The following is a 121,896-nucleotide window of genomic DNA, read 5'->3' as shown; positions in this document are numbered from 1 at the left end:
GGGGTGCCTGGATGGCTCAGTCAGTTGAACGTCTGTCTCTTGATTTCAGCTCAGGTCATGATCTCGGGGTCCTGGGATCAAGCCCTGTGTTGAGCTCTGTGCTCCCTGGGAAGTCGGCTTGAGGATTCTTTCTCCCTCTGCTCCTCGCCCAACTTGTGCAGCTTGGAGACATCACGGGAAGTGTAACAGGTAACTGTAGGCATATTGTGTGGGTATAGATGTTCCTATGACTCCTCTTGCAAAAACTGCGTAGTAGGGAACAAACTTCCTCCATCGACACTGCCTGTGAGTCCTGTGACTAACCATAATTACAGTCTGTAACTGACTTTATTTGAATTTACATCTTGCTGTCTTGGATACTTTGTTAAAATTTTTTACTGAGTTTCTCTACCACATCTCAACACAGGAGACTCGGGTCTAGTTATAGCCTAGAATGAGCTCAAGACAGTCTAATATTAAAGCTGAGCACTTGGGACCTTACAGGGTTAAGAGTGAAGTTGAGGTTGCTGTGGGGAATGATGGAGGGGTTAAGCCAAAGCTGCAAACATAGTAGATGCCATGGACAATTTAATACCTAAACCCTTTATTTTTTTCTGTGCCTCAAATGATGAGTAACGTTTGTAGAATCATGAAGATTCCATCAGATTCTATAAATCCTCTTATATCTTAACTTTCTTATTCCCCTACTTGCAGTGTTCTGAGGATGTTGACACACAGGGAGGGTCGTGTTTACCCATATGCTTTCCAAATTAACAGTGGACGGAATTTAGATGGTGTTGACAGAAGAGAAGCATTTTAGGCAGATACCTGTGCAGGTGGAAAGGCATGAGATGAGCATGTAAAATGGAGATACCAGAGCTAAAGGCTTAGAATAGAGACCAGAGTCTGCTCAAAGAAAGCCTTGTGCATTGGTGCATGGTATCCCTAGCCAGTGTGGAGGCAGGAAGTCTAGCAGCATACTGACTGTACTGGAAGCCTGGCCACTGAAATTAGTGACAGGGATGAACAGGAGATCAGAAAGATGCTTAATGGCCTGGCTCTATGGAGCCATTCTCAGCAACAGCCAAGAGTGGATGGAGGGAGGCAAGGAGGGAAAGAAGTAGGAGGGAGCTGTGATTAGAGGATAGAACTCAGGGAGAACGAATGGGTCATCACCCTGTTAGATGTTAAGAAGTTGACAGACTGCCAACTTCAGAGAAATAAGAGAGCACACAACTGGTTAGCAAGAGGATCTTGTGAATGGGCATGATTATTAGTGGAGAGAGATCTGGAGAAAATGCTAACAGTAAGGAACAAAGTTTCTGATGAGCAACTAAGTTGTAGGGTCTCTGCAGAAAGGGTACGAATGTAGTAACTTGGCAGAGGGACAAGATCTTTCTGAAACACAAACTTCACTATCAACAGCTGTCAGAATGTGATGGAATGTTGGTATTTCTGCACCAAAGAATTCTAAACCTCTCCCCAACAGCTCCCTGTAGCAAAGAATTCAGGATGAATCCATCCTGGATGAGGTTTTCATCCAGTTTATGGAATTCAGCAAGGTCAGCATGAACAACAGTTGGAAAGGATGGAGGAATTCTATCAGGCCTAGATATCCAGGAGATGTTTTGGTTTTTTACCTGACTTAGTAAAGATGGCTAGTCCAAAAGATTATCCAGGGAGGCTATCCTAAGCCAACAATACCCGACTTCATAAGGGATGCACCAGGTACTAGGATTCTTCTCAAGTACTGTGTTGAGAGATGTATTAATGGACCTAAGTTTAATTCAGAGAAGATACGGTGCCAGTTTGGCTAGATCTCCTCTTATTAAATCCATTCTCTAAATTCTCATAGAAAAACTATCCAGTAATCAAAGCCTCTGGCTAGTTTCAGATTTATTTGCAGAGGGAATACATGGAATTAATTTTTCCCTTGGGAGAACTGTCTCACTTCTTAGTACAGAATCCTGGAACTGGCAAAGAATCAAATCCCACTGTGTTCAGCCCATCATTTTATAAATTATGGCTTAGAGAAGGAAGGTGGAAGGGAAGGAAGGAAGAAATCATTTAATACCAGGCTGTGAACTTTCTTATGTAAGAACTAGATAGCCCCTGTAATAAAAAATCAGAAACAAAAATTCTATTCTCTCAGGGAGCAAAAGTGACTTGAACTGCACAAGGAGAGATGGAACTGGTGGTGCCCTTACTTGGGGACTGAGCAGCACCTGGGATCTGCCCTTAAATGTGTGTCTCTTGCATGTTGGGAGCTGTATCAAGTCAGCACTGGATAAGGGTATTGCTGCGTTCCGGTTAAGCTAGTCCCATGCTTAAGTGTAGAGCCAATAATCTCAAATTTAAATAGTCACAGATGGCTTGCTAAAATGAAAGGCATTTAAAGACCTTCCAAATTTTGAAAGTCAACATTGCCAAACTATGTGGATAGCTACACACACAACATGTATAAGGCTTTTATTAGCATAAATTCGGCAACCGTTAAACTACTTCATTATAAATAGCAGTCAGGAAGAGGCTGAAGTACAGGGATAGAGAGTCTCTGAAGCCTGTTCATCATGTTAGAGCAAATTCACAACTTGCTATGCTCCTTCTCTTTGAAATGAAGTGACAATATCTACCACGAGTGCTATTTTAAACAAACAAAATGAAGTTAACTCAATAAATATCTTTTATTAAAGAAAAAAGGAATATTGTTAAGCACCAAAACTGCATGTTGTTACATTGCATGTACAAGAAGAGAAGGTGATTGCAGTACTTGCTGTACAAGTACCTACCTCTGAAGTCATGAGTGTAAAAAACATGAAAATACAAAGCAATACAATAATTACAACGCAGAAAAGTTGCACTAAAGAGCAAAAGGCAACAGTCAAAACAATTTATTGGAGATTTCAGAGTATTGCTATAAATGCCTGCTTAGTTTTTTCTTTGTACTTTTAATACTTTAGAATATTAATGGAGCATATTTAAGTATTGTAAATTTGCAAGAGTTGGCATTTACAATACACTGTGCACACTTCCGTTTAATGTACAGTGGTAAAGCCATCTTTAAAAGCCAAGCACAATGTGCTAGTGTTTTGCTTCTACCATTATAATATTGCACAAAGCTAGTAAATGGTGAATTGGTTTGCCATTGTAGTTTTCATTTAACCAGAAAGGCTAAAAAACATGTCAGTTTCAGTAGCCCTAATGGGCTTTAATCATGCAAAATTATCCGTAGCCTTCGATTTTTCACAAACTATATATTGTGGTTTCACACTTGGCAAGACATACAGTACGAGAAACTCAATGAGACAGTGGGAATTTTGTCCAAGTCAAAGAAGTCAGAAGTCACTGTCTGGGTGGTATTGTCTATCCCTCTGGGTTCATAATTGAAGAGAAAATGCCATCTTGTGATCATGAAGACTTCTTAAAACCAATATAATTAGTACTGGGAAAAGCTAGAATAACTTGTTACACTCTTGGATAGTTAACCATAGAACATGCAAGTTTAAAAAAAAAAAACCAAAAAACAAACCCAAAACTTCCCTTGTTAAAATTCACCTCTATAACCAACACCCATATCTTTGTGTATACATCTAAAAATCACTTCCCACCATCTTTCCTCTCCACCCTTAATTCCCCCCAATTAAGCCACCCTTAGTTATAACTGACTTTTAAAAAAACTAACAAAAAAACTTTCCCTTAACTCTCAAAACAAATGACTGCTTTGAGTTTCAATGTGAAATAGCCTTGATGAAGTATTTATTATATGTCAACCTCCAAGGTATTTTCTGTACATGCACCTTACAGTGGCATAATAAAAGTGGGGAAGGGGAGAAACACTTATAAATTTGAATTCAGTCAATTAAACTCCTCAAATACCAAGCTGTACATTTATGCTTGTGGGCAAAACAGAACATTTTAGAATGAGAATATCTTCCAAATAACCCAATGGGCAAACACACCACATGTGCCGTGCACACGCACACACAGGACCTCGATTTCTTCTCACCCTTAAAAAAAAACAAAACCCTCTGTTTACATACATGATAGCTTAGGCAGCAATATAAACTCATTTTGTAGGAAAAACTTTTAAATTAGACTATTTATAGAATAAAAAACACCATTGCTTCAATTTACAAAGCAATTAGGCAGAGATCCCTCTCTGTGTGCTTTAACTAAAGAGCATTGTGCAGCAACGTTCAGAAGTAACTACTGAATTGTTCAGCAGCACTGAAAACGCAACATGCTTCAACAGTAAGGTGCTTCTCCTCTCTTACCTCTTCCATCTGGAATACATCTTGCCGGTCAGTCCTCTAACACTAAGCATAGCTTTTCTCATATGCTAAGCTAGAAATGTGAAATAAAATCTGCTTAAAATGCACATTTAACTTTATATTATCATTTAAATTCAGTGCAAGAATTAGGTAAAACTTGTTAAGGTTTCTGCTCTTATTATCAAACGGCTGCAGGTTAACAATGCATCTGCCACAGTTTTTAAATGTTTTTACAGCTGTTCAAAACGCTTTCTTACAAATAGCCTGGAAACAATGTTATGCAATCTGAACTCCCTGATAAGGCCTTTAAGGAACCCCTTACTATAGAACTTGACAGATTGGTATCTGGTATTATTATGTGCATACTAATTAAATTATAAAGGTTATAAAAAAAAAACAAAACAGAAAACAAAAACACCGACCACCCCAAAACCTTATATTTAGTGGAAGAAAAAACTTTCCTTAGGCTAAGACTAAACTGACTTAGGCACTGACTTAAATTTATACACAAATTCAATGAATGCAATTAAAAAATGGAATCTTAAGGAATGTATAAAATTAACTTTTGTTAATTGTACACTGGTCCCATTCCAAACAGAGGATGCTGCCCGTTCATTTTTGTTCCACTGATCGGAGTTTTAATTCTTAGTGCCTGCTCTGGCCTAAGTATGCCTCAGAATTTAACACATTTTATGGCAAAGTGGTCATGCCATATGTTACCAAAAACTGCTGTACAGTTCAGCTTTGTAGAAACAAGGGTTTTTGCCCCCTTTTTACAGAGTAAATCAAAGTGCTGAAAATTCCCTGTGGTTTCACACAATGAGGAAAATCCCATATTCCCACTGTGTTAACTACTACACCTGATCAACATCATTTATAACTAAATTTGTTAAAATGAACAACTAGGGAATGATTGTTCTTAGGCCGCTCATAAACTCAAAACCTATAGACATACATCAGGTAAGGAAGGTAACTGCTCATCTTTTAAAAATCTTCTTTAGCCAGGTGTTTCGTCACAAAGCTACATCATAGTACCGCCCAGGTCTGAGATCAGGAATGAATACCTTTCCTCTAAGTACCACACTGGTTATATACACAGCACTGTGACTGTAAGTGGGAGAACAATTTAAAAATGGCATTCAAGTGAGCAGTAACCTTAACCTTAAAATATCCTCAATTTATCTATTTGTTTCCCTATTTAAAATATATTACTGTCGAGGACTAGATTGGTAAACGGACTTCTAAAGGGATTCGGCACAAACAAGCAGCTGTTTGTGGATTCTTTTGACAGAAAGGATACATTGATATAAAACTCTCAAATATTTTAAACCATATAAATAGTATGTGGGCAAGTACTGGAACTTAAAACATGTGGTCATCTGTAAATACCATCCTAATTAAATATATTAAAATTTAATATTAAGGGCAAAGACACTCCTTTTTTTAAGGGTGGGGGGGTGTTGGTGGGAATTTATGCTTACAAAACTGTTGGGTTCCAAAACTGCTTTAAAATTAACATGAGGAAAAAAATTAACTTGAGGATTCAACTGGTAATCTCATCTTGGACAACTGGACTGTAGTTATTTGAAATTTAAACATTGTGAGAACTCCCAAGGTGGATGATCTGCAGTAACTTGTAATTCTGTGGAGGCAGGAATCTGAATCTTAAGGATGGAAAATAGGTGTGGTAGAGAAGGTTTATTTAGCAGAGAATAAGCAGAGCTGGTTGTTAACGAGGCTTTGCTTTAACCTACTCATCATCTTCAAGAGAGAGAATCTTCATGAAGTGCCACAGTGGGATGTACTCTGAGTTTCAGATGCACCCCTAAAGGATTCACAAGGGTCTGTACCCCCTCCAGAGTACTGGAGACTTACTAGAACATGGTTCTGGAAGACAAATGACAGTACCCATTTATAAGTGAGCCTGTCTTCTGATGGAATCCCAGCTGTAACACTAACTGGGGAGCAAATTTTTAACAGATAAAAGTTCTGGTGCTTTTGCTGTTAATTTAAAATGTTAAGTTCTCCTGTATTTTTCTAAATATCAATGAATGAAAAAACTTATTCATAAGCATCCAAAGGCTTAACATTGATACATGATTTTTTTAAGGTCTGTAAATTTGCTTAAACATTTTTTTTCACCAAATTATATTAAACCAATCATTCTTTTGGTTGAAAAGCACTCTTCAATGTTTTACTGAAGGAAATGAGGAAAATTCCTCATCCACCTCTCCCACTGTGGGATAAAGATTGAGTCTCTATATTAGATATATATTTTAATCTTCCAAGATAAGATATAGGAATAACATAAGAAGAAAACTAATGTATTGTGAAAAAAAACTGTGCAAAAGTTCCTACTCTCGTCAATAAACAGAAATTTTTCTCCATAATTATTTTAAAGGAAATACATCTTAAAGTGACAAAGGTGTAAGCATTTTTTTCTCTCTTCTGAAAAACCAATTCATATACATTGGAGGGCTTTTACTCTGGGACTGCTTTCTGGGTCTAGGACAGAGAAATGCCTCAGAAGAAATAAAGTTCTTTTTGGTACATCAGTCCTTACTTAACTCCCTTCATATAAAGGCCAAAATCTGTCTGATGCAGAATTACACTCTACACAATACTGTAGACTGGGTCCAACATATCCACCTTCATCCAAGCCCACAACACTCCTGCTGAGAATTCATAATGGCTCCATTCATATATATGCGTCCTTCAGGACTCCTTATAGCAAAATCAGCACCTAAAACTACATACATATATTTTAAAAGGTCTACTGACAATAACAAAGGTCCTCTCCCCAAGTTCCACTCAAAACATGTGAAGATAGTAAAATGCCAGCCAAGGAGGCTTTTCTGCCTGTCTACTTTCTGCATATCTGTAGAGTGCACTTCACTGTGGAGCATAAAAAGAAAAACTTAAATGGTGCATGTTAAACAGGCGAGATCTGCATCCCTATTACTGAATCCTCATTTCTGATTCTCAATAGGAAAGTCACGTTGAATTACACTAATCAAGCAATCGTTCAAACAAAAGGACTAAAAATAATCTGAATTATCAAGTTACAAAGTATTGCTTTTCATAAACAAAGCTGCGCATGAAATTCAAACTATTATAAATTCACAATTATGAAGAGCTATTTAAAAGCATGGAAATTTTTACTTCAAAACCTTACAAAGTGAGTATGTGGTCTTTTAAAAATATGCATGTTTAATGTATCATGTTGTGGTAAACACATTAAGTGTATCTCCATGGTTATGTATCTTTTCAGATGTTGAACATCTTTATGAAAATTCCTTTGGAGATGAGTAATGTGGAAATTTTCAGTGCATTTCATCTGATTCTTTCTAATTCCTGTCCTATAGCTATCATGATAAATTTCTTTTTCAGAGTGTCGCACTATTTATACAAGCTGATATAGAAGCAGCTCTGTGTTTTCAAGCAGAGGACTATTCAGTGCACTTAAAGATGGATTTCAAAGCAGTCCCGATACAGCTCACAGTAGATCTCTGTCAACCCAGCGTTTTTCCAACTCAGAGCGACCCCTAGCTTGACTGGCCACTATAAGGATGAACATGGGTGGACAGGAGGGGAAGGTGCTTAAAAAACCAGGCATCTCTGGAAGGCCTTTTCTTCATTGCATCGGGAGCACTGCACATCTAAAACTCATGTTACCCACCAAATACTGGACTGACTGGAAAAGTGGTAACTTGCCAACTGTGCTTCCATTTTTTTCATACCACTTAGCCAATACACTTTGCATCTTGTGGAATCCAGTTGGGGAAATCACACATTAAACTTTTGTTTTCCAAAAACAAATCTTTGATCTTCAACTGTAGGTGCTTTTTTCTTTCTGTTAAGTCACCTGTTCACAAATAAAAAAATAGTGTATTAAAAAATATTGACTTATTAAAACAGTGTGGTCTTTTTTTTTTATTTTTAAAGATTTTATTTATTTATTTGACAGACAGAGATCACAAGCAGGCAAAGAGAGAGGAAGGGAAGCAGGCTCCCTGCCGAGCAGAGAGCCCAATGCCAGGCTCGATCCCAGAACCCTGGGAACATGACCTGAGCCGAAGGCAGAGGCTTTAACCCACTGAGCCACCCAGGCACCCCCAGTGTGGTCTTTTAAAAATATGCCATGTTAAATGTAACATGTTGTTGTAAACACATATGTGTTCCTGCACAACTTTTGCTGTACCTGACAATGATTTTTCTTACATTTGTAAAGGTAGTATATAAGAGACATGTTTTTTAAAAAAAAATGAATTTGTAAAAGCAATAAAAATGAAAACAAAATAATTAGAATACAACTTTGAACACTTCAAAGGTTGTTAGATTCACTTTTATTCCTTTTACTCTAACACTTTGTCAGAACTATACAATAAAAAGGACCAAATACAGTCTAAAATATCAGGATCATAAACTGCCAGTATATTAAGCATTAAATGATACTTTAAAAATTCACTAGAAAGTGAGTTTTTGTTATAATGACATTTGGAGGACAGGTTTAGTACCCATCTTCAAAGAGATGTTTTAGCTAAGTTTCAGCATAGTTGTGCTTGAGATCTATGGCTTGCACATAGCACAGGAGCACTTACATGAAAAAGTTCCTTGTTAGATAAAAAGGAACACGCACATTAATCAAGTCCTAGCTTATTTTATTAGAGTTCTGCATTATCTAACACTATAGCTACATATGGCTTTGGAACATTTGAAACGTGGTACTATGAGAAAATGAATTTTTAATTTGATTTAAATTAAAATCTGAAGCTGTATAAAATATGTCTCCTTTAAATACCATTTTACTGTTCTGCTAGGACATTTCAACTTTAACCACTGAATACTTAGCATCCAAATTGAGATGTGCTACTAGTATAAAGTGTAAAATACAAACTGGATTTTAAAGACTCATTAAAAAAAAAGTAAACTACACCATTAATTTTTTATATTGATAGCATGTTAAAATATACTATTTTTGGATCCATCATATAAAATAAAGCACTACTGAAATCAATTTCATGTTTCCTTTTACCCTTTCAATGTGACTATGAGAACTGTTTACATTTTATCTGTGGATTGTATTGTAGTTCTATCAGACAGTGTTATAGTTACTTTTTAAAGGAGGAACCTGCAGAAAACGAATTAGAAACTCAATATAAAGCCTATATAATTGTATTTCCTTATATAGAAATTTCCTTCAAGGACATCATTACCTACAGCTATTGCTGAGATGAATTTTATTTTATTTTTTGGAAAGATTTTATTTATTTGAGAGAGCAAGAGTACACACAAGCAGGGTAGCGGAGCAGAGGGAAAGGGAGAAGCAGGCTCCCCACCAAGCCCTGGGAACCTGACGCAGGGCTCAATCCTCAGACCCCAACCTGAGATCATGACCTGGGGCAAAGGCAGAGGCTTCACTAACTGAGCCACCTGGGCACCCTGCTGAGAAGAGTTTTAAAGCAAGCTGTACAAGGCAGAACAGGAGATATTCACTTTTTATTTCAAGAAGTTTTGAGAAATTTTTTTCCCTGAAGAGCTAATTAATGATTTAAAAACTTCAAGAAACTGATTTTTAACAGGAAATACGAATTATAGACTTTTAGCCATCTGTAGACGAGTATCTAAAAGTTTAGTCTTGATAAACAATTTGCCAAGACCCCATACAGGGCAGTGAAAATAGCTCCTTTATTATTCCCTGCTCAAATTGGTGGGGATTACAACTAGAATATGGTTTGCTTCTGGTATAGGATACATTGTTTTTTCCTAAGTAATTTTGCAGATATCTGAGCTCATGTGTTTTCTGGGAGTATTTCACTGTTTCTCTCAACATTATAATACATAAACCAGCCATAAGTAATAATCAGCCAAAAAAAAATATTTGGGGCAATTTTCAAAATGGTATTCATTGTGGATATATTCTTAACATTGACTCTAAGGGTAAATTAGCAGCCAAAAGCTAAAAATAACCACCCAAGCACTTGAACATATGAAATGCTGCTGCCATATCTACATGCTGGGCAGAATCTGGTGGGAAGGGTGAAAACAAATGGAGATGACGGGCTGGTATGAACAACTGCTGATGGGCCATGTACCCCACCTGGGCTACTGTGGGCAGCAGCTGTAATCAAAAGACGAAAACACTCATTTCTTAAAGGCCCAACTGTGTGGTTAACTAATCAGTGCCTATGATGATAGTTTTAGGCATAGGAGCAGCTCACTGAGAAGCTCCAAGCAAGAGACAAGGGGATAGGTAGCACTGTGAAGTGGTAGAAAATCTACAAATACCCAGTTAGACACCCTGAATTCCTAGACATAGTCACACATTGAGTAGATGTGTGACTTCTACAAAGCACAGTGTACACAGGTCTAAGCACAAATGGTCTGAAATTAATGTGGGATCCAAAAACACTGGGTCCTACACAGTGATACTTAGGGCCTCTATAAATAGAGGATAGAGGAATACTAATAGCCTAATACCCAAGGCAGGATAGTGGTGCTACTACTGAATGCTGGCTGGAGCACACTAAAAAAGGTAATATACAACCACTTATTGAGGGGAATGTGATTTTTCATGACCTTTTTTGTTAAACCTACTGATCAGTGCAGACACTGATGGGGAGAGGTAGGGATGGGAGCATAGCAGAAGATCTACATTTTCCTGATGGAACCATGCCCAGAAGGAGCAGGTAAAATTGCTTTTGGTAGTATTTTATTTGACATATCCTAAACATTATCTTTCAATATGTTAGTAATATAAAAAAATTAATGACATAATTTACCTTTTTTTGTATTAAGTCTTCAAAATCCAGATGTATATCTGCATATACATCAGATCTATTCAGTCAGAGTCCATGGGAGTGAAAGCCAAGAATCTGTATTTTTAATAAACTCCCAGGTAGTTCTTATGATCAGGCATATTTCAGAATCACTTCAATAACAAGTTTATTATTCCTTCACCTACTTCCTTTCCAGGACTATGAGCCCCCCCCACCATGGTGAATGTTGTAAAGCCCACAGAAACACAGTCAGTCAAGAGAGCATAAGATAGTTAAAAGAATATATGTGCATATTTGCATTACAGTTTGCAGAAGTTACATTTCAGTTAGGACTCCTGTTAGGTTCTATCTTTACTAACTCTATATTTAGCATAATTTGTGCCACAGAACTATATAATTAGCTTACTAAAATGTGTTCAAGTAAAAACTCTATTACTTTAGGAGAACCCCAAATGTGTTACCAGTACCCACAGGGGTACTCAATAAGACATGCATACACTTATTAGGTATTTACTGTATTAGCTGCACTTTTATCTCCATCATGCAGTAACTAGGATAGGTCTTAAAATGATAAATCTTCATTTTATAAGCTTAGAAAGCTAAATAATCAGTGCAATAATTTTTCTAAACTGATCTTAGAAAATTCCTTTGTAGGCAGCTAAGAAGACATCAAAATTCAATATACATAAGTTTGTACCTGAAATACTTTAGTCAGAAAAGGCCTTTTATGTATGTATGTATGTATGTATGTATTCATTCATTCATTCATTTTAAAGATGTTTTTTATTTATTTGTCAGAGAAAGAGAGAAAGCACAGGCTGGAGAGCGGCAGGCACAGGGAGAAGCAGGCGCCCCGCTGAGCAGGGAGCCTGATGCAGGGCTCAATCCCAGGACGCTGGGATCATGACCTAAGGCGAAGGCAGATGCATAACCGACTGAGCCACCCAGGCATCCTGCCTTCTCTGTGTGTTTTTTTTTTTTTAAAGATTTTATTTATTTATTTGTCAGAGAGAGAGAGAGAGAGTGCGTGAGAGAGCAAGCACAGGCAGACAGAGTGGCAGGCAGAGGCAGACGGAGAAGCAGGCTCCCTGCCGAGCAAGGAGCCCGATGTGGGATTCGATCCCAGGACGCTGGGATCATGACCTGAGCCGAAGGCAGCCGCCCAACCAACTGAGCCACCCAGGCGTCCCACCTGCCTTCTCTGTTTTTTTTTTTTAAAACAAGAAGTAAGACTGTCACTTTACTGGAATAAGACTGTCCTCTTTATTTGGGCTATAGCTATACTGTAGAAATTTTAATTTATTTTTTTAAAGATTTTATTTATTGGGGTGCCTGGGTGGCTCAGTGGATTAAAGCCTCTGCCTTCGGCTCAGGTCATGATCCCAGGGTCCTGGGATCGAGCCCCGCATCGGGCTCTCTGCTCGGCAGGGAGCCTGCTTCCTCCTCTCTCTCTCTGCCAGCCTCTCTGCCTACTTGTGATCTCTGTCAAATAAAATAAAATAAAATAAATCATTAAAAAAAAAGATTTTATTTATTTATTTGAGAGAGTGTGTGAATGAACAAGAGAGCACAAGCAGGGTAAAGAACAGAGGGAGAAGCAGGCTTCCCTCTGAGCAGAGGACCCTCCCCCCTTCCACCTTCCCCGCCACCAAAAATGTCCTGGGATCATGAACTGGGCCAAAGGCAGACACTTAACTGAGTAAGCCACCCAGGCACCCCTATTGTAGAAATTTTTAACAAGCAGGATATAAACACAGCATTTATGTAACAGTATCTTTGAAAAGCACTTTCTTTTTTTTTTTTTTTAAAGATTTTACTTATTTATTTGACAGGCAGAGATCACAAGTAGGCAGAGAGGCGGGCAGAGAGAGAGATGGGGAAGCAGGCTCCCTGGTGAGCAGAGAGCCCGATGTGGGGCTTGATCCCAGGACCCTGGGATCATGACCTGAGCTGAAGGCAGAGGCTTTAACCCACTGAGCCACCCAGGCACCCCGAAAAGCATTTTCAAAGTTCCCAGAAACTACACAAATCCTGAAGTTCATAAATCTATGGTCCATGCTATAACTGAGCTGTATAATAATAAACCTCATGAATAAAATAGAACAGACCTCACCATTTAATATAAAAGCTGTATTACTGAATGCTACAAAAAGAAAATAAGACCATTTACCTGTTAATTTTCCCAATCTGTGCAAGGCAAAGCTTCCTCTTCATCCTCTGACTCAGGGGACGCTTCTTTGATTCTTCTAAGAGCTTCATGGATGCTCCGTGTTAGAGGGTCTGTGTCAGGCAGAAGTGTGAAGGATTCTCTCAGCACTTCCTTCTGTACCTTCTTCAATTTTACCCCTTTCCTGATTTGTGCCAAGATATTATTACTATCGTCTTCATCAGGAAAAGGAGGCAGAGTTCGCTGTTCAACCTTTTTCAGATGAAAACTACCACGCTTCAAGGAAGCTAGCACCTCATCCATGGGTGAGCTCACTTTACAAATGAAAGAGAATAATTACAGTTAGGATCATAATTACAGTCCAACTAGAAACCTCTAGACTTCAGGACTGTGCTAGCCGAGGACACTGAAAACAACACAGACCATGAAGTATGGACTGAAGGTTTCCCAGAAACAGATGGGATCCCAATTATGCTTGTTTAAACAAACAAAGCCACAACACCCAGGTTCCAATTCCAAGTTATTATCTCTATGATTTCCCATGTAAGAGAAGCAAGCAGATTGGGAGCTGGAAGGTGGTCTTTGGGAATATAATGGGTGAGACTCCCAAAGGATTTCCATAATTCAACAGCTCAATCTAAATTCAGACAGCAACTGAGTTACAAATGTAATTTTAAAGAACTAAGTTTTGATTCACTATGGTGATTTTTAAATTTTTTTCAAGAGATTTTTAAATTATTATTATTAAATAAACTCTATCCCCCATGTGGGGCTCGAACTCATGCCCCTGAGGATCAAGAGTTACATGCTTTACTGACTGAGCCAACCAGGTGCCCTGACTACAGTGACTTCTGTTTTTTCCATTTAGCTGTTTTACATATAAAATTCTACTCCAGTTATGGTAAAAATATTTTAATGTATGATCTCTCAGATTAAAATTTAATATACAAATTATTTTATATAATGTTCTCCTAATGAAAGTGACGGACCAGGATTATAACAGTTTTATTTATTTTTTATTTATTTATTTTTTTAATAGATTCTTTTTTTTTTTTAGATTTTATTTATTTATTTGACAGAGAGAAATCACAAGTAGACAAAGAGGCAGGCAGAGAGGGAGAGAGGGAAGCAGGCTCCCTACTGAGCAGAGAGCCCGATGCGGGACTCGATCCCAAGACCCTGAGATCATGACCTGAGCTGAAGGCAGCGGCTTAACCCACTGAGCCACCCAGGTGCCCTATAACAGTTTTATTAAGGCATATATGGCATGCAATAAATTATGTATGCTATTCCCCATTCTTCCTTGCTTTTTTATACAAAGAGTATACCAAGGCCCTCAATATGTGACCAAATGTTACATGGTCCTGCCAGTGTCATCCTAGTGTGACAGTCCTGCCCAGCTAGCTTACATTTTCTGGTGTGAATACCTTACCCGTTATTTCCTAGGTTTAAAATCAGATTTTCTTTTTAACACAGAAGGAGCCACTTACTATGTATTACCAGATAGACCAAGTATCACTTCAAAATACATAGGTTTTAGAACATCCCTAAGAGCTCAAGAAGGTACACATTTCTGTGTCTATACACGTTTGCTGATGCGGACTGGGAGAATTTGTGCCAAGCTGGGACTCTGCAAACCTCTTTACTGTCGAATAATGTCCAAAAACAAAATGTTTTAAGCTCTGTAGGGTGCTATGAAATACAATGTCCTTTGATTATGTCTTAACTTATTCAACACATGAATATGAACATGTCTGTTTAACTTACCTCTTCTCCTCTGTAAACCTTCAGCAGTCTTTTTCAGCTTCTTCCTGGCATTGACCAGCTGGCTGCTGTCAAAGAGATGTGCTGAGGGTGCACTCGCAGACTTTGGGATCCTCTTCTCATTCCCCTCTGTTCTAGGCAGACCTTTCTCCAGTATCTCTAGGGAGCTGTCCTTAGCAACAGGCAGAGGGGGTGGTGGCGGGGGAGGGGGAGGCGGGGGTGGAGGAGGTGGTGTTGGGGGAAGAGGTGGGGGGAGTGGAGCTGTGATAATAGAACCTGGTTCGAGGTCAATATTATTCAAAACTGGAAGAGATACAGTGGACGGCAGTTCAGAGGTAACACCACTGAGAGGTAATGAAGTGGCTTCAAGTTGTGCTAATGAAGTATCTTCAAGTTGTGAGAGGCTTTGGGCTTCTGTTTTCTGTGATGACCCAAGCTTCCCTCTTCCTTCCTCCACCTTTTCACTGTTCTCTTCTGGCTGGAGCGTTCCTGGCAGAGGGTCACACTGGTCCTCACAGGGCACAGGACTGGCTGTGCTTCTTCTTCTGGCATGAGCCAGTCGCAATCTGGTTGATTTAAGTATGACTTGGCCAGGGTACCTCTAAAAAAATCAGAAGTTATTATAACTGGTCAAATTACAGTAAAACAATTTATGAACAAATGGCTATTTTCTCCTTCTGATGCAAGATGTTATTTTGGAGCTTTTGTGATTTTTCAGGGAAAGTGCTTTTAAAAAGTTAAACAGAAGACTAGAATACCAAAGCATAATACCTTTCGACAATTATCATTGAGCTCTATTTGCTTATCAACTCCTTTATCAAGGCCCTATCCCCTCTTACCCACTTAAGAAGCCAACTGTTCAGAATTATTAGAGGATTTGAAGATTTTTAATGACTGAAATTAGTAATTTAAATGGCAAAATAGCAAGATAAAAATACGAAACATCAATGATATTGGTATATAGAAAGCTATGAAACTATTAGCTTCTTACATGTATTTTCACAAGCTTACAGTTCAAAATGTTAATTTTTCATTTTTTAAACATTTCCTGGTATTCAAAAAACTCTCAAAACAGTATGTACATTTTTATGATGGAAGAAGAGGGAATACAATTTTAAGTACTAACATACAGAACTTTTATTCTATCTTTTACTGTAGTAAAACCTAGCATTAATGGATTTGGTGAACAACATTTACTTAACACAAGGTTTATCCTTGTCAGCACAGATAGGAAGTTAGACTCCTGAGCACTTACATAACTAGAACCATTCAGCTTCAACACAGCTCCAAGGAAATGTTTGGCTGCTGTGTACTGGCATCCAGGGTCCTGGGTTAGCCTGGCAAGAGAACTGCCAAACCATTTCTCATGTAAGCTGATCCACTCTCTAATTCTGCCAGGGTCATTTCCATAGATTGTTACCATAGGTTACTGTATGTGCTATTAATAACAAGTTGATGCCTGAAATGGATAGTCAGTTGTGAACTAATTAATTTTATAAAACAACAACAACAATCCAGGTTTGCCAAAGGCTGTGATGATCCTTTTATACTACTGAAATGACAGGCCAACACCACGAGGTTATTAATGCTGTACACAAATGGAAGAAAGGTATGGGGTGCTTGGGTGGCACAGTCACTTACATGACCGACTCTTGGTTTCAGTTCAGGTCATGATCTCAGGGTTGTGAAATCGAGCCCTGTGTCAGGCTCCACGCTCACTGCTTAAGACTCTCTCTCCTTCTCCTTTTCCTTCTGCCCTTGCCCCCACTCATTCTCCCTCTCAAATGATAAATCTTTAATACCTACACAAATGAATGGGAGAAAGGTAGTCCTGTAATCACACATTAATTTTAAAAAAATATTTTAATACTTTATTTGTTATTTTGTTTATTTGAGAGAAGAGAGGGGGCGGAGAATCTGGAGTACACTCTGCCAAGCGCAGAGATGGACGTGGGGCTTGATCTCTCAATCCTGAAGTCATGATCTGAGAGAAAATCAAGAGTCAGACACTTAACCAACCGAGCCACCCAGGAACCCCTCAAGTAATTGTCTTTTTTTGGTTTTGTTCAAATTCAAGTTTGTTAACAAATAGTGTATTATCATTGTGATTCATCAGTTGCATATAATACTCAGTGCTCATAACAACAAGTGTCCTCCTTATTGTCCATCACCCCATTAACCCATCCCCCAATAATTACATTTTCTAAATTATAAAGGAAAAACTAAGTTTTTTCTCATAATCTTCCAATAGGAGTGTATATGTAGCTGTTTAAAAAAAATGAAAAACAACCAATTGATCATACTTTTATTACCTGTTTAAAAGTTCGAAGTCTATCCAGTGTTCTCTGTCTCTCCTGGCTAACCCAAGCACTTTTTCTTTCTTCTTCATCATGTAATTTTTCTCTCTTCTGATAAAAAAATGAACAGTAATTTCATTATGACATGTCCTGTTCATTTTTATTATTAACTGGGCGGGGGGGAATACTTCTCAATGAGTAAAAAAAGTAAAATGGGTAACTCAAAGAATGATTCATTAAACAAAGTGTTTCATGGAATGAAACTACCAATTTTTAACAGAAATCATAGTTTTAAAATTCACAGTGATATGCTGACAAAACAATACCATTTCTTTTTTTTGCATTTACCCACAATTAAAGATGTTTACTCTGAAAAATAATATCAAATCTTCTCTAGACCAAAAAATGTTCCATTTTGAGTTTCTGGCTTAGACAATTTAAGTATAAAATACTTGTAGCTGCTCTATTCTGCAAAATCAAATAGTTACCTTAAAAATAAAAACAAATAAAATCAGCAACCACCTGGCCAATTAACTTAGATACCAATATAACCAGCAGTTAGAAAAAAAGTATTTCTTGAATTATATATGAATCATTTGGTTTACTATCACACCTTGAAGTTGGGAGTTATCTGCAGAGAAATTTAGAAGTTTCCCTATGTTAATGCTAACTGGTAGTAACTGTGGAAAACTGTTTGTATGTTTGGTATATGGAGACTCCTCAAAAAATTAAAAACAGAATTACCTTATGATCCAGTAATTTCACTACTAGGTGTTTACCTAAAGAATATAGAAATACTAATTGGGAAATATATATGCACCCCTATGTTTATTGCAGCATTATTTATCATAGCCAAATTATGGAAGCAGCCCAAGTGCCCATCTATGGAGAAATGAATAAAGAAGCTTTGGCATATATAAAACAGAATATTGCTCAGCCATAAAAATAATGAAAACTTGCCATGTGCAACAACATGGATGGACCTAGGGAGTATAATGCTAAGTTAAATAATCCAGAGAAAGACAAATACCGTATGATTTCACTCACATGTGGAAATTAAGAAACAAATGAGCAAAGGAAAAAAGAGAGACAAACCAAGGAACAGATTCATAACTATAGAGAACAAACAGATTGTTGCCAGAGGGGATGTGGGTGGGAGGAAAGGGTAAAAGAAGTGATGGGAATCAATAATACACTTATCATGATATGTACTGAGTAATGTAAAGAATTGTTAAATGATCACACTGTACACCTGAAACAAACAGAATACTGTTGTTAACGATACTGAAATAAAAAAAAAATTCCTTATGTTGCTGAATCACCTAAAGGTTATCTAATTAAATCTGATTTTACAGAACAAGTATTAAATGAAAAGGCATTTTAAGCTTTGCAAATAGGCTATGACTTTATTTCCTGCTTTGTTTTAAAAACTTGGAGATACCTCTTATAAGATGAGTTAATTCCATGTGAAGAGGACAGTGCTCTCCAGTGTGTCACTAACTTGCCTTTCTTCCATTTGTCCTTTTCAAAGTCAATCTTCAATTATTCCCTTACTCTATTACGTCTTTTCTTTCCCACCACCAGCTTTTCCCTGAACCATTTCTACTGACGGTTTCTGCTTCATTTGTCTTCAGTGGATTACACTGAAATCCAAAGGGTGACTTGAATCTTCAGGCTGAAAGTGAAAGGGTTTCAGGAAACCCTGACCTACAATCATCACCTGGTAAAGTTACTAGACTTCCACAACCAACAAGAACTCATAATACTTATGAGTATCTGAGCAGAAAAATCAAGTCTCATGGAGGATGGGTGGAAGGAGGGGAGACCTCAGGCCTCACACTGCAACATTCAAAGCTACAAGAAAGTGTAACAGTCTCTATAGAATTTTAATAGAGAGAAAATATGACAGTATGACCTAGAAAAATTCTCTTAGGAAATGGACAAGCACCCCCAAAACATGCCAGAACACAGAATATATGGTAACCATGAAACCTTCCTGAGATGGCACCTCAATGAAATCTAACTCTAAGATGAAACAAAATAAACTCAGGAAGCGGAGTTGTGATAATCTATTTTAGTGGTTTTTTCTTCATAATTTTTTTCTCTATTGCTTTAATCTTTCATAAAATCACATGTCTTTTTATAAACACAGTAAGGTTTTTAAAAATGTATAAGAATGGTTGAGAAGCATCTTTGCAAGCCACTAATTTTAAAATTGCATATAATAAGAATTTTTAAAGTAGCAGTAAAAAAAAGGAGTTTAGAATATGCTTTTTAAAATCAAAATCTAGGGGCGCCTGGATGGCTCAGTGGGTTAAGGCCTCTGCCTTCGGCTCAGGTCGTGATCCCAGGGTCCTGGCATCGAGCCTCGCATTGGGCTCTCTGCTCAGCAGGGAGCCTGCTTCCCCCCCACCCCGCCTGCCTCTCTGACTACTTGTGATCAATGTCAAATAAATGAATAAAATCTTAAAAAAAAATCAAAATTTATACACATATCAATATACTCAATTATTCAGGAAAAACCACCTTGCTTATAGATAAGACAAAATTAGAAAATATTAAGACAAGGAAACTTTTTAAGATCAGAAAATAAAGAAGGATAGCATGTTAAAATACCATCTAAGAGAGTAATATGCTAGGGGGAAAGCAGCTGAAGATAAAGAAATTCCATTCTTCCATCAGACACTTGTCAATTTCCTGTCAGCCAGGCCCTATATTAAGCCCTAGAAAAGCAGCATGGATGTGTAGGTGGTGGTGACAAAGAAGAGGCATGTTAAATAGACCCAGAGGTTTAATTGTCAAGTACCAGGGGAGAAACGGACCCTGCTGGAGGTAGAGGTGGTAAAAAAGAGGAAAACTCCCAGAAGAGAGCACAGGCAGCTCTTGGACAACAGCCTTAGCAACTTTTTTTTAGGTAGGTCTCCTCAGGCAAAGGAAACAAAAGCAAAAATCAAATACTGGGTCTATACCAATATAAAAAACTTTGGCACAGTGAAGGAAACCATCAATAGAAGGAAAAGGCAACCTACTGAATGGAAGATACCTGCAAATGATATGTCCGGTAAGAAGTTAAAATCCAAAATGTATAAAGAACTTATACAACTCAATACCAAAGAAAATAATAATAATAATAATAATCTGTTTTTAAATAATAATAATAATCTGCTAAAAAATGGGATTTTTTCCAAAGATATGCAAATGGCCAAAGGACTCATGAAAAAACACTCAACATCACTACTCATTGGGGAAATGCAAATCAAAACTACAATGACATATCCCCTTACACCTGTCAGAATGGTTAGAACGAAAAAGACAAGAAATAACAAGTGTTGGTGAGGATATGGACAAAAGGAAGCCTTGTGCACTGTTGGTGGGAGGGTAAAGTGGTGCAGCTACTGTAGACAACAGTATGGAGGTTCCTCAAAGAAACTAAAAATATAAATATCCTGAGGCGCCTGGGTGACTCAGATGGTTAAGCATCAGCCTTTGGCTCAGGTCATGATCTCCAGGTCCTGGGATCGAGCCCCATGTTGGGCTCCCTATTCAGCAGGAAGCCTGCTTCTCTGCCTGCTTGTGCTCTCTCTGTCTCTCATATAATGAATAAAAAATTAAAATATATATATATATATATATATATATATATATATATATATATATATCTCCTATGATACAGTAATTCCACTTATGGGTATTTATCCAAAGACTATGATAACAGTAATTTAAAAAGATATATGCACCCCCATGTTTGTTACAGCATTATTCACAATAGCCAAAATATGTAAGTGACCAAAGTGTCCATCGAAAGAGGAGTAGATGAAGATGGATATGTACAATGGAATATTACTCAGCCATAAAAAGAATGATTATCTTGCCATCTGTAACAACATGGATGGACCTAGGGGTTATTTTGCTAAATGAAGTAAGTCAGACAAATACTGTATGACTTCACTTATATGTGGCATTTAAAAAACAAAATGAACGAGCAAACAAAAAAGGCAGAAACAGAGCCATCAGCAACAAAGAACAAACTTGTGGTTTCCAGAGGGGAGGGAGGTGGGCAGGTGGGAAAAGGGCGTGGAGGGCAATGGAAGGTACCCGCTTCCAGTTACAGAATGACTAACTCATAGGGATAAAAGGTACAGCACAGGGAATATAGTCAGTGGTACTGTGACAGTGCTGTGTGGTGACAGGGGTAACTGTACTTGTGGAAAGGACAGCATGATATATGGAACTGTCATATCAGTATGTTGTACACCCAAAACTAACGTAACTACACTTCAATTTTAAAATAACCTCTGTTAGAAAAAAAAAAAACTATTATGAACACCAAACTAGCTAAGAGACTACACCTTAACTGTTCAACACAACAAGGGATTGTAATTATGTGATGCCACAGAGATGTCAGCAATGGCAATCATACTGCAAAAGGAATGTTATCAACTCAATATGCTACATCTTAAATTTACACAGTTACATCTCAATTAAAAAAAACTGCCAAGAAATGGTTTTAAAAAAAAACACTGTAACCAAAATAATCTTAAAACTTCTGATCAGTTTCCATAAACTACAGCTTAAATTATTCTGCATGTACTTTCTTGAAGTGAAACCCGTCAATTAAGAGAGTGTGGTTAATAAAACAAGAATGCACTTTTTAATGGGAAAACTGACTCATTTCCCCACCATTTCCTTCTCTTACTCCATCTGTCTCTCAGCTTTAAAAAAGAGTAAGTAGCTTTACACTTTCTTTTTTTTACACTTTCTATTCTGTCTCAGAGAGTTTACTATCGAATATTAAAATAAACTTCCAGGGCGCCTGGGTGGCTCAGTTGGTTAAGCGACTGCCTTCAGCTCAGGTCATGATCCCGAGTCCAGGGATGGAGTCCCTCATCAGGCTCCCAGCTCCATGGGGAGTCTGCTTCTCTGACTTTCTCCCCTCTTATGTTTTCTCTCACTCTCTCTCCCTCAAATAAATAAATAAAATCTTTAAGTAAACTTCCTTAGTCTTAAATATTTAATTTGCAAGGATTTCCAGAAGAAATTTTTGAGACACTAACGTTAACATCTAGGAATGTGCATTTTAAACCACCCGAGGGGTTTAAATAAAGGTGGCTTAAAACCAACTTTGAAAAACAATGATTTATTTTAATGTAAGCCAACTTGCCATTTACTACAGTTATGCATGTTAAAGATAAGGAGATGGCTAGTGGGCTCATTCTCCCACATTTAGCATTCCACCCAAAGCTCATATTAGGCAGAAATTATAAGGCAGATGACATCTATTTTGAGATCCCCTCAAGTATCAGTTTCCTCATTTTTACTCTTCTTTGCCCTAAGAAACTCTTGAAGAAAGGATTTAATACTCATTCTAAAAAAATAATTAGGGGCACCTGATTGGCTCTGTCAACTGTGTCTGCCAGGAGCACTGGGCTTCCTGCTCTGTGGTGAACCTGCTTCTCCCAGCTCCCCTTGACTGTGCTGTCAAATAAACAACAATCTTAAAAAAAAAAATTAGTTACTACATCTACCGAAGTAGTGGCATTTCACCAAAGCCAAAATCTTCATAAAATAAGTAACAATGTCTAAGCAAGGATCTCAACAGCAATCTGAGAGCACAGGTGCAGATGCTGATAGAAGAATTCTTTTTTTTTTTTTTTAAACGATTTTATTCATTTACTTGACAGAGAAAGAGCGAGAGAGGGAACACAAGCAGGGGGAGTGGGAGAGGGAGAAGCAGGATCCCCACTGAGCAGGGAGCCCGATGCAGATGCTGAAGAATTGTGCCATCCATGCGCCCCTGACAAGAGGAATTTTATTTGCCTGTTCCGCTGGCCCATTATCTACCCTTCACAAGGCAGCTTCTGATCTATGAAAAGCACAATGCAAAATAAAAATGCAAGAATTAATTTTGCTATTTCTAGTTTCATGGAGAATGATGAATCTTACAGTTTAGTTTGGCTACTTTTACATGTTTAAAATCAAGAGTAAGGGGCAACTTTAACATATGCCAAAAGGAGCTTAAGGGATTAATGCAGACAAATTTAAACCATCTGGCCTTTAGGGTGACAAAAATTACATGAGCATATATAGTGACATGGTCCTGTCAACATTTCTACTATTTAATGAAATTTAGAATCAGTGGTTGAGTAATCTAAGACACATATGTCTGAAAAGACTGAGAGGATAATACAATGCAGCCATGATGAGGTATAGCAATGCTGGGAGTAGATTTCTAATACAATTTTTAAAAAAGTGACATAATGAGCTCAGTAAATGATAAACAGAGAGTAAGTTCCTCAACTTCATAAGTAACATCTACCCAAATCCTAAAGCTAAGCATGGTAGTTAATGGCTAAGAAACTAGAAGCTTTCTTGTTAAGATCAGGAAAAGACAGAATGTCCCCTCTCACCATTCCTTCTCAGTTCGCATCATACTGGAAGTTGTAACTAATGGAAAAAGAGGAGTAAGTAAAATGTGTATAGATTGGGATATAAGAAATAAACCTGTCTTCATTTGCAGATGACAAGACTGTTCCTGTAGAAAACCTGAAAGAACCAACAGAAAAAGAAAACTGGAACTAATGAATGGATTATAGCTTGGCTGCAAGGTTGACATATAAAAGTCAAATGCTTTCTAATGTACCAGCAATGAACACATCAAGTTTAATATTAAAAACTATTTACATTACCACCCCAAAAAAGAAAGATTTAGGCACAAATCTAATAAAATATGTGTAAGATCTATATTAGGCCAACTATAAAATTAATAGATTAAATAAAAAGGATCTAAGTAAATGGAGAGCTAATTCCCTGTTTATAGATAGGAAAACACAATATCAAGGTGCCCATTACTCCAAAATTTAACCTATAAACATGATATAATCCTAGTCAAAATCTCATTTGCATACTTTGTGGTTACAAACTAGCTTTGGAGAGACAAAAGACGTAGATAAAAATAATAGAACACAGAGTACAAAATAGACCCAAGTATATTTAATCAACTGATCTTTAACAAAAGAGCCAAGACAATCCAAAGGAGAAATGACAGGTTTTTTTTTTCCTTAAAGAAATGGTGTTGGAACAACTAGACATTCACATTTAAAAAGAAGTTTTGCTACAGACCCTATACCCTTCAGATACATTAACACAGATCACAAACTTAAATGTAAAATAAACTATAAAGCTCCCAAAATATAACACAGGAGAAAATATAGATGACCTTGGGTTTGAAGAGGACTTTTTAGAAACAGCACCAAAAGTACAATCATGAAAGAAAGAAGTGATAAGCTGGACTTCAGTAACATTGAAATTAAAAATATTCTGTTCTGCAAGAGATGCTGACAAGAGAATGAAAAGACAAGCCGCAAATTTGAAGATATTTGCAAAAACCCTATCTAATAAAAGGACTGTTCTCCAGAATAAAGAATTCTTAAAACTCTATAAAAAGAAAACAACCCAATTAAAAAAACCAGCAAAAGACCTGTACATAACCTCAGCAAAGAAGGTATAAAGATGACAAGAAAGCATTATGAAAGGATGCTCATTATCATACACCACCAGGGAACTGCAAACTAAACACTCATCAGATACCACCACATTCCTAATTAGAATGGCTAAAATACCAATGCTGGTAGTAATGTGGAGCAATAGAAACTCTTATTCATTGCTTGTAGCAATGCAAAATGCTACAGCCACTCTGGTAAACAATTTCACAGTATCATACAAAATTAAGTCAGCTCTTACCTTATGATCCAGCAATTGTGCTCCTTGGTATTTACCCAAGATATGAAAATTTATGTGCACACAAAAACCTGTATGAATGTTTACAGCATCTTTATTCCTAAGTGCCAAAACTTGGGAGCAACCAACATGTCTCGTTAGGTAAATCAGAAAATAAACTGTGGTATGTCCAGCACTTTTTAAAAAGAAATAAATTATCAAGCCATGAAAATGCATGGAGAAAAAGAAAGAAAGAAAATAACTGGAGGAATCTTAAATGCATAGTACTAAGTTATGTCAATCTGAAAAGGCTACATATTGTATGAGTCCAATTAGACATTCTAGAAAAGGCAAAACTGTGGAGAGAGTAAAGATCAATGGTTGCCAGGGATGTAAAAGAGGTGGGGATGAATACATAGAACACAGGACATTCTCAGGGTGGTGAAAATGTTCTATATGACATTATAATGGTGGATTCATGCCACTATGTATTTGTCAAAACCAACAGAACACACAGCACCAAGAATGAATTTACACTATGTACTTTGGGTGGTAATGATGTATCAGTGTTGATTCACTGAATGTAACAAAGGTACTACACTCTTTGGCTTGAAGGAGAAGCTCTGCATGTATGGAAGTATATGGGAACTGTCTACATCGTGTACTTAATTTATCTGAAACTGTTCTAGGTAATAGTATATGTATGTATATGCATACATATTAAACTACATACATTCCTATATACATATATATGGAATTAATGCTAACATCTAGTTACTCACATTTTCTTATTCTCTATAAATCTTATTCACTTTGAGACATGTAAATATCAAAGTTTTCTTCTAAGTCTCCACAAGTTCAAACTTACTAGTTGTACTGTGTGATGGGTTCTATATTCATCTTCACTCCGAAGGCGCTGTTGGAACTTTTCATTATGTTTTGCAATACAAATTTCCTATAAATACATAAAATATGTTTTAATATAAGTGAAACCTGGAAGACTTGGAACACCACACCAGAGTTTATTTTATTGGGTTTAATTTTTAATCTTAACATGCACCTACATGGCAAAGCATCAAGTAGGCCATGTCTTTTCTCATCTGGAGTACTGAAGCAGCAGAAACCAAATCAGCAGGAACTGAAAAAACTACTAACTTCTCTAAAGATTCTAAGTCTTATTATACTCTTTAAACTAGTCTGAGTTTACAGACTCTTGGCTGAAAGTACATACAACTCTTGGCTGAAAGTCTGTATTCTAAACTCTGATGGGTTAAAGAACATGATTTTGCCTGGAGTGTTTAAATAGTATTATGAAGTCTGTATCTTATGGTCAGAGACTGAGTGAAAAGACCTTAAAGATAAAAAGTCAGAATGACAAAGAAAATATAGGAATGCTTATTCTAATCACATGAAAATATAAAAATGTAAGAGTAAAATAGGAAATATGTGCCTCTTTACAAAATAATGCACTACCATCTGACAACATTTAATGATACCATGCTATGTCTTCATTTTCCCTCGGTATTCCTAGAGAAGACCTCCAGGCAAAAAGATGGCCATTGGTTTCCAACACTCTCAAAACTATACCAAAAGATCACTCTTCTAACCAGATAAAGTGATACAATGAATGGCCTTTTAAGCCAGTAAACTACATTGTAAAGCAAATGTACTGTCTTTTCCACTAACACTGGGTTGATTCTACTGCCTAACAGTAGAGATCCTGAAATTAAATTCTTCAGGGCAGTCTCCAGAGGAATAACAAAGGTAGTTTTATATAAGTAACATGCTACAGTGATACAATGACTCAGGCTTTGAAATCACACAGACCTAAGAATCCTATCTTTGTACCATAACTAGCTGCTTTTCCCTGGGTGATTTATTTAACTACCAGGAGCCTTAGTTCCCTTGATTACAAAATGAGAATATAGGTCCCAAGTCCCTTATTTTTCAGATTTAGAAAGGTGGGATGTTGTATACACACTACCCAGTAACTCCAGCAGGATCTGAAATAGCACCTTATTAAGAAATACTAACATTGCGCAGTGAAATATATAAATAGTCAAAGTAAGTGGAGATGGACAACTTCCTCTCAACTCAGCTCTGGGTTTGTCACCAAGTATGAGAATATTTTGATTTCTGGAGCTTTCTTGACTTAGGCAAAAGATTATTCTCTCATTTGACTAGGTGTATCATTAAAGAAGATAAAAAAGCATAAAGAATAATGTTGTTTCTATTCTTCTTCTTAAAAAGCACAATCACAAAACATAGACTTCAAGTCCTCATGACCTAGCCAGACACCCAGTCTTTGTTTTTTCAAGAGGAGAGGCAGGACATGATTTACATACAGTCAGAACTACCCTTGGGTATGAAATTCTATTGAGGATATTGGATAAACCGAGCACCCTGTGACTGTGGGCATGCTGACACAGAGAAAAGGATTACAACAATGTTACATGGAGAGGTGTGTTTTTATCTTTTGTATCATACAGTTGATCTCATTATCTTTCTTTTTAGGATGTAGTGTTTCTAGTTTCCTCTCTTTCCAGCCATCTCTTGTCATTACTTCTTCCCCCTGCAGACCTACCACCTCAGGTGGCAGGCTTGGAGGGATGGGGATAAGGATGGGAGGGACAAGACCATCGAGAGCCCCTGACTCCATGTGATGTGATGGGTTGCAGCAGAGATGAGGCTGCAGGTTCTTGGGGGGTAACCTTCCCTACCTCAGATTTAGATTAATATATATAATTCCTGCAAGACTGAGGTCAGAACCAAGATTTCACTAAAGAACAGCACTGGCCTCCTTAAATAATGAGCCAGAAACTGCATTACATGGGATCCTACAGTCATGCCATTCAGCAGAATCATGTTCAGGGTGCCGCAGGTAAACAGGACATCATCACTGGCTGTTCTAATGTGATTAACAGGGCTGCTCTCGGAAAACGACAAAATGTTAATATATAATGGCCTGAGTGTTGCGAAGAGGTAACTCTCACTTAGTTTTAAAACATGCAACTATTAATGACATACCAGGTTAGAATTATCAGATATGGGTCAAGGATTAAGTAATGCCTAAAAGCAAGATTTACAATTAAGGCTGTCTATTCAATAAATACCTATTATATACCTTCTTATTTCTGAGGTAGGCTTTCTTGGCTGAAACCCGTCCACGTCTTGCTTCCAGCTGGCGTGCTTTCTGCTGAAGTTTCTGTAGCTCTTCTCTCTGTAAGTGCATAGATGCTGCCATCTCTTCCTTCTCCAGCATGGCCTCCATGCTTTCGTAAGTGTCATAGTAAACCACTTCATCTCTCTTTTCTATAACAAAACAGCAACAAGGGGTAGTGGCTAAGAGCATCGGCTACTGAGCCAGAAAGAACAATGTTCTAATCCATTTATTGGCTCTGTAACCTCAGGCAATCCTTTTGTTGTTGTCGTTGTTGTTGTTCATTAAGACTCAGTTTGATCCTAGTACATTTTTTTTTCTTTTCTTTTAGTAAGCTCTACACCCAGCACAGGGCTTGAACTCGTGACCTCTTCAGCTTCTTTGTAGAATAGTGATTATTGGGAAATATTACCTTCTAGGGGGTGTGTGTGTGTGTGTGTGTGTGCAGTGTGCAGGAAGTGCTTAGCAGTGTCTGACATGCAGTTAGATGCTCAATAAATGTTAAGTATCATCCCCAGAACTCAAAATTTTTCTGGCTAAAACAACCTAACAAAAGTGAGCATTTTGCATAGTAATAACGTAACTGCATTGCTAAGTATAGTTAACGACTTGAGTTTAGAAGCTCCTCTAAAAGGTTTTATGTTAGGATTTTTTTAGTCTCAACAGTTTCAAGGACCATAGCTGACATATATATATATATATATTTTTTTTTTTTTTCCTCTATGTATTCTTTTTTTTTTTTTTTTTTATGTGGTTGAATGCATACCATACCCGATATAAGTCTTTTGATGCTTTCTAGTTGGGCTGTCAATAATAACTCTTCACACTTCAGGATTTCAAACTGTACTTCATACAACTGAAGTTGCAGATCATAATAATCAGCTTCTAACTGATCCAATCGTGCTATGGCTTCTGTACCACCCTGCAAACTCTGCATCTGTGTGAAAATAAAATAAAAATATTTCTAGCTGGTGGGGACAAGAAAAAAAAAATCAAGCTATGATTAGAAATGAATACTAATAATACGGAATAAATCCATGAATCAACTGTTCCAAGAAAAAAACTTGAAGGCAAGAACTAAGATTTTTTTAAAAGACAGAAAGATAGTTAATAATCAAAACAATACAGTTTTGGAAATAACTAGGCAAATATAGTAAATTAATTTGTATTACAGCTCATGTTTAGAATCTATTATTCTAATTATTATGATATAAATATTAAAAGTGTCCTTTCAAAAGTGGATGTGCTAGGATATTCAGTTTTCTCTTCCAAATACGAATGAGATTATGTATGAATGAATAAGATTAAGCCATACTGGCATAGTTACAACCACAGGATAAAAGTCTGGTTTCCCTACACATTGGAACTATGTTGTGCTCCATGGTTACAACCTGACTAGGCTCTGGAATCTGGTGAGTGGGGAGCAAGGGGAGTGGGTGTGAGGAAAACAATATGACAGAATTGATTTTCTAGAAACCCCTGAAAATCTACTAATAATGGTAACTATTAATATCTTAAGTAAATGCACTCAGGATCCTATATCCAACTCAGATTTCTAAGCATGTCTTATGAAGTGGTGGTTGGTCTTACATGAGGTTTGCTTGGTTGGTTGATTGGGTTTTGGTCCTGAAAAGAAGGGAGGAAGAGACTTTGCCAGGCATTAGAAGGAAATTACTCTCAGCAAAGTATGCTTCAGATACTAGTCCCTAACCCCATTATTTCCATGGATTCCTACTTGGCCCTATGGAGAAAGGTGGCAGTAAGAAGGAGCTGACAGAATGGTTTTTCGGGATTCTGTGAAGTACAAGCATGTGAGAGAGTAAAGCATTCCTCCCAGAACATTTCTTCTAAGAATATAGTTCTACCACTTTGGCAATTGAAAGGTTCATGCTTAGAAACTCCAGGATACCACTGGCACAGGTACCAGTGTGCCTTGGGTGAACTAGCAGCATTGGTGAGGAGGCCCTGGCCTCAACTGGAACCCTAGTAAGTGACCACCAAAGGGGTAGAGGAGGAACAGAGAAAAATGAGAGAAATGTTTTGTGACCTCATATGAGGGGTCATCTGGGGCTTCCAGAATACTGAGGAGATACTTGGCTGGTACTCTTAGGACAGCTGTGGCAGCAAAGATATTCTTATTGCTGCAAAATAATCCTTTCAGTCTGGTGAGGTTGGTGAAACATGTTAGCACATAGAGTACATTTTAAACAAGAGTCCAGCCTTTGATGGGGCACCTGGATGGTTCAGTTGGTTAAGCCGCTCCCTTCAGTCCTGGGATCAAGCCCTGCATTGGGCTCCTTGCTTAGCGAGGAGCCTGCTTTAATCCTCTCCTCCCCACTCGTGCTCTCTCTCGCAAATAATTAAAAAAAAAAAAAAAAAAAAAGTCCAGTCTTTCCTTTACATTCTAGATACCCAACACAGTCTTACCGAAGAACAGAGTATTTTTTTAAGCACAAAATTTAAAGTTCCTTTTAAACTGCAAAGCAACATGGGATGCCTGGGTGGCTTGGGGTCCTAAGAGTGAGCCCCAAGTCAGGCTCTCCACTCAGCAGGGAATCTGCTTCTCTCTCTCCCCCAAAGTTGTAGGCATGCATAATGCGCTCTTTCTCTCAAATAAACAAAGTCTTTTTAAAAATCCCTGCAAAGCATGGAAAGAACCTAGATGTCCATCAACAGATGAATGGATAAAGAAGATGTGGTATATATACACAATGGAATACTATGCAACCATCAAAAGAAATGAAATCTTGCCATTTGCGAGGACATGGATGGAACTAGAGGGTATTATGCAGAGCAAAATAAGTCAATCGGAGAAAGACAACTATCATATGATCTCCCTGATATGAAAAAGTGGCGATGCAATGTGGGGGGGTTGGGGGTAGGAAAAGAAAAAGTGAAAGAAGGTGGGATTGGGAGGGAGACAAACCATAAAAGACTCAATCTCAAAAAACAGACTGAGGGTTGCTGGGGGGAGGGGGGACGGGAGAGGGTGGTGGGGATATGGACATTGGGGAGGGTATGTGCTATGAAGAGTGCTGTGAAATGTGTGAACCTGGTGATTCACAGACTTGTACCCCTGGGGATAAAAATACATAAAAAAATCCCTGCAAGGAAACAACTGGGCTATGATCTAAATGTCCAATGGTATACATTTAAAAATAATCTGGTTAATTAAATACAATGTTATTTAATAAATGTTATAAAAATATTATAAATATTTAATGAATTTATAAGCCAGAGATCCTATTGCATTAGGAAATATTTTATGATTGACGAACAATAAATATAGAACAAACCACAAAAGGGTTTCATTATAGTGGCTTATAGAGAAAGCTGACAAAATGAAATCCTGCTATTTTTGTCCTAAGTCATAAAATAGGAATCTACATGTGATTTCTTTCCTCAGACTCCCAGTCTCACTTTAAATTATAAACATCCCTTTGCATACTGTCTTGGGGCTCTTACCCAGCTGTGGAGACTATAATTCCAGAATCTATAATCCTCTGTTATCAGCACCAAACTTTCTGTGAGCACAGCATACAAACAAGTGAAATATGTAATGTTAGAAGCTTTATTCCCTAGGGAACTATAATTAGTTAAGATAAAACCTCAGTATGAATTGGTCTAAAAACCTTCTCGTGAGATCAGTTCCAGTGACAATCTTTGGACAGAAACCTGGGCTGTTAGTACCACCTTCACTATCTTTAGCTCTCTCCAGCTGGAAAGAACCATGTATGTGCCATGTTCCTAACACTGTAATAAGGCTTCCCCTTCCCTTTGCACACTCTTAAGTCTGACTCTCTTGTCTAATACTTTGGGTAAGGAAAAAAGTTGGGAGCCCCCTGCTGACATACCTTTACATTGTCGGCCAATATCAAATACCAAACTGAGAAAGGACCGGGTGTTTCCTTACCAGAAGTAACCTCACCCCCAACTTTCTGGTTTACTGAGTTCTATTCAAAACAAGGGAGTCCAGGGGCACCTGGGTGGCTCAGTGGTTTAAAGCCTCTGCCTTCAGCTCAGGTCATGATCTCAGCATCCTGGGATCAAGCCCCACATTGGGCTCTCTGTTCAGCAGGGAGCCTGCTTCCTCCTCTCTCTCTCTCTCTCTCTGCCTGCCTCTCTGCCTACTTGTGATCTCTGTCAAATGAATAAATAAAATCTTTAAAAAAAAACAAAAACAAACAAACAAAAAAAAAAAAAACAAGGGAGTCCAGAGGTGAATCTGCCATGGTGAGGTTCAAAAAGGACAAAACCTCATCAAAGGCAGAAATGCAGACTAAGGATCTGATGAATCCCAACCTCTGAGAAAACAAACAATAGGACAGCAGTGGGCATCAGGGCAAGTAAAGGCTTGTAAGGACTTCAGGAGAGAGAACTTTTACAGGATAAGATAAGGAGAAAGGGATAAGATACAAATCAGGGAAACCTGGAAAAGCAAAACTATCCTCTGAGGTTTATTTAAACTTTAACAGTGATGCAAAATCCTCAGTGAAAGACATGCAGAGATGTGGGAAGGCTATGCTGCACCAAATCTTGTCCCTATATTATCTGTAATTTCCAGACTGATTTTTCTCCTGGTACCTACTTCAGGTGATGGTCACAGAACTAAGGGAACAAGAATCCAGAGTGAAAGGAGTACTATTTCTGGACAATGGAGCAAGTAGGTGCCACAGTTAGGGTACCTTTTTTTTATGCCTGAGGACACTGCTTCCCTGGCAAGAAGGAAGCCTAGAAAGTAGGTTAAGCACTCAAAGGAGACAATCGAATGCCAATGAAAACTTTTACCTTGAAATTTTACTCAGCTCAACATTTACCTTCTAACAAAACAAACTTTTTTTAGAAAAAGATCTATTTATGATTTGAGAGAGTGCACCTGTGCATGCGAGAGGGCAAGAGCACATGCACCAGGGGAGGAGCTGAGGGGAAGAGAGAGAGAGAGAATCCCAGGCTGACTCCCCATTGAGTGTGAGACTGACAATCGGCTTGGTCCCCAAAACCCAAGATCACAACCCAAGCCAAAAACAAAAGTTAGATGCTCAACTGACTCAGTTACCCAGGCGCCCCCCGAATAAACAAAACTTCTGATATCAAGATATCAAGACCCCGAAATAAGCTGCCTTCCCACTGTGACCCAAGTAATACTAGCAACATTGGAGCCTGACCCAATTCCTACAAGAAAGGCCTTTCCACTAGACAAAAGTAGGGAGCAGCATTCTAATAAGTATGGAAAAGGAAACAAAGCACAATGTTTTACAGTAAATATGGCAAGAAAACTTAAGTACCAATGAATATCCATATATCCACATAAGTACATCATATACAACTGAGCCCACTGATCATTCCCACCAGGCACATTAACAAAAATGGTTTTCTTGTGTACCTATTTTGACTATAGAAAATCATGAAACCAGACATAAAGCAATTTATACAAACTAATGCCCCTGTGCTGCCTTTCACCTTGCTGTGCTAGAAAAACCTTATGACATGTGAAGGGCTATGAAAATAAAGCTTTTAGCGTATCTGTGGGCGGAGTCATTCATTCAAGAAATATTCACTGGGCACCTGATGCTGTCTGAGTTACAGAGTATGGCAGTTAGCAATAAATGAAGTGAAGGGTCAAAGAGTTGTCATGAAAACCATACATAGCACAATAGAAATAACATTAAAGACAAGCTCAGCAAGCACTTAATCAAGCCTAGTTCTTTTATTATGTGGCAAAGACAGTTCATAAGAAATGGTATCAGATGAACCTGAGTATACAGTTTCCACCAATAACAGCTACACAAATATGGAGAATACACATAAACAGAAGGAATTATCTGGAATTCCACATTTCAGATCTTAAAAAACTGAAACTAGCCATAATTTCTTTAATGTCAAAACCTAATCTCACAATCCATTTGTAGGAAGAAGATACGATCTGACCTGATGTGAATCCCTATTTATTCCATTTAATATAAGAATGTTTCATAATTGGAATATTAACACTTGTCTGAAAGTTATATATCCTAACTTAACTGTCTAAAATCTGAAAAAGCTAGAATTCTAAAACAGATCTGGGGGCACCTGCGTGGTTCAGTTGGTTAAACATCTGCCTTTGGCTCAGGTCATGATCCCAGGATCCTGCCAACATTCAGAAAGCCTACTTCTCCCTAACCCCTGCCCCACTCATGCTCTACCACTATGTCTCTCTCAAATATATAAAAATCTTTTAAATAAATAAATAAATAAAATAAAATAAAATAAAATAAAATAGATTTGGCCTCAGGGCTAGTGGATTACGGGCTTGGAGTATAAAGGGTTATGCTTGAAAGTTAAGTGAGATAATACATAAAGCACTAAATATAGGCCTAAAACATTTAAAACTTTCTATTTACATTTTTGTAACCAATATCAAAATATATTTAGATGGCTAAAACAATTTGATAAGTAATATAAATTAAAACTTTTATGAGACTGAAAATTAAAACTTTTAGAGTAGATCCTAGCTTTTTGTGCTTAGGAGACTCTGAAATTTCTAGCATGCAGATATGGAACAGACTTTAAACATTTTTTTTATTAATATATAATTTATTATTTGTTTCAGGGATATAGGTCTGTGATTCATCAGTCTTACACAATTCACAGCACTCACCAAAGCACATAACCTCTCCAATGTCCATCACCCAGTTACCCCATCCTTCCCACCCCCTTTCCCCTCCAGCAACCTTCAGTTTGTTTCCTGAGATTAACAGTCTCTTATGGTTTGTCTCCCTCTCTGGTTTCATTTTTTTTAAAATATTTTATTTATTTATTTGACAGACAGAGAGGCAGGCAGAGAGAGAGGGGGTAGCAGGCTCCCGGCTGAGCAGAGAGGCCGATGCGGGGCTCGATCCTAGGACCCTGGGATCATGACCTGAGCCGAAGGCAGAGGCTTAACCCACTGAGGCACCCAGGTGCCCCTCTGGTTTCGTTTTGTTTCATTTTCCCCTCCTTTCCCCTATAATCCTCTGTCTTCTTTCTAAATTCCTCGTATCAGTGAGATCATAGGATAATTGTCTCTGATTGACTTATTTCACTTACCATAACACCCTCTAGTAGAACAGACTTTGTTAATAAACTAAAAATAAAAGAGCAGCCTGTCTGCCTGGACAAGCACCCCAGCTGCCCTCTGTTCAGACTGTGTCTACCACATCAAAGCTCCTTATGTTGAAACTTTTGGCAAGACCCATTTGAGATGCAACTGTCTTATGCATGGGAATTAAATTTTCCCATCTTTGTATTCCCTTCCTTGATACTTGGCTAATAATGTCTAGTATTTATTGCACTCTTACTCTGCACGCCAGGCATTATGCTAAATGCTTTATATACATTAACCAATGGAAACATAACTTTCCTAAAAGGTATACACTAATCATATTTTATAGAGAGGTTATCTAATTTACCCAAGGTTACATAATGCAGAATCAGGATCTACATTATTCTTTCTAATATAGTAGCCATAAGCTGCACATGGCTATTTTTTACAGATTAAATTAAAATTCTGTTCCTCCTGTCACATAAATCACATTAAGAGCTCAACAGATACCTGGTTAGTAGGTATACTACAAGAAAGTGCAAATATAAAACATTTCCATTGTTGTAGGAACTTCTATTGAATAGCACCATCTAGAGCCTAAGCTTATGTCCCCTAGGGTATACTATAAATGTTCAATATATACTTGATGACTTATGTAAAACTGACATGGGGTAATATAACCTTAATCATACTTTAACTATATGCTTTCAGGAGAAAGACAAGAAGGGACACCTGGGTGGCTCAGTCAGTTAAGTGGCTGCTTTTGGCTCAGATCATGATTCCAGGGTCCTGGGATGGAATGCGGCATCAGACTCCTTGCTCAGTGGGAAGCCTCCTTCTCCTCTTGTCTCTGCCTGCCTCCCACACTGCTTGTGCTCTCTCTCTTTCTCAGACAAATAAATGCAAAAATCAAAAATTAAAAAAAAAAAGGAGAAAGACAAAAGTATGGATTGTAAGGAAGCAGCCTCAAGATTGTTATATATTCATGGGGCATCTGGGTGGCTCAGTGGGTTAAAGCCTCTGTCTTCAGCTCAGGTCATGATCCCAGGATCGTGGGTTCAAGCCCCACATTGGGATCTCTGCTCAGCAGGGAGCCTGCTTCCTCCTCTTTCTCTGCCTGCCTTCTCTGCCTATCAAATAAATAAATAAAATCTTTTAAAAAAATTGTTATATATTCAGCTCAATATTCTAGCTATTTATGTATGTTCATAAAGATGACCTCAAGGAATGAAAGTTTTTTAAAAAGGTGGGGAGTGCCTGGGCGAATCGACTGGTTAAATGTCTGATTCTTTATCTCAGTTCATGGGTCGTGAGTTCAAGCCCAAAGCTGGGCTACACGCGAGGTATGGAGAGTACTTAAAAAAAAAAAAGGATGGGTAATGGTTAAAATTCTCTGCCAAGACAAGAAAGAACACGGATATATTTTTAGAACCTTCAAGAAGGACTGTCATCCAAAGAGTTACCTGGTTAATTCTCAGTTAACCAGAGAACATGGTTAATCAGAAGATACGAGCAAACATTAAATGAGACGTGATTATATTTTCTGATTTGTTTCATTCTAGCATCTTAATTTGGTATCTCCTATTTCAATTAATAACCAAAAACAAAATCCTCTTACTCCATTAATAATCCTTATTTTAATAACACTTCTAAAATATATGCTACTCTAACCATGTGTGATTTTACATATTCTCATCTTGTTCAATGTTTTAAAATATATGACATAATCTGTAAATAATACAGATCTGAAAGTCCAACTGTACTTGCAGAACCAGACTGTGCTATTATTTTTGAATATGGATTGGAGGGGAGGGAGTATACTATTCAAAGAATGGAGTGAAGGAGCTATAACTAGTTAAGCTTACCCTGGGTTCTTTCAAAGGTATTGAGTCAAAAAGACACTGATATTTTCAGGAGTTTGATGGGAAAATTTCAACACCAGTGGCAATCTGGGATCAGCGGTTCAGGTATAAATGATGTGGGAACCTACAAAATTTGTATGCAGAGCTGTGTGTACATGTTTATCTTAGTACAGGGCTCCTACCTTTCAAATTCTTAATGGGGCAGGAGTCTGTGACCTAAAAAGGGTAAAAGACCCAGGAACATTTAAGAAGGAAACATATTAAAAGGAATGGTACATACTCTTAAAGAAATTTAAAGAATTTTTTTTTAAAGCTTTATTTACTTGAGAAAGAGAGTGCATGCGTTCGTGTGTGTGTAGTTTGGGAGGGGCAGAAGGAAAGGGAGAAAGAATCTTAAGCAGGCAGACTCTGCACTGAGTATGGAGCCCCATGGAGGGCTCAATTTCATGACCCTGAAATCACGACCTAAGCTGAAACCAAGAGTCAGACATTTAACCGACTGTGCCACCCAAGTGCCCCACAGAAGTTAAAAAATTTAAAGGACAAAGAGAATTTTGCTTAGGTAGGTGAAATTTGTCAGAGTTCATCTGAAAGTTGTGTTTCAAGTTCATCACTACACTCATGGCAAATATTACTAAATATTTAAAATTTTAAAGTATTTTATATTATCACATGAGAAAGAAGTTTTCTACTAAAAAAAAAAACCCCAAGACATAACATACTGACATTTTTTTAAAGAACAAAGTTTTCCCATAATTTAAATCACAGAGTAGTACTGTATTCTAAAGCCTTCACTGGGAAATCATTTGTTTGGGATGGGCTTAATAATGCATATTTGCTCTGTTTCTCATGAGTAATGTGGTCACCTTAAATTAATGCTAATAAACGGGTACAGTACATCACAGATATGTAATAAAACACAATACGTACATTATATACACTCAAGCATTAACCTGGTAAGAATGACTGACAGGTTTACCAAACCCTTGAAGAATTCAAACACAGTCCACAACATTAAGAAGCAAACTATTAAGGTAATGGGGTGGTCCCAGGTAAAATGACCCCACAGATTATCATCCCATACTCTTGGGGCCAATTTTAGCCCAGCCCTTCTTCTACCACCCTAGACCAACTCCAGTAAGAACAATGTTCTTACATTAGCAAATAATCAGAATTCTTACCCTCAAGCAGTTCTTCTAGGTACCCTGTAACTCAGTGTCAGCTGGCTAGAACAACAAAGCTAGTACATGTGAGGAAGACAAAAATGCTATTCTATTCCACAGGCAATAAAATGCTAGGATTTAAAAACAAAAACCTAACAAGAATGCTAGGATTTTAAGTTCTAAAACTTCTGGAACTTGAAATTCAGATAGTTAGTCATATAAGGGAGAAAGCTAATCAGGAACACAAGTGGGAATATAAGTGGGACTGAAATCCTTGCCAAGAGATGCCGAATATAGTGTGAAAAAGTTCTAGGACGTGACAAGTTACAATTTTACCCTTAACACTAGTAGCAAATGAAACCTAAGGGTAAAATTACAATTTAAATCATTAGCAAAAGACTTCTTTCTAGAACTAATTATAGCCATAATTATAAGTTACCTCATACTGTTTTTTAAACAAGAGTTGATAAGCATATGCACTTTTAAAATGTCAATAAGGACTAAAAAAAAAATCTTCACATAGTGAAAAAGAGGAGGCAATTTGTTTTCCCCTACAGACTACAGTACACTACTCTCAGATATAGCCAGTGTTCTAAAAACCAAATATGGTCTATCCACAGAATGGCAGCAAATACTTTCAAAGCATGTATCCCACACAAGACTTCTATCTAGTATTTATAAAGAACTCTTTCAACTTAGTAAATAATAATAAAAAAAACCACCCAATTTTAAAATGTTACGGTAAAAGATCTGAGTATACTTTTCTCCAAAGAAGAGGCCTAAGCACAAGGAAAGATACTTAATACCATGAAGGAAATGCAAATCAAAAACCCCAATGAGATAACCACTTCAAACTCACCAGCATGCTATAATTTAAAAGAGACAAATTTTAAGTATTAATGATGAGATGAACGAAGTGGAGAAATTTTAACTGCTGTACACGGCTTGTGGGAATGTAAATGTACAGCTGCTCAGGAAAACAATCTGGTAGTTCCTCAAAAAGTTAAACAGCAGTTTGGCTCTTATAGATATACCAAGATAAATGAAAACCCTGGGCATGAATGTTTACAGGAGCATTGTGCATTATACCTCCCAAAGTAGAAAGAGCCCAAATGTTCATCAACTGACGGAGGATGCACAAAATGTGGTATTAATCATAGAATACAGTATCATTCTACAAAAAAACTAACCTAAACACTCATGCATGCTACAGCAGGGATGAACTGTGAAAGCACTGTGCTGAGTATAAATGTTAAAAAAAAAAAACCCACATATTTTATGATTCCATTTATACGAAATATTTCCGTTTATATGAAATATAGCAGATTTATAGAAAGATTAATGGTCATGTAGGAAAGTTTAGAGAGGAGATGGGGAATCACTGTTATGGGGTCAGGTTTATTTCCAGGGTGATGAAAATGTTCTAAAGTTGCTTGTGGCGACACGCATAATTCTGTTAGTACACTGAACAGCTCTGAACCTTATACTTTAAATGAGTGAACAGTATGATATTTTAATTGAAGCATAGTTTAGTGAATTTTTTTAATTGTATAGTGAAATTTTTTTTTAACTTAAGTATAGTTGGCAATGTTACATTAGTTTCAGGTGTACACAAGTCATGTCTTAATGCGGTTTTAAAAAACCACTCTGGTCTACAAAGTACAATACGGGCTACATTCCAAGACCCCCAGGGGATGCCCACCACCACAGATAGTACTGAAACATATATATACTGTTTCTCCTATACATACACACCTACGATGGAGTATAATTTACAAATGAGCACAGTATGAGATTAATAGCAATAAAATAAAACAATTACAGCAGTATATTGTAATAAAAGTTATGTGAATGTGGTCTCTATCTCAAAATATCTTCTTGTACTGTGCTCACGCTTCACCATTCAACTGTGAGGCAAATGGAGGCATTGTGATGCAGCATTGGCTACTACTGATCTTCTGGCAATGTATCAGAAGGAGGATCATTTACTTCAGGACTATGGTTGACTGTGGAAAGCAAAACCGTGGATAAAAGGGAAGTGTACAATAAATCTAGTCAATCAAATTATTTTATTCCCATCTTTCTGAGGTATAACTGCTTTTTAAAAATAACACGAAGTCAGATGCCTCACCAGTTCATTCTCTTTTGTCCAATAAAAAGCCACATTTCTTGCCTCCTCTAACCAGCTGTTTCAAGATGACTGCAGTACTATTTGAACAAAGGCACAACCCATACATGTACCCTCAGGAGCCCGGGCGTGTGCAGTCTGGATCTGACCATCACCAACTTGCCTTTACTCAGTTCTTAACTACCCAGGAATGCTGTGCAAACCTGAGTAGGTTTTAAAGGAGCAATTTCAGATTTCCAAAACATAAATACAGATTAAACTTTCCCCAACTCCCTACTGCCTTCAATTTAAACCTGTTTTGTTAGTGAGTGAAGGGTCTATATTCCTGGTATTTACAGTCATTTTTGAGAAATGTCTTGCTTTCTACTATCAGCAATGAAACAATTAGAAAAGCATGTGAGGAAACGGACTAGATTTAAGAATGACTCCTGGGGTGCCTGAGTGGCTCAGTGGGTTAGATTTAAGAATGACTCTCCAGTCAATTCTCTATGAACTGGTCAGTCATTATTTCATAAAAATAAATGTGGTTGTGCTGCTCCTTGATGAAAATATTATAGTGACTCCATACTGCTTTTAGGGTGAAATTCAAACTGCTTGGTAGGAGGTAGAAGGACAGCCCCAAATTTTGATTAATTTTTCAACTTATCTCTCATGACTCCTGGTCCAGATAACAAGGCTGACTCTTCCTCCCTGCCCCCTATGGCTCCTGGAACATACAGTTCTCTTCACCTAGGACCCTCTGGTCACAGCTGAGTGCTCCTGCAATGGTCCACTTTATATATAATGAAACCTGCTTATCTCACAGCTTATTTCCACATTGTACCTGTCTTGCCCCATCTCAAAGAACTCTAAACATTATAGCTACTCTTATTTAGGCTTTAAAAAGTGTTGGGGGAAGATGGGGAGACAAGGGGTATTAATCATGTCTTTATCCCCATTAAAATTATTGGCCAAAAAAAACCCCCCCAAAATAAAAAACACTCCACTTAATAAATGTTTGTTGCATAAATAACTGAGAAGAGACATTTGAGTTGGGGAGAATTCCAAAAGGCAAAAAGATAGAAATTTTTTGTATTTGAAGTTTTGAGCCTGGAGTATCTTGAAGAACTGGCTTTAACAGAAAGGAAGATTTAAGAAGATCTAGTAAGAGGAAATGAAGTGGTTTGGTTTTAGAAATACTTCATGCATACTGTATTAGCCAAAGAAAATGACTTCATACTGTTTCAAAACTGCCTTAATAAAATAAGGCAATGAATTCCCTTATAATACAATAAATTATCAATTATCTCAAGTGAAAATAATGGGAAATAATTCAAAATTTATATAATGATTAAAATATTTTTCATCTCTGAAAAAAAGGTTTTTTTGGATAGAGAGAGCAGGAGCAAGGGGAGATGAGAAGCAGGCTTCCTGCCAGGCAGGGAGCCTGATGCAGGACTCGATCCCAGGACCCTGGGAATATGACCCAAGCCAAAGGCAGATGCCCAACTGACTGAGCCACCCAGGCACCCTGAAATATGTTTTAATTCTTGGTACAAAAGGCACAAACTGAACAGTCATGCCCAAACCATAAAGTCTTACTACATACTATATACAATCTAGAACACCCTCTTAGGTTCATCCTTAACACCAGCTTTAATCTTCAGTCACTTTTAAAACTACAGTTGACCCTTGAACAAGATGGAGATTTGTTGCTTCCCATACTTAGAAAATGATCAGCAAAAGACCAATGTAGAGATTTGAGTACTCTTTCATAAAAAGCAATCTGTTCTGGCCCAATTTAATAATAAAACATAACATGTTTAATAGCATTTAAAAATAATGGCCAGGAGGTAATGAAAACTAGTATACATCTAATGGTTTTAATATTTTCACCAAGAGCTGGGCATCAATGGTATATTCCGTGTTGCACTGGACAGTATGAGTAAGAATACTAAAACCACTGATGAACAGGATGACCATGAAAAAAAGTGATTAGGGTTTTTTTTTTTAAGATTTTATTTATTTGAGAGAGAGAGACACACACACACAGTGGGGGTAGGGAGAGGGAGAATCCCATGCAGACTTTATGCTGAACTCAATGTGGGGCTCGATCCCATAACCACGAGACCACCAGTCAAAATCAAGAGCCTGATGCTCAACTCACTGAGCTATCCAGACACCCCAAAAGTGGTTAATTTTTAAAAAATCATTTTAGATACATTTTAAATATGTTTATCAGCAATCTCCTCAAGGACTTCTAAAACTATTCCTTTCTGCAAGGGTATTCATGAAGAGGTTTTAATGAGTGTAGTCAAGAAAACTGGACCTCTGTTGCAGACCTGTTTTTTGTTCCAGCAGGAATAAAATGGGAAGCTCCAAAAGGTAATGGTTTGAATATAATATAATCAATTCTAACAAAATTCTACTGCCTTAAAATTTTTCTATATTTCTCTGGGCACTGAAATTTTCTTAATAAAGCACTGAACCTTACAGTACAAAAAAATTTAAAAACAACAAGAAAATTCTAATGTCAACCTCCTTTTTGTTTTAATAGTGCACTGCAGCCTACAACCACACTGTGATGCTGTTAGAGTACCTCATACGTCTAACTCCTTTATTAGGAGGGTAACTCTTGTTATCATCTCATGGAGACAATGCAAAATTAACAACTGCCTGCAGTGTCAGAAAAACGCCACTCTTGTACAAAGATAAAAAACAAATCACAAATCTTTTTAAATTTTATGTGTATTTTTGATTTTTTTTTTTTTTACCTCTTCTTTTAGTGCATGTTTCCTCTGTTCCAAACAGATCTCCTTTGCTCTCATCATCTGCAGAGTCTCCTTAGAAACCGCGTATTGGAGTTTTTCCATACGTTCTGCAGCTGCTGCCCATGATGCTTTACCAAATTTCTTCTGATCTGCTCGCATTCGATCGTACACAGCTATTAATAATAATTTTTAGAGACATTAAGACACAAGACAACTTGATATTAAAAATTTCAAAGTTTTAGATCTCACTGACTGCACACATAAACATATAAATCCTACTCCCTTGAGTTACCTGTTAGCAGTTCTAAAATATAACTCAACGTATCTTAGATTCTATTATCTTCAATAAGAATCCTAAGTAATTGGGGCGCCTGGGTGGCTCAGTGGGTTAAGCCGCTTCCTTTGGCTCAGGTCATGATCTCAGGGTCCTGGGATGGAGCCCCGCATCGGGCTCTCTGCTCGGCAGGGAGCCTGCTTCCTCCTCTCTCTCTGCCTGCCTCTCTGCCTGCTTGTGATCTGCCAAATAAATAATAAAATCTTAAAAAAACAAAAGAATCCTAAATAATCATCCTCAGAAATAACTTGTGAAGATAAGGAGCTGAGTTGTCAGATTTTAAAACTTTCCTTTTTCTTTCTTTATTTTTTGAAGATGTTATTTATTTGACAGAGCACAAGCAGGTGGAGCAGCAAGCAGAGGGAGAGAGAGCAGACTTCCCAACAAGCAGAACCCAACGCGGGGCTTGGTCCTAGAGTCCGGGGATCATGACCTGAGGCAAAGGCGGATGCTTAACCGACTGAGTCACTCAGACACCCCAGATTTTTTTAAAACTTTAAAAATGTTCTTACACGTTTAGTGTTATTAAATTTCAAAGGTTTTGTTTTTTTTTTTTTTACTTTTTTAGATTTTATTCATTCATTTGTCAGAGAGAAAACGAGAGAGAGAGAGAGCGAGAGCATGCATACATGTGAAAACGAGCAGAGGAATGGCAGGCAGAGGGAGAACACGCTCCCCTGCCTGATGTGGGGCTCCATCCCAGGACTCTGGGATCATGACTGGAGCTGAAGGCAGATGCTTAACCCACTGAGCCACCCAGGCATCCCTCAAAGGTTTTATACATACTTTATAAAGGTTTATATTTTTTCCTGGGTACATTAACTAAAATGAGAATCTTAACTATTCAAGATTATTTGAAATTATTTAAATTCACATGTTAATCTTATTCTGAATTCCTCCAAAAATACTATAATGATCTGATGAAGGAAAAAATAAATCTTAGGTGTTAGCATGGAGCTTATTCTGAGGTCAGAGTTGGAGCAGTACAACCAACACCCAACTTCCTCTCCCACAGCTCCCAAAAAGGAAAAGAAAAAAGTAACTTTTTATTTGCCACAACAGAGCCCTATCAAGAGATACTTTTTGACAATCAAAGAGCTAGAATCTTCTCCAGTTAAAGATTTATCACTGATAGTACAGTCGTGGCTTATCCTGTCCTATACAATTAAACCAACCACCCTTGTGCCTAACCACTTTAACAGGTCAGAGACACTTTTATTACAAAAAAGGCAGCAGTCTGTTTAGCACTGAACTAGTCTGGCTCTTTAAGTTACTACACATTCACTAGTAGTATCTTCTATATGTAAGTGGTAATTCTGTACTGCTACTAAGTCGTAACCATCTTTTGCAAGGAAGTGTATCTCATTAAATCTCTGTCTCCGAGTTTTATGAATCTTAATTTTTTTTACAATAATACATGTACATACATAAAAATTAAAACTGTATAGGCAGGCTTTTAAAGAAAAAGAGCAGTTTCTCAGGCTCAGCTCTCCCTGACCCCTTAATCTCAATGACCGGATGTAAACAACTTTTAATTATTTCTGGCGGTCACTTCCATATAGAAATAGGTTTTATAAACCAGTATTTTTCCCTAAAAATTGACTGTTTCTCAATTTAGTCTTTAAAAACTAACTGTTGAGTTCCTATTAGATGAGGAACTGTGCTTAGATTCTCCTCTCAATATAGTTAAATCGGTTCTTTTGGTTTCAGTTTTTCTGTAGCCTTCAAGTGCTAACATAAAAGGGATTTTTCCAATGCATAGTCTTGCTCTGAATCTCAATTTTAGGCTTTCTAAGAAAATCTACTCATTGGCTGAATATAAAATGATTTTGCCATTTTAAATTTCTACCTATCTTTTAAAACTGTATCATACTATTTTTGCAACCCTAAGATCAATATAGTAGTATAATGTAGGAAAACAAAAATCAGAGGATTTGGAGTGAAATAATAGAGTTAAATTACCAAATTCACTTGTAACTGACATGTAACTTTTGGCAAGAAACTTCATTGTTCTGGGGCTCAATTCCCCTGCTTATGAAAAAAGGAAATATAGTATCTAGTCCAAAAGTTTTTGTGGAAAGTACATGAGATAATGACAGTTATTCAAACATTTCTTTCACTTCACATGGCACCATCACTCTCTTATTCTCCACTTTAGTGTCAGGAGCAGCTCCCTGTCCTAATTCAGTCTCATGTTGTTACCACAGGAGCTAATTGAGATACTTTGTCCTCTAATACCTTGGCTAGAACATATTCTTACATTTCACTGTTACTCTCTTCACTTGAAATTATTTTCCCCCAAAGCTCAGAAATATTAAGAGTAACAGAGAAAACTGTTTGTGAATGTAAAATGCTTGGAATATTCCTAGAACACTATTGGGATATCTCTAAAACAGATTCTTCTCTCCCTCTGCTGGCAGTCATAAAGATTTTTGCTAAGTGGACCTTTCACATTTTCAGAGAAACAACTCTCTAATAATAGTGTATGATGATCTGTACATGTAAAAAAAGCTCTGAAGGCAATGCAGTTCTGGTGTTCACAAAATAAGTTATGTTTATTTTTAAAAAGTTTAACATGATAACATGTATACCTGTCAGAAATGAGCCCATTTAAGATAGTTTTAAAAGCTAAGGATCAGGGGTGCCTGGGTGGCTCAGTTGTTAAGCCCCTGCCTTCAGCTCTGGTCATTATCCCAGGGTGCTAGGATCGAGCCCCACATCGGGCTCCATACTCAGTGGGGAGTCTGCTTCTCCCTCTCCCACTCCCCCTGCTTCCGTTCCCTTTCTGTGTCTTTCTCTGCCAAATAAATAAATAAAATCTTTAAAAAAAAAAAAAAAAGGCTAAGCAATAATAGGGGCACCTGGGTGGCACAATTAAGAATCTGACTCTTGATTTCAGCTCAGGGTCATGAGATTGGGCCCCACCTCCAGCTCTGTGCTCAACACAAGGTCTGCTGAATATTCTCTTTCCGTTTCCCTTTGCCCTTCCTACTCACACACTCCCTCTCTCCCTCTCTATCTCCCTCTAAAATAAATAAATCAATCTTTAGACGAAAAGCTAACAATAATACCTGAAATTAGGTGGATATCTGCCTCTGCAAATGAAAAAAAGTAAAATAAAAGGGCATGTTTTACTCTTCCTCTAAAATGAGAAATTAGAAAGTTACCTTCTGATTGGAAATATAAAGGACAGCTATTACTACCAGCAGCATAAAGCCACAGAGAGTTCATTCTGTTTCCCTGACATGGGAAGAAGGAAACACACTCAGAAAAGAAAAATAAAGGAAAATTAAATAGCCAAGCAAATATATCTCTGTTTGGGTTCGAAAGCTTCCTGCCAGGATAAAGTCAACAGAATTGAGACATAAAGAAGTCTACAGTGACTCTAATGAAGAATTTGGAACCCTATAATGATGCCTGACATATACAAAAATGTTTTGCTTAAAATGGGAGAAGTATAAAATCAGAGCAATCATCAAAATTGTATAGAGCCAGAAATACAAATCATATATAAAAAATACATATGGAATCATTGCAATTCTGTAATAAGCCATATACAGGAAAAAAACATGATAGAACCACAAAGTGGTTGCACAGGCAGAAGGATTACAAATATATGCAGGGTTCCCCCCACTAATATTCTAAATTTTCTATAATGCTTACATATTTTAAAATTTATTTATTTGAGAAAGAGAGAAGGGAAGGGGCAGAGAGAGGGGGAATTTTATTTTTTTCTTTTCACTTTTTAAAAATTAACATGTAATTTATTATTTGTTTCAGGGATATTAGGTCTGTGATTCATCAGTCTTACAAAATTCACAGCACTCTCCATTTAGCACATACCCTCCCCATCACCCAGCCACCCCATCCCTCCCACCCTCTCCACTCCAAGAACTCTCAGTTTGTTTCCTGAGATTAAGAGTCTCTTCTGGTTTGTCTCCCTCTCTGGTTTCATCTTGTTTCATTTTTCCCTCCCTTCCCCTATGATCCTCTGTCTTGTTTCTCAAATTCCTCATAACAGTGAGATGATATGGTAATTACCCTTCTCTGACTGACCTATTTCATTTAGCGTAATATCCTCTAGTTTCATCCAGGTCACTGCAAATGGCAAGATTTCATTTTTTGATGGCTGCATAATATTCCACTTTATATACTACCTCTTCTTTATCCATTCATCTGCTGATGGACATCTAGGCGCTTTCCATAGTTTGGCTATTGTGGACACTGCTGCTTTAAAGACTGGGGTGCACATGCCCCTTCAGATTACTGCATTTGTATTGTTAGGGTAAATACCCAGTAGTGCAATTGCTGGGTCGTAGGGTAGTTGTTTTCAATTTTCTGAGGGACCTCCATACTGTTTTCCAGAGTGGCTACACCAGGCTGTATTCCCACCTGCAGTATAGGAGGGTTCCCCTTTCTCTGCATTCTTTTTTTTAAGATTTTATTTATTTATTTTGACAGAGAGAGATCACAAATAGGCAGAGAGGCAGGCAGAAGGGTTGGGGGGGAAGCAGGTCCCCTGCCGAGCAGAGATACGGGGCTCAATCCCAGGACCCTAAGAGCATGACCTGAGCTGAAGGTAGAGTCTCAACCCACTAAGCCACCCAGGAGTATCCCCTACCCCGCTTCTCTGCATTCTTGTCAACACCTGTCATTTTCTGACTTGTTAAATTTAGCCATTCTGACTGATGTGAGGTGGTATCTCACTGTGGTTTTGATTTGTATTTCCCTGATGTCAAGTGAAGTTGAACACTTTTTCATGTGTCTCTTGGCCATTTGGATGTCTTCTTTGCAGAAATGTCTGTTCATGTCTTCTGCCCATTTCTCGATTGGAGTCTTTGTTCTTCCGATGTTGAGTTTGGTAAGTTCTTTATAGATTTATAGATTCTGGATACTAGCCCTTTATCTGATATGTCATTTGCAAGTATCTTCTCCCATTCCGTCTGCTGCCTTTTGGTTTTGTTGACTGTATCCTTTGCTGTGCAAAAGCTTTTTATCTTGATGAGGTCCATCAGTTCACTTTTGCCCTTGCTTCCCTTGCCTTTTGTGATGCATCTAGGAAGAAGTTGCTGCGGCTGAGGTCCAAGAGGTTGCTGCCTCTGTTCTCCTCTAGGATTTTTTTTTTTTTAATAAACATATATTTTTATCCCCAGGGGTACAGGTCTGTGAATCCCCAGGTTTACACACTTCACAGCACTCACCATAGCACATACCCTCCCCAATGTCCATAACCCCACCCCCCGTCTCAACCCCCCTCCCATCAACCCTCAGTTTGTTTTGTGAGATTAAGAGTCACTTACGGTTTGTCTCCCTCCCAATCCCATCTTGTTTCATTTACTCTTCTCCTACCCCCTTAACCCCCCATGTTGCATCTCCTCTCATATCAGGGAGATCATATGATAGTTGTCTTTCTCCGATTGACTTATTTCGCTAAGCATGATACCCTCGAGTTCCATCCACGTCGTCGCAAATGGCAAGATTTCATTTCTTTTGATGGCTGCATAGTATTCCATTTTGTATATATACCACATCTTCTTTATCCATTCGTCTGTTGATGGACATCTAGGTTCTTTCCATAGTTTGGCTATTGTAGACATTGCTGCTATAAACATTCAGGTGCACGTGCCCCTTCGGATCACTACCTTTGTATCTTTAGGGTAGATACCCAGTAGTGCAATTGCTGGGTCATAGGGTAGTTCTATTTTCAACATTTTGAGGAACCTCCATGCTGTTTTCCAGGGTGGTTGCACCAGCTTGCATTCCCACCAACAGTGTAGGAGGGTTCCCCTTTCTCCACATCCTCGCCAGCATCTGTCATTTCCTGACTTGTTAATTTTAGCCATTCTGACTGGTGTGAGGTGATATCTCATTGTGGTTTTGATTTGTATTTCCCTGATGCCGAGTGATATGGAGCACTTTTTCATGTGTCTGTTGGCCATCTGGATGTCTTCTTTGCAGAAATGTCTGCTCATGTCTTCTGCCCATTTCTTGTCTGTTCATGTCTTCTGCCCATTTCTTGACTGGATTATTTGTTCTTTGGGTGTTGAGTTTGCTAAGTTCTTTATAGATTTTGGACATTAGCCCTTTATCTGATATGTCGTTTGCAAATATCTTCTCCCATTCTGTCAGTTGTCTTTTGGTTTTGTTAACTGTTTCCTTTGCTGTGCAAAAGCTTTTGATCTTGATAAAATCCCAATAGTTCATTTTTGCCCTTGCTTCCCTTGCCTTTGGCGATGTTCCTAGGAAGATGTTGCTGCGGCTGAGGTCGAAGAGGTTGCTGCCTGTGTTCTCCTCAAGGATTTTGATGGATTCCTTTCTCACATTGAGGTCCTTCATCCATTTTGAGTCTATTATTGTGTGTGGTGTAAGGAAATGATCCAATTTTATTTTTCTGTATGTGGCCGTCCAATCTTCCCAACACCATTTATTGAAGAGGCGGTCTTTTTTCCATTGGAAATTCTTTCCTGCTTTGTTGAAGATGAGTTGACCATAGAGTTCAGGGTCTATTTCTGGGCTCTCTATTCTGTTCCATTGATCTATGTGTCTGTTTTTGTGCCAGTACCATGCTGTCTTGATGATGACAGCTTTGTAATAGAGCTTGAAGTCCGGAATTGTGATGCCACCAACTTTGGCTTTCTTTTTCAATATTCCTTTGGCTATTCGAGGTCTTTTCTGGTTCCATATAAATTTTAGGATTATTTGTTCCATTTCTTTGAAAAAAAAAAGGATGGTACTTTGATAGGAATTGCATTAAATGTGTAGATTGCTTTAGGTAGCATAGACATTTTCACAATATTTATTCTTCCAATCCAGGAGCATGGAACATTTTTCCATTTCTTTGTGTCTTCCTCAATTTCTTTCATGAGTACTTTATAGTTTTCTGTGTATAGATTCTTAACCTCTTTGGTTAGGTTTATTCCTAGGTATCTTATGGTTTTGGGTGCAATTGTAAATGGGATTGACTCCTTAATTTCTCTTTCTTCTGTCTTGTTGTTGGTGTAGAGAAATGCAACTGATTTCTGTGTATTGGTCTTATATCCTGACACTTTACTGAATTCCTGTACAAGTTCTAGCAGCTTTGGAGTGGAGTCTTTTGGGTTTTCCACATATAGTATCATATCATCTGCAAAGAGTGATAGTTTGACTTCTTCTTTGCCGATTTGGATGCCTTTAATTTCCTTTTGTTGTCTGATTGCTGAGACTAGGACTTCTAGTACTATGTTGAATAGCAGTGGTGATAACGGATATCCCTGCCGTGTTTCTGACCTTAGAGGAAAAGCTTTCAGTTTTTCTCCATTGAGAATGATATTTGCAGTGGGTTTTTCATAGATGGCTTTGATGATATTGAGATATGTGCCCTCTATCCCTACACTTTGAAGAGTTTTGATCAAGAAGGGATGCTGTACTTTGTCAAATGCTTTTCAGCATCTACTGAGAGTATCATATGGTTCTTGTTCTTTCTTTTATTAATGTGTTGTATAACATTGATTTGCAGATGTTGAACCAACATCAATTCTTCTTTAATTTCCTGGTTGACCCATTCATTCTTTAGAAGGATGCTGTTTAGTCTCCATGTATTTGGGTTCTTTCCAAATTTCCACTTGTGATTGAGTTCTAGCTTCAGAGCATTGTGGTCTGAAAATATGCAGGGAATGATCCCAATTTTTTGATACCGGTTGAGACTTGATTTAGGACCAAGAATGTGATCTATTCTGGAGAATGTTCCATGTGCACTAGAGAAGAATGTGTATTCTGTTGCTTTGGGATGAAATGTTCTGAATATATCTGTGATGTCCATCTGGTCCAGTGTGTCATTTAAGGCCTTGATTTCCTTGTTGATCTTTTGCTTGGATGATCTGTCCATTTCAGTGAGGGGAGTGCTAAAGTCCCCTACTATTATTGTATTATTGTTGATGTGTTTCTTTGATTTTGTTATTAATTGGTTTATATAGTTGGCTGCTCCCACGTTAGGGCCACAGATATTTAAAATTGTTAGATCTTCTTGTTGGACAGATCCTTTGAGCATGATATAGTGTCCTTCCTCATCTCTTATTATAGTCTTTGGCTTAAAATCTAATTGATCTGATATAAGGATTGCCACTCCTGCTTTCTTCTGATGTCCATTAGCATGGTAAATTCTTTTCCACCCCCTCACTTTAAATCTGGAGGTGTCTTAGGGTTTAACATGAGTTTCTTGTAGGCAACATATAGATGGGTTTTGGTTTTTTATCCATTCTGATACCCTGTGTCTTTTGATTGGGGCATTTAGCCCATTAACATTCAGGGTAACTATTGAGAGATATGAATTTAGTGTCATTGTATTGCCTGTAAGGTGACTGTTATTGTATATTGTCTCTGTTCCTTTCTGATCTACTACTTTTAGGCTCTCTCTTTGCTTAGAGGACCCCTTTCAATATTTCCTGTAGAGCTGGTTTGGTGTTTGCAAATTCTTTCAGTTTTTGTTTGTCCTGGAAGCTTTTAATCTCTCCTTCTATTTTCAATGATAGCCTAGGTGGATATAGTTTTCTTGGCTGCATGTTTTTCTCGTTTCGTGCTCTGAATATATCATGCCAGCTCTTTCTGGCCTGCCAGGTCTCTGTGGATAAGTCTGCTGCCAATCTAATATTTTTACCATTGTATGTTACAGACTTCTTTTCCCGGGCTGCTTTCAGGATTTTCTCTTTGTCACTAAGACTTGTAAATTTTACTATTAGGTGATGGGGTGTGGACCTATTCTTACTGATTTTGAGGGGGGTTCTCTAAACCTCCTGGATTTTGATGCTTGTTCCCTTTGCCATATTGGGGAAATTCTCTCCAATAATTCTCTCCAATATACCTTCTGCTCCTCTCTTTCTTCTTCTTCTGGAATCCCAATTATTCTAATGTTGTTTTGTCTTATGGTGTCACTTATCTCTCGAATTCTCCCCTCATGGTCCAGTAGCTGTTTGTCCCTCTTTTGCTCAGCTTCTTTATTCTCTGTCATTTGGTCTTCTATATTGCTATTTCTTTCTTCTGCCTCATTTATCCTAGCAGTGAGAGCCTCCATTTTTAATTGCACCTCATTAATAGCTTTTTTTATTTCAACTAGGTTAGATTTTAGTTCTTTTATTTCTCCAGAAAGGGCTTTTATATCTCCCGAGAGGGTTTCTCTAATATCTTCCATGCCTTTTTTGAGCCCAGCTAGAACCTTGAGAATCGTCATTCTGAACTCTAGATCTGACATATTACCAATGTCTGTATTGATTAGGTCCCTAGCTTTTGGTACTGCCTCTTGTTCTTTTTTTTGTGGTGAATTTTTCCACCTTGTCATTTTGTCCAGATAAGAGTATATGAAGGAGCAAGTAAAATACTAAAAGGGTGTCAACAACCCCAGGAAAATATGCTTTAACCAAATCAGAAGAGATCCCAAATTGTGGGGGGGAGAAAGGGGATAAAGAGGTTCAGAAAAAAAAAAAAAAAAGAAAGAAACAATTAAAAAAAGAAAACATATAAGAAATATAAAAAGGAAAAAAATATATATTAGATAAACTAGTTTAAAAACGTTAAAAAAGAAAAGAGTAAAAGTTAAAAAAAATTTAGAAGAAGAGAAAAAAAAATTGAAAAAGAAAAAAAAATTAAATTAACTGCAAGGCTAAAGAATCATGGGGAGAAAGCCAAGAGTTCCGTGCTTTGCTTTCTCCTCCTCTGGAATTCCGCTGCTCTCCTTGGTATTGAAACTGCACTCCTTGGTAGGTCAACTTGCTCCTGGCTGGATTTCTTGTTGACCTTCTGGGGGAGGGGCCTATTGTAGTGATTCTCAAGTGTCTTTGCCCCAGGTGGAATTGCACTGCCCTTACCAGGAGCCGGGCTGAGTAATCCGCTCAGGTTTGCTTTCGGGAGCTTTTGTTCCCTGAGCGCTTTCTGTAGAGTTCCGGAGGACGGGAATGAAGATGACGGCCTCCCAGTCTCCTGCCCGGAGGAGCCCAGAGCCCGGGGCCCCATTCCTCAGTGCGCCCTCAGAGAACAGCGCCCAATTACTCCCCTTACCCTGGCCTCCGGCCGCGCTCTGAGGTAACCGAGCCTGCGACCGGTTCAAGGTAACCCCGAGCTGTGAGCTCACTCCTTGGCTCTGTCTCTGTAGCCGGCTTCCCCGTTCTAATACCTGTAAGCTCTGTGACACTCAGACACCCCCGATCCTTCTGTGACCCTGCGGGACCTGAGGCCACAGTGACCCCGCGTGAGCTTCACCCCAGTTAAGCCTCTGGAGCAATGTCCCTCAGCGGAACAGACTTTTAAAAGTCCTGATTTTGTGCTCCATTTCTCCGCCGCTTGTGGGGAACCGGCCCCTCCCTCCGCGGTCTATCTTCCCATCACTTTGGATTCACTTCTCCGCCAGTCCTACCTTTCAGAAAGTGGTTAATTTTCTGTTTCTAGAATTGCTGTTCTTCTTGCAATCTTTAGATAAGCTATCTAGCTGATCTCCCGCTACCTGAAGTAGTCTCAGCTTGTTACTTCTCCGCCATCTTGACTCCTCCCCCTCCTCTAGGATTTTGATGGATTCCTGTCTCACATTGAGGTCTTTCATCCATTTTGAGTCTATTTTTGTGTTTGGTCTAAGGAAATTGTCCAATTTCATTCTTCTGCATGTGGCTGTCCAATCTTCCCAACGCCATTTGTTGAAGAGACTGTCTCTTTACCACTGGACATTCTTTCCTGCTTTGTCAAAGATTCGTTGACCATAGAGTTGAGGGTCCATTTCTGGGTTCTCTATTCTGTTCCATTATCTATGTGTCTGTTTTTGTGCCAGTACCATACTGTCTTGATGATGACAGCTTTGTAATAGAGCTTGAAGTCTGGAATTGTGATGCTGCCAGCTTTGGTTTTCTTTTTCAACACTCCTCTGGCTATTTGGGGTCTTTTCTAGTTCCATATACATTTTAGGACTATTTGTTCCATTTCTTTGAAAAAAGTTGATAGTATTTTGATAGGGATCGCATTAAATGTGTAGATTGCTCTAAGTAGCATAGACATTTTCATAATATTTGTTCTTCCAATCCATGAGCATGGAACGTTTTTCCATTTCTTTGTGCCTTCCTCAATTTCTTTCATGAGTATTCCATAGTTTTCTGAGTACAGATTCTTTGGAGAGGGAGAGAATTTTAATCAGACTCCCCACTGAGCAAGGAGCCCAACATGGGGCTGGATCCCAGGAGCCTGAGATCCTGATCTGAGCCAAAATTAAGAGTCAGAAGCTTAACCAACTGAACGACCCAGGTGCCCCTATAATGGTTATATATTTTTAACCATAATGCAAACTTTCTCTTTTAGAACACTAGTGCAACTAGGAAGCACAGAAAGCAGACTCTAAACCAAATTTACTGAAAATTATTTCATAAAAACGGTTTACAGTAGGAAAAGACATCTTTAAACCTTAAAATGAACTATTACTAACATTTTTTTAAAGATTTTATTTATTTATTTGACAGACAGAGATCACAGGTAGGCAGAGAGGCAGGCAGAGAGAGGGGAAGGGAAGCAGGCCCCCTGCCGAGCAGAGAGCCCAACTCGGGGCTCGATCCCAGGACCCTGGGATCATGACCTGAGCCGAAGGCAGAGGCTTTAACCCACTGAGCCACCCAGGTGCCCCTATTACTAACATTTTAATGTACTGTATTTATCACTTATTTTTTAAATTGTCATGATGCTCTAAGGCAAATACCCACAATGCAATTCTTAGTTCATATGGTAAGCACATCTTTAACTTACTAAGAAATTGCACCGCACCTGGGTGGCTCAGTTAATTAAGCATCTGCCTTTGGCTTGGGTCATGATCCCACAGTCCTGGTATTAAGCCCCACGTCAGGGAGTCTGCTTTTCTCTCTCCTCTGCATGTGCTCTCTTTCACTCCATCTACCTCAAATAAATAAATAAAATATTTAAAAAATTGCATTCATTTTCCAGAGACTATACAATTTTGCATTACAGCCAGCAATAGAAGGAGGGTTCTTTAGTTAGTATTCTACATCCTTATCTACCCTTGATATTGTTAGTATTTTTTTTATTTTAGCCATTCTAATAGGCATGTGTTGCTATCTCATTGTGATTTTAATTTGCATACTAATGAATGATGGCCTTGAACATCTTATCTGGCACTAATTTGCAGAGTAAATGGCCATGTGTTGTGAGTTTATTTATTATTCTCTATTCTATCCCACTGATTCACAGTCTATCCCTTCCATTATACCATGTCACAGTGGCTCTATAATTTATAAAGTCAGGTAACATGTCTCTGGTTTTCTATTTTTCTAAACTGTTTTAGGTATTTTAGTTCCTTTGCTTTTCCATGTAAATTGGAATCAGCCTGTTTATGTTTATAGGAAAAAGTCCTGCTTTTTGGCAGGTACTGTGTTGAGTCTATAGACTGCTTTGGAGAGAACAGACATCATTACTATGTTGGATGTTCCAATACATGAACACAACATGTCTATCCATTTACTTAGATCTGTGATTTCTTCCTCATATTATCTAATTGTAAGCATTATGAATCCTGTACATGTTTTGTCAGACTTATTATAAATGGAATTTTTAAAAAAATTTCTATTTCCAACTATTCATTGCCTATATAAATAGGATACATTTTTGGGTGCTGACCATATTTCCTGTTACCCTGAGAAAGTCACTTGGTAGTCTGAAGTTTTTATTTTTTCTATTTTTATTTTATTTTATTTTATTTAAAATATATTTATTTATTTATTTGACAGACAGAGATCACAAGTAGGCAGAGAAGCAGGCAGAGAGAGAAGGAAGGGAAGCCGGCTCCCTGCTGAGCAGAGAGTCCAATGCGGGGCTCAATTCCAGGACCCTGGGATCATGACCCCAGCCGAAGGCAGAGGCCTCAACCCACCGAGCCACCCAGGTGCCCCTGAAGTTTTTAAAAATAGATTCCAGGGGTGCCTGGGTGGCTCAGTGGTTAAGCGTCTGCCTTCGGCTCAGGTCACGATCCCAGGGTCCTGAGGTGGAGCCCCGAGCATTGGGCTCTCCGCTCAGCGGGAAGCCTGCTTCTCCCTCTCTCACTCCCCCTGCTTGTATTCTTTCTCTGTGTTTCTCTCCATCAAATAAATAAACAAAATCTTTTAATAAATTAATAAATAAATACAGATTCCATACAATTTTCAACATGAACAGTATTATCTAAAATAGGAACCACTTTATTTCTTCCTTTCCAACTAGAATCTTTTTATTTCTTTTTCTTGCCTTATTACAACTAAGATTTATTATATTACGCTGAATAAGAAAGAGGGGTCAAGAGTAAACATCCTAGACTTTGTACCTATTTTGGGGGGAAGCATTCAGTCTTCCACATTAAATGCAATGTTGGCTATAGGGTTTTTGCAGATGTGCTTTATCAGACTTATAGAAGTTCTTTTCTATTCCTACTTTGCTGAGTGTTTTCATCACACACAGCATGTTGTATTTCGTCAAATGCTTTTTCAGCATTTACTGATATGATTAACCATGCATTTTTTTTTTTTTTTAAGAAGATAAAGCTTCTCAAACTCAGCACTTTAGACCTTCTGAGCCAGAAAATTCTTTGTCATAGATTGGGCTGTCCTATGTAACATAAGTTGTTTCACTTAATCCATGGCTCTACTAAATGCTAGTAACACTCTTAGTAGTTGTGACAACCAAAATGTCCCCAGAGACAGTTAAATGTCCTTTTGCATGGCACAATCATCTTTAGTTAAAAACCACTGCTGTGGGGCGCCCAGGTGGCTTAGTTAGTTGAGTGTCTGCCTTCAGCTCAGGTCACAATCACGGGGTCCTGGGATAAAGCCCTGTAATGGGTCCCCTGCTCAGCAGGGAGCCTGCTTCTCCTTCTCCCTCTGCTTGTGCTTTCTTTCTCTCTCAAAATAAATAAAATCTTTAAAAATAAAAAAAGAAGGGGCTGCCTGGGTGGCTCAGTGGGTTAAGCCTCTGCCTTCAGCTCAGGTCATGATCTCAGGGTCCTGGGATCGAGTCCCACATCGGGCTCTCTGCTAGGCAGTGAGCCTGCTTCCTCCTCTCTCTCTCTCTCTCTCTCTACTTGTGATCTCTGTCAAATAAATAAAATCTTTAAAAAAAAAAAAAGAAAGCATTTACTCCTCCCATGAATATGAAAATCCTCTTGTCAAAGTCTACAATATTGCAGTTCTGATAAAAATTACATTAGTTTGGGAAGAAATGATTTTTCAAAAAGGATGATAGTACTATCTTAGAGAAGAGTAACTGACTATACACCCAAAAGATTTCTGAACAATAACGAGGGTTAATTGATAATGTAGGTAATAAATTTCATTACGAAGCTATTATCATTAATCAGAGCATAAGAAAAGGCTTATCATTGGAAAAGAGAGTCCAGAAAGAAATCCAAGTACATAAAAGAATTTTACTAGGTTTTGACTATTTGGAAGAGTACAGAAACTAACTTCAGGAAATATAAATAACAATTCAAAGATTAAACTGCTATTGAAGGATTTTCATGGCCACCCATGGAAGGAAGTTGAAAGGAATGGACCTTCAAAGACCTTGCCCTATGACTCTCTTCATTTGGCTTGTCTTGATTTTTATCATTTATAAACTGTAATCCTAAGCATGTACTTTCCTAAGTTCTGTGAGTCATTGTAGCAAATGATCAAACCTAAAAAGGCCATGCAAACCCCCAAGTTTGTCATCAGTTGGTGAGAAGTGCAGAAGGCCCAGGGACCCTCTAAAGTTCCAAGTAGTGTCTTAAATGTGGGCAGTTTCATCGCATAAGCTGTGGGGTAACAGGTTAGTGTCAGAATTGACTTATGCTACACTAACACCCAATTACTATTTTTTAAAGGTGGAGTATGTCTAAACACATGCCCAGAAAAGACTGAAAGGATCTACCATAATTTACTAATAGTGATCTTTTTTATCTACTAGGACTATGAGTAGTCTTTATACATTATTCTATAGAACTCCTGCAAACATGAAATATTTCAGTCATTTTCAAAAATATCTAACAAGAATAACTTTACTAGGAAACTCACCTTTTTGTGCTTTCGCTGTGATTTCAAAATACTTGACAGTAAGATCTTGAATAGACAGCACAGCCATGTGAGCTTTTCGCTGCCAATCAGCATCTTCTTTTTGTAGACTTTCAATTCTTCGGGGACCCAGATAATCATTCTCCATGGAAATCTATAGAGAGAAAAAAAGAAAAATTAAGAGGGCCATTTCTTTCTTTTCTTCTTCCTCTCTTTTTAAAAGATTTTATTTGACAGAAACAACGAGAGAGGGAACACAAGTAGGGGGAGTGGAAGAGGGAGAAGCAGGCTTCTCGCTGAACAGGGAGCCCAATGCAGGGCTCAATCCCAGGACCCTGGGACTATGACCTGAGCCCAAGGCAGATGCTTAAGGGCTGAGCCACCCAGGAGCCCCTTTCTTTTTCTTTCTTCATTCCTTAAACATTTACTGAATGTTCACAATCAGGCAGGCATTGTGTCTCATGCTAAAACAAACAATACTTGTTTTCTCTTGCCCTAGAGTACAAGCCATTAACTTATAAAGAAAATAAATTAATAATAATGTTAAAGACATCTGACACAGAAATTTGTTCCCCATTCCTTTCTCTATCTTCTTTTTCACCCTTCCCCTCCTCCATATATAAATAAAGTACATACAGCAAAATATAAAGATGTTATTTTGGGGTGCTGAGATAACAAGAAATATATTTCCTACTTTATGATAATTATATTTTCAGGTTAAAAATTATTTGTATCACTAAATACTTATTTTATAACTGACATAAATAATTGAAAACTCGGATTTTTAAGACTGATAATTTATAAAAATCAGCCCATCTATGCACTAAAGATCTCTGGACAAAAGTAACAGACAAAATTAATGATTACTTGCAAGAGTTACAAATAAAACAAAAGAACAGGGGCGCCTGGGTGGCTCAGTGGGTTAAAGCCTCTGCTTTCAGCTCGGGTCATGATCCCGGGATCCTGGGATAGAGCCCCGCATCGGGCTCTCTGCTCAGCAGGGAGCCTGCTTTCTCCTCTCTCTCTGCCTGCCTCTCTGCCTACTTGTGATCTGTCAAATAAATAAATAAAATCTTAAAAAAAAAACCCCACAAAAACAAAAGAACAAAGCAGAGCTAAAAATCGAATGATGGACAGGAGGTACTAGATGAAATGCTAAAGTAAAATTCACAGATGTGACAGTATTAATAAAAAAGCATATAAAAACACTACACAGGTATGTTTAACATGGAAGAAAGGTGAAATCCAGGAAGACTAGGAATGGGTCCTCTGTACACTCCATCCTGCTTTATCATATAGTGTGAAAAGACTGCTTAAAAAATTAAATGAGAGCATCTTATTAGGATGATGAAAAAAACACAGAGAAAGGTATTAATCCACCCTGGCATATTTCTAAAAAACTAATCAACTATCATGAGCCACCAAAAAAGTTGTAAAAAAAAAAATTTTAAGAGGTAGAAATAATACAGGCCATATTCTCTAACTGGTGCAATTAACAAATTAAAAGAACAGCCTGAACCCAAAATAAAATTTTAATCACCAGGAAATATAACCTAGAGGAAGATAACATTTGGTTTTGATCTTGGAAACAATATACAAAAATATACAAATATACAAAAAAACAGTATACTGCTCCTTAAGCAAATGAAGAGGTTTCCAGATAGAGGGGGAAATATACTAGGTGCAAGCGCACCTGGTTCAGAAGCCAGCACACAATGAGCAATTTATAATAAGCAATGTTATGAACGGACAATAGCAAGGCACAAGAAGGGATCAAGAATGACTTGAGGGGCATCCGGGTAGCTCAATTAGATTAAGCATCTGACTTTGGTTCAGGTCATGATCTGGGACAAAGCCCAATGGGGGCTCTGCACTTAGTGGGGATTCTGCTTCTCCCTCTACCACTCCACCTGCTTGTGTGTGCTCGATATGTGCACGCTCTCTTTCTCTCTCCCAAATAAAAATCTTTAAAAAAGAAAAAAAAAAAAAAAAAGGACTAGAAAAAAAATCGGGGGGTGCCTGGCTGGCTCAGTTGGTGGAGCATGAGACTTCATCTCGGGTTGGAAGATGGAGTCCTACACTGGGTGTAGAGATTAATTTAAAAAATAAATACAATCTTAAAGAAAAATCTGTATATAGAACTGCCATTTCCTCAAGAAGTAAACAATGAAGGAGTAGTTGGTTTCATTAAGTTTGATTCTGCAAAAGCCTGGCTAGAGATATAAATTTAGGTGGCTTGACATATAGATGACATTTATAGCCATCAGAGTGAATGAAGTTATCTAAGGAAGTCATGAGAAAAAGGGTCATGATTGAACCCTAAGGAATACTGACTGTAAAGCTGGGTCAACAGCCCACAGAAATAAAGCCAGAGGAAGTGGGTACACCAGGCAAGTGTGGAATCACATGAGGAGCAAGATTCAAAGGAGGAGAAATTGAACCTGTCCAACACTGCTTAGGGGTCAAGTAAGATGACAACCAGTACCAACAGATATAACAGCAATAAGATCACTGAACTTAGCAACAACTTAGTTCTAGAGTATAAGCAAATTTTCTTTGCCTATTAATACCCATGACATCTTCAGATCTCAGTTCAATTACTAGTTCATGGAAGTCTTCCCAGACTTCCTGTTACAATCTCTTCAGTGCAACACATACCACTTTCCTGCATGGCGCTTATAAGATTTTGTGAATTTTAACTATTAACTGTTTGCCCCTTTTAACGTTCTATGAGGACACAGGCATTTTTTGAGTGTGTGGTTTGTTGTTTTCTTTCTTTCTTTCCTTTTTTTTTTTTTTTTTTTGCTTCTCACTAGCATACTGCCTGGCATGAAATATGCAATCTAAAATATTTCCTAAATGAGTAATTAAAAATTCACTCTGCACCTGTTTTTAATGAGAGGTGAGAGATGTCGACATGTTTATAAATAAATATTCTTTTGAGGGATCTGAATAGAGAAAAAAGGGTGGTGGTAAGAGAGGACAAACCTTAATGGGTTTTAAATTTTAAATTTTATTTTAATGGGAGATCATAGAACAGTCTGAGAAGTGGTAAGAAGTATCTAGCAAAGGGAAATCAGAAAGATGCCAGGGGAAAATGGGGCGAATTATAGTAGAAAAGTCCTTAAGAAGAACATGGGAAGGAACAAGATTCAGAGTACTGGTGTAGGGAATTTGCTCTTGGCAAATGTAGGGAAAGTTCTTCCATGGGCATAAAGAAAGTTAAGTTTTGGATTTGGTAGGATGAGGGGAATTTCTCTTTGATAATCTCCATTTTCCCCTGTGAAGAAAAGAGTCCAGATAAGAAAATGTTAGTACAGGAGAATGGAGGAAAGAAGACATAAAATAGCTGTCTTTACATAGTAGGATGAGAAACCACTTAGAAAAACTCATTAAGTGAATATTTTTTAAAAAAGTAACCAGAGTTATTGTGGTCATGGTGAAACGGGCACAAACTCATACCGCTGGTAGAACTATAAATTGATGAAAAACTTTTCTGGCAATTATTTGATGATACCATACTCTTTAAAGGCATTTTCTTATATACAGATCTTCTTACCTGTATAAGAAAATACCTTAAAAAAAAAAAAAAAAAGAAAATACCTTCAAAGAATAACCAAAGATGTTCACTACAATGCTGCTCAAAATAGAAGAAAAAAACTTGTCACAAATATCTAGTATTAGAGAATGATAATACTTACATAATTCTATGCAAAAATAATGCTTATGAAGTTTCTAGTAACAAAGGACAATAACTGTTATAAGATTAAGTAAAGACACATCAAATCATAGACATAATTTCAACTATATAATGTCAAGAAAAAAGGAGAAAATATATAGAATATATTACTGAGGTCATCCTTTGTTAGATTGTGAGTGATTATTTTTCTTCCTGTTTGAAATCTGTACTTTCCAAATCTTCTTTAGAGAGTGTGTGTGTGTGTACACATACCTACTGCTTTTATAATCATGAACCAAAAAAATGCTTTATTTCTTCATTTCACAAGCCATACCAACCAGACAAGATGAGGACACATTACCCCAGAGGCTTCCTGTTTCTAGTCAAACAAACAATGAACTCCTGTTTCCATATAGGAGGACCAGCAAGAGGCAAAATTATGAGACTTACTTTTTTTCCCAGTGTGTGTGGGAGGGAGGGGAAGTAGAGATATGATCAGAACCTAAATGTCTTCCTTAATAGTTGGAAAACAGAATTATGTTGAGCTCCATTTCTGGGACCATAAAAATAGTGCCAAGTAAGGACAATTAAATCAGTAGGAGAAGCTTAGATGCTTGATATCAGATTCCCTACTAACCAAGACTGGAATTTCTTAATTCTCAGAAGACAACTACTGTATCTCCAGTCACATACTGCAGGAGTTAAACTTACATGATGCTACTGGATATGGTTGCTTTTTTCTCCCTTTTAGACTTTACCATGGCTAATATCTGGAATCATTCAATTATGTAACTTGAATAAAGATCCCATTGTACTGGGTACTTCAGGCGATGTAACGTAAGACACACATTCTCCGCCTAAGAAATTTACAATCTAATTGGAGGGTGGGGTAAGCAAAGATAACTGTGCTGCAGAAATGTCTTCAAATTAGGAGAACTGGCTGTGCTACTATTAAGTGTGAGAGCTTTGACACAATCACTTAACATTCAATTATTCACTCAAAATGATGATGTATTATAGTATTTTCTCACCATCACTATTGTACTAGTCAGCAGGCACAGAAAGATAGTCTAGTGGAAGACACAGACACTAAAATAAAGAATTACAATAGAGTATGAAAATCTATCAAGATAGAGTATACCTAGGATACTTGGGGAAGCACCAGCCATGGAGGTTGCAGTACTGAGTCTGGGAAGAAAATTTCTAATGGGAATGATGAGTAATTAAATTCTTAAGGAACAAGTAGAATTTTAGGGTGCCTCGGTGGCCCCACCAGTTTAGTATCTGCCTTTGGCTCAGGTCATGATCTCAGGGATCCGGGATGAGTTTGTGTTGGGTTCTCTGCTCAGTGGGGAGTCTCTTTTCCCTCAGGTGGTCCCTGTCAACCCCTCTCCCACCATGCACGAGCCTCTCTCTCTCTCTCTCTCCCTCAAATAAATAAAACTTTTAGGGGGAAAAAAAAAAGAGAGAACAAGTAGAATTCTACCCAGGTATTAATAATGGTGAAGGGTGTCTCTGTGTAAAAAGAATAAAGGTATTTTAAGACCCTTAAGGTAAATGAAATGTTTGGCAAGAAGAGAACTCATTTAGCTGTTCAGATCAGGATTTACTTTACTGAGGTTGAAAACTGCAGAGGGCTCTAAAGGAGGGGTATGATTTTGACAGATACATGGTATACCGGGAAAGAGAACCACCCAAAAGGTCTGCTGGAGGCAAGAATTAACCTGAGCAAAAGGCTAGCCTACAGGGAGTTATGTTCAGTGTCTTAGAAGACAGAATAGTCCAGCATGGCCAGAGTTTAGGTAAAACAGATAAAGGCAATGGGAGATAAGACTAGAAAAGGAGGTTGTGGTCACTATTAGGAGGACTTAAAACGTCAGGCTGAAATTATACTTAGTTTGAGAGGCACCAGGAAGCCACTGTGGGACTCTTAGCAGTAAGTGGCATATTTAGACTTCAGCTCAGATAGAAGGACTCAGAAGACTTGTTTGTATCTAACAAAACCATCATAGTTTGTGCTTTGTTGTGATTACCTCTGATTTTTAAACACTCAAAAAGTATAAGATTAATATTCACAAGTGTGGACCAAGGATTTGGAAAATTTAACACTGCAGCCAAATTTTAAACTCTTACTCAGCATGTTATGAGAGAATGTCTTTTCAATGACATGATTAAACTTTATACCCTTTCAAGGACTTGGTATATTGTACCTAAAACCGTAAGCTAGGTTACTAGGGTTTTTTTTTTTCCCCAACTTTGAAAATCTAAAGATATATGTAAATTCTTGTCCATCAGTTTCCAAGTTCACCTTATGCCTTGTGATGCTAGAGTTGGAGCTTGTGAACCACGTTTAGCCTTTGCCAATAGAAAGGGCTGGGGGAGGGAGAAGAGATTTGCTTCTTCCTACGTGTATCACTTGACTTTCCTGTTTGCTGTTCCTATGAGAATCACCAGAGACTCACTTCATCCCAGCATCTGCAGTTCCCTCCTGAAGCAGTTCACAGAATCCAGTTTGTAGTTTGTCAGCCTTAGCAGAACTAGCCTCACTTTCTGCCCACCCTCCCAGCAAGAGGAACCAACACTGGGCTGCTCTATTCCCAGTAATCTGGGTCTGTCCTTCCAGCTGAGACCTACCAGCCCTTGATGACCTATGCTGCCTTCCCCAGACTTCAGCTCCACACACAGTCCATCCTCCACACTAAAACATTAGTAACTGCCCTCTCTTGCCTGTGTGCCACCAATCCCAGTGGTGGTGGCTGTGTACAGTTGTTAGCTCTGATATCTTAGTTGCCTTCTTAACCATCTGGTTAACAACTTTATGCCAAGTTAACAATTCTTTGTATTAAATTCCCCCCAGCTGAAATAACTGGTTTACTTTTCCGATCAAACTCCTACAGACACAACTATGGAACAGAAATCTAATAAACAGAACAAGCAATGTTCAAAATTCAAAAATCTTAACTCAGATCATTAAACAGAAATCCTTTTCACTTGGAAGCTTAAACACTATATAGAAGTACGAAACTTACATTATGGCTTATTCGAAAGGGAAAATTTTAAAAATCTGCTGGTAATTATTTGAAGATAACTTGTCCTTTGTTGGATTATCTTTACCTTCACTGTACAGGTATATTCAAATATACGCAACACAAACATGCTCTGCATGTTTTCTAAGTGCTGTTTAAATGGTTTCTAAAACTCAGTAGTTAACACTGCAGCCACCTTTTTAAAAAATGTTATTATAGTTTACTGTACCTAAGACATTAAGTCAGGATACTAAGTTCTTTTCCTATCTTGGCAAGTCTGAAAATGTACAGCACTGGTGAGCTGGATCATGAGCTTAAAAACAATGACGTCTCTGTTTTCAATTTCAGGGCTAGAAGGAAAACAGTGCCTGCTTTTGAAATGGAAAAAAGTATGTGTCAGTTTAGGTGGCTATAGTGAGACTAATTTATAAATACAAATTTCTTGGCATCAATTACTTATTATGAAGTACATCACTTCCTTGGATACTGGGTTTTATATAAGAAACCTTAAGTGTTACTCTTGTCTACTGTTGGGTTAGTGGGTGAAGAAGAGAAAAATAAAACAAAACCTCCAATTCTCATGTGAAAGAGATGCCAAGATAAATCTGTATAGATACTGACATTGTAGTACCTTTAATACAAATTTTCTGGGCCCAGGAGTCACCTGAAGGTGACTAAGATTAACAAAATGACATGATCATATTTGGAAGTATTTAGTCATGCATTTTTCTGGATTAAAAGTAAATCAACATTCTCAAGAAGTGTGACCTGATAATTTTTTTTAAAGATGAGAGAAATCTAGGGCACCCTGGTGGCTCAGTGGGTTGGGCATCTGACTCTTGATTTCAGCTCTGGTCATGACTTCAGGGTCATGAAATCAAACCCAGTGTCAGGCTCCACACCCAGCAGGGGTCTGCTTGAAATTCTCTCCTTTTGCTGGTCCCCACCACTCTCCTGCATGTTCTCACTCTGAAAATAAATAAATATTAAAAAAAAAAAAAGTGGTGAGAGAAATCTAAAAGCCAAGGAAACCAAAGAAAAAATAGCTCAGGTAAGAGGTAAGTGATGGCACTATATAGTTCACAGTTGATATGTGATAGTATACAGTGATCCAACAGAGTAAAAACCACCCTGCACAAAGTGCCCCACCAAGTGAGCAGAGTGGAGACTGAAAACCAGCCCATCTTTTTCCAAGCTATGTATACTGCTGTATCTGCCCAGATGAAGACCCTCTTCTAATCTGTCCACTGGAACAGGGGCTGGGGAGTGTGTATCTTTCTATCTCACACAATGATACTTACAGATTTGCTTGGTCCTAGGGAATAGGAAGGGTGGAAGAGCGCATTTAAGATGCAATGAGACGATAATTGGCAAAATGAGGTGCCTGGCTACAAAGGGGAGAAAAGAGCTGAGGTTGCCTTCTAGATCCTTATTTCTTTCAGCAAGTATAAAAAGTCAGCCAATGTGTTTGAAGTGCTTTTAGCTACGCAAAGACAAATCAGTGGGCCAACTCAGTAACTAACCCTGACTCATTAATATGCTGGATTTAAAAATCTAGACAGAGGGGGCGCCTGGCTGGCTCAGTGGGTTAAAGCCTCTGCCTTCGGCTTGGGTCATGATTCCAGGATCCTGGGATGGAGCCCCATATCAGGCTCTCTGCTCAGCAGGGAGCCTGCTTCCCTTCCTCTATCTCTGCCTGCCTCTCTGCCTACTTGTGATTCCTGTCAAATAAATAAATAAATTAACATCTTAAAAAAAAAAATCTAGATAGAGGTATGGTTGTTCGGTGCAGACCTAGTACCTCTTTTGTGAAGCGGCAGCTGAGGATACTCTGGTGCTCGCCATGGCCGACAAAAAGCCCAAGGAAGGAGTCAAGACTGAGAACAACGATCATATTAATTTGAAAGTGGCGGGGTGGGATGGTTCTGTGCTGCAGCTTAAGATTAAGAGGCATACACTACTTAGTAAACTAATGAAAGCCTATTGTGAATGACAGGGTTTGTCAATGAGGCAGATCAGATTCCAATTTAATGGGCAGCCAATTAATGAAACAGACACACCTGCACAGGTGGAAATGGAGAATGAAGATACAATTGATGTGTTCCAGCAGCAGACAGGAGGTGTCTACTAAAAAGGGAACCTGCTACCTTACTCCAGAACTCTGTTCCTCCAGACCAAGAAGACATTCTCAACTAGAAAGCCACAATTTGGTTCCACCACACCCTGATTACTACAGTATAGTTTTCTCTATTCTTTCATTTTCTCCTTCCCCATTCCTTTATTGTACATAAAGTAACTGTGTATGTGCACAAGCATATTGCATTTTTTTTTAACTAAATGGCCAGTGGTATGTTTTGATCGACAACAAATGGAGATGGGATGGGGGAAAATACTGCTTCTGTGAAAATACCCCCTCTCTCCATTAGTGGCATTCTCAGTCAGCTCTTACCTTTATATTCCAATAAGTTATTTTGCTCTCACTGTTTAACAAAAAAATGAACATAAAAATCCTTGCATACCTTGTTCAATTGGAGAATTTTAATGTTTTTCATTTATCATTGTAAAACCAAGGACAATTTTATAACTTTTTTGTACGTAGCATTACATGTAGGGCAATCTATCTTTAAGTGGAGATAAATTACTCTAAAAGAAATGAATCCTAGATAGTTTTCCCTTCAAGTCAAGCATATTGTTGTTTAAATAAACTTCTTGTTTAAAAAAAATAATAATAATCTAGATAGAATCATCTAGTTTGAAACTCACTCTGTGGATGCCAAAACTGAGTCCCAGAGAGACTGTAACTTTGGAGTTCAGTGTGTTCCAACCATGAGTGGTTTCAAGTTCTTTTGAACTTGGGGTTCTTAAACTTAAGTATCATAATCACCTGGGAAGGTTGTTTAAATGAAGACTGCGGAGCCCTCCCCCTAGTTTCAGTAGCGATCTGAGGTATGGACCAGGAATCTGTATTGGTAACAAGGTCCCAGATGATACCCAGAGGCTACCAGTCTGGGGGTTACTTTTTTTTTTTCTTTTTAAGATTTTGTTTATTTGACAGAGAGAGAGATCACAAGTAGGCAGAAGAGGCAGGCAGAGAGAGAGGGAACCAGGCTTCCTGCCGACCAGAGAGCCCGACATGGCACACGATCCCAGGACCCCGAGATCATGGCCCAAGCTGAAAGCAGAGGCTTAACCCACTGAGCCACCCAGGTGCCCCTGGGGGGTTACATTTTTGAGAGCCAATATATTAGACATAGAGTCTGGTAACTCTGTCAAAAGGTGTGGGTTTTAGAACAATCTCTGGCCAAAAATTCTGGGTAGGGAGGAACTGCTTAATGCTTATAGATGAGACAGAGGATTAGTGAAAAATCCTTATTAATTACCATTTATAGGGATGCCTGGCTGGCTCAGTTGGCTAAGCATCTGTCTGTGGCTCAGGTGGTGGATTCTAGGGTCGAGCCCCACATCAGACTTCCTGCTCAACAGGGAGTCTGCTTCTCCCTCTCTCCCTCTCTCTGCTCATGCTCCCTCAAATACATAAATAAAATTTAAAAAATCAGATACCTGTATGAGGCATTAAAACTAGGAGACAGAGCAATATTACTTTCTGCCTTGAGACAAAGCTGGATCTGAACAATGAGTAAAGCTGTATGGTTTAAAGATCAAAGGCGTTCCATAAGTAATAAAGGATGCTTTTAAGAATACCAAATTTAAAAAGTTTTAAATTACCGTTTATATAAATATAATTAAGACTAAAGTATATTTAATATAAAATATAAAAATATATAGTAACTATATTATAATAAAATGCTAATATATAAATATTTTAGAAAATATCAAGATATTTTAAATATATATCTTATAAATATTATATAATACAAATATAAATATACATTCAGGGTACCAAGTTAACTTGCTTTCTATCTTCTTTTCTATCATGCTTTAGTATCTAGTTTAAAAGCACTGGAAATTAAGTTCTAAAGAATCCAGAGTACAGGTCAAACTCCATAGGACGCTACAGTGTTCTAGCCCTGGACCAACTTTCCTCTCATTTCCTACAAATCCTTAAACTGGAGACATACCAACAATTTACACCCTGTGGTTTAATTAAAACAGCAAGCTTTGCAGTCAAACAGACACGTGTTTTAATCCCAGCCATGCTATACCGGCATCAACAATGGTGCCAGGTAGGAGCTAAGATTTTATAATTTATTCAGTATTTATTTTGACGAAAAGCACAAGCACATGCCTATGTATAGTACCATTCCAGATTTTATCTGTATCTGGGGTACTATCTATTCCAATCTCCAATGCAGACATATGTACCCACTTTCTACTGGATTGGTATTGATTCTTTCAATGTAAGATAATTGATTTCCCTATTTTTCCATGTATCTTTAGGCAGTGTTGATCACTCCAGTTTGTGTGCCTCTACATCAACTTTTACATAATACTTTTTTTAAAAATCACCTTAAGTTATAATTTACATACAACAGAATGTTCCTGACCTGAGTGTAAATTTTGATGAATTTTGACAAGTTTACATATCTATGTAAAAACCACTACAACCAAAATTTAGAGTGTATCCATCACCCAAAGGATTCTGTTACACCTGTTCCCTCTCAATCTCCACTGGCCAACCCCAGGCAACGAGTGCTAAGCTTCATCAATATAGATCAAAACCATCAACTCCAAAATTTCACATTAATGGATTCATATAGTACACTGTGTCTGTTGCCTTTTGTTCAGCATACTTTTTGTAAACTATTAATAAAAGTTTAATTTACATAAAAATTAATCCATTTAAAGTCAATTTTTGATGAGTTTTAATAGCTGTATACACCCAAGCGACAACCACTACAATCAAGACATAAAACATTTCTATCACCTCCAAGAAGATTCCTCATGCCATCCATCCCTTCACACATGAATATATGCTTTTGTACTTGGTTTCTTTGACTTAGCAAGATTTCAGATTTATCCATGTTGTTGTGAATATCAAGGGTAAATTCCTTTGCATAGCTAACTATTTATTCTAGAACATGGAAATACCCCATTTTGCCTATCCATTCACCCGTTGATGGTTATTTGGGCTGTTCCAGTTAGGCGCTACTGTGAAGAAAGGTGGCATGAGTATTACTGTGCCTGTCTTACGAGCAAATGTTTTCATTTCTCTTTTATAAATAACTAGGATTTGAATAGCTGAGTACTGAAGTATGTATATATCTAACTCCTCAAGTAACAGCCAAACTGTTTACCAAAATGGGTTGCACCACTACAAAATATGCTAGGAATATTTGAGAATTATAGTTGCTCTATAACCTCAACAGCCCTTGGGAGTGCCACAACTTTATTTTTTTTTTAAAGATTTTATTTATTTATTTGACAGACGGAGATCACAAGTAGGCAGAGAGGCAGGCAGAGAGAGAGGAAGGGAAGCAGGCTCCCTGCTAAGCAGAGAGCCCGATGTGGGGCTCGATTCCAGGACCCTGGGATCATGACCCGAGCCGAAGGCAGAGGCTTTAACCCACTGAGCCACCCAGGCGCCCCCACAACTTTATTTTTTAAGATTTTATTTATTCATTTGATGAACAGAAAGAATAGATGGGGGGTGGGGAGAAGCAGATTCCTCATTAAGCAGAGAACCTGATGTGGGGCGGGATCCCAGAACCATGGGATCACACCCTTAGCCAAAGGCAGATGCTTAACCGACTGAGCCACCCAGGCATCCTAGTGCCAGAATTTTAAATGATACTCACTCTAATGGGTGTGTATCTCATTACGGTTTTAATTTGAATTTCCATGAGGACAATTTTAAGCTTCCCTGTATGTGCTCATTAGCCATTTCTTTAAGGTCTTTTAAGAATTTAGCCAATTTTTAAATTTTTTGGTTGTCATTGAGCTGTATAATTTCTTTTTCAGATGTATTACAAGTATTTTCTCCCATTCTGTGGGCTTGCCTTCTTTTTCTTAACGATCTTTCAAAAAGTAAGTGTTTAACTTTGGTGAAGTCCAATTTATCAAAAAAATTTTTTAAGTTTATAGTTCATGGGAACGCCTGGGTAGCTCAGTTGGTTAGGCGGATGCCTTCGGCTCAGGTCATGATCCCAGGGTCCTTGCTCAGCTGGGAGCCTGCTTCTCTCTCTCCCTCTGCCTGCTGCTCCCCCTGCTTGTGTCTCTCTCTCTGTGTCAAATAAATAAATAAAATCTTTTTAAAAAATTAAAAAAAATAATAAAGTTTATGGCTCAACTTTTCTGCATCCTAAAAAGCCTTTACCTTTTCTTTCCCAAAATTGTCAAAACTTCCTACGTTTTCTTACATTAAAAAAAATTTTTTTTTCTTAAAGAGAGAAGTAGGGGAGTGGTGGCAGGAAGAGGAAGAGAGGGAAAGATCTTAAACAGGCTCTACATCTAGCACTGAGCCAACACAGGGCTTGACCTCATGACCTTGAGATCATGACCTGAGTCAAAATAAAGAGTTGGACACTTATTGAGCCATCCAGGCACCCCTCTTATACACATTTTAGAACATGAGAGTCTGTTTAGGTCTAAAATGGATTTGAAGTTAATTTTTCCATATGGTATAAGAACTGAGATCAATTTTTTTTAATGTGGGTATGTAGTTGTTCTGGTACCATTTCTTGGAAAGATTATTCCTTCCCCAACTTAACTGCTCTGTCACCTTCGTGAAAAACTTACTATATAACCATGTATCTGTTTCTGGATTTCACTAGTTTTCAAGTCAGGTAATAAGCCCTCCAATTTTGTCTTTTTCAAAATTGTTAAAGCCATACTTTGCCTTTCCATAAAAATTTGTAATTCGTTTGTCAGTTTCTGGGGGGAGAAACTTACTAGAATTTTAATTTGAATCTAGATCAACTGAAAACTGACATCTAAACATTACTGAGTCTTCCAAACTATTAACATGATCTTCCCATTTCTTAAGGTACACTTAATGTCCCTCAGCAAAGCTTTACAATTTTCAGTAGACAGAACTTTCATATATTTTGTAAAATACATTTCTGAAGAGTTGATGTTCAGAGATGCTTATAATGGTATTGTAAAGTTTCTGTAATTTTCATTTCTAAAGATTTTTATTTATTTGACAGACAGAGATCACAAGTAAGCAGAGAGGCAGGCAGAGAGAGAGGATGAAGCAGGCTCCCTGCCGAGCAGAGAGCCCGATGCGGGGCCCGATCCCAGGACCCTGGGACCCTGACCTGAGCAGAAGGTAGAGGCTTTAACCCACTGAGCCACGCAGGCACCCCTGTAATTTTCATTTCTAAAAGATTAGAAAATGCGATTGAATTTTTAACATTAACCTTGTAACTAAATTTACATATTATTTCAACAGATTTTTTTTGCTAGAGATCCCTTAGGAGAGGGACAGCTGGGTGGCTCCCCATGCTTGTGTTCTCTCTCACTTTCCCTGTCAAATAGAGAAATGGGATTTTTTTTTTTTAAGATTTTATTTATTTATTTGAGATAGAGCAAGAAAGAGAGCACAAGCACGAGGAGGGGTGGGAGCAGGGGTAGAGGGAGAGGGAGAAGCAGGCTCTCAGCTGAGCAGGGAGCTTGATGTGTGGCTTGATTCTGGGACCATGGGATTATGACCTGAGCCAAAAGTAGATGCTTAACCGACTGAGCCACCCAAGCGCCCCATAAATGGAATCTTAAAAAAAAAAAAAAAATCTCTTAGTATATTTTATATACAGGATTACATTATCTGTAAGTACAGATAGCTTTATTTTGTGCTTCCAATTTATATGCCTTTTACTTTTTCTGGCTATGAACTCCAGAAAAATACTGAATTAAAGTGGTGAGAGTAAACAATCTTGCCTTGTTCCCAATCACAGGGGCTAAGAATTTAGTCATTCACCATCAGATTTGATGTTAGGTAGGCTTTTCATACACACCCTATCAGGTCGAGGAAATCCCTTTTCTTCCTAGTGTGCTGGGTTTTTACCATGAATGGATACTGAATTTTGTTAATTGCTTTTCTGCATCCAAAGAAATATACTGTTTTTTTTTTCCCCTTTAGTCTAATATGGTAAATTATACTGGTTTATTTCTGAATGTTAAAACAACCTTGCATTTGAGATAAACCCTACTCATATTTACTGTATCATTATTTTTATAGATTACTAGATCTTATTTTTTTAAAGATTTTATTTATTTATTTCAGAGAGAGTGAGGTAGGGAGGAGCAGAGCAAGGAGAAGCAGACTCCCTGCTAGGGAGCCCTACGCAGGGCTCGATCCTCAGGACCCTGGGATCATGACCTAAACTGAAGGCACATGCTCAATGACTGAGTACCCAGGTGTCCCTATTAGACCCTATTTTTTAAGATCATGTTAAGGATTACTGCATCTACAATCACGAGGGTCATCTATCTCTAGTTCTCTTTTTTCTGTAACATCATTTGATTTTGGTATCAGGATAATGCTGGCCTAAAAAATTAGTTGGGAAGTATTCCCTCCCTTGTTTTCTGAGTTTGTGCAGATTTTGCATTATTTCTTCTTTACGTGTTTCATAAAGCCTCCAATGATGTGTTCTGGACCTGTCGATTTCTTTATAGGAAGGTTCTGAATTATGAACTAAACTCTGTTAATATAGGGCTCCCTATAGTCTTCTGTTTCTCCTTGAATCTATTTTGATAACTTGCATTTTTTCTAAGAAATGTATCCATTTCATCTAAATCAGACCATGTACTGGTACCAATTTGTTCATATTTCTTTATTAACTTTAACATTTGTAGAATCTGTAGTTATATCTGTACTTTCAGTCCTAACAGATATGTGGGGTTTAAAAAAAAAAATCAATTCAGCTAGGTTTATAAAATATATTGAGTTTTTTTTCCCCCCAGACAACCAGGTTTTGGTTTCAGTGATCTTTTCTTCAATCTATCGTTTCTTTTTTTCACGGACCCCATTCTTAATTTTTTTGGTTTAACTTGCTCTCTTTTTCTAGCTTCTTAGGGTGAAAGTTTAAATGACTGATTTTAGAACTTTCTTCTCTAATAACTATAAATTTCTCTATAAATACAGCTTAAGCTTCATCGCTTGGTATCTTGCCAAAGGTTCAGGATAAAATTTTACAGAGCTAAGGCTGTATCTCTGTAATATCAACAAAAACATAGATTAAAAAAAAGAGTAGCTAAAAGAACACCATGCAAAGAAAAACGTCAGAACACCTGCCTCAAAAATGTAAAGCACACTTTACCCATGAAAACTAAATCTCATAGATTATTTTTTTTAAAAAGATTTTATTTATTTATTTGACAGAGACACCAAGAGAGGGAACACAAGCAGGGACAGTGGGAGAAGGAAAAGCAGGCTTTGCAAGAGTAGGGAGCCCGATGCGGGGCTTGATGCCAGGACCGACCTGAGCTGAAGAAAGACGCTTAACAACTGAGCCACCCAGGTGCCTCTTAAATATCATAGGTTTTAAAGCTCTAATGGGTTGCCCCAGTAGCTAAGTAGGTTTAGCAGCCCAGTCTTGGTTTTGGCTCATGATCTCAGACTCCTGGGATGGAGCCTTGCGTCAGGCTCCACCCTCAGCACGGGGTATGCTTAAGATTCTGTCTCCCTCTTCCTTTGCCCCTTCCCCACTTTAAAATAAATAAAACTTATAAAAACATTTTTTGAAGCTCTGACATTAAATTTTTATAACTTCTTTTTTCTCTAAGATTTTATTTATTTATTTGACACACAGAGAGAACACAAGCAGGGGGAGCATCAAGCAGAGGAAGAGAGAGAAGTAGGCTTTCTACTGGGCAGGGAGCCCAATGTAGGGCTCAATCCCAGGACCCTGGGATCATGACCTGAGCCAAAGTCAGATGTTTAACTGACTGAGCCACCTAGGCACCCCTCTTGTAACTTTCAAAATAAGGCCTTCCCAGAAGAAATGTTCCCAAAACTTCTGGTAAAGAAATATAAGGCCACAGAGTCCCCAAAACATTCTATGAGAGGAACAGAGAAGAAAAGTACAGGATAAAGGGGGAAGATGGGAATTTCTCAATACATCCACAACTTTACTTTCTAGGCTCTTCTCATCCCTGGCTATTCAACAGAATCACCTTTGAGATAATCTAAAATGAGGTGCGCAGGTCCTATATAACCTGAATTGACCAAAATAGAATCTTTGGGGACAAAGGACCAGGTATCTGCATTTTTAAAAAGCTCCTCTATGGCCAGCCAGTCTGAGAACTATGAAACAGGCAGAGAACCATGTAGGTCTAAAAAAAAAAAAAATACCTTGATCTGTTGTCTCCGTAGCATGGCAAGCTCTCTCATGTCTCGGAATGGCTGTAGTAAATACTGATATAGTTCAGTTGTGGCTTCTGCAAGGCTGCTATAAGCTTCATCCTCCATCTGATACAAGTCCAGAAGCTCCACCATGCTTTCTGTATTCTTGTGCTTATCCAAGAGCTGTGGAACGAGAAGGTTTTATTATAAAGAATATGATTATAATAGCCTATAAATACTTCTTTTTAACTCCCTCCTTTATTTTGGGATGTTGGAATACTGAAACACAGAAGAAATGAAAAGCACTGGATGCTTTTCATCACTCATCTCCATGTGGAGACATCTTACTACTCAAGACTGCCTGAATCATCCTTTTCAAACTGCTCTCATCAAATATGATGTTCTGTTCAAATATCCTGTTCTGTGTATTTTCTGGGTCTCCATACTATCTAACCACCTAGACTTAAGTCTTTAAAAATATATTTCCACATATCCTATAGCCTTTTCTGTATTTATAAAAAAATTTTTTTCATTGCTAATATACAAAGTAGTTATCAACTCTTACCAATATTATTCTACTAATTTTCCCAAATCTTCTGGCCATTCCACTCCTCCTCCCAGTTTGGAACTGTCCTACATTAACTTTCAACTCACGCCTATGACATCCCTCAAAAATCTAGGTTAATAAAAACCTCAACTGTACTAAAGAGTTTAACACTGACTATAACAGATTTTTGTAACTCTTACTTGTACTCCTTGGTACTCGTGTGTGTGTGTGTGTGTGTGTGTACATGTGTACACTTGTTTTCATTCATTCCTCAACAAATATGGACATCTAACACGTGTCAGGCACTGGGCCAAGAGCTGGGCATACAGAAACATGGTATCTCGCTTCATGAAGCTTACAGTGTAGTAAATAAACAGAAACTAAGTTTTTAAAAATTACAAACTGTGATGATATGAAAATTATTTTTTAAAGCTTTAAAAAAGTGAAGAATAAAAATACAGTGAAACAACGAATCCCATGAGAAAGAATGAGAGTTGGGCAGATGTTGGCACTGTGTGACCTAATTTATAAAAGGTAGAGAGAGTAGGCAATCCTTTTCCAAGGATCCAAGGAAGCTTACACTAAAATTTAAAGAAACATGTAGGCAAGACAGTTTATGTATTTATTCTTGGTACCCATTTACCTGCTGATAGTCTCCTCTCAAAGGCACAAAATTCTGCTCTTCATTCCATATCTAAAGTTTTCACTACTACCTTCCTCCCCAACTTTTTGCTTTAGTTACTATATCCGACTACACATCTTATATTCAATTTAGAGTCCAAATTCACTTCCTGCCCAGATTCTTAGCACTAAATGTAGTAGCACATACACATTGGTCTTTTGCCTACTATATTATTAACAATCATGACGGATCAGATAATCTACCTTAAACTGTTTTTATGACAAAGAAGTACTATATAAATACTAGTTATTTTAAGGCTACTGTAATTCCAACTTCCACCGCTACCATGGAGAACTTCCACTATCCAGTATCAGCTGAATAGTTCCTCTTAGATCGTTTCTCCCACTGATGGAACTATAAATCCTAGGCAAAATATTACAACACTACTACCCGAAGACACTGTAAAGTGACCAGAAGTAACTAAAAACTGGAGAGAACATCAATACTTAGAAGACAGGAAGACCCTAAGTAACTTTTTATTTATAGCACTTGGCCTGCAGGGAGGCCCCAGTGGCTGCCAGAGGAGAGAAGTTTGGCTAAACAGAGAACTACAGTCTTGGTGCTTGAAGAATCAGAGGACAGAGTTAAGACAACCACAGCATATAAAAAAGGGGAGAAGTGCAGAAAAGGAGAAAGCCAAAGGAGGAAATCTCAGACTGGTATATAAACTCTACTCCCCTCAAGGGGCACCTAGGTGGCTCAGTTGGTGCCTTTGCCTCAGGGCATGATCCCAGGGTCCTAGGATAGAGCCCCACATCAGGTTCCCTGCTCAGCGGGGAGACTGCTTCTCCCTCTCTCCCTCTGCCTGCTGCTCCACCTACTTGTGCTGTCAAATCTTTAAAAACAAAAAATCAACAATCTCTGGAGGAACATAAGACAGAGAGGCTCTGTTAGGTACCACTTATAGTGTCCAGAATACAATCTAAATTTCGCAGACCTGTAAAGAAGTAGGAAAACAAAACAATGCTCAAAAGGGAATCAAATGTAGGCAACTTTAAGATGAAATACTTTTGATGTAGCACAGATTTTAATTTTTTTTTTTTTAAAGATTTTATTTATTTGAGAGAGAGAGAGTGCGCACACAAGCAGGGGTAGGAGCAGAGGGAGAGAGAGAATCAGGCTGTCCTCTGAGCAGGGAGCCCAATGCAGGGCTCAATCCCAGGACCCTGGGATCATAACCTGAGCTGAAGGCAGACGCTCAACTGGCTAAGCCACCCAGGTCCTCTAGATTTAGCACAGATTTTAAAGCAATTATTTTAAATGCTAATGGACACAATTTGCTCATGAAGAATAAACAGAATCTCAAAGAAGAAATAGTATTTTAAAGATTTTATTTATTTATTTGAGAGCGAGCAAACGAGTGAGCATGGGGGAGGTGGGCGTGGGTACTAAAGGGACAAGCCAAATCCCCACTGAATGAGGGCAGTGGGGGAGGGTGACGTGGGGGTGCCTTGATCCCAGGGCTCCAAGATAACCTAAGCCAAAGTCAGATGATTAACCGAGAGAACCACCCAGGCACCCCTAAATGACATTCTAGAACAAAAAATAGTGTCTAAAATAGTCCGGGGCACAGACACAGTAAGAAGTTAAAAGATTAAAAAGTAATCATCTATGATTAGCACTTCCTATTCCCCTAATTCCTTACTGTTGCATCAGTAGAGCTCATATGAAACTGAAAAAAACTTCATTTTTTAAAAAAGATTTTAAGTAGTAACTAGGGAAACCCAAAACACCACAGGAGACAAAACCGAAGACACCAAAGAAAATCGTAGCCTCTGACACCTACAGCAACTGCCTAGAATAACAGTTGAGACTTTTCTAGGTGGATAAACAAAATCTCACCCTAAAGGCATATTTATCTCAGCTCCTTTTGCCTAGTACCATCATGTCCAGCTTACAAAAAAAAAAAAAAAAAAAAAAAAAAAAATTACAGGGCATATTAAAAGCACAGTCTGAAGAGACAGAGCAAGCATGAGAACCATACTCAGGTATAGCAAGGATATGGAATTATCAGACTAGGAATTTAAACTATGATTAAAATGCTAAGTGATCTCGAAGTGCCTTGGTGCCTCAGTAGGTTGAGCAGCCAACTCGAGTTTTGGCTCAGGTCGCGGTCTCATGGGTCACAGTATCAAGCTCCTTGCTCAATGGGGGAGTCAGCTTGAAGGTTCTCACCCTCTGCCCTTTTCCACTCCTGCATGTGCACTCTCTGTCACACACTCTCTCTCAAATACACAAACAAATCTTTTTAAAAATATGCTAAGGAGGGTGCCTGGGTGGCTCGGTTGGTTAAGTGGCTGCCTTCGGCTCTGGTCATGATCTTGGAGTCCCAGGATGGAGTCCCACACTGGGCTCCCTGCTCAGCAGGGAGTCTGCTTCTCCCTCAGACCCTCTCCCTTCTCATGCTCTCTCTCTCACTCTGAAGTAAATTAAATAAATAAATCTTTAAAAAATATATGCTAAGGAATCTAATGGAAAAAGCAGACAACATGCAACAACTTATGTATATGACATAAACAGAGGGTTGGAAATACTAGGAATCAAAAGGAAATGCTATAAATCAAAACCACTAAAATGCAAAAATGCCTTCAATGGGCTTATTTTTAGACTGGATGCAACAACAACAAAACAAACTAACAAATGAGCTTGATGAAATGTCAGTAGAAACTTCCAAAACTGAAATGCAAAAACAAAAACAAAAAAATTTCATTTCAAAGAACAAAATATCCAAGAAGCATGGGACAATTACCTATAAAGAGTAAGGAAAAGTTCTATCAGAATTCTCTTCAGAAATCATGCAAACAAGAGAAGTAGAGTGAAATAATTAAGAGTTGGCTGGCTGAGTCAGAAGAGCATACCACTCTTGATCTTGGAGTTGTGAATTCAAGTCCCACACTGTGTGTAGAGATTAGTTAAAAAAAAAAAAAAAGAAAGAAAGAAAGAAAGAAAAAGTAAACCTTAAAAAAGTTAAAAATCCATATACTTAGAATTCTGTATTCAGTGAAATTACCTTCAAAACTAACGAGAAATAAGAGATTCTCAGGCAAACATAAACTGAGGGAACCTGTCTTGCAAGAAATACTAAAAGATTATTTGTCAGAAAGGAGGAAATTTATATAGGACAGAAACTTGGATCTAGATAAAGAAAGGAAGAATATTAGACAAGAAATTAATAAAAGTTAAATAACATCTTTCCCTATTATTCCTTTAAAAAAAAAGACTGATTGATTTGACAGACAGAGATCACAAGTAGGCAGAGAGAGACCGGGGAAGCAGGCTCCCCGCTGAGCAGAGAGCTTGATCCCAAGACCCTGAGATCATGACCTGAGCTGAAGGCAGAGGCTTAACCCACTGAGCCACCCAGGCACACCTCCCTATTACTATTCTTAACAGATCTAACATAATAGTTTCCTCAAAATAGGTGCCACAATATATCCAGTGATTACACCTTACAGATTAATAAAATAATTAACAGGTCAAAAGGGACAGGACTAAAGAACTGGGACTACCTTGTTATAAGGTACTTGTACTATATGTAAAGTACAACATTATTTGAAAGAAAGCTTGGTTAGTATTGCAAACGTTATTATTGCAAACTTTTCGAATGTAACCACTAAAAAAAGTTTTAAAAAGTATCACAGACATGCTAATTGAGGATATACTAACTGAGAAAAAAAAAAACAAAAAAACAAAAAAACAACAGAATATAATACCAGAAGTTAATACCAGAAGTCCAAAAGAGTGGAAAACAAAAAAAGGACAAAAACTGGACAATAAACAGAATATAGTAATAGATATGGTAGATATTACTCCAACTGTATCAATCATCACTTTAAACATCAATGGCTGAAACACATCTATTAAGAGAGACTGTCAGGGTGAACATAAAACCAAGATCCAACTATATGTTGTCTCAAAGAAACTCACTTTAAATACAGACACAGATAGGTTAAAGTGGTAAAAACATACCATGTAACACTAATTGAAAGAAAGCTACAGTAGCTATATTACTTTCAAATAAAGCAGATTTCAAAACAAGGACAATTATTAGAGAAAATTATAAAAATAGTTAATTCTCCAAGACATGATAATCCTTAATGTGTATATGCCCAAAAGCATAACACTAAAATGCCCAAGTTAAAAAAAGATACAACTACAAGGAGAAAAGTATTAGTCCACTATGACAGTTGGAGACATCAAGATCCCTTATCAGTAATGGACAGATCCAACAGGCAGAAAACAATTAAGGACAGCTGAACTCAACAGCACCATCAACTGGACATATTTGACACCTATCGACTATTTCATCCAATTGCAGCAAAATATAGCCTTTTTGAGCTCACATGGAACATTCACCAAGACAGATCATGTTCTGGGCCCAAAACACATCATGATAAATTTAAAAGAACAGAAATCACCCAAAGTATGCTCTTAGACTATAATGAAATTAAACTAAAAATCAGTAACGGAAATATTGCTAGAAACCCCCCAAATCCTTGGGAGATTAAACACCACAATTTTAAGTAGTGCATGGGTCAAAGAAAAAAGAAAAAATTTTAAATATTTTCAACTAAGTGAAAACACAACTTGGCAAAATTTTTTTGGGTCACAGTAAAAGTGCTTAGAGGAGAATCTGGAGCACTGAATGCATATATTACAAAAGTGTAAAATCAGTAATCTAAACCTTTACCTTAGAAAAGAGCAAATTAAATTCAAAGACTACAGGGGAAAAAAAGAATTTAGAGTATAAATCAATGAAACTGAAAAAGAAATTAATAAAAAAATAAAAGAAACAAAAACTCTGGTTCTTTGAAAACATCAATAAAATTGATAAACATCTATCAAGGTTAACAAAGAAAAAGAGAAGACACAAATTACTAGTATCAGAAATGAAAAGGGACATCATTACTGATCCCACTGACATTAAGAAGAGTATTAAGAACACCTCTATGCCCACAAATTCAAAAAAACAGGTGAAATGGATGAATTCCTCAAGAGACACACTAATAAAACACGAGAACAGATGATCTGAAAAGGTCTTTATTCAAGAAATTGAATTCATAATTAATAACCTTGGAAAATAGAAAACACCAAGCCCAGATGGGCTCACTGGTGAAGTCTACCAACAATTTAGGGAAGAAATCTCGCCGATTTTCTACAATCTCTCAAGAAAACAAAACAGAGGGAATACTTCCTTACAGAGGGAATACTTCCTTACTCTAAAAAGGTCAGCATGTGCCTAATACTAGAAACCATGACATTATAAAAAAACTACAGACCAACATCTCTCATGAATGTGGATGCAAAAATCCTCAACAAAATTAGGAAGTACATCCAACACTGTATAAAAAGAACTACTGTATTACCACTAAATGTGACTTATTCAAGGTATGCAAGACTGATTCAATGTTTAAAAAAAGTCAATGTAATCAATCATATCACAGTCTGAAGAAAAATCATATGATATTAATAAATGCAGGAAAAACATCTGACAAAACCCAACACCATTCATGAGAAAGAATTATCATTATACTAGGAATATAGGGAAATCTTCTTAACTTGATAAAGAACAAAAAACCTATTGCTAACATATTTAGTTGTGATAAACTAGATGCTAAACAAGGCAAGGAGGTCCCCTCTCACCATTCCTATTAAACATCATACTGGAAGTCCTAGCTAATGCAACAAGAAATAAAAGGTATACAGACTGGGAAGAAACAGAACTGTCTTTACACAGATGACATCACTCTGTAGAAAAATCCAAAGGAACAGACAAAAGAGAAAAAAAGAAGCCTTCCAAAAATAACTTTAAATGTTTACACAAAAATTGAAATACTTTGGTATAAATCAATGCACAAGATCTAAAGAAAATTACACAACTCTGATGAAAGACATCAAAGATCTAAACAAATGGAGAAATATTCCACATACATGGATTGGAAGATTTAACTACTGTCAAGATGTCAGTTCTTTCCATCTTGATCTATAGACTCAACACAATGCCAATCAAAGTATCAGCAAGTTATTTTGTGGCCATCAACAAACCACTTCTAAAGTCTACATGGAAAGGTAAAAGTCTCAGAATGGCCAACACAATATTGAAAAACAAAGTCAGAGTATTGACACTATCCAACTTCATTAGTCACTAGAAAGCTACAGTAGTCAAGACAGAGGGGTTACTGATAAAAGAACAGATCACCAGAATAGAGTCCAAAACAAACCCACACAAATACAGCCCAGCGATCTTTTGACAAAGGAGCAAAGGCAATTCAATGAATAGTCTTTTTTTTTTCTTCTGAGATTTAATTTTATTTACTTGACAGAGAGAGAGAGAGAGACAGTGAGAGAGGGCACACAAGCAGGGGGAGTGGGAGAGGGAGAAGCAGGCCCCTGACTGAGCAGGAAGTCTGATGTGGGGCTTGATCCCAGGATGCCGGGATCATGACCTGAGCCAATCACAACTGAGCCACCCAGGCGCCCCTGAATACTCTTTTCAATAGATGGGCATCCATATGAAGGAAGGAAGGAAGGAAGGAAAGGAGGGATGGAGGGAGGGAAATCTAGACCTTACAAAAAGATTAACTCAAAATCGATCATGGACCCCATATGTAAAAATGCAAAAACTATAAAATTCCCAGAAAATAACTAAGAGAAAATCTTAGTGACCATGGGTTTGATAGATGTTTTAGACACAACACCCCAAGCACAATCCATGAAGAAAAAAATTGGTAAGCTGGACTTTGTTATAATACTTACCGGAAGACACTCAAGGAGCACCTGGGTGGCTCAGTCAGTTAAGTGTCTGCCTTTGGCTCAGGTCATGATCCCAGGGTCCTGGGATTGAGCCTGGCATCAGGCTCCCTTCTCACTCAGAGGCCTGCTTCTTCCTCTCCCACTCCCACTCCCCTTGCTTGTGTTCCCTCTCTGTCTCTCTCTCTGTCAAGTAAATAAATAAAGTCTTTAAAAAGAAGAAAGAGATAAAAGACACTCAAAAGAATAAAAAGACAAGCTATAGAGCACCTGGGTGGCTCAATCAGTCAAGTGTCTGCCTTTAGTTCAGCTCCTGATCCCAGCGTCCTGGGACAGTGCCTGGCATTGGGCTCCCTGCTCAGTGGGGAGTCTGCTTCTCCCTCTGCCCCTCCCCCTTGCTTATGCTCTCTCTCTCAAAAAAAAATAAAATCTTAAAAAAATTTTAAAAAGGAGAGACAAGCTACAGAGAAAACACTTGGAAAATACGTTTCTGACAAAGGACTGTTATGCAAAATATACAAAAAAACTCCCAAAACTCAACATTAAGGAAACAACCCAATTTAAAAATGGGCAAAAGATCTGAAGAGACCTCACCAAATAAGCTATACAGATGCCAAGTAAGCATATGAGATGATCAACATCACACCATCATCTGGGAACTGTAGATTACAACAATGAGATACCATTACACACGTGACAATACCAAATGCTGGCAAGGATATGGCACAACCAGAATTCCCATTTATTGTTGGTGGCAATGTATTCTTATGATCTGTTGTTGGGCACATGCACATCAAGGATTATTAGGTCTTCTTAGAGAATTAACCCTTCTATTATATAATTATCCTCTTTACCCTTAATAATTTCCCTTGGTCCAAAGTTTGCTTTATCTCAAATTAATATAAGCTACTCCAACCTTCTTTTGATTAGTGTTAGCATGGTGCTTCTTACAAAACTAAATATTCTCACCATAAAATCCAGCAATCATGTTCCTTGATATTTACCTAAGTGAGGTGAAAATCTAATCCAAACAAAACTTGCACATAAAGGTTATAGGAGCTTTATTCATAAATGCCAAGACTTAGAAGCAACAGAGATGTCCTCCAATAAGTAAATGAATAAACAAACTGTGTATATTCACACAATGGAATATTCATTCAGCACTAAAAAAAAAAAAAAAAAAAAAAGAAAGAGCTGTCAATCCACCAAAAAAAGGCTGGGGGGTGGGGCTTAGATGCATATTCAAAGGTGAAAAGCAGCCAATCTGAAAAGGTTACATATTTTAGGACACCAATTCCATAACATTCTGGAAAAAAACACAAAATATAGAGAAAGGCTAGAAAAAAAAAAATCACTAGTTGCCAGAGGCTAGAGAGATGTGGCACACTCCAGTAAATGAACAAGAGAACCATGAGATTTTTAGAGCAGTGTTAACTGCTATGTATGATACTGTAATGATGGATACAGACATTCTCCTTTTGTCAGTCAGAGAATTGCACAACCCAAAGAATGACCACTTATATAAAGTATGCTCTTTAATATTAGGGGAGATTGTGGACAGGAGGGGAATAAATGGGAACTCTATGTATTTTCTGCTCAGTTTTTCTGTAAACCTAAAATTCATATAAAACCAAAACTACCGGGGTGTCTGAGTGGCTCAGTCAGTTAAGCATGACTCTTGACCTCAGCTCAGGTCTTGATCTCAGGGTCTTGAGTTCAAGCCCCACCCCAGGCTCCTCACTAGCTGTGGAATCTACTGAATGAATGAATGATTAAAACAAAGTCAATTAATTTTTATATAATACAAACCTACTTAAAGACAACATTGTATTTCACAGTACATGTGCTTATTTTCATTATTTTTTTTTTAAGATTTGGTTTATTTGTTAGAAATCAGGAAGAGCCGCAAGCAGAGGGAGAAGCAGACTCCCCACTGAGCAAGCAGTCAGAGGGAGAAGCAGGCTGCCAGCTGAGCAAGAAGCCCGATGCAGGACTCAATCCCAGGACCCTGAGCCAAAGGCAGATGCTTAACCATCTGAGCCCACCCAGGCATCCCATGTATGCCTATTTTTAAAGTAAAACAAAAAAAGATTAAAACATAATAACTAATTAATACCAATTATTGTCTCTGCTAAGCCCTTTTTATTTTATAGGGTGATCAGATCAATGTCTTTCGGCTTTGTTAACAAGTGATTTTGGTTTAGTTTTTTAAAAATTATTTATTTATTTGACAGGACACAAGCATGGGGAGCAGCAGGCAGAAAGGCAATTCTGGAGACTTACTAAGAGACCCTGCTGACTCTGAATTATATACTACAGTGGTGAGAAAAGCTTGGAAGGGTATCAGAGGGCATGCAGAGAGATCAGTTCACAGGCTCCCAGGTGTGTCTATGAAACTTGGTGGAAGTTTACACTGGGGGACAGAACAAAGATTCAAGAAATGTTCTGGAGATAAAAATCAGTGGTACTTGGTGAAAGACCAGATTTTAAGACAGAGAGAATTACGGATGACTACTAGGATTCTGGCATTTAACTGAGACAAAAAACAAAGGAACAGAGACAGGTTTTCAGTGGAAAAGATTAACAGACTCGGAGACACCATCCAAATTGCTTTTTAGATACCCAACAGGAGAGTCATGTAGGGGATACAAAATGTCCAATGTTCTTATCCTTAAGAAGTCTAAAATCTAACTAGGGAAGCAAACTAACAGACATAAAAATAAAACACTGATTATAAAAGAAGTAAAATGTTACCGAAAAGGTGGATCAGAGTAGGCTAATGCAGTTGGGAAAGGTGTTCTAAAGCTAGGATTTGAACTGGGTTTTGAAGGATGAGAAGTGCTGCATAGGTGAAGGAGGGTAAGCCAGACTTGAGAAATCACATGAATAGAAGCATCCTGGACAAGGAATCTGGGTGGGATGAGGGGTAGCAAAGTTATCATGTTCCCTGAAGTCTGGAGGGTACATGCTAGGGAACAGGGCATCACACTGAGTCTGTAAATGCAGCACATTCTCATAAGCAGTGAAAATACCTATGGAGTAGGAAAAAAGAACGACGTATATGGCTAACCTGCCATCTTTAATTTAGTTGGCTATGTTCAACTCAACTAAATAACCAAATCAAATAGATGGTCATTTAGTATCTGGTTACTCAAAACATGGTCTGTGACCAGCAACACCAGCATCATGTTCGGAACCTGTTATAAATATGGAACCTGAAGGCCCACTCCAGAAGCACAAAATCAGAATCTGAATTTTAGTAAGAATGCCATGTAAAAAGCACACATGCCAAAGTTTGAGACACTCTATTTCAGGAACACCTTAATATACCCGTATTAACAACGAAGTGAGGCAAAAGTCTCTCTAAAGTTATAGAAATTATGGCAGGTGACTTTTCTTTAATCAGAAACAATTTTCCCCTCTCACTCTCTCACTACATTTACTATTAGATCAATTAGCACTACAGGCACACCTCGTTTTATTGTGCTTCACTTTACTGCACTTCAGATACTCTTTTTTTTTTAAATTTTTTAAATTTTATTTATTTCTTTGAAAGAGACAGATCACAAGTAGGCAGAGAGGCAGGCAGAGAGAGGAGGAAGCAGGCTCCCTGCTGAGCAGAGAGCCTCATACAGGACTCGATCCCAGGACCCTGAGATCATGACCTGAGCCGAAGGCAGAGGCTTTAACTCACTGAGTCACCCAGGCGCCCACAGATACTCTTTTTAACAAACTGAAGGTTCGTGGCAATCCTGTCTGTGTCAAGCAAGTCTATCAGTGCCATTCTTACAACAGCATTTGCTCCGTCTTATCTGTGTCACATTTTGGTAATTTTCACAGTATTTCAAGCTTTTTCATTAGTATCTTTGTTAGGTGATCTGTGATCAGTACTCTCAAATGTTGCTATTCTAATAATTTTGGGGACCATGGACCATGCCCATATAACACGGGGAACTCAACTGATCAATGTTGTATGTTTTGAGGGCTCAACTATCCAATCCCCCATCTCTCTGCCTCTCCTATGGCCTTCCTACTCCCTGAAATACATCAACATGAAGATTAGCCTAACTGATAACCTTACAATCGCCTCAAAGTATTCAGGTTAAAGTGAACTTTAAATCAAACACTAGAAATGATTAAACTTGGTGAAGTCATATCAAAAGCTGAGAGTGGCTTCTTGCGTCAGGTAGCCAAGTTGTAAATGTAAAGGAAGACTTCATAAAGGTAATTAAAAGTGCTACTCCAATGAATACACAAATGGTAAAGAAAGTGACAGAGCCTTATTGTTGATAAACAAAGTTTCTAGTGGCCTGAATATAGTTCAAACCAGCCACAATATTCCCTTAAGCCACGGCCTAAATCCAGAGAAAGACCTGACTCTTTTCAATTCTGTGAAGGCTGAAGGAGGTGAAGAAGCTTCAGAAGACAAGTCTGAAGCTAGCAGAGGGTGGTTCAAGAGGTTTAAGGAGAGATGATGTCTCCATAAGTTAAAAGTGCAAGGTGAAGCAGAAAGTGCTGATATAGAAACTACAGTCAGTTACCCAAGAAAGATACAGCTCAAGCAATTCATGATGGTGGCTACATTAAATACCAGATTTTCCATGTAGATGAAACAGTCTTACATCATTATAGTGGAAGAAGATACGTCTACAACTTTCACAGCTGGACAGAATTCAGTGCCAAGCTTCAAAGGATAGAGACTAACTCCCTTGTTAGGGGCTAATGCAGTTGGTGACTCTAAACTGAAGCCAATGCTCATTTACCATTCCCCAAATCCCAAAATCCTAGGACCCTTAAGAATTATGCTAAATCTACTCTGTCTATGCTCTACAAATGCCAAATGCCTGATTGACCGCACATCTATTCACAATATGGTTTACTGAATATTTTAACCTCACTGCTTAAAGTATCTACCGCTCAGAAAAAAAAAATTCACTTCAAAATCTTACTGTACACTGACAATACGCCTAATCACCCAAGAGCTCTCATGGAGATGAACAGTGAGGGTGGTTTTCATGCCCGCTAACACTATAACCATTCCGCAGCCCATGGATCAAGGAGTATTCTGACTCTCAAGTCTTATTCTTTAGGAAATATATTTCGTAAGGCTTTATCTGCCATAGTGATTTCTCTGATAGATCTGGACAAAGTTAACTGAAAACCTCTGGAAAGGATTCACCATTCTAGACACCATTAAAAATACTCAGGATTCATGGAAAAGGTCAAAGTATCAACAGGAGCAGGAGTTTCAAAGCAGTTGAGTCCAACCTTCATGAATGATTTTGAAGGGTTCAAGACTTTAATGGAGGAAGTAACTGCGGATGTGGTAGAGCAAATAAAGTGGTTTCTTGAGACAAAATTTACTCCTGGTGAAGATGCTGTGATGACTGCTGAAATGACAACAGACGATTCAGAATATCACATAAACTTAGTTGATAAAGTAGGGCAGGGTCTGAAAGGACAGACTCCCAATTATGCTAGAAGCTCTATTGTGGGTAAAATGCTGTCAATCAGCATCACACGCTATAGAGATATTGCTCATAAAAGGAAGAGTCAATCAATGCAGCAAACTTCACTGTTGTCTCATTTTAAAAAATTACCACAGCCACCTCAACCTTCAACAACCATCACCTTGATCAGTCTGTAGCCATCAGCATTGAGGCAAGACCCTTCATCTCCAAGAAGATTACAACTCACAGAAAGCTCAAAAGATTACTATTTTTCAGCAGTAAGGTATTTTTTTTTAAGATTTAGTTATTTATTGGGGGGGGGGCAGAGGGAGAACAAGAGAGAATCTTAAGTAGACTCCACGCTGAGTGCAGAGCCTGACATGGGGGTTGATGTCAGAACTCTGAGATCATGACCTGAGCTGAAACCAATAGTCAGGCACTGACTGTGCCACCCAGCGCTCCTGAAGTTATTTGTAAATTAAGGTATGAACACTGTTTTTTGTTTTTGGTTTTTAGATAAAACACTATTACACACTCAATAGACTACAGTATAGTAGAAACAACATTTATATGCACCTGAAAACCAAAATATTCATTTCATTTAACTTCTTTTATTGTGACATCTGCTTTATTGTGGTGGTCTGAAACCGAACCCACAGTATCTCTAAAGTATGCCCATGTTTAAATTAAAACTGAGCCAAACCCCTCATTTCTCATGGTTCAGTTTTCTATTAAAGCACTTTTAGTGGACGGAGGCTGGTGGCGGGGGGGTTAGCTATTCTAAGGGGAAAAAAACACAAAGTTATGACTGAAGTCAATCACAGGATGATCTTTATTAAGACAGATACAGAATAACAAAAATCAGCCTGGTCTTATCTCTAGCACCAGCAGGGATGATATCTCCAGTATGTAAGCCATTCCATGAAAGTGGATGTTGAAAGGCAATGGCCACTGAGGCGCCTGGGTGGCTCAGTTGGTTAAGCACCTGACTTGGTTTTGGCTTAGGTCATGATCTCAAGGGTCCTGAGATTTAGCCATGCCCAGCTCCCCCACTCAGAAGGGAGTGTGCTTGAAGATTTCTTTCTCTGCCCTCCCCTGACTCACACAGGAGTGTGCACACGGGCACGATCTCAAATAAATAAATCTTTAAATATAAGTAAATTAAAATAAAGGCAATGACCACTGGTTTGAAATCATCCAATTAACTCTTTTCATTATGATGAAATGCTTACTTTTAAAAAAATAGTAATTTGGCTTTTTTATTCTTACAAAGACACAATAAAATGATAAAGATATTCTGGTTCTGGGGTGCCTGGGTGCCTCAGTCAGTTAAACACATGCCTTTGGCTCAGGTCATGATACCGGAGTCCCGGGATCAAGCCCCACATCGGGCTCCCTGCTCAGCAGAGAGCCTGCTTCTCCCTCTCCCTCTGCTGCTCCCCCTGCTTGTGCTTCCTTTCTCTCTCTGTCAAAAAATAAATAAAATCTTTAAAAAAAAAAGATATTCTGGTTCTGTTGACAGATATCTGCCTATTAATTATAAAAATGGCCATTTAAGAATCCAATTTAGAATAAACTGAACAATTGCAATAGAAAAAGAATTCAATAAGCTTAGTTAGAATTTATATGCAGAAACCAACAGCCCTGTTATAGTAAAAACAACTAGCAAGGATTCCATTTACAACAGAAACAACAAAAACAAAATACTTAGTACTAAACTTATGTCTATTAAGAGCCATGTAAATAAAATGTTTAAAAGTACCAAAAGAGGGCACCTGGGTGGCTCAGTCGGTTAAACCTCTGCCTTCAGCTCAAGTCATAACCCCAAGGGTCTGGGATTGAGTCCTGCCTTAGCCTGCTTCTACCCTGCTTGTGCTCTGTCAAATAAATAGATGAAATCTTAAAAAAAAAAAAAAAAAAAAAAAGGGTACCAAAAGATGATGTAAATAAATGGAAGACTAATAATAAAAATATCAATTCTTACTAAATCAATCTATAAATTTCACATGGTAATAGCTTCTTTATATATTTATAGCATAAGAAAAGGACGATTTAAAGTTCACATGGGAAAATAAGAGGACAAAGTATCAATAAAAAAATTTATAAAGAGTAATTGTGGAGAGAGGCAACGGCTTTACCATGTATTATAAGTATCTGATAAAAGCATCAACTACAATGTATTATTACTAAAGAGTTTAGATACACAGACGTTTACTGCAGAGTAAGTATCAATCACTCAAGAAATCATGTCATAACTGTCATTTAATCAGGAAATAAAACAGGTTGGATCCCTACACCAAAATAAATCCCAGGGGCATTAAGAAACTTAAAATGGGAATAATAATACCATAAAAGTAGATGATGTGAGGGGATTTTTGTTTGTTTTGCTCTAAATAATCTCATCATGGGGTACTTTTTAAAGCATGACTCAAAATCCAAAACTATCAAAACAGACTAATAACTTGTGCTGCAAAGTTTTAAACTGGCTACAAAGGCAGACAAAATAATATCAAGAAGCAAATTATAAAGGGAAAAATACTTTCAACACAGACAATTTCCACAAATACAGTAAAAATATAGGGGAATATAAGGGATTCAAAGAAATGACTCCTGAACAAATGAAGATTCACTCATAAAAATAAATTACAAACTGAAACTTTTCACAGGTAAGACCAAAAAGGTTTTGAAAATACAGTCTTGTGGGGGTGCCTGGGTGGCTCAGTTAAGCCTCTGCCTTCAGCTCTAGTCATGTCCCAGGGTCCTGGAATGGAGCCCCACATGGGCTCCCTGCTCAGCAGGGAGCCTGCTTCTCCCTCTCCCTCTGCCCCTCCCCCTGCTTATGCTCTGTCAAATAAATAAAATTTTAAATTAAAAACAGAAAAGAAAATAGTCTTGGGCTGAAAAGGATATAGAAACAAAAGACAATCTCCTTGAGTTTGAGAGCCAGTAAACTGGTATACCTCTCCAGAAAACAACTGTATTAAAATGCACATTCTCGTTACCCGGAAATTCCTCTTACAGAAATTTACTTACAGATATACTTGCATATATGGGAAAAGATCTGCTACTTTAACAGGAACAGTGTAAGATCAAGGCGGGGAAAAACTATGTACCAAAACAAATCCATTCGGTGGAGTTTATTTAGCCATTAAAAGAAATGCAGCCCGTTATGAGAAAAAACAAAAACAAACCACTAGACAGGTCTCTCGAGGCAAGGGAAACAAAAGCAAAAAGGAATTATTGGGACTTCATCAAGATAAAAAGCTTTTGCACAGCAAAGGAAACAATCAACAAAACTAGATGACCTATAGAATGGGAAAAGATATTGGCAAATGACATATCTGATAAAGGGTTAGTATCCAAAATCTATAAAGAACTTACCAAACTCACTCAAAAAAAAAAAAAAAAAAAAAGGTAATAATCCAGCTAAGAAATGGGCAGAAGACATGAACAGACATTTTTCCTAAGACAGACAGATGGCTAACAGACACATGAAAAGACACTCAACATCACTTATCATCAGGAAAATACAAATCAAAACCATGATGAAATACCACCTCACTCCCATCTGTCAGAATGGCTAAAATAACAACATGGGAAACAGAGGTTGGCAAGGATATGGACATAGGGGAACCCTCTCTTACACTGTTGGTGGGAATGCAAACTGGTGCAGACACTCTGGAAGTATGGAGGTTCTCAAAAAGTTAAAAATAGAACTACCCTATGATTCAGCAATTGTACTACTAGGTATTTGACTAGGATACTACTAGTATTTGACCAAAGGATACAAAAATACTAATTTGAAAGAGTACATGCCCCCTGATGTTCAGAGCAGCATTATCAACAATAGCCAAATTAAGGAAACAGTCCAGATGTCCATCGACTGATTAGTGGATAAAGAAGATGTGGTGTGTGTGTGTGTGTATATATATATATATATATATATATATATATATATACACATACACATACACACACACACATACATACACACACACAACACAATAGAATATTACTCAGCCATAAAAAAGAATGAAATCTTGCCATTTGCAGCAATGTGGATGGAGCTGGAGTGTATTATGCTAAGCAAAGTAAGTTTGTCAGAGAAAGACAAATACTGTTTAACTTTACTCACATGAGGAATTTAGGAAACAAAACAGATGAACATAAAGGGAGAAAAAACTGAGAGAGACGACGAATTATAGCCACTCTTGACTATAGGGAACAAACAGGGTTGATGGAGGGAGATGGGTGGGGGATGGGCTAAATGGGTGACAGGTATTAAGAAGGGCACTTGTGATGAGCACTGAGGGTTAAGTGATGGGTCACTAAATTCTACACCTGAAACCCATTTTACCATATCTGTTAACTAAATAGAATTTAAATTTAAAAAGTGGAAATTAAAAAAAGGAAAAAACCCAAGATATAGAACAGAGTATGTATATGCTACCATTTGAGTTGTTAAAAAAGTAGAGAATATCTATGTCCTATGTTTCTTTTAGATGTACTGAACCTGAAAGACACTCAAGAAACTCAGGAATGGTTGCCTCAGAGAATGAGAACCACAGATCAGGAAACAGATGTGAGTAAGGAGCAGATGTACATTCCACTTACATTTTTTTTTTTTTTAAGATTTTACTTATTTATCTGACAGAAACAGAGAGAGAAAGAGAGAGATCACAAGTAGGCAGACAGAGAGAGAGGGGAAGCAGGCTCCCTGCTGAGCAGAGAGCCTGATGTGGGGCTTGATTCCAAGACCCTGAGATCATGACCTGAGCCGAAGGTAGAGGCTTAGCCCACTGAGCCACCCAGGCGCCCCAACTTACACTTTTTTTTTTTTCAATCATGATCTATCAAATAAATACATACACTTTTTTTTAAAGATTTTTATTTATTTGAGACAGAGAGTGAGTAAGAGAGAGAGTGAGCACATGAGCAGGGGGGAGAAGTAGAAGGAGAGGGAGAACCAGATTCCCCACTGAGCTGGGAGCCCCATGTGGGACTTGATCCCAGGACCCTGTGATCATGACCTGAGTGGAAGGCAGACGTTTAATCAAATGAGCCACCCAAGTGCCCCCATATACTTGTTTTTTTAAAATGAAGGTTTTATATTCATTCCTTCTCTATTTCCACCCCTAAGGTATTCTGGCTTACACATCAAAAAGGAAAATTAAATTATCCCCTTTGGCAAAATATCCAAAATATATGTGTACATGTAACTTTTCAAAGGATGAGGCATGAGAAATATGAAAATGGGGTGCCTGGTTGGCTCAGTCAGGTAAGTGGTTGCCTTCAGCTCAGGTCATGATCCCAGGGTTCTGGGATGAGTCCTGCATCGGGTTCCTTGCTCAGCAGGGAGCCTGCTTTTCCCCTGCCTGTACTTGCTCTCTCTCATTCTCTCTGTGTCAAATAAATAAATAAAATCTCTAAAAAAAAAAAAAAAAAAAAAGAAGTATGATAATGATACATGCTTCTCTTCTTGTGCCTACCTACCTATTATTCAGAAGTAGCTAAATCCTATGTTGAGCCATCTATTTTAAGCTATATCTACTTTAAGTAGAATTATGAAAGTGGCAGGAGCTGATCAATTTCTAATCACAGCACTGAAGTCTAAGAATTCAGTTCTAACTGGTGGCAAAGGTGCTCACCTCCATCACAGCTTACCACCTCAAAGCTGCAGGCATATTAGTAATAACCAGCTTAAGGAAGGATAGAGAAGATAACTAGGGGAAAAAAGTGAATGTATAATAGCAACAAAACAGTGAATTAAAATGAATTTTTAAAATGAATTATAAACTACCTTTATAATTTTAAAGGCAATCATTCTCTCTTGCCAGAAAATGTATATTTAAAGCCCTTTATCTTTTATTCCACTTGAAAATGGGAGATTTTCAGGGCGCCTTAGTGGCTCAGTTTGTTAAACATCTGACTTTTGATTTTGGCTCAAGTCATGATCTCAAGGTCATGAGGCTGAGCCCTGAGCTGGGCTCCAAGCTGACCATGGAGCTTGCTTAAGATTCTCTGTCTCTCTTCCTCTCCCTCTGTCCCTATCCTGCAGCTTGCACATGCATGCGCATGTTCTCCAGGTCTCTTAAAAAAAAAAAAAAAAGGAAAATTTTTCAAGATAATGATTTTCTACCAAGTTTTAGGAATGCGAAACTACTAAAAGAATAAGAAAACAAAAGTGCAGAACATCTCTCAATAACAAAGTTCCTGGAGTCATTTACCAGTGATCAAATGCCACCATTCAACAGTAAGACAATCCTCAGAAGCTAGGCTTCTTTGAGCTCTTCTTACAGAGACACTAAAGTAAATGTAATACACCAAACAGATACTATTTTCTGCCAACACAAAAATATCAGGTCATAATACACTTATTAATTAAATCACAATACCACTCTACACAGATATGTGCAATTGACAAGACAGAAAATAAGTTCTTCTGTTCACGTTTAATATACTTATATATTATTTCCCACATGCTTTTTATCCTGAAACAGAACAGTAAGTTACAAAGGTATTGTGCAGCAACTAAACTTAATACTCTTGCAGAGAAGCCCAAGACATCTCACCTAACACTGCTAATTTATTAATCTATCCTCTTTGCTATAAAGTTTCATGTTTTTCCAACATTAGATTACCTTAAAACTAATTATAACTTCAACTGGCAATCTATTTTAATCTGCGTATATGAAAATAATCTTAAAGCAAATACATTTTAAACCTTCAAAAGATGCAATTTACTATAAGCATTAGACTTTTTAGTCTAAACCATTTCCTATAATCTATGCTAAAAGAATTTAACTGATAAAAGAATATAATCACAGGGGCACCTGGGTGGCTCAGTGGGTTAAAGCCTCTGCCTTCAGCTCAGGTCATGATCCCAGGGTCCTGAGAATGAGCCCCACATCTGGCTCTCTGCTCAGCAGAGAGCCTGCTTCCCCTCTCTCTCTCTCTGCCTGCCTCTCTGCCTACTTGTGACCTCTGTCTGTCAAATAAATAAAATCTTTAAACATATATATATAATCACTAACCTATTATGAACAAAAGTTTCTATCTTGCTAACCAAAACTGATGAAACCCAGGGAATAAATAACCTGAGCTGCAGACATCTGCAGGTTATCAACTGCAAAATGTGCAAGGTGCTCTGAATAATACACACACAAAAAGAGTACAAAGAAATTGCAAAGAGCTGGATTATTTAGGATTAAGGATGTTTGGCATGTTTAAAATATGGAAAATGCAGGTTTGCTAAATTTGAAAAGAGTTACTGATGGGCACAAACTGAGACAGAATGGAGATGATCTGAATGAGAATTATAATACTCCTGACAGGAGGATGGAAAGGCTCAAGTGCAGCCAACACAATACAGAGAGATGCTCATAGCACAGGAAAAAAGAACGAGGCAGGGAACAGGGGCCTAGAAATAGCAAGTTCAGTTGAATTATTTCTGCGTCAAGGCCTGACACATCTCATGCAATTTTAGAAAGTTATTTTGCTCTACTGATTCACTTAAAAGAAATGGAAGCACAACTGCATAAAGAATCAATTAAACATATTAGCCTATTAAGAACCCTTCTCTTTCCCTTCTTTCTAGCTTCCCTAAATGGATTTTTTTTTTTTTTTTTTTTTTTTTTGCCTCCCTTGATCTAATCGTGATTAAGAAATAGGCTCTTAACCTCTGAGGTCTCACTTATCTGAAACCAAACTGCTTTTTGCAAAAATTTTCTAGGGCAAGGACTGACAGACTTTCTATCTTTTTTTTTTTCTTTTTAAAATATTTTATTTATTTATTTGACAGACAGAGATCACAAGTAGGCAGAGAAGCAGGCAGAGAGAGAGGGGAAAGCAGGCTCCTGCCAAGCAGAGAACCCGACGCGGGGCTTGATCCCAAGACCCTGAGATCATGACGGGAGCCGAAGGCAGAGGCTTTTAACCCACTGATCCACCCAGGCACCCCCAGACTTTCTATCTTAGTCAGTGACAACAGTTAAAAAAAAATTTTTTTTTAAATACTCCCTATAATTGGTTGCAGCAGAGAAAACCTCGAAACGACAACCCTGCACCACACTTCTCTCCCCAAACCTATTCCACTTGGTCTCTATGCCAATGATCATTCCAGTGGAGGAGAACGGAAGAAGACACCTTATGTGCTTCATTATGGAGTTCCCACCCTGTAAGTTCCCAATCAGAGTTAGTTCAAGTTAGTTCAGGCTCAATCCTAACTTCAGGATTATAAGACTGCTACTATCCTTGGAGATCATGGAATAATTTTTAAAGTCACAGATATAAAATTTAGAAGCTAAACTCTCCTGTGTACAGTTTCATAACTTTCTTCCCTACTCTAAGCTGTCAAACACAAGACAGAGTGCCTTATATTTATTTAATTAGAAAGATGTTAAAGAAACAATTTAACAAAATCTACAAATATCTTCACTATTAAATTATTAAGACATTCAAATAATTACCTGCTTGTGAAAAAGGAGTGACTCAGGACTAGCACTAGGGAGACCTGCAATCTGTTTCTCCAACTCTTACTTTCTGAAAGTAAGGACTAAAACCAAACATATTTTCCAGATTCACAAAGCACACTGCTTGGGGCACCTGGGTGACTCAGTTGGTTAAACATCTGCCTTCGGGGGCACCTGGGTGGCTCAGTGGTTGAGCCTCTGCCTTCGGCTCAGGTCATGGTCTCAGGGTCCTGGGATCGAGTCCCGCATCGGGCTTTCCCGTCTGTGGGGAGCCTGCTTCCTCCTCTCTCTCTCTCTCTGCTTGCCTCTCTGCCTTCTTGTGATCTCTCTCGGTCAAATAAATAAAATCTTTAAAACAAAACAAAACAAAACAAAAAAACATCTGCCTTCGGCTCGGGTGGTGATCCCAGGGTCCTGGGATTGAGTCTCACATTCGGCTCTCTGCTCACCGGGACGCCCATTTCTCCCTCTACCTCTGCCTGCTGCTCTAATTACTTGTGTTGTGCTCTCTCTCTGGCAAGTAAATAAATATACCCTTAAAAAAAAAAAAAAAAGCACACTGCTCAATTCTATTCTTGTTATAATAAAACTGAATTGCTTCTATATTATTTTGTAAGTTAATCACTAATTATCTGTTAATAATAGTTAATGCTAAAACCCAATTTTAGCTAAATGCTAGACCACATTAGCATTTAGCATTTACTCTTATACAAAGTGTAAGGGCTACTGACAGTAATAACTCATTCTGAAATTTTAAACATTGATTTCTAGATTCTTTACTCCACAGAGAAGTGGTACATTTTATTTCATTTTTACTCCTGGGGAAACACATACCTTTAGTCAAATGTTAGCTACATGCATACATGTCATGTAAAGAAGCCAACTTTTTTGAAGAGCACCAACAGTATACAGAGGCATGGGGGAATTTGAAACATTAGAACAGTATCCAGAAAATCTGTCTTTGTCTCCTAGGAACTATAATGCATTTCAAAGGGCAGGAGTTGTTCAAAAAGAGAAAAACACAGGGCAGCAGTTATAGATGATATGAGTCATACATAACGTAAGGCCTCTCTGATCTATGGATTTCTGAGAGAAATTACTCTGACAGTGGTCAGAAATGACTTAATCTGGCCCTGGAAAGAAGGGTAGTTAGACAAAAAAAGGAAGACATTAGAGGGCGGTCTACTGTATAGTGGAACATGGGTACTGTGAATTCAGCAAATAATGGGTAAAAGACCTTGGCTAGAATAATGAAATGTTCGTATAGAGAAGAAAGAGTTAAGACTGGCAGGCTAACCAAAATACGGATGGCTCTGAATGCCAGGAATTTGGGCTCTGTCTACAGGACAATGGTAAGCAATGGAAGAGTACAGTTTGTTCTCTGTATGTGTTTAGTTCTTTAGTTCTAAAATCAATATTTAATATTTCTGAATCAGTATGCATTTACAAATCAATGTGTACATATAACAGTGTTTCTTTTTCCACACTGAACAAAATCTGTCTTAAAATCAAACATGTGTCATAATCAATAGCTTCTTAAGACCAACAAACACCAGATTGGGAAGAAATGAATAACAGTTTTGGGAACTGAGGGAAGTGAGGCATTTTCAGGGAAATAGCAAAGACTCAGATTAAAGGCACTGCTTCACAGAGATCCACACACCAAGTCAGGGATGGCAGGTGGGAGGATACACTCTGGATAAATGGTATGAAGAGAAATTCGGCAGAGCATCCAGATGCAAGTCAAAGTTGGAAATGCTGGACTTAGAACTCTAGGATGAGAGATGACCACAGGGCAGAAAGAGAGTAAAACGCCACTTAATAGCTTAGGACCCAGGCGCACACACCCAAACATGCACAGACATCAAAATAAGTTTTAAAAACAAATTATTCACACAGTACATGAGAAGCTGACAAAAATCGATGATTTATGAATACTCAAACTCTGTATCTCCAAAAACCCTGATCTGTGACACAACAGTGATTTGCTGTAATCCTCCCTTTACCAATTTATTCCATTGCCCTTATCAAAATGGCTACTTGTTTCTAACAGTATTGCAGTGTATCCACCCTGCTGTACTTTTCAAGTCATTAAGCTAGAAAAGAGGTTTAGGAGTATCTCCAGAAAAAAACCATTTGCAGGGGTGCCTGGGTGCCTCAGTTAAACAACTGCCTTTGGCTCAGGGCATGATCTTGGGTCCTGGGATCAAGCAGGAAGCCTGCTTCTCCCTCTCACTCTGACCCTCCCCCTTGCTCATACACTCTTCCTGTGTCTCAAATGGATGGATAAAATCCTTTAAAAAAATAACTATTTTTAAAAATCGGGGGGCACCTGGGTGGATCAGGTGGTTGAGCACCCAACTCTTGATCTCAGCTCAGGTGTTCATCTCAGGTTCATGAGTTCGAGCCCCATGTTGGGCTCCATGCTGGGTACAGGGCCTACTTAAGGAAAAAAAAAATCAATATACAAAAATACTGAGATCATCCTTGTAAGAAATAATTCTGGATCCTTTGAAAAATATACTAAATAAGTAAAGGTGGAGAGAAAAGTCAACCAGGTAGTTCTTTATTAATAAACCTATTGTACCTTAAAGGCACCTTTTTTCCCATGAAGACATTATTTTAAGTGGTGGTTGGACTTCTAACCACACAACCCACTATAAAATGACTACCCAAAATAGAGGTAAATTTGTACAAGTGTAATGAAAAATATGACAATATTTTACAAGAACAAGCTATTAAAATACTCATCAGAAATGCCTGCACTTAAAAAATACAGACAATTCGGGGCGCCTGGGTGGCTCATGTGGTTAAGCATCACCTTCGGCTCAGGTTGTGATCCCAGGACATTCATTGGGCTCCTTGCTCAGTGGAGAGTTTGCTTCTCTCTCTCTTTCTGCCCTTCCCCCTGCTTGTGTTCTGTCAAATAAATAAAATCTATAACTAACTAATAACTAACATAAAATAAAGACAGTTCAATTAGAATAAATAGAATTTCTAGTGAACCATAAGGAAAGAGGCTGTTTCATTTTCTACAGTATGCCTAGCAGTAGCACCTGGCACAAAAATATGCTGAATAAGTGACTACTGAGGAGCCTGAAAGGCTGTGAGGACTTTCGGAGGTTAATCCTTACAATTTTCTTAAATAATTACTTCAGCAGGAATAGCCACAAATGTACTGTGATCAGGGTTGTCTGGGATGCTTACAAACATAAGGGAAGAAGAGCTACAGAAAAAAATGGAAGAGCTATAGAAAAAGCTGTCTTTAAAAAGAACCATCCTGTCCTGTGAAGTCAGCCAAAATACTACTACTCACATGAAACAGCAACAAGGGGGCTTGGGAACCATGGATTAAGAGTTTTTTTTGGTTTTTTTTTTTTTAAATATTTTATTTATTTATTTGACAGACAGAGATCACAAGTAGTCAGAGAGGCAGACAGAGAGAGGGGAGAGCAGAGAGCCCGATGCGGGGCTTGATCCCAGGACCCTGAGATCATGACCTGAGCGGAAGGCAGAGGCTTTAATCCACTGAGCGACCCAGGCGCCTCGGATTAGAGGAGTTTCTACTGCAGACCATTAAGAGGCTTAACAAACACACTTTTATTGCTGTTTTGACATTGTTTTGGTTTGGAAATCTTTTACCTATATGGCATCAGCCTCCCTTAAAACCAACCAGGTCTGCAGTAGAAACAAATTTGGATCTAGGAGGAATCCAGCAGTCAGTATCCGTTTGCTTCAGGAAAAACTCAAGAATATCATAATAGCTGGTATTTACTGAGGGCTTCTAGTACCAGGTATTCTGCTAGACTCTCTATACACATTCTCTGTTACTCTTCCTGTATGATGTAGGCATAACTATTATGCCAGTAACCTGCCTAAAGTTACGTAGAGGACGAAAGGAAGAAAGTATGAATCCTCAACAGCCTAACTCAGGCTCCTAAACACTGTCCTTTATGTCCCTATTCACAACAGTCTATTTTTCCCTTACAGGAAACATGCCAATCTGTTGAGTGTAGGAAGACAAAGTACGATGAAATATTTCATGGGAAAAAAAAAAAAAAAATTTCATGGGAAGAGGGTAAACTGAAAAAAATTAAGTGGGGAGTCATGCAGTCAGACAAGATGAAAAGAGAATGAAATTGTTACTTAATTTTGGAATTCTTTCCAAAGCTCAATCTGTAAAATAAAACCTTCTCAAAAGCCAACTCCATGGCCCTCCAAGGAGCCAGAGATTTTTAACACATGATTTACAAAAGCAAACACCTACACAGTCTTCATTGTGGGCTGGCACATAATTTACTTTTACTTAAATAAGGTTATCCAAAAGAAGATGTGATATATATATATATATATATATATATATATAATGGAATACTATGCAGCCATCAAAAGAAAGGCAATCTTGCCATTTGTGACAATGTGGATAGAACTAGAGTGTATTATGCTTAGCAAAATAAGTTAATCAGAGAAAGACAACTATCATATGATCTCCCTGATATGAGGAAGGGGAGATGCAACGTGGGGGGTTTGGGGGTAGGAAAAGAATAAATGAAACAAGATGGGATTGGGAGGGAGACAACCATAAAGACCCTTAATCTCACAAAACAAACTGAGGGTTGTTGGGGAGAGGGGGTAGGGAGAGGGTGGTGGGGTTATGGACATTGGGGAAGGTATGTGCTATGGTGAGTGCTGTGAAGTGTGTAAACCTGGCGATTCACAGACCTGTACGCCTGGGGCTAATAATACATTATATGTTAATAAAAAAAAAATAAGGTTATCCATTCCCACTAATTTTTCAAGTTTAAATACTGCTTAATTCTCACCCCCTTTCTTTTTTTTAAATTTCATTATTTTTAAGTAATCTCTACACCCAATGTGGGGCTCAAACTCATAACCCCAAGATCAAGAGTTACGTGCTCCATGACCAAGCCAACCAGGCACCTCTCATCCCCTTTCCCTCTTAATCCTTCATTTCATTAACCCAGCTTGTCCTAACTTTTTCATTTTCATTTAGGAACCTCAACACCCAAATTCACATCATCTACTATAGAAGAAAAAAAAGGGGGCAGGATTTCCAACAAAAAATAAAGAGAAGGTAACACACTTAACTGCCCTCCTCCCCTGTCTAACCAGAAAAATCTAGCCAATGATATACGTATTTAGTACTATTAAGGGGAAAGGGAGTGTAATAGTTACTATTTGGTGTCATGGATGAATTATTTAAATGGGAGTAAATAGTGAAGGATGGAGGTAAGATTTCAGGTCTCAGTTTAGACTATACCAAATTCTATAGCTCTCCCATGGGGTGGGGGGAAGCATTGGAAAATATTTTGGGGGTGCCTGGGTGGCTCAGCTGGTTAAGCGTCTGCTTTGGCTCAGGTCATGATCCCAGGAACCTGGGATTGAGCCCCACGTCTGGCTCTCTGCTTGGTGGGGAGCCTGCTTCCCCCCTCCCTCTGCCTGCTGGTGCTCTGTCAAATAAATGAATAAAATCTTAAAAAAAAGGGGGTGGAGGAGAAAATAAAATACACATGTGAAAACTTAGGGAAAATTATCATAATGTCTAAACCCTGAACTTATATAGATTTTACAAGAGAATATTTAAGCTATCAGTTGTTCTTCCTGTGGTTTAGAAAAATTATTTTTATAAATGAATTTTTTTAAGAGAAAGAGCAAGTACGAGGAGGGATGTGGGGAGGCGCAGGGGACAGGGACGGAGCAGGCTCCACATCCAGTGTGGAGTCCAAGATGGGGCTTGATCTCACCCTGAGATCATGACCCAAGACAAAATCAAGAGTGGGATGCTTAACCCATTGAGCCACCCAGGTACCCCTATAAATGATTCTTTTAAGAATTACATGCATTGGGACACTGGGGTGGCTCAACTGGTTAAGCATCTGCCTTAGGCTCAGGTCATGATCTCAGGTTCCTGGGATTAAGCCCCATGTCAGGCTCTCTGCTCAGCAGGCATTCTGCTTCTCCCTGTCCCACTGCCTCTCCCCCTATTCTTTCTCTTTCTCTCACACACTCTCTCTCAAATAAATAAAATCTTAAAAAAAAAAAAAAAAAAAAGAGGGGAGCAGTTGGCTCAGTTGGTTAAGTGTCTGCCTTCAGTTTAGGTCCTGATATAGGATCAAACCCTGCATGGGGGAGCCTGCTGCTCCACCTTTTATTCTCTATCAAAAAAAAAAAAAAGAAAAGAAAAGACAGACAGACATGCATTCTGTCTCACATTAGAGCCTCATGTATCATATATGCACAAATTTAAATTAGCCTCCTTTAGGATTACCATGTTCTCTAATTACAGACAACATTATTACAGTATTACGGACATAATCAAGGTTTTCCAAAAACAATCAGCAGCCAGACACTGTTAATGTTTTTGTCTGGTTATGAGAAACTGACCAAGTATTTCAGTTTGCCAATGTTTATCAGTTAGCTTCTCTCCCTATGGTCCAACAATTAAGAAAGCAGGGTAGAATTGGACTTGGATTTGAATCCAGTTTGCTTACACGCCACATATGTTATCTTCACAAATTTATCTGATCTCTTGAACCTGTATCCTCTACTGTAAAATCCCTACCTCTTAGTTTGATATGCAGATTAACATTAAGAGTTCACATTTACCAAGTGTTGCTGGATACACAGCACTGTTCTAAGTACTGACATAAAACCTATTTTTAAAGGTAGCAGTGTTCTCTCACTTTACAGAAGCAGTAGCTAAGGAAATAAGACAATTAGGTAGACCCATGTTCACAAAGCTATCAGGTAGAGGAGCCAAGACTCTAAAGTCAAAACACTACCTCTTAACTCCTATCTACATGCTAACTGAGGTAATTTAGACCTCAGCACAGTGCTTGAGCCACAGGAAGCATTCAATAAAGGTTATTTCGATGACTGAAAATTTAAAGCCTCACATATTTCACTACACACAGGTCCCTCTCAACATGGCCCCATTGGTGTCAGCGAAGAGGAGATAGACTCACCTAGACAGGAAGGTGAAGATGAAGAAGTTTTAAAGAAATAATTTTAGGGGTGCCTGGGTGGCTCAGTCAGTTAGGTATCTGACTTTGGCTCAGGTCATGATCCCAGGGTCCTGGGATCGAGCCCCCACGGTGTGCTCCCAGCTCAGCAGAGAGCCTGCTTCTCCCTCTCTCTCTGCTTGCCTGTACTCTCTTCCTGCTGCTCTGCCTACTGGTTCTCTCTGTCAAATAAATAAAACCTTAAAAAAAAAGAGAGAAATAATTTTGGTAGCTAAATATTTGCTTTGTAAATGCAACTTCAAGTTTTCAAATGGAAAAGCAGTTTTAATACTAGAAACCACAGGGAAATGTAAAGAAACTTTGGGGGAAATGGGGAACACCTTGAGAACAAGTAATGAATAAAGTGAGGCCAAGAAAACAAATATAAGAACAGGAAGAAACACTTCTGCCCTCTTCTAATGCCCTGTGCAGTCAAAAATGAATTTAGGGCTTTTTTAAAGCCTTAAAAAAAAAACTCTAGCAAAATTACAAGTGCTGTGACTTGAACAGTCTGAACAGTCAGTTTATAGCAAGGAGACCCTAAACCTGGATACAAGCACATAAAACAAGTGGCTCAAGTTCCAACACTTGCCATACTATACCTGTTAACCACCCTGGGGATCCTTAACTTCTAACCTTGGTCTTACCTGGGACACAGAGACCAAGGACCTTAAGTGACAGTCTTTAAGGTCAAGCTACTAGTATCAGAATTAGCACAAAAAGAGATTTTATTGAGCCACATTCAATAAATTTTCTTTCCCCTATGCACTTACCATAGTGTAGTTAGAGCTTCTTAAAAATACCATGCCTCAACAAACGAACAAAAACCCTGCCTCAACTAATTCCTAGTAGCAGGCCAATTTGATAACCAACTGTATTTAAAACCTCTTGTAAAGAAAAACACCATTTTTGTTTATCACTGTAGTCTCCCTATGCTTATGTTACCTGAATGTACTAATATTTGTTAAAGCAACTAAGCCCCTAGCCATCACCCTCAAATGCTAACGTTAAAAATAAAACCACACATCATTAAGTGAATTTCATATACTTATCCTTAAAACCATTCTCCTCTAGCCCATCAGGCCTATTTTTATTTCACAGCCTATACCACATAATCTTTACTAGAGTACAAAAAGTATCTATCATATGCAATTATAACCATATAAAATTTAAATTCAGGGGCAAGCATAGGGGCACCTGGGTGGCTCAGTCAGTTGGGTGTCAGACTTGATTTTGGCTCGGGTTCTGGTCTGGGGTCAAGGGATGGAGCCCCAAAGCCAGCTTGGTGCTCAGCAGGGAGTCTGCTTGGGATTCTCTTCCTCTTCCCTTACCCCTCCCTTATGTGCTCTCTCTTTCTTAAAATAAATATAATCTTTAAAAAAATAAAGACAAAAAAAAAACCAAGGAAAAGCATAAAAGGGCATTTTTCCACATTGAAGAAAACTCATGAAATCTTCCAGCTTTTTGCTGAATGAATCCTTCTCTGCCTTTCTGGAGCTTTAATAACTTACTCTCTGTTAAGGCTACTTAGTATTAACAGTCCACTACAAAAAGCTTGAAAGTCCAAAGGAACTTCACCACTATCAAAAAACAAATAGCACCAAGAACTATTAGTCTTCATTACATTCTCTCAGCCTTGCAACTTAAATTTTTTCCCATCAACAACTGAGGTAACTGGGCAGATTAAAAGGGAACAGATCTGGCCTATTAAAGAGTGAAAAGAGCCATAGGAAACTTCCCATTACAAAAAAGTAAGCACACAGGCATTTAACCATCAATGGAAGGCCAACTTTTGCTTTCAATTCTCACTTCCAGCAATATTCCACAGTCAATGAAAGGTCAAATAAAGCAGCAATGGAGAACAGTGAGAGACTGATTAAAGTTACATGTGAAGATTTGGGGAGTGAAGATTGCTAATTCAAACATAACAATTGTTAGGTTTAACAAACCAAACCGCCCACTCACCTTCTCCCCTTCTTCCCTGTACTACATTGGTCAGTAGTCCCACCCCCACACCTTGAACTCACATTAGTCAAGTGTTTGTCCAAGCTGGCCTGGTTTTAGCAAGGAGGAAACATGCCTGATTTCAAGACTGTGAAATACCTGGTGAATGGGGCATCATGTAATGTTAAACAGCAAGCAGAGAAAGCATCACATCAATCAGTTACCATGAAGGCTGCTGCTCTCCTCCCACCAGCCTCCATGCCTCTGCATTATAGATACACTAACCTAAAAGGATATATTCATCTTTTTTCTATACTTCTCTCTTTTCAGTGATGTGAAAAATGGCCACGTTTATTTGGGCACAGAAATAAAGAAAAAGTTAGTATCTGAATCATTGTTTTCACGGCCTCTACCTTTCAAGTCTTTCATAACTTTCAAGAATCCTATAAAATTCACTTAGCTTCATTATTCCTTAACTGTGTGTGCCCTGTTTTTATGGGAAAATACAGCCATACAGCGCTCTCAGCTGCAACTACATTAAATCCTTCCTGAGTCTACTTCTACTATTTATACCTAATCATGGGTAAAGGCACACTGTCCCAGTGAAAGGCCAGCATCCTCAGGCTCTAAAAAGACTATGATTTCTCTAATACATATAGTTGGGATATCAGTGTGGCTCCAGAGTTTTATAACTAATCCTAGTTTTTCAGAAAAATTACAAAAATCATAATTGGTTGGAGAGATGGTAAGCATTCTTTCTAGAGCTCCCTGTCCCTTATGTTATTTACATCTGAGTCATTTTAAGTTACAAAGGAAAACAGCAATTGGGCACTCTTGTCTAACATAAACCCATCCTTGCACCCCTAGGCAACCCCTTTCTTAACACAACATGAGACTCTGCCCCACAGCATGCCTATCATAGTTCATTTGAAATTAAAAAAAAATGAGTTATCTCAATTTAAAAGCCATTATTGAACTGACTAGAAGTTTTAAATATAGCCACTCTCCCATTCTCAGGAGTAGAGACTGACATCCCTTCTATTGTCTTCAAAGAAACAAGGCATGGCAGAAAATGCACATGTTTGGATTCAAACCAATCTACACCTGAATCTCAGTTTGGTCACAACTTAGCTATTTAAGGTTGGCCAAATCCAACATCTTTAAGTTTCAACTTCTGCTTCAGTAAAACAGGTATAAAACACGATTTACCTGAAAAGAGAGTGGGGAGGATGAAAGGAGATAGTAAACATGAAACACCAATACCTAAGTAGTGCCAATAAATATTAGTTACATTCCCTTAAACAAATGCTGAGGTGAAAAAACTCTGGAGAATCCTCATTACAGGAAAGAAGAGAACACTTCCTGGAAGCCTCCTTTATACATGCCACTTTGTTAAGCACTTTTTCATAATATCTTACTTAAATCTTAGATATCTTTTAAGTATCTTCTCCATTTCCCTGTTTTTTTTTTTAATATTTATTTATTTATTTATTTGACAGAGAGAAATCACAAGTAAGCAGAGAGGCAGGCAGAGAGAGAGGAGGAAGCAGGCTCCCTGCTGAGCAGAAAGCCCGATGTGGGGCTCGAACCCAGGACCTGGGATCATGACCTGAGCCGAAGGCAGCGGCTTTAACCCACTGAGCCACCCAGGCGCCCCTCCATTTCCCTGTTTTAAGAAGGTTAACTAAGTAGGTCACGGAAGTGTTGAGTTCTATTTGGAAGCCAGGTCTTTCTGACTTCAAACATTAGGTAGGCTCTCTCTGAAGCATCCCTTACATGGTTACTAACAAAAACACATACTGCTCTCAGTACTTTTTTGTTTGTTTGCTTTACTAGCAATAAGTTAAAATCAACTGGGAAGAAGTTAGCTGAGCAACTGTATAAACATAATCTCTTCTCCAAAGAGAAGACTATTTTAGATCTTAACCAAGCCTACCATCATAGTTAAGGTTCACTATCTAAAAGACCACAACTGGGACGCCTGGGTGGCTCAGTTGGTTAAGCAGCTGCCTTCGGCTCAGGTCATGATCCCAGCGTCCTGGGATCAAGTCCCACATCGGGCTCCTTGCTTGGCGGGGAGCCTGCTTCTCCCTCTGCCTCTGCCTGCCATTCTGTCTGCCTGTGCTCGCTCGCTCTCCTCTCTCTCTGACAAATAAATAAAATCTTAAAAAAAATAAAATAAAAAAAAATAAAAGACCACAACTATTTCAACAATAGTTGTCCTTATAAGGAAACCACTATTTACAAAATCAAGGTCATCAGAGGTAAGTAAGCCACGGTACAGGTCACCCAAGCATATACACTACAATATGATCCCCAGCTCTAACCAACAACTAAGACTACTGCTCAAAACCATCCCCAGTGGCCTTGGTGGCACCTGATTCATTCAAATAGGGTGCTATACAAATAGCACTCCTTACAGCAAACCCTCGTAAAAGTCTAAAACAAACCTACCATTTAATAAATTACTAACTTCATTTAAGATTAAGGCCCTAAGTAGCACAGAACCTTACAATTCCTATGTTATCTAAAAATTTCTCATTAGTGGGGCACCTGGGTGGCTCAGTCAGTTAAGCATCTGACTCCTGTTTTCAGCTCAGGTAACGATCTCATGGATTATAGGATCCATTCCCATGTCAGGCTCCTTGCTCAGCAGGAAGTCTGCGTGCAAGAGTCTCTCCTTCTGCCCCTCCCTCCTCCTCCTCTCAAAATAAATAAATCTTTAAAACTAAGTAAAAATTTCTTATTAGTATTACATAAATTATACCTTCTCACAAGCTATAATTCCTAGTCAACTGACCAAATCTGTGAATCATTAAAACGTGTAGTAAAGAACTTAGTATTTTATTCTTCAATATTTCACAGAACTGATATATAAGTACTTCTTATAATCCCATATTAAATTGTAAGTATATTCTAAAACTTAAACTCCAATAGAGGTACGCCCAAAGCTTACAAAGCCAATGATTTACAACTATGGTTTCAAAGCTCTTTCTGAAGAACACCTTAAATAATTTGATAAATGCCCCTCTACAAAAATGCAAATGTCTATGCATATAAAACTTAGTATGCTACTTTATGGCACCCCATTAAAGTCCATCTATAGTTCCCCTCAACTTATAGGGAATTCACCAGCCTCAGATAAAGACCCCTTATTTAGAAAGTTATTTACAGTTTTATAAGATTTAACTCTCAGTTTCTTTCTTTCTTTTTTTTTTTTTTTAAGATTTTTACTTATTTATTTGACAGACAGAGATCACAAGTAGGCAGAGAGGCGGGCAGAGACAGAGGAAGGAAGCAGGCTCCCCGCTGAGCAGGACCCTGGAATCATGACCTGAGCCTAGGACAGAGGCTTTAACCCACTGAGCCACCCAGGCACCCCTAACTCTCAGTTTCTAAATAGCATGGTCCCTTATGTGGAATTTACATTAAGCAATTTATAATAAAATTTTATTTACCCAAATTTTTAAATTTCCTCTAAATCCTCTGAATTCTTGTAATACTAAAAAGCAACAACAACAAAAACACCTCTGGTGTCCTTGCTCCACAAATATTAAGAATGCTCAAGATGTGTGGCCCTGAACTAGGGATGGCAGAGAGAATTCCAAGATACCGCTCAAGGCCAGTGACCTTGAGAAGTTTACAATCTAGTTGTACAGTCTGTTCTACTAAAACAAAACAAAAAATCACCTCCTTTACACAATTTACGGACCATTTTCAACAAAAACAGGTGTGGTCTTTAGGCTAAAGCCTTTAAATAGATAGGAAAAGGGATCCTGGAGGGAAAAAAAAAAAAAAAGCAGAAAATAGATCCAGAGAAAATAAAGAAGGAAAAACACAACCAAAAGTTTAAATTTTCTAAGTAATATATACCTAAGAATGTGTTTGATTTACCAGATGTACCTGGCTTGAACACCTTTATAACCACTTCCACAAGTCAACTGCAGAATTGGGAACAAAAAAACCATTATACTAAATTTAATAAAATCAATAGCACAAAAATTACGCATTTCTATAAACAGTCTACCTAAAAAAGTTACTGCAAACTATTAAAATAGTAAAACTTTTTTTTTTTTTTAAGATTTTATTTATTTGTCAGAGAGAGAGAGAGTACACACAAGCAGGCAGAGAGGCAGGCAGAGAGAGAGGAGGAAGCAGGCTCCCTGCCAAGCAAGGAGCCCGATGCGGGACTTGATCCCAGGACCCCAGGATCATGACCTGAGCTGAAGGCAGTGGCTTTACCAACTGAGCCACCCAGGCGTCCCAAAATAGTAAAACATTTTAAGCAGCTAAGAAAAAACAAAAAAACATGGCTGCCATGCTCTTACACTCCTATTATCATGCCCATAACAGAAGTCGCTAATTAAACCCACTACCCTTTCTCCCTACTGAGCTTCATTTCTTTCAATATAAACTTCCAGTAGATACCAGGGTGAGCACTAAACTGAATCCATTTCTTGTCTTGATAATTACTTTTCAAATACTGTTCAAATCTACTAATCGAAGCACCAAAAATTTATATAATGTCAAATGAATTCATAATAAACTTCTTTTGACTTGTCTTCCAGAACACAAAATACTCTATAAAACTTTAAATTCTGTTTAAGAGAATGCAACACCATGGTCAACATAACATTAAGAAAAAATATTTTTTTTTTTTTAAGATTTTATTTATTTATTTGACAGAGATCACAAGCAGGCAGAGAGGCAGGCAGAGAGAGAGGAGGAAGCAGGCTCCCTGCTGAGCAGAGAGCCTGATGTGGGGCTTGATCCCAGGACCCTGGAATCATGACCTGAGCTGAAGGCAGAGGCTTTAACCCACTGAGCCACCCAGGGGCCCAAGAAAAGATATTTTTAAAAAATGTAACCCTCCACCCCCATGGAAAAGTTCCAGAAAACTGTATCTATTTTTTGGCAGCTCTCATTTTTGACCCTATTTGAATGAAACCAGACAAAATTACTCTTTCAAAAATCAATAAAATTAAAACTAAAAAAGTCTACATCATTTAGAGATATAAAGTTTAGGGGTTGCCTGGGTGGCTCAGTCAGTTAAGCATCTGACTTTGGCTCAGGGTTCTAGGATTGACCCTCTTCAGGCTCCCTGCTCAGCAGAGTCTGCTTCTGTCTCTGCCCACAGGGGCCTGCCGCCCACCAGCTCATGCACACGCTCTCTTGCTAATAAATAGAAGACTTAAAAAACAATCAAGTTCAACAAAAAATTATGAGAGAAATATTGATATTGTCCACGTAGTTTAAAAGAAATACAATATTAATCAAGTCAATATTAACAAAACTTTAAAGAGAATATATGTGACCATTTAAAATTTACCACTTCCTTCCAAAAAGAATTATGATAGAACACAGATTCCAGATGTAGATGATAAAGAGGGAAACAGGGGCACCTGGGTCGCTCATTAGTTGCATGTCTGCCTTCCGCTCAGGTCATGATCCCAGGATTCTAAGATCAAGTTGGCAAGTGAGGTTCCCTGCTCAATGGGGAGTCTGCTTCTCCCTCTCCCTCCCCCCCAATCATGCACACACATGCTCACTTTCTCTCAAATAAATAAAAAATCTTATTAAAAAAAAAAAGAAGGGAATAAAAACATCCCCAGAATTCTAGGGATCACATTACAGGTGGGTGATGCTTAGGACAAAGTAAACTAACAGGAAGGAGTGAAAATCTGGATTCAGGAAGTTGTATGAAAGCACTGTGAGTTAAGCAAGAAAAACACCCCAAATCTAGCAATGAAAAATACATAGGATTCCATGGATAAACCTCGAGGTACCAGCTTCCTAGCCTTAATAGCAGGATTCGAGGCTTTTATAAACACAGGCAAGGTTAACAGATGACAACACAATGTCAGGAATATAAACATCATAAAAAGGGGCATTTCCCGACGCCATCTCTAACCTCAATCGGTACTAATACTAAAAATAATAGCTTTCAGGAAGTATCTGTTAGTGCCCATTAGGGAAACTAAAGTGGATCTTTTTTTTTAATATTCATTTTTAAGTAATTTCCACACCCAACATAGGACTCAAATTCACAACCCTAAGATCAAGAGCTGCATGGTTTATTGACTGAGCCAGCCAGGTGACCCAAAAACTAAAGTACATTTTAAAATACTTTTTTCCCTACTGTTCTTTGAGCAGAAATTCTACGGTAGGCATGACCGCAAATTATGTATATCCTACAAATCACAGACCTCCTCATATATACCCATGCAGTCCTTATACATTATTTCCTGTAATTTTAGGTGTAAGATGGTTTGAAAAAGCTTTGTACTACTTTTACAAGTACGAAAGTATAATAAACATTCCTGCTCAAGACTTTTTCCTCCCTAAAACAGGAGTTAAACATCAGCCAGCTATAAAGACTCTAGACTACTCATAAGCCCTTAAAAATACATTCGCATGGTGCTTTTTCATTTGGATAGGCCACTCATTTGAAGGAAAACGAATTTAAAATTTGCCTAAGTTGCCAAACTACAAACGGAGACTTAAAAAAAAACAAAACAAAAAAAAAAAAACTTTATTCCCTAAGACAAACTATTTTGAATAAATGAACAGGACATCAGAAAAGTAAGATTGATATCTGAGCAGTTATTGGTGGAAAGAGAGGCAAAAGAGATAGGAATGCTCAGTGTATATTTATGGGTAGCCTCTTAGTGGCTTTATTACCTGCAGCACTGAGTAGAAAACACACCACTTATTATATACAGCCTATTTGATAAATGCTATAAAGAAGTCTAAAGACAATCGTTCCTTCAGAGGGCCAATTAAGAAAAGCCAGGGTTTTCCCACTACTGAAAGGAATCAAGGAGTTGATTGGTAAGGAACCCATCTTCTTCCTCTTCTCTGGTCCAGAAGAAAAAGTCTCCCATATGATCATGGTCACAGCCCAGACAGAGGCTCCAGCCTCCGGCAGTGAGTAGCTAAAACCAATGACTGCAGCCCAGAGTAGGTTCTTACCTCCTGGATGCGCTTCCTGGCCCGCTGAAGTACTTCTTCATAGCCCTTCTGCCGCAGCTCGCTAAGGCTTTCATAATACTCCTCGGGATCATCGGTCTCAGTGAAAAGTACCTGGGAGAGGATCTTCCAGCCGCAGGTGTCCAGGCCATGGCCCAGGTAGACCTGGAGCTGGTAACACAGAGTGTCGATCTCCTGCTCGGTCATCTCTGGGGCACCCCCGAACAACACGGTCCACATGCCAGAGGGCTCCTCGGGGAATACGGGCAGGCACTGCTCCAGCTGCGAGTTCACAGAACACAGCTGCTGGTGCACAGCACGCAGATCCTGGAAGGAGAAGAGCCCGGCCCAGCTACACTCCTCGGCCGGGGACTCCAGTTCGACAGTGGAAGGTGGCTGCTCCGCGTCCGACAGCGCCAGGGCCGCTGGGGCCACCTCGTCCTCCCTCACCATTTCCAGCACCTCTATCTCCTCGGAGACCGCCCCACAAGCGCTCACTACTCGCACGGAGGACAACGGGGCCTCCCTGGGCGCCGGCGGGGCCGCTGCTGCAGCAGCCCCCGCCACATCTTTGCCTTCAGATCCCCTTCGGACCGGGCTGGTCTTGGCCCGCACTGGGCTCCTGAGGGGGCTCTCCGCCCCTTTGCCGGCGGGACACCGCAGCAGCAGGTCCCCACGAAGGCTGCGCGCGCTCCGCGGAGAGCCGCCCTCCGCCCAGGCCGCGCTCCTCCGGGGCCCCGGACTTCTACCCAGAGTCGCAGAGGCCGTGGCCTCCGGCCGGCCCTTGCCCGCTGGGCTGCCTGGAGCGCGGGTCCCGTCCGACGCGGGTGCTCCGGGCTCAGCACCTCCTCGTGCCCCCGCCTGCTCCCGGGAGCCGCTCCTCTGCCTCTGGGCCGTCCGGTTGTGGCAGGTTATGGCAAACTTGCCCTCAATCTCGTTCCAGGCCACAATGAAGACGAACTTGTGCTTCTCGCGCTCGTCGAACACATGGGGCCTCACGGCCACCCAGTCCGACTCGAGCGTCTCCTCCAGCGCGAACGACATGGTGGCTCCGGTGCCAGGCCGCGGGGGAGGCGCCGCTGGCCCTACCCGCTCGAAGACTCACCGGCTGGCTGCACCGCGCCCCCCGCTCACCCTCGCTGGGCGCCTTCGGCCATCTTAGCGCGCCAGCCGGCTCTCCCCGCTTGCTCGCCGGGCCCTCCTCACTTGAACCCGCCGCGCTCCTTTGTGGCGCGGCTCGCAGGAAAGACAATACGCGTCCCCGGAGCAGGTAGTTCACATGGTCACGTGCGGCTGGATCTGTTTACAAGTCCGGTGCTGCGGCAGCGCCTCGCGCCCGTGCCGGCCGCCCCCAGCGCGAGGCCGCGGTGCTGCGTCTGCGGCTCTCTGAAGGTGAGGAGCGGGTCCCGCGGGGCCGGGCAGGCCGGTAGGCGGTAGGAGCCGGCGATGTGTAAGTCTCCGCCGCTCTCCCAGGCCTATCTCCCCGCCCCTCCTCCTTCTCCTGCTCTTCCCGACAGCCCGAAGCCGGCCTGACGGATAGACGCGTCTCCTAAACTCTGAGCCTCAGTATCGCCACAATGTTGCCATTTGGCTGCTTACGTAGGCTGCTCCACAAGGGACGTAAACACGGGCACGTGCCGCACGCTGGTGACGCGGCGGCGGCGGCGCGCACACTCCGCCCGCGCGCGCCGGCACCGCCCCTCCCCGTTCCCCGCCCCCGCCCGCGAGCGGCCGCGCGCGCGACTCCTGCCTTCCGCGCAGCCTCCTTCCCCAGCGGCTGGAGAAGGCTCTCCACAGACGGCAGGTTGGGAAGACGGTGAGCGTGGTACGTGCGTCTTGCGGGACAAGTGGCTTCTGAGCCCCGGGGGGAGTCGGTATATGTAACCCCTCTATTCAGAAAGTGCTCTGTAACATCACATGAACTATGTGCTAAACTTTATTGGGATGCCTCAGACTGTTGAATTCTCCCCTAACACCCTTGAGACACAATTTAAGATGTGAAAGGGAGGTGTCTGAAGACAGCCAATAGAACTCCAAAACCAAATTAAGTAAGTGAAAATTCAGTCATGTCCTAATAGGATGAGTATTTACATTTCAGTTCACCGGCGCTTTATTGCTTCAGGTTTCGTCATTGTGTACTGTTCTGGGAACCTCGGTTGTTTTGTTTTTTTTTTTTTTTTTTTAAGATTTTATTTATTTGACAGAGAGAGATCACAAGTGGGCAGAGAGGCAGGCAGAGAGAGAGAGAGAGAGGAGGAGGAAGCAGGCTCCCCGCAGAGCAGAGAGCCCGATGTGGGACTCGATCCCAGGACCCTGAGATCATGACCTGAGCTGAGGGCAGAGGCTTAAGCACTGAGCCACCCAGGTGCCCCCTGGGAACCTCGTTTTGAGGTCATTGGCTTAAGTCCTTTTGAAGTTGGATTCAATTATCTAGAGACTATCAGAATGCACATAGGGAAAAAATCATGTAAATCTGAAGAATTTTGCTATTTATATATATTTTTCATTAAAAATGAAACACATTTTTCAAATGGCTGGGTGGATCTTATAATCTAATTTATATTATAGTTATTCTCTTTACTGTTAGCTCCCGATTCATAGCACAGGTATTCTGCATCCACAATAAAGTACAATGGGAATTATTCTTTTACTTTTATAAGTGTTTCTCAAAGTATGCAAAACCATTTGGATTAAAGATGCATTGTTAGCTACACTTACTTCAATACACTGGCATCCGAATAAACAATCTAAATTTTTAGCCCTGTCGCTCAGGTGGACATTGTAGACCTATCGATCTGCTTGGACCAGAAAAAAATATATATTACTTTGGGCAGGATGAGCAAAAAGGGAAAAGGACAGGTTTTTAAAATGTTCTTTTACAGTTCTTTATGTAGAACCACAAATTTGCAAAGCCTGTAACTGAACAGGTCCCAACTCTCAAATGCAAATCAGAGATAAAACTTTCGAAATCTGAATCACCAGCTAAGCAAAAGATAGCATATCAAGAAAACTTACCTGTCTTTTCTGCTAAAAAGGTACCACTAAAAGTTTTTCATAAAAAGTGATGACATGATCACTAGCTCTCTTCTTGTAATACATTATAGATTACTTTGAATACCAATAATGAGCCCTAAAAGAATGCTTATAGGAAATATTTTTATTTACATATGTATTAAAACTGCAATATCTATCCAAAGATACTAAATTATGTCTTCTCACAATAGTGCTAGAAAAAACTCTTTCGTGGCCACACAGGTTTTAAATATTTTTTTCCAAAGACTTTGACCTCTGTGTTTTGTCAAAGGGGTTGTTCAGTGTATCTCATTTACTCTATCTTAGTAATTGTTATCCTAGAAATGAAAAGAAACAAACCAAAATTCCCATGGCAGTTTACTGTAGTACTCTACAATTCTTTATCTAGCTGTGTATTTGATTGCCAAGCTAGATCTCTAAGTGTAAAAATTATTCCTTAGGAATAAGTAACAGAAAGCCACATACACCTTACCAGCTTTGAAAAGGCTTGAAAATAATTTTCTGTGTGAATTTTTTTTTTTTAACTATTGAGGATTGCGAAGTAATCTGGGAAGTGCTTGAACTCTTTAGGCTTTTTAATAAAAACTGTAATCATTTACATAGCAGCTTTCAAATTACATAGGATTTTCCTGCACATTTTTATTTTATCCTCACAACAATCATATAATGTACTTAGGAAAGGGATAAGTCTTTAATTTTACATGTGAGAAAACAGCAGTTCTGATTACTTAGTCACACATTCCAGGACTGAGAACAGGGAATGAATGAATGAAAGGAGTTCAGGGGCCTAATGGATGCATCTGTCCCAATTAGAGTCTCCCAGAAGGAGACACTAAAAAGAAGTTCAAAATGCAAAAGTCTATGAGGGTTAACACTTGTAGAAGAAAGGGGGCAGAAGCAGAATTGCACAGACTACCCCAACAGGGAGCTCCAGAACAAAGATTATTCCTTAAAGAAGTTCCCCCATTGAGTAAAAATGATAAGGCCTTGCCCAGTCATTGACTTGGGACCACCTTGAGAAAAGCATCGGATGATAACCTGAAGCTGACTCTGAAGACACAAACAGCTGGACACTCAGCCAACCACATGCCTTGCAGATGTGGAGTGAATCTTTTTTTTTTTTTTAAGATTTTATTTATTTATTTGACTGGCAGAGATCACAAGTAGGCAGAGAGGCAGGCAAGAGCAAGGAGGAAGCAGGCTCCCCGCTGAGAAGGGAGCCTGATGTGGGGCTCGATCCCAGGACCCTGGGATCATGACCTGAGCCGAAGGCAGAGGCTTTAACCCACTGAGCCACCCAGGCGCCCCTCTTTTTTTTTTTTTTTTTTTTAAAGATTTATTTGTTTATTTTGGAGAGAGAGTAAGAGTGGAAGGGACAGAGGGAGTAGGAGAGAGAATCTCAAGCAGACTCCCTACTGAGCACAGAGCCTGATGTGGGACTCCATCTCATGACCCCAAGATCACAACCTGAGCCAAAACCAAGAGTTAGATGCTTCACCGACTATATACCACCCAGGCATGCCAGAGCAAGTCTTTTCTTAAAGGATGATGTGATTGCCACATCTCTACATCTAGTACAGTTTAACTTGTGTGCTCCATGGATCCACTTCATAACATATTTGGGGAGCAGCTCCACTCTGGTCAGCCCCTCTTCCTGAGGGCAAATTTAGAAGAGGCAAACTGTAGCCTCCACTGCTATGGTCGGTCTCATGGCCAAAACTGGTACTCATCGTCTTCCTCCTCCACTCTCTGTTCTGAAGTCTCTCACTCTGCTAACTTTAGTGGCTCACATGGTGGTGTTTCCTAAACTCTCATTCCTGAGGAGTCTGAACTCCTGGTGACCTTACCCATGTATAGCCTCCATTACTACATCATTACATTTGTCACAATTAGGCAAGAGCATACCAAGAGATATCTGGGGGCCACGAGAGTTCAATGCACATTCCTCCCTGCTCCCATCATGTAACACAGCCCTGCTTCCTCTCACTGATCAGTGTTAACTACCCCTGACAAGGTGGTGATTTTTCTTGCCTGCTACCTTCTGACCACAAAGAGCCCAAAGTGTCAAAGTGGTAGCTGTAGCTTCTGGGTCAATGAGATCTTTACTATCTCATGACAAGAACATACCCATTTTGAAGATCAAGACCTCTCACCTTAACAGAATTCAGCTGGTCACTCAAAATGATGCTGAGGCCACTCCTGCTTTCACTCCTTGGTTCCTGCACCCATGTATTCTTCCCTTTGGGGACATAGTGCTACATGAAGTTCTGAAATTCAGTGTTTATACATGTTCTGGAGAATGGTACCCCCATCCTTGCAGGGTGTTACTTCTGGGCTGGTGCTGCAGCTGTGCCTTCATCATGCCATGAACACTTTATTTAGCCAGCAGCTTCTGGATGTCACAGTATGTGACATGACTAGTGGATCTGTAAAATGAGTTCTCTGATTAGATACTATATTGTTTCGTGTCTGTAAATCAGGCATTCTGTTAAGTGGCTTCATCATGCTGACAGGAAAGGCAAACCCATACCCAGATTAAGTTTCTATTCCTTTGAGAAAAACCGCTGCCTCCTCCGGAATGAAAATGTTCCCAAGTAGTCCACTTGCTGCCAAGTGACTGGTTAGCCTCCTTAAGGAAGAGTGCCATACTGGTGGCTCAGTGTTGGTGTCTGTTGCTGGTGGGTTGATCACTCAAAGCGGGCAGTCACTAGATTGGCTTTCATAAGTGGAAGTCATGTTTTTGACCCTTGTAAAGCCTCCATCTCTTTCACTGTGGTCATGTCATCTGTTTGCCTGTCATGCCAGTGAATGTCAACTAGTCAAGTTACTTTGTCTGCTTGGTCATTTGGTTCCCAGACCATGTAGACACTTTCTGATGGGTATTAAAATACAGTATAACAATCTTCACACCTTGTTCCCACTCTCATATGTCTGTCTACATGTCTTTTTTCCAGACTTCCTCTTCTGTAATATTTGAATTTTTCTTCTTCCAGGACCCAGACCATTCCCCATTGATGAGAGCTCATATGTGTTTTGACTTTAGGCCACTTTCCCTTTCATATGAAGTAGATGACCAGATGCATCTCCTGAAGCTGTGCACATCGGGAAGTTTTATCTTTCACAAATTGTCTCATCACAGGGCACTGGGGTAGCTCAGTCGGTTAAGCATCTGACTCTTGATTTCTGCTCAGGTCACGATCTCAGAGTCATGAGATGGACAGCCCCATGTTGGGCTCCATGCTGGGTGTGGGACCTGCTTAAGATTCTCTCTCCCTCTCTCTGTCCCTCTTGCTTCACCCTCTTGCTCTCTCTTAAAACAAACAAACAAACAAAACCCAAATTGTCTCATCACTATTTTTCACAGCCATGCTAAATAAATTATATAATGCAGACAGCATCCACTTTTTTTTTTTTTAAAGATTTTATTTATTTGACACACAGAGAGAGATCACAAGTAGGCAGAGAAGCAGGCAGAGAGAGAGGGGGAAGCAGGCTCCCTGCTGAGCAGAGAGCCTGACACGGGGCTGGATCCCAAGACCCTGAGATCATGACCTGAGCCAAAGGCAGAGGCCTAACCCACTAAGCCACCCAGGCGCCCCCAGCATCCACTTTCGATTTTCACCTAATACCAAATCAACCCATCTATAAACCAAGCTGTCGGGGGAGGGGGCGGTTCCTCCTTCTTCAGCTGATTGAGAGGGAGGTCCCTACGGTCACTGGTATGAGCTCAGAAGGGACATTCCTACATAGTGGATGCCATGGTAGGACAGAGTAGATGCCATGAGGTTCTAGACCCACTCTTCATGGCCCTTGCAGTATCATTTCTTCTTGCTCATACTCAGTCTCAGATGTACCATTTCCATCTTATGATCGATTGCTCCTGAGCCCATCTTACTTTACGACTTATTCGCAACACATGATGGCCAATTCCAGACTTGTGGCTGCTTGCTGTCCCAAAGTCAAGCATTCCAGCTCTCTCAGAGCATCTTAGCATGTTAGGAGCTGTTTTACAAAAGGTGCATAACACTTTGCTGCAGACAGTATAACCTTGCTCCGTAATCCCAGGATCCAGAGTTGTGATTCTTCCCCTGGGACTTGTCATAAACTTCATACCATCTCCTTTTCTACCATTAACATCTCAAATACCATGGAGTATGCTGAGATCATTTGTTCTAAAGAGGAGTTCTACTTGCTCTACAGCTAGGACTGTTGTCTCCAAAGCCCAAGAAGGCTTAACAGTTGGGGCGTCTGGCTGGCTCAATTGATTTAAGTGTCTGCCTTCGGTTCAAGTCATGATCCCAGAGTCCCAGAATCAAGCCCCACATCAGGCTCCCTGCTCAGCGGGTAGTCTTCTTCTCCCTCTGACCCTCCCCTATCTCGTGCTCTCTCCTCACTCAAATAAATAAAATCTAGAAGAAAAAAAAGAAAGCCTAATAGTCATTGTACTTCATTCATTGTAATAGTGGATACATGATACAGCAATTTGCCCTTTACTTTGAAGGGAATGCCCTGGCATTCACCTGATTATGGGGTGTGCAGAACTTTACTAAGCTGGCAAGTACCTGAATTTTTGTAGAGTCTCTCTCCCTCCCTTTGGAGTACATGTGTCTTACCAATTCTCCAGCATACTAGTACCCTCTTACTTATTCATCTGCTAGATCATCATGATGTCGTCAATGTAATGAATCAGTAGGAAGTTCTGTAATATGTCCAGATGGTCCAGATGTCTTCAGGCTACATTATGACAGAAGGTGGGAAAGTTAACACAGCCCTGCAGCAAAGTGTTTCTTATCCTTCCTGACCAAGAGACAAGAATATACATTCACCAAGCCAGTGGCTGCATACTACATACAAGAGACCACATTATCTGTCCTCACAAAGAAACTACATCTGGCTGGGCAGCTGTGATCAGGGCTATTTCTTGGTTGAGCTAGCAATAGTCTCCAGGATCCATCTGGTTTCTGCAAGTACCAGACCAGTAAATTAAACAGAGATATGCTAGGGACCCACCAGGCCTGCATCTTTAAGAGTGGCACTAATTTCTGCCATCCCTCTCAAGGGTTACACCATTTTTTATTTACTATCTTGATGGGAGGGGGGCAGTTTCAGGGGATTCCTGCTTGGCCTTCTACACATTGATAGCTCTTACCAACAGGTCCAATGTGTGGGTTACTCCAGTTACCACATATGCCAATCCCAATTATGTATTGGAGGACTAGGAAAATGAGTACCAGATGAGTTCCCAGACCAAGTGGACCCAGACCTTTGCTAAGACTCTTTTTGTCACCTGGCTCTTGTTTGTATATCCTCACTGTAACACAGAGCCTGTGATAAGTTTTGGGTCAGTGATATCAGTGCCAACTTGGACCCTGATCTCCAACAGTACTTGAAATGTCTGAATGTTTTCCTTTCCCCAGTGAACAGACACCCAAGTACATGGTCTAGATCCCATTGGGGAAGCACTGAGGAAATCATTATGTATTACAGGGCCCTTCTCCCTCAGATCCAATTACCTCATCAATGAGAGCCAGATTTAAAAACTGAAAAATATTTCAGGTTCAGAAACTGGGCAAGAGACTTTTGGGGTAACTTCCTTCAACCTCCCACTCATCCACTCTTGC

General features: G+C 38.8%; 1 protein-coding gene and 1 pseudogene across 1 annotated transcript; one reads left to right on the top strand and one right to left on the bottom strand.

Moving 5' to 3' along the window:
* Positions 1–1,623: 1,623 nt before the first annotated feature.
* On the bottom strand, positions 1,624–114,872 carry JMY (junction mediating and regulatory protein, p53 cofactor). Its single transcript, XM_047729628.1, has 11 exons — positions 113,246–114,872; positions 75,417–75,590; positions 58,463–58,613; positions 43,100–43,269; positions 28,905–29,070; positions 28,098–28,285; positions 25,842–25,928; positions 17,273–17,368; positions 14,964–15,561; positions 13,200–13,510; positions 1,624–8,115 (listed from the first exon to the last, which is right to left on the bottom strand). The coding sequence occupies exons 1-10, from the start codon at positions 114,284–114,286 to the stop codon at positions 13,203–13,205; spliced, it is 2,979 nt and encodes a 992-aa protein (XP_047585584.1). The 5' UTR covers positions 114,287–114,872; the 3' UTR covers positions 1,624–8,115; positions 13,200–13,202.
* On the top strand, positions 66,972–67,495 carry LOC125099961 (small ubiquitin-related modifier 2-like; annotated as a pseudogene).
* Positions 114,873–121,896: the final 7,024 nt, after the last annotated feature.

This window comes from Lutra lutra, chromosome 5 (assembly GCF_902655055.1).
Source record: "Lutra lutra chromosome 5, mLutLut1.2, whole genome shotgun sequence".
NCBI classification, from domain to species: domain Eukaryota; kingdom Metazoa; phylum Chordata; class Mammalia; order Carnivora; family Mustelidae; genus Lutra; species Lutra lutra.
Note: the sequence above shows the minus strand (reverse complement) of the source record. Positions and strands in the feature narration are given on the sequence as shown.

What these genes read in the sequence shown, in the direction of transcription:
- JMY (XM_047729628.1), bottom strand. Translation starts at nt 114,286, where the DNA reads ATGTCGTTCGCGCTGGAGGAGACGCTCGAGTCGGACTGGGTGGCCGTG. An exon ending in TACGGAGACAACAGATCAAG is followed by an intron (nt 58,614 to 75,416) that starts GTATTTTTTTTT and finishes TTCTCTCTATAG; the next exon opens with ATTTCCATGGAGAATGATTA. An exon ending in CCTACCTCAGAAATAAGAAG is followed by an intron (nt 25,929 to 28,097) that starts GTATATAATAGG and finishes ATGTATTTATAG; the next exon opens with GAAATTTGTATTGCAAAACA.